Here is a 144,179-nt window from a genome sequence, read left to right as displayed (position 1 = left end):
AATACGCGTGGTATATACACAAGACTGAAACCACTCAAATGGTGCTGCATATTTCTGCTGCTTATAGGGCCTCGTATAGAACTCGGTGCTCCAAAAGTTCTGATAAAATGCTCCTCATTTTATCAACTGAAATGGGTTTCTGTATTACTCCATTTATACCAACCCTCATACAGTTCTCCTTTGTAACCTTGTCTGTGTTTCCAGTAAGTGCTACTATAAGTGGCTTTTCATGACGTTTTGCGAATTTTTCACGTATAGTGACAGCAAGCTCAAAACCATCTATACCAGGCATGCACACATCCAAGAACACCACCTGGTGTTCATGAGAAACAACATGCAAGCACTCCTCACTTGAGCTTACAGTTGACACATCACATCCCAAGTGCTCAAGTAGCCCTTTTGTCACCATCCTGCTAACCCTGTATAACACAAATAAAATTCAACATTCAGTAATGTGATTGAAATTGTTAACAGTAGTTCCATTGAACTTGAAATGAAATATTGAAATGATAGTAATTATCACTAAATATAAACACATTTTAAACTAGAAGTGCCACACCATCCCATTGTTTGTAATTTCAATATACAATTTAGACTTCCTACAGTCTAAGTCCAATGTAGACAAGTTGACTAGTTCAGATTTTGTCAAGATTACTTAAATTAAAATCCCAGTTTTCAAGAACTTCAACCAACACAACACAATAAAGCCGTTGACTAAAGCAAATTGTAGCTGTTTTTAAGCATTTCAAGTGCCATGGCTTTAAGTAAATAAAGACTTACATACACAACAAGAGAGAGAGAGAGAGAGAGAGAGAGAGAGCTGATATTAATGGAAATTTGGAAAGTGGTAAATGGTATCTATATTTTCCTTAAGCTAATTAGCAAGCCTTGCCCTAAAAAGAATGCCATCCTTATTAAAGCCTTCTCCCTTGTCAATGTTTGAGATGCCAGGTTTTGCCAATTGTTGTTGTTTATATTATGACTTCTATCAGTTTGCCTGGTGGCAACTTGGAATTTATGTTCTTTAGATGACCTGCCTTACCTGCCAGATGTCCAGCTGCAAAAGGAAGAGGTTAGGCTAACTTCATTGGAGACATTTTGTTAACTCAAAGACTGAGCTAACTTGGATTTTATGTTCTTTAGATGCCCACCTTGCCTTGGTTGGAGACATTTTGCAAGCTCAAGGCCTCAGCTAAAGGTCAAATATGACACATCCCAAGTGATCCAGGATTAGTTAGAGCTCAGTTACCAGAACATCTGATCTCAAGTGTGATTCTGTTTATAGTGTGTTCAAAGCCAAACAGAAACATAGATGAACTAACAGAAATGCCATGGGAAATGTTTTGGAGACAAAAAGACATCATTTCAGTATCTCCAAGAAATTTCACAAATTTTGGCAAAAATTAAACCAATGCATTTTGCTTAATTCTCAAAATCAGATTAAATCCCAGCCTCTCATTTCCCAAGCCATTTCTACTCATCAAAAAAAAAAAAAAAAAGAGCCATTTTTATTAACTGTTTCAAGGATTGTAACCATGGATTAAACGTTGTCGTATTCCAGCCTGTCTATACCTCACTAAGTGAGTAAATAATTTATAAACCCCTAATAAGATAGTGGTACATATTAGAATTTAAAAAAAAAAAAAAAATTTGGATAAGAATCCTATACCTTCAATATTAGAACTATGGTTAAATGATTAAATTCACCATTTTCTAATAGCTTAAGTTTTGGGGAGAATTGGTAATTTAACATAGTATCATGGCAAGAGATTCTGATTCCTAAGTTCAATCTTGACTTTACTCTACCTCCTATTTAAAATGTTAAAAATCCCACTTGTTGGGCCCTATTTATTAAGGGGAAGTTTAGACCCATACGAGAGAAAGAGGGGGGGGGGGGGGGGAGGGTTAAAACTATTGTTAAATGATTAAGTTTACCATTTTCTAATAACTTGAAGCTTTTGGGAGAATTGGTAATTGAACACTCAACAACCAAGTATAAGAATTTATTATTTAATAATAAACGTCATATTTGCATACATGATTATTATGGGTATAATTATTGATAAAGTGAGACATATGATGTTGACATAGATTTTGTGAGGGCATCAATTTAGAAAAATCATACCGGTGGTTAATGAACCAAAGGCAAGGAACCCAATAGTCTCTAAAAGGAGATAGTATAAAGCAAAAATTTCTATGGGGGTTGGACTTAAATGAAACTTGGCTGGTGACATCTTTCAAACTACATATATACACATGTATTAAGAGTTTTTAGAAATTGTTTTGAAGTAGAGGCTCACGTGGAATATTGAATGGTGGAAGGAAAAATATGAGAAATTGTAGGTGCAGACCTCACTTGTAATTTTCAAATCTTCAAGGGTCAATTGAATGATTTGATTACGGAAAAGAGTTTACAAGTTTATGTCAATAGCCTTTTAAAGGAAATGATTAATTTTTATAGCTAAAGATTAATAACACTAAGGATCCCACATTCAATCTCTCTATAAGGTTTTTACCTAAAGTCTTATAAATAAGACAAACCACAACCTAGTTGGCCACCAAAACTATTTTGTGGAACTGCACCTATCCCCAAAACACTAAAGAAAAAGAGAAAGAGTAACATAAATACATTGGGAGACAACGCACTTCGATTGCTAAGAGAGGTATGCATTATGTTCTTATCAAAATCCAGGATTACGTGGTCTAATGATCTTAGAATCAATTAAATGACATTTTGTTTGGTATTATTTCGCAACAATAGATACAAATCCAGGACTAAGTACAAAAGATGGCAATGTTACTGACCCGTTATCATCCATAACAAGAACTTTCAGCCCTGAAAAATTTGTCTGACCATGATTTGCTGGTACTTTAGGTGTGAAGGGAAGCTTAGATTCATTTGATCGCTCTGGAATTCCAAGTTTTACAATGAAAGTGGCAGTACATCCCTTGGCAAGGCCGTCACTTTCAAGCCAGATATGTCCCTCCATAAGATTTACAAACCTGATCACATCATAGGAAAGGAAAAAGAATTACAGCTGCATCTTTATATGAAAATAGTCTTTTCAAATCTAGTCCACAAAAACTGCAATACAAAAAAAACAGGCAGAGACACCTGCATATACTGAATGTATAGCCTAACAAAACCAAACCAAAGCTAAACATCTAACAACAAAAGATTTAAGTACCTCTTACAAATTGCAAGGCCAAGTCCGCTGCCACCAGAATTTCTAGTTGCTGATGATTGACTTTGAGAGAACTTCGTAAACAGCTTAGGAATCTCCTGGGGATTGATTCCTGATCCTGAATCTTTCACCTACAATAGAAGAGAAAAGGTAAATCTACAAAGCTAACTTTTAAAAAGCATCTTGAGATTGAAGGATTTCAATTGCATGTTGACAAACCTGTACGCGCAAATAAAAGTGGTTATCACTTGGCATAGGAAAAAAGTCAGGTGCTCGAGAATCTCTTAAAGATTCTGATTTTGCAACAAAAGCAATGATTGAGATGCTGCCCTCTTTAGAGAACTTCACAGCGTTACCAACAACATTTAGCATAGTTTGCATTAGGCGCTTTTCATCACCTACAGCATACACTGGCAAATCTTGTGCTAAATTTAACGTGACGGACAACTTCTTGACAGATGCTACAGGCTTGATCAGGTTAAGGACCTAAGAAGAGGAAAATTAATGTTACTACAACAAGCATCTAAAGAAATCCATGTACATCCTAATGCTACAAAGCAATCTAAAAGAGCTAATATTCGGCAGGAAGGGATAGCCCTACCTCTTTGAATACAGAATGAAGATTAAAAGTTCCAATGTCCAGTTGAAGACTGCCATCTTCGAGCCTTGAAAGATCTAATACATCATTAATGAGAGTAGCCAAAAGATTACTACTCTTTAATATTGTTTCAACCATCAGGCGTTGCTCAGGTGTCAGCTCAGTTTCCTGCAATAAGGAAGAAAGTGCAATAATTGCATGCATGGGAGTTCTCATCTCGTGGTTCATAACTGCCAAGAAATCATTGCGAGCTCGAATTGCAGTTTCAGCTTCTCTCCTGGCCAGATCTAGAGCAACATTCTGCTCTATAAGAAGATCCCTTGCCCTCATTGACTCTTCTAAGATTGCAGCATGAGAGAGAGCAACTGCCACCTGGACCAACAGAAAGTTTCTATAAATTAACACTTTCTAACAGTATTATATTATATAAAAGTAAAAAAGCTTTCTGTAAGCAACCGCATTACAGATATGAACATGAATTTGTAGAAAGCCAACACATGGCTAAAGGACACCTTATTCATCAAGTAAGATTTTTATTTATTTATTTCCCATCCCCCCTCTACTTTACTGCCTTTTTTTTTTGTTATGCAAGCATCCTACGATGATTTGCTAATCCCCATACTACTTTAGCAAACAGTAAAGTACTGACAAGTACACACACACACACATACACATTTGGGTCAATTGTAGGTATAAAAATCCAAAACAAACACAACCTCCTGGATTTGATATTTGAACTTATGCGGAGTATTTTAAGATTCTTACCATAAAACAATTTGCATGTGTTTCTCCCCATAGGATACGCAAGCCTTCTTTTAGTTGCAAATAATTATCCAATATCTATAAAATATCTCTTTCTTAATATATTTTCTAACTATATTATTGGTATCTTAGAAATGCATAGTATTCAAGAATCAGGATTCATGTTCATAACTACCATACCACAAGTCATGTAGGAGTTGCCTGATAGTTAATATAATTTCAATGTGTGCCAGATCCCATTATAACCTAGGAAGCACGGACACTTCATTTGGGGTGCTGTACCCATGTCGGACACTTGACATGCTTGGGAAACTTCTGCATGCATGTCCTAGTCATGTCCTTAAATAAAAAAAATGTCCTCTTTAAAAATAAAAATAAAAATAAAAATGTAGGACATGGTCGGGACATGAGAACAAGAGGAATTGAATACCCTTTCACATGAGAGCATTCATGTTCTGAATAGTAATAGTGCATTTGAAAATTAATAAATATACTTATAAAAAAAAAATGAAAAAAATATATTTATTCTTGGTTTGTATTCCAATTTCTAAACACCCTTTAATAGTCATGGATTTGCTTTATTATCCATTATTACTCTTAATTTGATATACATTTAACATTATATGATAAATAAATGCTTAATAATATATAGAAAATATAAGTGAAAATATAATTAATTTAAGAGACGTGTCCCGCGGTACTTGTGTCCCATTTTTTCAAAATTTGATGTGTTGCTGTGTCGTACCCGTGTTCATGCTTCTTAGATTATAACTCATACATATACAGTTTAGTGGATTTACAGAATTTAGAACAATTATGCTACGATTTGTAGGAACAGGAACTTGAGGAAATCGGCTTCTCTAAGATAATAGTCAGTTATGTGTACAACTATATGCAATCACCTACTATAGTGTTTTCTCTTATACACATTCTCTGTACTAGGGCACGGGCTTTTGATCTTTAATACAATATATGTGTGTGTGTGTTTGGGGGGGGGGGGGGGGGGGGGGTGTTCTAATTGCACCTATTGTAATTCTAAGCCATGTTACAATGCTAAGTAACTTTTTATTGGGTTTATATTTTGAAAATACCAAGTTTCATGCCAATTGGATGCCAATTACTTTTCGATCTAGAAACCCATATTTTATACACAATTTTAAATGCAAAAAGTTGAAATTTAAACATTTGATCAATGATATAGTTATAGATCTCAGATCATCTTAAAGTTTTGCAAGCATGTAAAGTAGAAGAAAATCTAATCCAAGAGTGGATTCATCAAAATTCTCATCCAATAAAAAGATATTGAGTGGTGTAACATAGTTTAGAGTTACACCAGGTGTAATTTGAACCCAACCCTATGTGTGTGTATATATAATCTATAATCTATATATATATATAGGTTATTTTACTGAGCAAGTGTTATAGAAGGGCAGGGGTTTGGTTATCAAAGTTAGATAATCTTAAGTGCACATGATGGTTTCAAACTCATTGTAGGGTCATTATGAATATTACAAAGAGCAACATAAAAAACACTTTGCAACCCAATCAAGCCTCCTTCTGCAAGACTCATTCATTAAACTTCACACATGCCCTATATGACATGAAGCAACTATAGATTGTAGCTATTTGCTACAAATATATATCTGCTTCCACCCTTTCAAAAGCAATTCTTAGTTCCATTCACACATCTAGCATCAAGGGTCATTCAGGATGTCTAGGACTCAGCTTCTTTACCATTATATGAAAACATCACATAAGATATTTATAGCTGATATGTTTTCCTATCTGAAAATGTATAGCGCATGCATACATCAAACAACAATCATTGTATAGGATCTCAAATATGGAGTACGTCAAAATAACCAGGGTAATCAATGAGTAGAGGATTCAGGCTTTGGACGTCAATTAGTAAGTATAGGGGCTTGATAGTTTGAGAAATGTATGCTATCTAAATTAAAGTTATGCTTGGCATAGATAAACCACTAGACTGCTAGATAGTATCTAGTTAGCATCAAATCATTCAAATTTTTCTACAAGTTTGAAGATGAATAGGCCAGGTGTTAAAATTTTCCGAATTCTGTGATGGAAAGAGATGGCAAGAGATAAGGGGGAATTGTTGATGGTTTATTGCCAAGAAGAGAAAAATTCAATGTAACAACTATGTCTTTCACATACCAAAAAAAAAAAAAAAAAATCAATGTCTTTCACATCTTATGATTTTTCTAATCAAATGTGGTTCTTAGGAAATACCCTAGTGGAAAAATAAATATAAATGAAAACAGAAAAGGAAGGAAATGTAGTTTAGCATTTTTACTTTATTCAATGAAAAGAAGTAAAGTGCAATGTCAGAAAAATAAGCAAGTATAAATTCAGACCTGATCCGCAACTACTTCAACCAACTCTAACTCATGGACATGCCATTGCCTTGCACTATCTGAGGGCAACATCAAGACCATCAGAGCATAACGTTTTGTTGAGAGCTCAGGCCAGTCATTGATTTGGAAGTTAGAGAGATGTAGGAGAGGGACACGAACAGCAACAACCTCCCCAGGAATGTATTTTCCTGCAAGAGGTCTTATTCTTGCCACTGGACAATTTGGGGATATTTTTACTGCACGGTTACTACTGAAAACTTGATTGATCACAGGAAGATGAATGGGCACTGTATATCCAACTGGATTCTGCTGACGGAGAGTGTAAGAGAGTTGAAGCTCCAATCCAGTACGTGTTGGCATCCACAGGGCACACTCTTCCAATGCCAAAGTTCTACCCAGTTCGACAAGAGTGGTTTTCAGTATAGTATGCCTATCCAGGGTGCTTCTGATCTCATGGGTCAACATCCTCACATGACGACCTGTTTCTTCTTGTGTACGAATCAAGCCCATTTCTCTATCAAGCTCTGCAGCCTTGTTTTTCAAGAACAGTTCTCTGGTTTTAACACTCAATAAATCAGGAATAATATGCACAAGCATGAGGGCAGTTGCACATGAAACCACAGCAGTCAAAACCTTTGCAGTGGTCATTACTATCGCCACAGTTCTCGAATGCATGGTAAAAGTCCATAAATTAATGAGGTGTGTTGCCCCACACAACACTATGAAAGCACCAAACTGAACAAGGACCCATCTATATGGAAACACTGCCGATTTCTTGACAAAGTAGATCAGTTCTAGAGGAATAGAGAAATAAGCAAGTGCAATGAAGAAATCTGAAATATATTGGTACTTCATCAACAATTCATCAGCCGGCCATTGCGGCTCAATGCAATTACATGACTCCATAGTGATTGAACCACCTCAGCAGATACTTCCTCTTTCACGTGCCTACAACAGATAGTAAAGAAACTTATAATACAAAGCAGAAGACACAGTACAAATATATTCGTAAAAAAATGTTTTCCCAAAACACTTATACAAGGAAAATTGTTTTCGAGATTCTTTTAGGGGTGGGAGGGGGAGGAGATTCTTTGAGGGGTGGGAGGGGGAGGGGGGGCTTTCTGGTATAAGAAGGTACTTGAGCATTGAAACTTTAGATAGAATTGTAAGGAATTTGTATTGTTTTGTCTGCCTTATGACAATGAAGAGTTTCCAGAGAGTTGATGTAAATCCTTAACCGTCTATTTACAGTGTAAAAGGGTATACCTTTTGCACCCAAATCAAATACAAAGCAAAGGGAGGGAAAAGAGAGAGAAGAAATGGACCACCCAACGTCATTATGCTGAAAATAATTCATTTTTTTCAGCCAACAGAATTTAAGGGAAAAACTTATCCAAGAAAAAGAGGAAAATAATTTTTGGAATAAGAAGCTGAAAACATAGGAGATAGGATATGATCAAGATGCAGGTACAATCTGAACAGATTTGAGATGTGCCACAAGGGAGAAGGTATTCAGATAATTAACGCCGTAGCTACAACCGCACAGAACTATCAGGAAGGTACTTAACAGTGTAAACCTAACAACAACCTACTGTTTTTTTCCTAGGGGAAGATACATTGGCAGGACTTTATGAAACAATGTGCCTCTGTTCAACTTGCCTCTACAACCTACAAAGGAGGATTAGGTTGGGAGCCAAAGTTACCAAAGGAGAAGGTGGAGAAGGTAAAGATATTGGAAGAGTAAGAGAAGGGAAGGGAGACTCCCCCTTATGATTGGAGAAGACATCAAGAGGCAAACTCTGATCTGGTGAAGAAAAGAATGGGGTTGACTCAAAAAGTTGACATCAACATTTACGAAGTATCTATGAGACTCACAACTATAACAATGATAACAATTCTGAGTACTAAGTACCAAAGGAAAACACACGAGCCTAAGGAGATAATTTATCTTGATCAAAATCAAAGACATAAACAAAGGCAACAGAAGCAAACACATGAGGAGTAAGCAGGGTAAAAAACAGGACCATTAGGATACAACAACCACATGTCTTAGTCCTAAAATTTTGAGGTTGACCATGAATCCTTAACAGACTAGTTAGTGTCAGCCACATGTATACTTTTTTGCTATGCTATCCTATTTGAAATCATACTCTATATTATTTCCTTAATTAACGATTAGGATATAAAAGAAAAAATTGAGACTTATGATTCCAGAAGGCATATGATTAATTAGATGGTACTGTATATTGAATAACAAGGTGCGAGCAACATCCAACAAATGAGTGACGATGCTTGCGCTCAGAAACACTATTTTGTTGAAAGGTGTGAGCACAATTACTTTGATGAATAATACGATGATCAGTACAAAAGGAATTCATAATAGACTTTGTTTATTCTAATGCTTTATTAGAGCAAAGAATCTTAAGGGCCCATGAGTCTTCCTTTATGTTTTGGAGTCCTTTCAATTTTGTTTAATTTCCTACTTGTAGGAAAAGTCTTTTAAATACTTTTCCTTTGTTATTTTTTGGTCTAGTCTTTCTAGGAGTAGGATTAGCGATAGCCTATATAAGATTCTTTATGTTATCAATAAAAATATATAGAGAGATTGAATTTAATAAAATTGGAGCAGTTTATTTTAAACTTTGAGGGTGGGATTGCCTTCTCATTCCTGATTGTGATTTCTTAGGAAACCTAGGGTTTATTCTTCTTTGTTTCTCTGTTCAACTCTTCCGTAAACAACCATCAAATTCCCTCCATGTCCATTCAAAATCTAATATTTTATTTACTTAAACCCTTCAACATCAAATCCTATACATAAACCCTTCAAGATCTTACCAAGAATACTAATTTAGAGTTGAATTTCTAAAAAACCTACATCAAATCAACTTTCTCCAAGATTCAACAAAAAAAATTATTGGACCATCCAGACCTCGCTACTAAATTAAGCCAAATCTTCATAACTATTTCCCCAATCATCTACTCTGCCTACACAAAACTCTAGAAACATAACAATTCATAAAACCATGTATGATATATTATCAGTAATTACACACGAACCTAATAGGTCGTGAACTCACAACCTCACCCTCTACCTTACTTCTAAGGGGAAGATGTGCCATTTAACTAGAGCTATTAGCACATAAACAGATATATAGGGAAAAATAAGGCAAAAGGCAAAAGGCAAAAGGCAATCAGTGTAGATCATTCAAATATCTTTGCCTAACAATAAATTTCGAAAAGCCAAGAAATAGAGTACATCCTAACAGTCAAATTACAGAAATAGGAAATGGGAATTGAAGAATCTGATTTTTGGTTGCTGGGATTTTTATAAGATAAGTAAAAGAAAAGGAAAAGCACCTGATTTTTGTGGTTGTTGTTGTTATTGGAAGCAGCTTTGGGTTTCTTTTCAGTACAATCAGTTTTCACTAGAGCTAGCCTACAAATGAAAAAAACAAAAAAAACCTAGAATAGCTAATACCATCAACTAAACTACTCTTCTTTTATAACCAATCAAACAAATCACCATATCCATTTAGTGACAGTGAAAATCACCCAAAAAAACAAACGAACATAACAACACCAATTATTAATTTAACCCCATAAGGAAAAAAAAAAATCTGACCCAGATAGAGTTATAAACTGAATTCCATATTTGAACCATCAATTTAAGGAAACAACAACAACTGGGTCACAATCTGATAAAGTAATTAATTAAGGAAAAAAAAGAAAAAATTCTTACCAAGAGTGTGGGTGACGTGGCACGTGTAGTTGTGAAGAAGCTACTATGTGAGGGTGGAGTTGGTTTTGGCCATGAAAAACTCATCAGATCTAAAGAAAGGGTGGTCTCATGATGGCATTGCATTGGTGGTGGTTCAGCTTAGCTTATCTCCTGCTACTGCTGCTGAAGCCAGAAGAAGAAAAAACATGATCATGATCATGATCAAAGCCAAAGGAGCGGAAAAAGTGAAAAGTGCAATTACAAAACTACCCATACCCTTTACCATTTTCTATATCAGTATGAGTGACAGCTTAGCTTGCACGCTGAGTGGTCATTTCACTTTCCCTTATTACATACAGCTAGATTCGTGGGTTTCATCCCTAATATTAATATACGGAAGGGAATTTACAACTAGATTCGTGGGTCAAAACTGAAACTAAAAATATGGTTTAAAAAAAAAAAAAAATCGAAATAAAGCCCAAGATCCTGGCGAAAATGGGTAATTACCCATCAAAATCGAACTATTTAGTTAATAGGGTCCGTTTGGAAACATATTGGCAAACTAGCAACTCGAGCCTTAGAGACTCGATTTTGGGCCCCTAAATCGAGTTTCTAAGGCTCGATTTTCATGCGTCGTTCCTCTCTGATGTGGCGCTTTGTCCAGGTGGCGTCTACATGAAAATCGAGTCTCTAAGACTCGATTTCCACCGAAAAATAAAATATTAATCACCCAAAATGCAGAAACAGCGGAAAGAAAATGCAGAAAGAAAGAAAAAAAAAAAAAGAGAAGAAGAAGAAGAAGAAGAAGAAGAAGAAGAAGAAGAAGAAGGAATGGCGACACACACAGGCCGCGCGCGACCAGGTCGCCGCGCGACAGATCCAGGCCGCGCGCGACCCAGGTCGCCGCGCGCGACCCAGGTCGCACCGCGCGACCTGCGACCCAGGTCGCCGCGCGCGACTCAGGTCGCACCGCGCGACCCAGGTCGCCGCGCGCGACTCAGGTCGCACCGCGCGACCCAGGTCGCACCGCGACCCAGGTCGCTGCGCGCGACCCAGGTCGCCTCGCCGCGCGACTGTTTCTGGGTTTTTTTTTTTTTTTTTTTCTTTCTTCTCTGATGAACGCGTTGTGGTTTTCTGGCTTTCTTCTCTGTTTCTGGGTTTTCTTTTCCTCTGGTTTTCTTCTCTGTTTCTGGGCTTTCTTTTCCTGCTGCCCTTTAGTTTTTTTTTTGTTTTTGTTTTAAATGTAAATCGAGTCTTAGAGACTCGATTTCCATGTAGATGCCACCTGGACAAAGCGCCACATCGGAGAGGAACGACGCATGAAAATCAAGCCTTAGAAACTCGATTTAGGGTCTCAAAATCGAGCCTCAGAGGCTCGAGTTGCTAGTTTGCCAATATGTTTCCAAACGGACCCTATTAACTAAATAGTTCGATTTTGATGGGTAATTACCCATTTTCGCCCAAGATCCTCTTCAGCCTCTTTAAACTAACTTTTCAATAAAATTATAGCTTGAGTGACTTATGTGAATGCTTTTTTCTGGGTCCGGCCCACATTCCAATTTTTTGGGTCTTTCTTTCTTTCTATCTTTCTTTCCGATCTGCCTCTTTTTAGCCACCTCTCGAACGAGTAATAATTATATGAAACCGTCTCATGATACTTATGTCATAATGATACGTGGGTCTAACATGGATTCACATGTTAGGAATGATAATTTTGCCCCATCCTGCTTGACTCATCTCTCATCGCTTCGCCCCATGCGGGTTTTTTTCCGTCCAACAAATGTGGTGGGACATGGATAAGATGAGATTTTAAACTTGCACCATGGGACGAGATGAGGATGAGTTTACACTTTTTAGACCTACCCTACCCCATTATTGCCCTCCCTGCATTAATAAGAGTTAAATTGTAAATTTTTCATATCCTAAAATCTTACTATTTAAACAAATATATAATCGGCTTATTTTATTTTACCTAACGTGGCTCTTTATCTCTTTTTTCTTTCTAGCAAAGTTGGAGATAAGGAAAAATTTTAACATTTTTTTTTGACTTTATTAGAAATAAATTTATATACTATTGAATCATTGTTTCCATTCAACGTCTTTCTCAACATCGTTATCATCATGAACATAATAGAATGTTTTCTGCTTCTATGAATTACGGGTTTGAAACTCTGAATGTTTGTGGAGTTATTTTTATCATGAATATTGGAACAACATGATAGCTTATCCTGTGAGGTACAGATCTATACATATACACACACACACACACACACACACATATATATATATATATATATAAATATGTTATAAAAAATAAAGAAAAAAGATGTTATAAAAAAATTAAAGACAGAAAAATGCATTACGAATTATTAAAAAATAAACAAAATATTTTCTTGAAAGAACTCACTGGACCTATCAGTGAGTTTGGTTTTGTATCTTGAAACATTTCTTTTGGGGATTTGAATATACAAGTGACAGCTTTGGATCATTGGGTGTATTTTAACGTTTTTTATTTTTATTTTTTATTATTAGAACAGCTACTTCAAATATTTGGCTTGGAAGTTTAAAACTCATTGTTTTATTTTATTCATGTAATTTTTTTTTCTTTCCCATTATTCTATATTATCTTTGTTGGAGAAATATAGTTTGTCCATTACTAAGTTGCTAAATTTAATATTCCCACCCATTTTTTTCTAACTAAGATATCTTTCAAAGTTCATATGGGAGTCATCAACTTGCGGAACCTCTCCCACACAAGGGCCACAAGTGTTTTTCCATACAGCAATTCACGAAACATCATGGCAATGGACTGTTGATCAACCACATGGAATAAATAAGAATGACTTTTCCAGACAGGATTTCTAGTAATTGGATATTTTTTGGGGTACCATACATATTGATTTCTACATATTATTTGATAATTAAATTAATATAATTTAATTCTATATAATCAATGAGAAAATATATTGTATATGGAAACAAATTACTGATCATCTTATTAATCTTCTTTTTTCTTTTTGCTAAGATATAACAACAATAACAACAAGTTTTAATTCCAAATTTGTGGGGTCAACTATGAATTTTTGACAAATCAATTAACGTTGGCTATATGTACTTTTTTCATCAATTCTATTCTATGATTCTATCTAAAGTCATATTCTTAATTTGTTACTTTCTTAATTCATAATTTTTTTTTTTAATTTCTACTAATGTTAATTTGGATCTTTCTTTTCTTTTTTTAATTCCCTCAACTTGGATCTAACTCACTTTTTATTACCGGTGTATTAATTGATATCCTCTAAACATGATTAAACTATATATATCTCAAGAGACTCTCTTGTCCTTTCATCAATAAGAGCTATCCCTATATTTAAGTGGTTTTCCTCCTTTCGAATCTTATCTGAAGTTATATTTTCTATTACTTTCTTAATTCATAAGTCATTTTTTTTTACTAATATTAATTTGGGTCTTCCTTTACTAATATTGATATCTTTTAAAAATTTACTCTTTTTCTTTTTAATTCCCTTAGCTTGGATCTAACTCACTCTTTCTTACCTGTACATTAATTGGTATCATCTGAACATGATCAAACCATCTTAAGTGACTTTCTCGTATTTTCGTCAATAGGAGCAACCCCTATAATTAAGTGAATTTCCTTGTTTCAAATCTACATTTTCATCTATCTCCATTTATCCATGTTCATATTCTCATTTCAATTATACTCATCTTATGAATATGCTGCTTCTTAACAACCCAACATTTGGTACAATAGAGCATAGTTGGTCATATAGTAATCCTATAAAATTTTCATTTTAACTTAATAGGTAATCTACAATCATACAATACCCTTGATACACTTCTCCATTCAGTCTGTATTCTTATTTAAAATTACATTCCATGTACTCTGCTTTAATCATACTTAATCAAAATCTTTTAGATTTTAGAATGTCTTGCCAAAGCTCATGCTACCACATATACATCACAATGAGATGACATAGAAAGAGTTTCGAAAGGTCATAAACAGGGGAATCTAGGTAACTAATTTAATTTTCCCAACTATCTAGTTAGTAGTTAAGGTTTCAAAATTATATTTTTTACTAGCATCTCGAGTCTAAAAGACTCGATTTAGGGCCTATAAATCGAGTTTTTGGGACTCGATTTTTATGGATTGATCACTTCTGATGTGGTTTTTTTTCCACGTGGCGCCTACCTGGAAATCGAGTCTCTAAGACTCGATTTCTAACCCAAATTTTTTTAAAAAAATTTTAAGTCTAATCACGGACAAGCTGAAATGCCCAAAAACAAATTTAAGAAATCTCAAACACATCCATCCCAATCCCAATCACAAAGACTCAGATCAGAGGGAGATAAAGAGCTTAGAGGCAGAGAAAGACTCAGATCAAAGGGAGAGAAAGAGCTGGGTCATGTGCGGCTTGGGTCGTGTGCGGCCTGGGTCTGCCTGGGTCATGCACGATGGTCTGAGGCCGATCTGAAGCCACCCACTCCGATCTCGATCTCTCTTTCTGTTTCTAGCTTTTTTTTTTCTTCTCTGCTTTCTTCTTTGATGTTCTGGTGTTCCTCTCTGATTTGTTTTTATTTATAAGGGTTAGAAATCGAGTCTTAGAGACTCGATTTCCATGTAGTCGCCACGTGGAAAAATATGCCACATCGGAAGTAATTAAAGCATAGAAATCGAGTATTTGATGCTCGATTTATAGGCCAAAATCGAGTCTAAAAGACTCGAGATGCTAGTAAATAATATAGTTTTGTAACTAGAACTACTAACTAAATGGTTGAGAAATTATGGCTAATTACCCATTTTGTCCTCATAAACATATAAAAGAGATGACAGAAGGGGATAAAAGAGAGAAAAATAGAGAAGATTAAGATTACCAAAACGGCCAGGGCCCATGAATGGCTCTGCTTCATTGGTAACACCACATTGTTACTGTTCCTATTCTTGATTTTTTTTTTTTTTTTTTTTTTGAAATAAGAAGGGGAGGTTGGAGCATTAGAATCAAAAGTAAACATGCTAAGAAGTTCCCTAATGAAAAATTGCTAATTAAACAACTAGATCAGTGTGTTTGATGATGATACATGAAAGGCAAAAGATACTATTGCCATCCACAAATTGCAATTGATCATGCAGCTTAGAGAATTTACTTATTATCATTGTAAGGAATAGAATCATTTGGACATTAACACTAGAAAAAATGCATCCCCCCCCCCCCAACTCTTCCTTTTACACACTCACTCGATGGGCCTTGAACCCATAACCTCACCCTCCATCCCATTGTTATGAGAGGAAGAAGGAAGAAATGCCAGTTGAGCCATAGCTCATTGGCATGCATGTTTCTGTTTTTTTTTCTCAGGCTAGTATTAGAATGAATGGAATTGTTTATCTGTGTGCATGTCTCTACCAAATGTAGACCAACTGCTGTACATTTCAACTTGGCTAGGCAACAAATGAAGCACACTAAAGATATTCATATTCGTGAGGGTACATTGTATTAATAACCCTAAACTTTTATAAGGTTGCACTAAGACCCCCTGAACTTTTTTCTTTAATTTTCACTAATTTGGTACAACAGCTTTGATATTGTATCAAATAGGCCCCTTATGTCAATGCTCTGTCTATTTTCTAATGGGGAGAACACGTGGACCTAAAATTTTGGTGCTAACTTGTGGGGAAAGAGAGAGAGAGAGAGAACCTTATATAAAACAATCTCAAAAGCCCAAATCAAATCTGCTATGGGAAGTTAAACAGAAGCTCACAAAACAAAAGTAAATAAATGCACATGAAGTTGCACAAGGATATTTCAAAGAAAATTCCCCACAGATGACGCCAATTGTAACGGCGAAAAAGCAATTAGTCAACAAATGGAAATAAATGAAGGTTTTACTGCTTGCAGTCATAATAAATTTGTTTAGAGATGGGAAGTCAAATCTTATTATGATATCTTGTGTGAGAAATCATAATGTTTATATCATAGAGTTCAATAAGAAAGGGTGCCACTTCTATTAATTCACAGTTTAAGAACCAGTTAAGAAAAAAATACAAGTGTTGGTCCTCGGGTCTAGTCCAAGGTTGGGTTTACAAATGAATAGATTATTTTCTTTCTTCTTTCTCCTTTTTTTTCTTTTTCATTTTTTTTACTATTTGGACCTTCCTCTTGCTTTTATATCCAGCTACAACTTATCCGGATCTTACACTTGGAGGGCTGAGATTGCCCTCTTAAAACTTTGGTCCCCTCTAGAACATACTAGCAAACTTTACCCTATAATCTTAGCTGTGCCACCACTATTCATTGTCATTTCCTCATTAATGCGGCCAGAGGAGTGGTTGTCTTGCATTAATGTGGAGAGGATGGCTTCTATACCCTTCTTTCTTCATCTTTCTAGTATTTCGTGTCAAGTTTGCTTCCTTTCCTTTTTGATGTTTTAACTTTATGTACCTCACATAACTAGTGCTCATCCCCAAGGTTTGAGGTGCATCATCGGAAATAAACTTGATTGCCTATTTAAATTAGATTTGGATCCTTGTAGCCCCCCGTCCCCCCCCCCCCCCCACACACACACACACATATATATCTTGTCATTTTTGGTAATTTACAACTCAAACTGTCACTTTTGTAAGTGTTAACCAAACACTCACGAGTTTTTTCAAAAAGCACTTTTTGGTAGTTTTTACCAAACACTCTAAAAAAAAAACCCAATTTTGTACCACACTTTTTAAAATCACCACTTCAAAAAAAAAAAAGTTTGAAAAAGCTAAACCAAACTCACCCTAACTTGCCTAGTGGTTGAGCCAAAAAAATTATGGTGTTGACAAATATATGGAGGAAACTTATTCCGCAAATATTGATTATAGATAAAAGGAATCTTTCACAAATAACATATTGAAGTTATTATTATTATTATTATTATTTCCTTACATTGGGTGAGTGAAGAGAGATTTGAATTCAAGTTATCCTACACAAAGAACTGAATGATGTTATTGAGCCACTTACACATACTTTTTTGGCCATGATTCGCTAAATCCCAAAACAACCCACTAAGCAATGGCCATTTTTTCTTTTCTTAGGGTTAGGTGAGATGGCGTTAGATTGCTGGAGCCTGGACTCATTTGTTGCCTCGTGTTCAAGTCAAGCCAACTACCTTAAACACAGCCAAATTTTCTAACAAAAAAATTAATTGGGTTGTGAAAATTCCAGTAAGCACTAACTCGGTAGCTAGGTCCCCCTGCATAACGTGATTAACATCCCATAGTCAACCCCAATGCCTATATAAACCCTCACCCATTTCCTAACACAGCACAAGCCCACTAAATCTTATTGCTAATCTCTTATTAATCCACAAAATGAGCCTCTCCAAACACCTACCCATTTTCTTCTTCCTCTTAATAACTCTTTTAAGTGCCTTAGCCCATGCAGCCAGATTTGATATAAGAAACAATTGTCCCTTCACAGTCTGGGCAGCAGCCGTGCCCGGTGGTGGCAGGCGGCTCAACCCACGCGAGTCTTGGCCCCTTGACGTCAATGCTGGCACAAAAGGGGCCCGCATTTGGGCTCGAACTGGGTGCAATTTCGATGGTTCTGGGCGTGGCAAATGTCAAACCGGTGACTGTGGTGGACTTCTTCAATGCCAAGCCTATGGTGCACCTCCAAACACCCTTGCCGAATATGCGCTAAACCAATTTCAAAACTTGGATTTCTTTGACATCTCTCTTGTTGATGGGTTTAATGTTCCTATGGAATTTAGTCCCACATCTGGTGGGTGCACCAAAGGAATAAGATGCACCGCTGATATCAATGGACAGTGCCCAACTCAATTGAAAGCTCCTGGTGGGTGTAACAATCCTTGTACTGTATTCAAGACCGATGAATATTGTTGCAATTCTGGAAACTGTGGACCTACAAATTATTCCAAGTTTTTCAAGGAACGGTGCCCGAGTGCTTACAGTTACCCTAAGGATGATGCAACAAGCACATTTACTTGCAGTGGTGGGACTAACTATAAGGTGGTGTTCTGCCCTTGAAGCAGAACTTTGCTTTCGTACATGAGGCATAGAACTAGTAGCAAGTACGCAAATAAGAGGTGTAATAAAAGCTTTGAAGCTTTGTGAGCATGCGTAATTATTGTTGCGCAGACTCTATGAAACGTATTCACTTTGACGTACGTTGTATTAAAATATCTATGTAAGCTTGTGCCGAAAAACAATAATAATAAAAGATCTTTATGAAAGATGGAAGAACTTAACGTTCATAAGTCATAACCTCCTTAATGTCTGTTTTTATTAACTTTTTTTTTTTTTTTTTTGGTGAATTATAATTTTATTTTTCAGCTTAACCTAACAACTAACAATGCTTAGTTTTGATTTTCAACTGTGGTTAGCAACTCTTTTTGTCGGTGCTTCTGTACATTTTTGACTAATTCACTCATTGGCTGATATATCAAGTATTGGCCTATGGGGGAAGTGATCAAAGTGCGCCCATATAAGGTTGAATGAACAAACTATTGACACTAAAAGGTTGTTGAAAATTTAATTGAGCGCCTTATATATCTAATGTTGAGATGAATCGGTAAAGGTGTTATATGACATTAAGGTAAATACTCAAAGATAAAAATACTATATCTATCTTAGCAAGAAGAAAGCATTAAGTCAATATTCTTTTTGGACTAGTGATTCGTAAGCTCACTAAATTAATTTAAGGGGAAATCGTATCCTTCTATGCTTAGCTTTTTATAGATGATATGATTTTAGTTGATGAAGCGGGGTTAATGCCAAGTTAAAAATTTGCATGGCAAGACATTCTAGAATCTAAAATATTTTGATTAAGTATGATTAAAGCAGAGTACATGAAATGTAAGTTTAAATAAGAATACAGACTAAGTAGAGAAGTGTATCAAGGGTATTGTATGATTGTAGATTACCTATTAAGTTAAAATGAAAATTTTATAGGATTACCATATGACCAACTATGCTCTATTGTACCAAATGTTGGGTTGTTAAGAAGCAACATATTTAGAAGATGAGTATAATTGAAATGAGAATATGAACATGGATAAATGGAGATAGATGGAAATGTATGATTTGAAATGAGGAAATTCACTTAAATATAGGGGTTGCTCCTATTGACGAAAATACGAGAAAGTCACTTAAGATAGTTTGATCATGTTCAAATGTTACCAATTAATGTACAGGTAAGAAAGAGTGAGTTAGATCCAAGTTAAGGGAATTTTAAAAAAAAAAAAAAAGTAAATTTTTAGAGGATATCAATATTAGTAAAGGAAGACCCAAACTAATATTAGTAAAAAAAATGACTTATGAATTAAGAAAGTAATAGAAAATATAACTTCAGATGAGATTCAAAATGAGGAAATCCACTTGAATATAGGGATAACTCTTATTGATGAAAGGACAAGAGAGCCTCTTGAGATATATAGTTTAATCATGTTTAGAGGATATCAATTAATACACTGGTAATAAAAAGTGAGTTAGATCCGAGTTGAGGGAATTAAAAAAAAGAAAAGAAAGACCCAAATTAACATTAGTAGAAATTTTATAAAAAAAATTATGAATTAAGAAAGTAACAAATTAAGAATATAACTTTAGATAGAATTGATGAAAAAAGTACATCTAGCGAACGTTAATTGATTTGTCAAGAATTCATAGTGGACCCCAAAAATTTGGAATTAAGGCTTGCTGTTATTGTTGTTATATCTTAGCCAGAAGAAAAAAGAAGATTAATAAGATGATCAGTAATTTGTTTCCATATACAATATATTTTCTCATTGATTATATAGAATTAAATTATATTAACTTAATTATCAAATAATATGTAGAAATCAATATATATGGTACCCCAAAAAATATCAAATTACTAGAAATCCCGTCTGGAAAAGTCATTCTTATTTATTCCGTGTGGTTGATCAACAGTCCATTGCCATGATGTTTCGTGAATTGCTGGATGGAAAAATACTTGTGGCCCTTGTGTGGGAGAGGATCCGCAAATTGATGACTCCCTTATGGATTTTGAAAGATATCTTAGTTAGAAAAAAAAAGGGGTGGGAATATTAAATTGGAGTTGGACCATTTTGATATTTTAGTATGGTGGAAATCTAATGGCCCTAAATATCCTACTTTGCAACGTATTGCAAGGGATATCCTTGCCATTCCAATGTCAACTGTTGCCTCAAAGTCATCATTTAGCACAAGTGGTTGATTGTTAAATACACATCGCAGTAAACTTTATCAAAAGACTATGGAGGCATTAACTCAAAATTGGTTATGGGCTAAAATTAATGGTAATGAAATTTACTAGTTTAATTATGCAATTAGTTATGTTGCTGCATTCTTTATTATATTTTTCAATTGTTTGATTGAATTTATTTTACCTTTTTTTAGGCTCTTCATCTACTGTAGATGGAACTGAAGATACATTCCAAAACATTCTGGATGATTATGAAGAAGAAAGTTGTCACAATGATGGAAGAAAGTGGAGATTATTTTTGAAGAACTAGGCAATTTTTATTTTGTTATGTATTAGGAGTTTAGATTATTTTGTTGTGTCATACTATGATATTTTTGTTTTTGTTGTGGTATTGTCTTGTTAAACACTTAGATAATATTATTAAGTTTTTGCTAAAAATTAGTTTGATTTGATGGGATAAATTTATTTGTAATTTCAAGTATATTTTACGAGGTGGGGCGAGGCTTCGCGGGGCCCTAAAGGGCATGGGTGGGGTAAAAAAAGTTTCCCCGTTATGCGAGGCGGGGCGGGGATGGGGTAAGACAAAACCATGCGGGGTGGGAGCGAATACCCCATAAAACACTTCTTTTGTATGTGGAGATGGCACATAAATAAACCTTAAATGAGAAATTTAAATAATTAGAACTAACAATGATATAAGTTCATAAAACATTTAAAAATAATTTAATTAAAACATAAAATGAATATATACTTTAAAAAAAGTACCTCATAACTCGGCTTTGTAATCTCCACAAACCATCAATGAAGTGTGCTTTTACAACTGTAAACCCTCGCTTTTTGTTTTGTGAAGTCCACATATAATTGGTAATAGAAATTCTACCTTGATTCTTATCAATTTCATGCTTTGATTTCTCCCTTTCATTCTCATAGATGCTCCAAATATCCTTCTTGATTGCATTCCTAGAAACCATCCTAAACAATGGTTGAAGAGAATTTGAATATTTTCTAAAACCAATGTGGTCAACTCTAGAAAGGAGATACTCATGCAAGATGATCATATGAGCAAGTTTATTTCTTGATACATTTTGATCAAAATGATAAGCATTCACACCCACCATTGAATCCACTTTATTTTGATCCCTCACCAAACTTTTTTGATTCATATCTCTAATGTCTTGAAACTTTCTCCTTGGACATATTTTCACGTGGTCATACAAATGTTTAATGCCATAATTGGATCCCCTTACTAGCAATATCTTACAATAATTGCACTTAGCCTTGTCTTTCTCATCAACTCTCTTTCTCTTAAAATGATTCCAAACAATTGAATTGTACTTCCCCTCTTCTTCAATTATCTCATTGTTAGGCTGGACATCTTTTGGCCTATCCAACAGAGGTGATGACGGGGTTGCATTATCTTCATCTACTATCAAAGGAAATTGATTGTTGCCAATAGGTGCAGATGGATTGGAGCTACCAATGTTATCATGTGCAGTCATTTTTTTTCCTAATGTAATTTAGCAACTTAGTAATGGACAAACTATATTTCACCAACTAAGATAATATAGAATAATGGGAAAAAAAAATGAATAAAATGAAACAATGAGTTTTAAACTTCCAAGCCAAATATTTGAAGTAGCTGTTCTAATAATAAAAATAAAAATAAAAATAAAAACAAAAACGCTAAAATACACCCAATGATCCAAAGCTATCACTTTTATATTCAAATCCCCAAAAGAAATGCTTCAAGATACAAAACTAAACACACCGATAGGTACAGTGAGTTAACTTTCAAGAAAATATTTTGTTTATTTTTTAAATAATACTTAATGCATTTTTCTGTCTTTAATTTTTTTATAACATCTTTTTTCTTTGTCTTTATTTTTTTTATAGCATATTTTTTCTAACATATATATGTATGTATGTAGGTATGTATGTATGTATGTATGTATATATATCTATTATTCTTATGAGTGAAACTAATATGGAGCTTTTATTTTTTCTAACATAAATAAATATATATATGTATGTATGTATATGTATAGATCCGTACCTCATAGGACAAGCTATTATGTTGTTCCAATTTTCATGATAGAAATAACTACACAAACATTCAGAGTTTCAAACCCGTAACTCATAAAAGCAAAAAACATTCTATTATGTTCATGATGAAAACTATGTTGAGAAAGACATTGAATAGAAACAGAAATTCAATAGTATATAAATTTGTTTCTAATAAAGACAAAAGAAAACATTAAAATTGTTCCCTATTTCCAACTTTGCTAGAGAGAAAAAAGAGGTAGAGAGTCACGTTGGGTAGAATAAAATAAGCTGATGATATATTTGTTTAAAAAGTAGGGTTTTAGAATATGAGAAATTTACAATTTAACCCTTATTAACGCGGGGAAGGAGGGGATGGGGTGAGGTGGGTCTAAAAAGTGTAAACTCATCCTCGCCCGCCTCGTGGTGCAAGTTTAAAATCTTACCTCATCCCCGCTCCACCACCTTTGTAAGACAAGAAAAACCCGTATGGGGCGAAGCGGGGAGAGGCAGGTCAAGCGAGGTAGGGCAAAATTGCCATCCCTAAGCAGTAACTCTTCTTATCAAAGGAAAAAAAATGCTTTAACTCTCCCTCTCCACGCCATCATCTTCTTCCTCTCTCACATAATCTTCTTTCTCTCGTGCAAACAAATCGTAAGGAAGCAAGACAAATGTTGACTATATATATATTGAGAGAAATGTTGATTGTATATTTAGCTACTTAGGTTTGCCATGACTTTCATTGTAGAGGTTATTTTGAAGTATGACAAGCATTAGAGACTGTGGGGCCATATCATGGAGGACATTGGGTCCGTTTGGTTGGAGGAGTAGAAAAGTGGGAAGACAGAAAATGGTGGGAGGATAGAAAAAATTTTGTTTTCTCTCCTATTTGATTGGTTGGGAGTGGAAAAGTAGAAAGATGGAAAAAATGAATTTAAATAAATTTACTCATATACCCTTATTAAAGAATGATGCCCAATTGAAACAAAAAAAGTGACAAATGACCACAAAAAAAGAGCAATCACCCAAATTTAAAAAAAAAAAAAAAGTCTCAAAAAAAAAATCACTTCTAGTTTAAAAAAAAAAAAGGGTAGGCCTAGAAAATTAAAAGAAAAGAAGGAAGAGGCAACGTGCCAAAAAAAAAAAAAAAACATAAGCCAAAGCAATGTTACTAAGAGAGAGAGGGGAAAAAAAAAAGGCAACTTGAAGAAGTGTGTGCATGTACTTGGCATTTTTGTCAATCAAGAAAAAATTCATCCTCACTCAGTTTTCTCTTTATTTTGGAGAGAAAACATTTTGGTGGGTTAGGGGAGAAAATATTTGGGCCCTACTATTTATTTTCCTTCCTCCTCACCCAACCAAACACACTCTAAAAAATTTTTCCTTCCTATTTTCTCTCCAAAGTTTTCCATCAACCCTGTTTCACCTCTAAACAAACATACCCTAAGGTTCAACTCCAAGGTGGTGGTCCTTGGAGTGTTTGTTGATTATACAAAGACAAATAACATCATGAAAATACTTGCCTATTTTGCCATAAATCATGATGCTTTGCATATATTGAAGTAAGAGAGCCCATCTTTTTTAAAATCATTCAAGGACCATAGTGGGAGATGATGATATGGCTAAGAGATAGTGTTACATTGATAGAGCACTAATTTTTTAAATTGACTTTGGCCATGAGTTCTTTTTATCCTTAGAAATACTCATCCTCAACAATTTTTCTCTAAAACGATTATGACTATTTCTAAATTTTTTCAGTATCTCAAGACAATATTGTTAAGAAAGCAATGGTGATGACCTGAATGTGCATACTGCAAGAAAAAAGATGTGAGAGAGGATGAGAGGAAGAAGGTGATGATGTGGAGGAAAGTGGGAGTTAATGCTGTGTGTGTGTGTGTGTGTTTTTTTTTTTTTTTTTTAAATTTTTTTAATAAGAAGTGTTAATGCTTAAATTTCTAATTTTTAACTACCGCGTAACCTTGATGCGATGGTCACCCCATAAGTATAAATGCTTGTGGGGTGTGGGAGGCAAGAGCCGGGATTTAAGTTTTCATGAGGGAGCTTCACACATATATACACTTAAATTAGGTTAAAGTATAAATACTATCTTGTATAAATAAATAAATAAATTCTAATTTCTAGAGAATAATAATAACATTAATATGAGTGTTTTTTCACCCTTAGATCTAATAATAATTAATGGTCCAAAAAAATATATATATATAACTCTTATAAAATTATATTAGACGTAACTTAAACTCAACTCATAATTCTAAACCACTCTTACCATATATATAAAAGCTAATAGACATAATAATAGGGCCACTTGGCCAAATTAGTAAATCAGTTGGTTAATCACAATCAGTTGCCACGTCCTAAAAAAAGAAAGTTGCCATGTACTGATTTAGTTTTTGCTAAGGATCAAATCACCCAATTTTACTGTTGGAGGCAGAAAAATTGAAAATTGTTTGGACTAAGAGCGTTCATTTGCCAGTGCTGCTAGTTTCCGGTTTCTCGGTCACACTAGTCGCAAAAAATCTAGCATAAAGGATGGTGTCGTAACTACAGATTTTTCTGGAATCTTTCTGCTAGATGCAATTTCAGACAATTCTCTAAAATCTCTCATTGTGAGGTCTCACTTCAGCTTCCCCAATGAGAAAATTTTCGTTCCATTCTTGATTAAGGTTACATTGGACTTGGTGCTTTAAAATCAAAGGAGAAGAAGAACAATCTCCAGTATAAATTAGATATATTACTTGAGAGCTCAGGCCAACCTGCAATTTTTTAATGAATCGATGCAAACAAAACAACACGAAGACAAATACGCAACAAGAGCAATAAAAGCAAGGACACATTCTGTAATTCAATCTAACACTAGATTACATAAAACATAATAGTCTGAATCAAGCAACCTTGAACATTCAAAAAGTAAAATTTTGACACTTGCTGCCAGTAATAGCATCCACTAGAATATGAGCAGTATTTGGTTCAGCAAAACCTCAAAGCAGCTTCCAGCTCCTTTTCATCAGCACAATTATATCCCAACAGATAAGCTCGTGCTGCCACATATACGTCACAATGAGATGATATAGAAAGAGTTTCGGAAGATCATAAATATATAAAAGAGATGACAGAAGGGGATAAAAGAGAGAAAAATAGAGAAGATTAAGATTACCAAAACGGCCGGAGCCCATGAATGGCTCTGTTTCATCGGTAACACCACATTGTTGCTGTTCCTGTTCCTGAATTTTTTTTGAAATAAGAAGGGGAAGTTGGAGCATTAGAATCAAAAGTAAACATGCTAACAAGTTCCCTAATGAAATACTGCTAATCAAACAACCAGATCAGTGTGTTTGATGATGATACATGAAAGGCAAAAGATACTATTGCCATCCACAAATTGCAACTGATCATGCAGCTCAGAGAATTTACTTATTATCATTGTAAGGAACAGAATCATTTGGACATTAACACTAGAAAAAATGCATGCCCCCCCCAACTCAAAATGTCTCTAACATAATAGATTGGGTATATATATTTTTAATTTGAAGGAGGAGAATGGAAAATAAGGATTTAGAGACATGTATTGTGTAGTAATTAATTGTTATTGGTGATATTTAAAGTTAGTGGAAATGTCACAACGATTGTGTTGGGTTGTTTTATTTTTTATTTGCTTAACTGAATGCTGCCTTCCTAATAATAAATTTTTTATTTAACCATAAGATATTTTAACTGGGACCATATCTATTTTCGAAAAAAAAAAAAAAAAAAACTAAAAAACACATGATTGTATCTTGTGTATCGTATGCTCGCTGATATGCACACCTCATAAGATTAAGCTAAGGAATTTTTTTAAACAGGAAAATAAAATTGAAAGAAAGAAAGGAGGAAACCCTTAAACCCTTACCCTCAAGATGAAATTCCCCCTTGAAAATGAAAAAAAAAATGATCATTACTCAACAAAAAAGAAGAGTATTTTTTTTGTTTGAGAAAAAGGGAGAGTAAATTAATAAACAGAATGCAAGAGCAAGAGCAATAACTAATATAAAAAGGGAGAGTATTTTTTTTTTTTTCTAATATGAATCTCGAGTTTTAGAAACTCGAGATGCTACTTTCCTTTATTGTTTCAAACGTTGCCTAACTAACTATATACAATTCTTTTGCAATGCTGTTTTGCACATTACCTCCATTGAATTGGACAGCATTCTTGGCCACACGTGTACTTTCTGTGAGATTCACGTGTTCTCTTTGTTAGAAAATAGATGAAGAATTAACACGGGCCTATTGGGCATAGTATCCAAGTTACTGTACCAAATTAGTGGGCAAAAAGTTCAAGGGGTCTTAATGCAATAGCATAAAAGATTAGGGGCTGTTGGTGCAAAATTCAAAAAGATGGTCCAAACACAAGACATCATATCATAAATTATATTCCAGAATTAAATATGTTAGGAAATACAGCTACATAAACCTAGCTGCATAGAATCATTGAACCTCATCCATGACAAGTATGTAATTTATGGTATCAACCATAAGAACAAGAACATTTAAGGACACAAGGGAAAGAAAGGATCAGAAATTCACAAGATAATTTTACAGGAGAAAAATTGAAACACAGAACCCTAGTTCTGTCCAACACAAGTAAACCTCAACCCGTCTGATACAATCATAAAATTTGATGGACAGAGGGGGCCAACTTTGTAAAGAAAAATTTCACGGCAAGAAAAACAATTGAGATTTGAAAGTAATTGACTAAACTCAAGAATGAGGCAAAATAAGATAGAGGAAATTTATACTCACAGTATCTGGCTCCATTTCAGCCGCTGAAAGTAGCCTATCAAAACAATGCCCAGATATTTTACAGACCAAAATCTCATCGGTGGGATCCATAACGATTTCTCTGCATGCATCATCACAGTGCTAAACATGTGCTAAATACTTGAATATATCAATACGTAAAAAGGTTGATTTCCTGAAAAGTGTTCTCTACCGTGTACAAGTCCAGTCTTCTCACAAATAAATACATCTCCAATATGGTAGTAAGAACATGTTTCTCCAGAACAAGCATGGTCAGTGACCACCTTATCAGTCAGGCCTCTGCTGCTTTTCCACATAGACACTTGATCAGCCACTGTCTTATCAAGAATTATTCGGTCATCATTCACCTTCACAGGCAAAACAGACATATCGAGGCGGCATGAAATAGTGTTTATTCGAGTGAATGCACATTGAATCAAAAGCTCAATTTTCAAATAGATGTTTCTCTTAAATAAGAGTCTCCAGTTCTTATTCAAAGAAATAAAATATAAAAAATATAAAATAAAACAAAAAAGAGAGACTCCAGTTGCCCATTAAACAGACTACGTGGTGAATAATAAATAAAGAACAAAAGGCACCAATTAGTTCACTCTTTTGAAAGTTTATATTATTACTTCAAATATTTATTTGTTTGCCTTTTGTTTTACTGCGTAAAACAAATCATAGTTAGCCAGCACATACGTAAATAAGAGAAGCCTTAATTACATTAATGATAATAGCTTTGGTGATAAGAGTTAGGGGTGGTGGATGTCATTGCAGTGCTGGCAGCATAGTGTGAAAGAGATTTAGGGTGGTCATGGAGAGAGCAGTTGTTAAGAGGTTATCAATCTGGTGGTTATTATTGTAGTGTCTGGTAGTGCTGAAGATAGGGAAGACAGGGCTTGAGGAATTGGAGGAGAAGCTATCTTCATGGTTGAGCTTAGTTATGTTGTAAAATATTAATATACAGTGTTAGTATTTTTGCTTTACTTTCTAAAAATTGTCCGAGTGTCTTATCCCTACTATATGTTGGGGTCTCCTACCATAATGCAAAGACAGAAGGTGGAAGAAGGAAGGAGCATCCAACATTCTACATGTGAACTTGATGCGATTAGTATCATCATGTGGGTTGAAAAACACCATAATCATGTATAATTTTATGATTTCATAAAAATTTCGAATAGATTTTTTATTATTGGGAAATGTTAACAAATGCCCTTTGAGCAATGATAAACAGTCCATTTAAAAAAAAAATTATGGGGAAAAAAAAGTAATTAATGTTTTGACAACTTTTTTTATTTCCCATGAAAGTGATGTCAAAACATTCCTAAAATAGATTGTTAACCATTGCCCTAAGGGAATTGGCTAGCATAACCCTTTATTGTTACATGTCGAAAGTTAGATGAAGTTTCTTTTAGTGTTTATATGTCATTTTTTGGATTTCTTTTCCTCTTAATGATTTATTAATTCTATTTGTATATGGTGGAGTTATGAAAGTTAATAAAGGTCATATGGTTATGATAAAAGGATAGAAAACTTTTAGGAATTAATTTGTATAGGTCAATCAGTGATACAATTAAAGGTGGATCATATCATAATTTTTATGGTGGAGCACAAGGCAAAGAGAAGTGTTTTAGTTATAACACCACAAATGGAAGATAGTAATAGATGAAAGAGATAAAGATTTTTGAGAAAAATTAAGTGATATGATTGAAAAGCCAAATCCAACAAAGAAGTTCATGAATTACTCTGTACTCATTAATTGTTCCATTTGTTAAGAACATTGTAAAGCACTTCTATGGTTGAAATTTGTTGAGCCCAATTCATGAAAGGATAAGTGTTAATATGCATAGACTTGTTGGTTTTGAAAATCCCACATTGATTAGAAAGAAATAGTACAAAGGTATAATGATTTTTATTGAAAATAGTAATCCCATATTAAGAAGAAAAAGAACCAAAGGTTTAGAAGGATAGTGCAACTTTGAATTGCTTTGGTACGGAAAGAGTTTAAAGACAAAACTTTATTAGTGCTTAGTGTCCTGGATTTGAGAGTTTACCTTAAAAGTTTCTTTTCTAGTATCATTGATATTGGATATATTGTGAACATAAGCATTTGATCAAACAAACTTCTATTTTATGTCTTATGGCACTTACAATTTTATTGTGTATATATATTATCACTTACAAAAACTAGTAACTTTTGTGCAGGACCTTCTTTTTTTTTTTTTTTTTTTTTTTTTTTTTTTTGTTAAGATATGAGGGCATTTAGAGCTCTTTGAGCATTAAACTAATCTCTTGAAGTAGTCTCTCGGTCTCACAAATACCAAGTTATTATAGGGAGAAATTCCTTGTAAGTGGCTCTAATATGCTAGCTAGAACCTCATGGATATCATGAGATCTTAAAAACTATTAAACCAACCCTTAACAAGTTAATTTTTACACACTATACACATTATTTAAACAAAACAATCACATTACATTTATAATGTCATTTTAGATCAATTTTCATTATGATTGGATAAGCATCTATTTGTGGGTTTTGGCATTTTAATCAGTCCATTGATTTGATACAAAATGTCCACAGAACCCAATAAAATGTCTTATTGATTAGTAAATTTACTAATTTTAACTAAGATTCAACAAAATCATCAAAATCTCACACAAAACACAGCCCCATATTAACCAAAATCAGATAAGACACATTTTACACAAACCCAGAAATATCACCACAACACCACCAATCGATTTGCCAAAACCCCCCATCAAAACCCCAATTCCAACAATATCATAGGTACATTTAAACTCATTAATGAGAAAATAACACACAAACATAACCATATATCAAGAAATACTTTAGATCATCATCATTGCAGCATATAAAAGACAACAAAATTCTTATCTTGCATAGTAAATTTACTACTTTTAAGTAAGTTTCAACAAAATAATCAAAATCCCACATAAAACACAACCTAATATTACCCAAAATCAGAAAAGATATCAAAGGAGAGCAACGTATCTGTAATCAACGGCAGCGGGTACGGTGAGGGTTCAAAGGAAGCACTAGGGTTCCGGCAATGACGATTGATCAAATTAAGAGGGTGAGGGAGACTAGATAGGGAGAGTGAGACTAATGGACAGTGGGGGAGAGTGGGGAAGAGTGATTGCAGAGTAGAGAGCGAGGGAGAGTGTAGAGGGAGAGTGATGTCAGAAAGCGTGGGAGAGTGTACAGGGAGAGAGTGAACAGGCATTGTGAGTCGTTAAGGATTCAAATTGTTGAAGGCAAACTCAATTTTCTACTTACTGAGTTATACATTTTCACACAAGCATTTTTTTTATTGGAAAAAGCCACGTCTGCTTTGCCAGCGTGGCACAACGCTCAGACTAACTCGACCATATGAATATCAAGTTTTTTAGTAACTCGCTTATAGGATAATCGAGTTTTATATGAAAAATCGACCCTCACATTATTGAGTTTCAAAATAGGGGTATTTTCCTAAATAGTTTGAGAAAATGGGCAAAATGCTGGAAAATTTGTGAGAAATAGGCAAATGCCTATTTTGGCAGTCAAACATGTACAAAAGCACCGACATAAAGAGTTGCTAACCATAGTTGAAAATCAAAACTAAGCATTGTTAGTTGTTACGTTATGCTGAAAAATAAAATTATAATTCACCAAAAAAAAAAGTTAATAAAAACAGCCATTAAGGTGGTTATGACTTTTTTTTTTTTGCTAAACAAGGAGGTTATGACTTATGAACGTTAAGTTCTTCCATCTTTCATAGAGATCTTTTATTATTATTGTTTTTTGGCACAAGCTTACATTGATATTTTAATACAACGTACGTCAAAGTGAATACGTTTCATAGCGTCTGCGCAACAGCGCAACTCTAATTACGCATGCCTCTTATTTGCATACTTGCTACTACTTCTATGCCTCATACGAAAGCAAAGTTCTGCTTAAGGGCAGAACACCACCTTATAGTTAGTCCCACCATTGCATGTAAATGTGCTTGTTGCATCATCCTTAGGGTAACTGTAAGCATTCGGGCACCGATCCTTGAAAAAATTGGAATAATATGTAGGTCCACAGTTTCCAGAATTGCAACAATATTGATCGGTCCTGAATACAGTACAAGGATTGTTACACCCACCAGGAGCATTCAATTCAGCTGGGCACTGTCCATTGATATCAGCGGCGCATCTTATTCCATTGGTGCACCCACCAGAGGTGGGACTAAATTCCATAGGAATATTAAACCCATCAACAAGAGAGATGTCAAAGAAATCCAAGTTTTGCCATTGGTTTAGCGCAAATTCCGCAAGGGTGTTTGGAGGTGCACCATAGGCTTGGCATTGAAGAAGTCCACCACAGTCACCGGTTTGACATTGGCCACGCCCAGAACCATCGAAATTGCACCCAGTTCGAGCCCAAATGCGGGCCCCTGCTGTGCCAGCATTGACGTCAAGGGGCCAAGACTCGCCTGGGTTGAGCTGCCTGCCACCACCGGGCACGGCTGCTGCCCAGACTGTGAAGGGACAATTGTTGCTTATATCAAATCTGGCTGCATGGGCTAAGGCACTTAAAAGAGTTATTAAGAGGAAGAAGAAAATGGGTAGGTGTTTGGAGAGGCTCATTTTGGGGATTAATAAGAGATTAGCAACAAGATTTAGTGGGCTTGTGCTGTGTTAGGAAATGGGTGAGGTTTTATATAGGCATTAGGGTTGACTATGGGATGTTAATCACGTTATGCTGAGGGACGTCCAACCGAGTTAGTGCCTACTGGAATTTTCACAACCCAATTAATTTTTTTGTTAGAAAATTTGGTTGTGTTTGTGGTAGGTGGCTTGACTTGAACATGAGTCATGAGACAACAAATGAGTCCAGGCTCCAGCAATCTAACGCCATCCGGCCTAACCCTAAGAAAATAATAAATGGTTATTGCTAAGTGGTTGTTTTGGGATTTAGTGAATCATGGCCAAAAAAGTATGTGTAAGTGGCTCAATAACATCATTCAGTGTAAGGAAATAATAATAATAATAACTTCATTATTTTATTTGTGAAAGATGCCATTTATCTATAATCAATATTTCCGGAATAAGTTTCCTCCATATATTTGTCAACACCATCAGGGACGGAACCAGGATTCGAAGTTGGGAGGGGCCAAAGTATAAACACAAAAAAGTTTATGAAAATCAAAACTAACATCTACTCAAGCTTTGTCGAATTTGACCCCATTTATTAACATTATAATCTCATATTTTCACAATTTGGATTGATTCTGATTTAATCGATGGTAATTTTTTGGAATTTTGTTTGAAAATTTTCATGAATTGGGACATCAACACTAAAGGCAATGCTACATTATCAGCTTCAAATTACTTGAAATTTTTTCTCTTTAAAAAATCAAATATTATAGATAATTTTCCCATCATCAACCATTCAAATAAAAGTTTCATTATTTCCATATTATATAGCTCTATAGTTTCAAATTTAGTCCAAAAAATAAACCAAACAAACATACCCCACAAGCTACAACTACATTAATGTTAATAAGTTATTTTCTAAAAATAGTTAATAATTCATAAAATAAACCAACAAACAAGCGTTATCAATTAATAATATTTATTACTAATCACTACACACATTTGATTCATAGTTTCCACAGGCTTCACTTTTTGATTGCCAGTATCCAGTTTTTCTATTATTTTTTTTAAAATTTTTTATCTCATTTGTCTTTATCTGACATCTCTTTTTTCAAATTCAAGAGTCAAGACTCAATTATTATTACAAATGATGACTTCTTAAAAAGTACACAGTAAACTCACACACACAAAACAAATTGCACTATTAGCCTATCACAGTGGCAAAATAGACACAAAGGATAGACATCATACAATGCTATATTTTTTTTCAAAATGGTTGGGGGGGGGGGGGGGGGGGGGGGGGGGGGGGCAACACCCCTCTGCCCTAACATGGGTCCGTCTCTGAACACCATAAATTTTTTGGCTCAACCACTAGGCAAGTTAGAGTGAGTTTGGTTTAGCTTTTTCAAATTGTGTTTTTTCAAAAAGTGGCGGTTTTAAAAAGGGCAGTATGAAATTGGGTTTTTTTAAAAAACAAAGCGTTTGGTAAAAACTATCAAAAAGTGTTTTTTGAAAAAGCTCATGAGTGTTTGACTAACACTTATAAAAGTGGCAGTTTGAATTGTAAATTACAAAAAATGACAGGATATATATATATATATATATATGAAAAGAGAGAGGATTCTTCATTTTAATTACCTCTCTTAATGCAAGTTATGGACACAATATTTTCACAAAAATTTCATCATAAAGTCTATATGACAAGTTGTTAATGGTAGGAAAAAAAAATAGTGCCACTAGTAGATCCAGATAAGAACCAATAATAACTTACTGTGTAAACTTTATTATGTAATTGTTATAAAAATGTCATAGAACTATTTAAAAAAAGAAAAGAAAAATAGCACTAATTTAAAAAGTTTAAGGATATAATAAAATGTCACAATATTTTTATAATACTCTTTGTTTTTAGTTGTAGTCAATCCTAGAGTAATATTTTTTAATTTATTTAATTTTATTTTGGCATATGAAAGATTTGACACCTCAACTGTTGTGAAAATTTTGTAAAATTTTGTTGTGTTTTAACACAATTGTAATTTTTATTTAGTAAATTTCCTTACATGATGGACACGTATCCCACTCAAACTACCTTTTATTTTATTTCCTTCACTTTTTTCTCATCCACCCGTTTCTTCCCCATTCCCATCAAATATCTTTTCTTTTCCTCCACTCACCATCTTGTCTCTTCTTCACCTAAAAGACGGTTCTTCTTCCTCACTAGGGATGACAATGGGGCGAGGTGGGGTGGTGGCAAAGACCTTTATCTTGCCCCATTCCTGCCTCGCCTCACATGACAGAGAAAATTTTCTTGCCCCATCTCCACCCCTAAGGGCCCTGCCCCACCCTGTAAAATATACTTGAAATTACAAATAAATTTATCCCATCAAATCAAACTGAAAGCTCGAATTTGTGTTAAAACATAAGAGCTTGTTCAGACCTCCAATTAAAAATTATGGCTAGATAACTTTTACTCTAACTTATTCTAAGTGTGGAACAAGAGTAAATAAGTGCAAAAAACCGATAACACTACCCTAAGCCATATTCATCCATTATCATCAATAAAATGAAAGCTTAAAGAGTAGGGAAGAGAGATACAAACACAAGATAACACCGAGACGTGTTATCAAAGAGGAATTGAAGAACTCAGTGAAAAATCTCTCCGCGACCTTCCAAGTTGAAGTTGATCCACTAGAGAATAAAGTTAGAGTACACAAATAACAAAAGACCCTCTAAACCTAGTCTACCCCATGTACTTGAGCCCTCTAAGCTCTTGCTACTAACTGACTTCTCAGAGCCTTGTCTTCCCTAATCCTGCAATTCAGCCCGATTGCATCCGCCAATGAATGGCTTCTTCCAATGCTTCCTAGCAGTACCAAAATCTTATTTTACACTCAGAATGGGTGTGGTAAGTGTTTGAGCTAGCAACCTCTCAAAGATATAGAGATGGAGAGGTAGGAGTTGAGGAAAACCATAAGGAAATGTGTAGATGATTATGAGTATAATAATCTCTAACTCTCAAGTGTATTTTATAGGGTTTTCTCTCTAAAAAGTACTTCTTACAATTTGTGGGTAATGTGGGTATACATAGTGTGGGTAAAGACTTGATAAAACAAAACACAACTTTTTGCCAAACAAAAAGTTTCGTGGATCCTTCGCGGGTTGGCCTTACCCGTGAGATAGTTGCAAAAAATCCAGCCTGACACGACTCTTCATCTTTTAGTCATGTGCTTTACACGTGGCCAGTCGCAAAATCCACTTGTTCAACTTTTGAATCTTGATTCTTCACCGATCTCTCACACTCATCCCTTACAATTAAAACTCACATACATACAGGGAAAAATTATTGAAAAAATTATAATAAAATTTGACACGGAATTAAAGTCAACACAATATAGTTGGAAATCACAACTTTACACAAACTAATTTTTAGCAAAAACTTAATAATATTATCTAAATGTTTAACAAGACAATACCACGACAAAAACAAAAATCTCATAGTTTGACACAACAAAATAATCTAAACTCCTAATACATAACAAAATAAAAATGGCCTAGTTCTTACTTTCTTCCATCACTATGACACCACTTTCTTCTTCATCATCATAATCATACAAAATGTTTTGGAATATATCTTCAGTTCCATCTACAGTAGATGAAGAGCCTAAAAAAAGGTAAAAATAATTTTATTAAACAATTGAAAAATATAATAAAGAATACAGCAACATAAATCATTACATAATTAAACTAGTAAATTTAATTAACATTAATTTCGACGCCGCAATCTTTAAGGAGAATGATGCGATGGGTATAGGAGCTATCATTCGCAATGAAAATGGAGAATTAATGGCTGCATTATCAGCTAAAGGCCCGGCAGTATTATGCAGTGAGGAAGCCGAAGTTTTAGCCTGTCGACGCACCGTCGAGTTTGCTATGGAGTGTGGCTTCTTGGAGATTGTGGTTGAGGGAGATAATCAGATGGTTATGTCGGCACTTCAGTTGAAGAAGAGACTCTCTTCTGCGGTTGGTCATATTTTACAGGATGTTCTTTGTCTGCTAAGTGCCTTTAGGTGGTCGCAAGTGCAATGTATTAGAAGGAGTGCAAATACAGCAGCCCATGCTTTAGCTAGGTTTGCCAAGAATGTACCTAATGAACTTGTCTGGCTGGAGGAATCCCCTCCTCCAGCAATTGAAGCATTGTATTTTGATTCACTTTCTATTGAATGAAAGATAAGGACGAGGTCCTCTTCAAAAAAAAAAAATTAACATTAATTTCAACTCATAACCAATTTTGAGCACACATTATTGCCTCCACAATCTTTTGATGAAGTTTTCTATGATGTGGACTTAACAATTGACCGCTTGTGCTAAATGATGACTCTGAGGCAGTAGTTGACACTAGAATGGCAATGATATCCCTTGCAATACGTTGCAAAGTAGGATACTTAGGGCCATTAGATTTCCATTATGCCAAAATATCAAAATCCATAGTTCTTGGCATTAAATCATCCTTAAGGTAATGGTCCAACTCCAATTTAATATTCCCACCCTTTTTTTTCTGAATAAGATATCTTTCAAAGTCCCTAAGGGAGTCATCAGCTCACAGATCCTCTGCCACACAAGGGCTACGAGTACCTTCCCTACCCATTCTCCCAAAACTGTAGTTACGAATCATTTTATAACAAATATCTCTAACCCTTTGAATTTCATTATCAGCTTCATCACCATAAATTATTGGAAAATAATATTCTAACAATTCAATCTTATATCTTAGGTCTAAAATGGTTGCCACGACCATAACACCATGAATCACATTCCAATAACAATCAAAATTTTCCAACATTTTAAATGCCATACTCCTAATCACATCACTTGCACTTGTAAACCAAGAATTCAAAGCTATTTTTATTTCACACACCTTAGGAAAGAAAAGATTAGTTGTAGGGTATGGGGTACCTGAGAATAGCTCTATTACCTTGTGAAACACTGCCAATCTCTCACATATACTACTTGCTATCTCCCATTCTTCCTCTGGTGGAATGCACTTATAAGATGACTCACATATGTTCAATCAATAAAAGACATTTTGATACTTTATAGCAATAAAGAGCATGAGATAGGTAGAGTTCCAGCAAATCTTACAATCAAGGGCTAGTTCTTTGGTACATTCAACATGTGCTTGTTGGGTTGTCTCTTCAAACTTTTGCCTTCTCTTTGTTGATACAGTCCAAAATCCCACACTTTTTCATTCCTTTTCAATGCATGATCCAATTACATCCAAACCATCCTAAATAATCAAATTAAGAACATGTGCTGCATAGTGCATATGCAACACTAATCCATTCATAATAAGTGTACCACGTTGAAGCTTATCTAAGATGATTTTTATAATTGCATCATTGGTACTACAATTGTCCATAGTCACAGTAGATAACTTCCTATCAATTTTCCACTCCAATAAAGTGTCTGGAAGGACACCAAAAAGCACTTATTTTGTATGTGGAGATGACACATAAATAAACCTTAAATGAGAAATTTAAATAATTAGAGCTAACAATTATATAAGTTCATAAAACATTTGAAAAGAATTTAATTAAAACAAAAAATGAATATATATACTTTTAAAAAAAGTATCTCATAACTCGGCTTTGTAATCTTCACAAACCATTAATGAAGTGTGCTTTTACAACCATAAACCCTCGCTTTTTGTTTTGTGAAGTCCACATATAATTAGTAATAGAAATTCTACCTTGATTCTTATAAATTTCATGCTTTGATTTCTCCCTTTCATTCTCATAGATGCTTAAAATGTCCTTGATTGCGTTCCTAAAAACCATCCTAAAAAATGGTTGAAGAGAATTTGAATATTTTCTAAAACCAATGTGCTCAACTATAGAAAGGGGATACTCATGCAAGGTGATCATACGAGCAAGTTCATTTCTTGATACATTTTGATCAAAATGATCAGCATTCAAACCCGCCATTGAATCCACTTTATTTTGATCCCTCACCAAAAAAATTTGATTCATATCCCTAATGCCTTGAAACTTTCTCCTTGGACATATTTTCACATGGTCATGCAAATGTTTAGTGCCATAATTGGATCCCCTTACTAGCAATATCTTACAATAATTGCACTTAGCCTTGTCTTTCTCATCAACTCTCTCTCTCTTAAAGCGATTCCAAACAATTGATTTGTACTTCCCCTCTTCTTCAATTATCTCATTGTTAGGCTAGAAATCTTTTGGCCTATCCAACAGAGGTGATGACAGGGTTGCATTATCTTCATCTACTATCAAAAGAAATTGATTGCTGCCAATAGGTGCAGATGGATTGGAGCTACCAATGTTATCATGTGAAGCCATTTTTTTTCCTGGTGTAATTTAGCAACTTAGTAATGGACAAACTATATTTCTCCAACAAAGATAATATAGAATAATGGGAAAGAAAGAAAAAATTACATAAATAAAATGAAACAATGAGTTTTAAACTTCCAAGCCAAATATTTGAAGTAACTGTTCTAATAATAAAATAAAAACTAAAAAATAAAAAATAAAAACATTAAAATACACCCAATGATCCAAAGCTATCACTTGTATATTCAAATCCCCAAAAGAAATGCTTCAAGATACAAAACCAAACACACCAATAGGTACAGTTAGTTAACTTTCAAGAAAATATTTTGTTTATTTTTTAGGCGAAAATGCACTTTTGGTCCCTACATTTTGGGTCAATTCTCATTTTGGTCCCAAAATTGATTTCGCTACTAATGTAGTTTCTAAAAAAAGAAAATCGTTTCTCTTTTGGTCCCTGTCATCAACCCACTAACGGAAACCTCCTATATGGCAAACGGAATAGCCTGCTTGCTGACGTGGCGCTGACGTGACACTGATGTGGCCATTAAAACATTATTAAAAACATTATTTGGCATTTTTTAAATGCCAGCTCACCATTTTAATTAATGAAAAATTAAAACAAAAAAAAAAATTTAATTCCTCAATTTTAATTTTGATTTTAAAAAATAAAAAAACAAACAAGAATTTTACTTTTTTAGTTTTAAACGATTTTTTATTAATCTAATTAAATTAATTAGAAAATTCAAAAAAAAGTTATCATTAGATCATTTTAGTTTTAAGTGTATTTACTTTTCTTTAAGTGAGTTAGTCAAAAGCATCAAATGATTTTTTTTTTTATTATCAAACCATTTTAAACCATGATCTGAGTTTAGAGAGAACTCTACCAAGAAAAGAGAGAGAGAGAGAGATGAGTCCGGCAGTTTGGAGCAAATCCAGAGGAAGGGGCCAGTGGTGGTTTAGAGAGAAAGGAACTCGATCTCGGCCTCCGTCTTAGCCACCGTCTCGGGCATAATGGAGCTCGCTAATCTCGACCACCGTCTTGGCGTGGGTTTGTTGACTGATTGGTGGGTTTAGTGACTTTTTCGGTGGCAGTGGTGGTCATGTTCTAGAATTTTTGTGGGGTTTTAAGCTGAAATTCATGTTATGGAGAAATGTTTTTAATTGGTGGGGTGATGGTGGCTTGATTGTGTCGGTCAGTGGTGGTCATATTCTGGAATTTTTGTGGGTTTTGAGCTGAAGTTCATGTTATGGAGAAATGTTTTTGATCGGCGGGGTGGTGGTGGCTTGATTGTGTCAGTTAGTAGTGGTGGGATCTGGGTTTGATTGTGTTGGTCTGGGTTTGATTGTGTTGATTTGGGTTTGTTGCGATTGGTTTCTTGATCTAGGTTTGATCTGGGTTGGTTTGTTAACTAGGTTTATGGATTTGATTTGCTGAGAATTCAGTGTTGATTGTGTTAGAATTAGGGAAAGAACATGAAGAATTTGATGGTCCTGATTTGTAGTAGATCTGATGGTGCTAGGTTTGATGATCTCTGAGGTGTAGAATTTGGGTTTTTTCTCCTTGTTTTCATTTATGTCTTAGTGATTTGGGTTTGAGTTCTTAGGTTGCTGGGTTTGTGTTTTTGTGATGGATTTGAGTTCTTGGTTGTTGGGTTTGATTTGGGAAGAATATGAAGAACAAGTTGTAAAATGAAGAACAAGTTGAAAAACATTAAGAAATTTTTTTTAGTTAAAATTTTTAATTAAATTAGATTTAAGTTTTTTTAATTTAATTTAATTTTTAAAATTTTTTGACATGGTTTTTTTTTTTTTTAATTAAAATGATGGTGTGGCACTTAAAAAATGCTAAATAAAATTTTAATGGCCACATCAACGTCACATCAGCAAGCAAGGTATTCTGTTTGCCTCGTAAGAGGTTTCCGTTAATGGGTTGACGGTAGGGCCCAAAATAGAAATGATTTTCATTCTTTAGGGACTACATTAGTAGCGAAATTAATTTTGGGACCAAAATGAGAATTGACCCAAAATATAGGGACCAAAAGTGCATTTTTGCCTATTTTTTAATAATATTTAATGCATTTTTCTGTCTTTAATTTTTTTACAACATCTTTTTTCTTTATTTTTTCTAACATATATATATATATATATGTTATATATATATATGCACGTATGTATATCTATTATTCTTATGAGTATTCTTATGAGTGAAACTAATCTAGAGCTTTTATTTTTTCTAATATATATATAGATGTATGTATAGATATGTACCTCATAGGACAAGCTATTACGTTGTTCCAATGTTCATGATAGAAATAACTACACAAACATTCAGAGTTTCAGACCCATAACTCATAAAAGCAAAAAACATTCTATTATGTTCATGATGAAAACTATGTTGAGAAAGACGTTGAATGGAAACAATGATTCAATAGTATATAAATTTTTTTCTAATAAAAACAAAAGAAAACATTAAAATTGTTTCTTTTAGGACATATGTGTTTCACTTGTTAAGAACATATGCCATTCTTTTATGTAATTGGCTAATCCTTTGACAAAACGCACTTTACTTGTATTTGGGTAGATCTAGGATGTGTTTAATATTTCAAGAAACATGTTGTTCAAGTCTAGTATTAAAGCCAGGAAGATTAGACCAAGAAACAAGTGAAGAAAAGTTGTTCACTAAAGCTGGACAAATAGCTCGACAGCTGCGACAGATAGCTCGACACCTCTCGACAGCTAGGCTATCTATCGAGCTCTTCAGTTGATTGTTATCGCAATCTCGACACCTCTCAATAGCTGGTAGATCGATTGAGAAAGCTTCTGTTTCCTTGACAGCTCCTTGATAGCTTCTTGATAGCTGTATCTGTCGAAATTTAAAACTCGACACCTCCCGATCAATCGAGGTTACGGGAATTCAGATTTCCAGATCTGATTTTCAGCCCAAGTTTTTGTATTTGTGTAGGGTTTCTTTTCTCACAACCCTAGGCCTATATAAGGCTTATTTTAAAGGTCGTCACATGAAAGAATACAAGGAGAAAATATGCAAAAGGTGACCAATGCTTTATTCTCTCTGAAAGAAGTTACTGCATCTTTTACGCCTTAAGGTTTTGTAATCAAGTGCTTCTTGATCTTCATTGTTGATGAAGTGAAGAACTTTGCAGCCAACATCTTCTTCTAGTTGGTGAGTGAGTCATGTACTGGGATTCGTGCATCAAAAAGGGTGGCGTTCATATATTGAAGAGTTTAGAGGTTCTAAAGTGGTAGAAGGTTTCTGCTGTAAGTTTATCTACGGGAATTGTAGAGTCTAGGGACAAAGTGGATTGCTTTTCGGGAAGGTTTCCCCCCAGGTTTTTTTATTGTGAAACTAGTTTGTTTCATTGGTTTTCCTGGGTCATCATATCTTGTCTTATTTATTTTTCCGCTGCATGATTTTGACATGATATTGATGTTTGTTTGAATTAACAAGTTTTATTAATAATAAATCTAATTAACAACTTGGATTTAAAACTTGTTAATTGTATCAACCGGGGTCTAAATTTCCCAACAATTTCCTATCTCCAATTTTGCTGGAGAGAAAAAAGAGGTAGAAAGCCACGTTGGTTAGAATAAAATAAGCTAATGATATATTTGTTTAAATAGTAGAGTTTTAGGATATGAAAAATTTACAATTTAACCCTTATTAACGCAGGAAGGGTAGGGATGGGGTGGAGTGGATCTAAAAAGTGTAAACCCATCCTCACCCCACCCCATGGTGCAGGTTTAAAATCTTGCCTCATTCCTGCCCCACCACCTTTGCAGGACAAGGAAAACCCACGCGGGGTGAAGCGGGGAGAGGCGAATCAAGCGAGGCGGGGCAAAATTACCATCTCTAGGCCGTAACTCTCCTTATCAAAGGAAAAAAAAAATGCATTAACCCTCCCTCTCCACACCATCATCTTCTTCCTCTCTCACATAATCTTCTTGCACTCGTGCAAACAAATCGTAAGGAAGTAAGACAAATGTTGACTATATATATATATTTAGAGAAATGTTGACTGTATATTTAGCTACTTAGGTTTGCTGTGACTTTCACTATAAAGGTTGTAGGGTCACAATTTGAGGCTCAAGCCCAAAACGTATAGAGTATTGGTTCAATGAGCTCAATACAATGAATTTGTAAAGAATGGGTCAAAGAACTAGGTCCTAATGAGTTGAACAACGGTTAGTATTGAATTGCATGGCGATCAAACACAAATAAAGGATGCTGGTATCAATAAACTTTCAGTTCGAGGAGGTTAAATCTGTATATAATGATCGCTCTAGAATCTCAGAATGGTTCAGATTGCTATACTCTTTTTTCTCCCTTGCTTTCGATCCCCTTCTCATGGAGGGTCTCTCACATTATATAGCCCCTTTTAGGCCATTTTGATCCTACACTTGTTGATCATCTGAATCCCTACTTGAGTGCCCGTCCCATTAGACACCCCCTTTCAGCCTTTTGTGAGTTGTGATAGCCAAGGCAGCACTATTCAGAAATCTTCTCCACATAAATGCGGTCAGAAAAATAGCTGCAATGCATTTAATGCGGTGGTAGCAGCTTTTCCTTAGATATTTTGTGTTTCCTTCTTCCCCGTATGTTTAAGAGGCACATTCCTATCGCCAAAGCCTTTTGGAGGGGCCCTCTAATTGCTAGAGTATACATTTGAGCTACATTCATCGCATCCATTGAGGTATTCCTCCTCGGATCATCTTCCATTTATTCCTTGCTTATGAGACTTTAACTGGAGATTCCTTAACAACCATTTGCCTCTCCTCGGACTTGTTAATTGTCTCGGGTAAAGTCCAAAACCCAATATATGATCTTGAGCCCTTACCCCTACAGAGGTTATTTTGGAGTATGTCAAGCACTAGAGATTGTGGGGCCATATCATAGAGGACATTAAGGTTCAACTCCAAGGTGGTGGTCCTTGGAGTGTTTGTTGATTATACAAAGACAAATAACGCTAAGAAAATACTAGCCTATTTTGCCATAAATCATGATGCTTTGCATATATTGATGTAAGAGAGCCCGTCTTTTTTAAGATCATTCAAGGACCATAGTGGGAGATGATGAGATGGCTGAGAGATAGTGTTACATTGTTAGAGCACTAATTTTTTAAATTGACTTTGGCCATGAGTTCTTTTTATCCTTAGAAATACTCATCCTCAACAATTTTTCTCTAAAACGATTTTGACTATTTCTAAAATTTTCCAATATCTCAAGACAATATTGTTAATAAATCAATGGTAGTGACCTGAAAGTACATACTACAAGAAAAAAGACACGAGAGAGGATGAGAGGAAGAAGGTGATGATGTGGAGGAAAGTGGGAATTAATATTGTTTTTTTTTTTTTCCTTTAATAAGAAGAGTTAATACCTAAATTCCTAATTTTTAGAGATTAATAATGACATTACTATGAGTGTTTTTTCACCCTTAGATCTAATAATAATTAATGATCCAAAAAAAAAAGTGTAACTCTTATGAAATTACATCAGATGTAACTTAAACCCAACTCATAATTCCAAACTGCTCTTACCATATATATAAAAGCTAATAGACATAATAATAGGGCCACTTGGCCAAATTAGTAAATCAGTTGGTTAATGACAATCAGTTGCCACGTCCTAAAAAAAGAAAGTTGCCATGTTCTGGTTTAGATTTTGTTATTGATCAAATCACCCAATTTTACTGTCGGAGGCAGAAAAATTGAAAATTGTTTGGACTAATAGTGTTCATTTGCCAGTGCTGCTAGTTTCCGGTGAGATTTTTTGGGTTGGTAATGGGAGAAGTTTCTCGGTCACACTAGTCGCAAAAAATCTAGCATAGAGGATGGTGTCGTAACTACAGATTTTTCTGGAATCTTTCTGCTAGATGCAATTTCAGACAATTCTCTAAAATCTCTCATTGTGAGGTCTCACTTCAGCTTCCCCAATGAGAAAATTTTCGTTCCATTCTTGATTAAGGTTACATTGGACTTGGTGCTTTAAAATCAAAGGAGAAGAAGAACAATCTCCAGTATAAATTAGATATATTACTTGAGAGCTCAGGCCAAACTGCAATTTTTTAATGAATCGATGCAAACAAAACAACACGAAGACAAATACGCAACAAGAGCAATAAAAGTAAGAACACATTCTGTAATTTTTTTTTTGATAAGTAAAGGAAAATATATATTAAAGAAGAACACAGCCCCGTACATAGGAAATGTACTAGAAAGGCAAACACATCAAGAAACCAAATTACAATGATCAAACAAAACAGGAAGAGAAAAACAATAAAAAGATGGTATAACTAAACACCAACTGAGAAGAGTAAAAAAGAAAAAAGACTTAAACTCAAGAATGGACCGTTCGCGACCCTCAAAGCTTCTAGCATTCCGTTCCCGCCAGATACACCACAACAAACAGTGCGGCACCATCCTCCATATAACAATATTACGATGACGCCTGAAGCTACAAGACCAACAATCCAACAAATCCACTACCCTTTGTGGCATCACCCAACAAATACCAAACAAGCAAAAGACCATACTCCACATCTCATAAGCCAAAGGACAGTGAAGGAGGAGATGATCTACAGATTCCCCACACCTTTTGCACATAAAGCACCACTCAAGGACAACAAAATGTCTTTTCCGAAGGTTATCAATAGTTAGAATCTTGCCTAAAGCTGCAGTCCAAGAGAAAAAAGCTACCCGAGGGGGAACCTTCGATTGCCACATCATTTTCCACGGGAAAGAAATGGCGGAAGAGGGGGAAAGGGAGTGATAATACTTGCTCACCGTGAAACCCCGACTGCTGGACAACTTCCAACAAAGTTTATCAGAACCAACACCTCGTACCTTAGTGGAATAGATCAAAACCATACACGAATCCAAAGATTGTAACTCTTGATCATTCACTAAGCGACGAAATTGTAAGTCCCAAAAAATACTCCCGTTAGCATAGCACAAAACCTCAGAGACCGAAGCATCCCTTGTCCTACTAAAATTATATAGATCTGGAAACGCCTCCTTAAGAGGACGATCCCTACACCACACATCCTCCCAGAACTTCACACGAGTACCATCACCCACCTCATACCGAAGGAACTTAGAAAAATTCAGCCAGCCTCTTCTAATGGACTTCCACAAACAAACACCATATGCCCCAGACACGGATTTTGTACACCAACCACCCCACTCATTCCCATACTTCGCCCCAATGACCCTTCTCCAAAGGGCATCATTCTCCACACCATACCGCCACAACCATTTTGCTAATAAGGCAGAATTAAACCTTCTCAAGCACCGAATGCCTAGCCCTCCATTCTTTACTGGCCTACATACCTTCGACCAATTAACTAAATGAAGTTTACGTTCGTCACCGATACCATTCCAAAGAAAGTTTCTTTGTAATTCCTCCATCCGCTTGGCCACCTTAACTGGAATAGGGAAGAGAGAAAGAAAATAAGTAGGCAGGCTAGAAAGAGTACTCTTAATAAGGGTAACCTTGCCCCCCTTAGATAAATACAGTCTCTTCCATCCAGCTAGCCTTTGCTCCATCTTTTCCAAGATAGGATTCCAAACCGTCTTATCTTTAAAGGAAGCACCCAACGGAAGACCAAGATATTTCAATGGAAGAGCAGACTCTCTACAGCCCAAAATCTCCACTAGCTCATGCAGATTAGGCACAACCCCAACAGGAACCAATTCAGACTTACCTAGATTAATTTTTAGCCCTGACACCTCCTCAAATCTAGAGAGAATCTCACGCAGAGCTGTTATATGATTGCAATCAGCATCACAGAAAACAAGAGTATCATCCGCAAACAACAAATGGGACACCGTCAACAAGGAACCAGAAGCATTCCCCACTGAGAAGCCCGAAAACTGACCTGACACAGTAGCTGCGTCCAACATACGACTCAAGGCCTCCATGACAATATCAAAGAGAAAAGGGGATAATGGATCACCTTGCCTCAGTCCTCTAGAACTCCCAAAAAAATCAGAAGGACAACCATTGATCAAAATGGAGAATTTAACAGTTGAAATACAACACCTGATCCATCTTCTCCACTTGTCGAAAAAACCACACTGCTGTAACAAAAACAAGAGAAACTCCCAATTCACATGGTCATAAGCTTTCTCAATATCCAATTTGCACAACACCCCCGGCACCCCTGCCTTCAGTCTACTGTCTAAACACTCAGAAGCAATAAGGACAGAATCCAAAATCTGACGACCTTTTAGAAAGGCGTTTTGAGATTCTGAAATAAGACCGTGAACCACCCTTCGCATTCGATTGGCTAACACCTTAGCGATAATCTTGTACAACCCTCCCACCAAACTAATAGGCCGATAATCTTTGACATCCACAGCATCGTTTTTCTTATGAATTAGAGCAAGGAAAGTAGCATTAAGACTCTTTTCAAACACCGCATGGGCATGAAAATTATGAAACACGTTCATAATATCAGATTTCAACAAACTCCAGCAAGACTGAAAAAATGCCATAGAAAAACCATCTGGACCTGGCGCTTTATCACCATTGAAATCATGGACCACTCTAAACACTTCATCCTCATCAAAGGGCCTATCCAGCCAACTAGCATCTTCCTCAGAAATGCTAGAAAAAACAACCTCATCCAAAAGAGGTCTATGGACCTCACTTTCCAAGTATAACTGCCTATAAAATTGAGAAATGCACCCCTCAATGATCCTGGGATCTGTGGATAACTCTCCATCCACCATAAGCCTATTGATGGTATTGCTTCTTCTATGCGAATTAGCAATACGGTGAAAAAATTTTGTGTTCCTGTCTCCCTCTTTAAGAAAAAGAGCCCTAGATTTCTGCCTCCAGCAAATTTCTTCCAACAAGGCTGATTTTTCTAACTCTCCCCGAATTCGATCCTTTTCCGAACACTCCTCAGCTGAAAGAGCACGATCTTCCTCGATAACTTCCAACACATTGAGATCCTTCCACAAATTCTGCACCCTGAGACCTATATTGCCAAACTCCTCCACATTCCATCTCTTCAAATCCAATTTTAACCTCTTCAATTTGTTTGCCAAGATAAAACTAGGAGAACCTTGGAAAAGATAGGACTCCCACCAAGAACACACCATTTCCAAAAAGCCCTCATCCTTTAACCACATGTTCTCAAACCTAAAAGGTTTCTTACCTCCAATAAGATTCCCACCCTCCAGAAGAATAGGAAAATGATCTGAAAGCAACCTAGAAAGACGGCGTTGACAAACAGATGGAAATTTCTCCTCCCAGTCAGCTGACAGGAGGAATCTATCCAATCTAGAACTTGAAACAGCCTCTCTAGAATTAGACCAAGTGAAGATCCCCCCAACCAGAGGCAGATCAATAAGGCTTAGCTCTGAAATAAAAGCTGAAAACCTATGCATAGCTGAAGTGAAATTTGCGGAACCAGAACGTTCAGAAGGAAAACGCACAACATTAAAATCACCTCCCACACACCAAGGCACCTCCCACCAACTACAAATGCCAGACAACTCCTCCCATAAGAGACATCTGTCTCTATCACAATTGGGTCCGTAAACACCAGAGAAAGCCCACACAAACTGATCCACCACAATTTTGAATTTACACGAGATTGAGAAGCGACCCATCGCTTCCTCCAACTTCTCCACAACCCTGTTGTCCCACATCAGTAACACCCCACCTGAAGCACCCACAGAGCCTAAATAGAGCCAATCCACATGTTGACCTCCCCACAAACTGCAAATGACACCCCTATTAATTAATTCCATCTTAGTTTCTTGAAGGCAAACAATATCTGCTTTCCACTTACGGATCAAATTGCTAACCTGAAGACGCTTCTCCTGCTCATTCAACCCTCTCACATTCCAAGAAACAATTCTAAAATTCATTGGTGCACTACAACATCCCGGTCCCTAACTACACTCCTGCTCCTTTCTGACTCATTCTCCTCACCCCAAGAACTCAATAAATTCTTTAATTCACGATGCCCTTTATGCCCAGCCTTAACCATCTTCCTCTGAGAGGCAACATCCAACATCCTCTTTTTTCTTCTAGCTTCTAAAGCTAAGAGCAAACCTGTAACTTGTTCTTCGAACCCCTCCAACGAGGTCCCAACAGATTTCTGGAAAGCTTTAATTTTATTAGTTACCCAAAGTGACAACTTGGAGTTGTCGACATCCACCGTACACTCTCTCTCCTCAACCGTAGGGATCTCCAAAACCACTGAGTTATTCACTGCCAGGGGTGCCACCTCAAGTGGTTCACCTAAATGTTCCCAATTCAACAAACCCTCCTCAGAGTCCCAAGCCTCACCCTCTGACCCAAACTCAGAGGCAACAGAACCCACAACACCATCATACTCAGAAACACAACTAGTAATTTGCCCCTCGTTAACAGAAGAATCCTTACCTGAATTAACTACACCCTCCGAAACAAGTTGATCTGATACGGAATTAGGAGAACGATATGCTGAGAGTGGGATAACTATTTTCCTTCCATCCCGAAATTCAATCATCCAATCATTGGAATTACCCCATGTTCTGCTCAAATCACCAACAAAGTCACTAAGAGTAAGACCAAAATCCTGTGGTGCTTTGGTGAAAATCTGATCAGATTTCTCCAATCCCTCTGCTAGCTAAGTAGGACTTGCTGAATCCGTCTCAAAATTCCCCTCCTCCGACCCCATTCCTACCTCATCAGTCGTCGGAAAGCTACTACCCACCTTATGTTTGTAAAATGGTGACAAAACTGGCGACCTGCTTGAGAGCGTCGGCGGAAGCCCAAAAACAGAGTCACATGCAGAAAAAGTGGGGGCCGCCGAAGACCCCAAGCTAGGAACCACCTGGAGAGGCACCGAGAGAGGAGAATCACATGCAGTAGCGGTGTTCGCACAAGCAGAAATCGAAGACCTGATCCCTGAAACATGGCAGTCCGATATGCTAGGCTGAGGTGAAGACTCACACAACTGGGCATCGGGGATACAAGCAGGAGAGGAAGTTTCTCCAGATTTATAGAAGGTGGGTTTAGAGCTAACGTGTTGTAACTTAGGCTTATGAGTCACAGCTATATGAAGCCCAGCTTGGGCTTTGGGTTTCCAAGCAGCGTGGGGCCTAGGCCCACTACCTTTTGTTAACACATTTTTAAAACTACGTAACTTAATGTTACCACTGGGCTTCACAGCAACCGGGCCCACCTCATTGACCTTAGAAGAAATCACCTGCCACTGCCCATCATTCCCACGTTTCACGCGCAAGGAAATATCCAAGGTCGGCGAAATATAACCACTGCTACACGCAGCGCCCTTAATGACTGACGTGACAACCGCCCCATCACCATCCTTATCAAACCCGGAATTCCCTCCCCAAGAAAAATCTGGATTCAAATTTTGAAAACCTGACATCAACACCTTCCCTTTGTTTACAACTCCTTCTGGGTTCTGCCGGAAATTCTCCATCACCCCCACCTGCTTCATGGCGATCCTCCTATACTGAACACTGAGATTCTGGCTAACCGGAAAGATAGTCTTCCTCAAGTGGAAACCAAATCTTCTCCAGCCACTCCCCAAGCTCCCTTCCGGAATGACAATGGAACCCCTCCGGCGGCCTTTGTCTAATTCAGAGAACAATAAAAAAGAGCCATGTGCATTGGAGCCCAACTGAATGATGAGAATTCTATCTCCCTCCCGAACTGTTCTCGCAAACTGACCCGGCTTTTGCTTAGATGCCAAGTCCTCAACGTGAAACAAAATTCTCTTCGCACTCTCCTTACCCATACAGACAGAACGTGTGGTGTGCCTACCTCTTTCATAGATACATAAAGAGAAAAACGAACCCCCTTCCTCGACAGCAAACTCAAAAGTTTTAGATTCAATAAAAACAAAAGTAGAACCACCCATAACTTACCAGCAGAACAGATCAGAAATCTGTTTTGGATTGGAGACAAAACATTACATGTGAAGATAGCTAGAGAGAGAGAGAGAGAGAGAGAGTGTAATTTCTGTAATTCAATCTAACACTAGATTACATAAAACATAATAGTCTGAATCAAGCAACCTTGAACATTCAAAAAGTAAAATTTTGACACTTGCTGCCAGTAAAAGCATCCACTAGAATATGAGCAGTATTTGGTTCAGCAAAACCTCAAAGCAGCTTCCAGCTCCTTTTCATCAGCACAATTATATCCCAACAGATAAGCTCGTGCTGCCACATATACATCACAATGAGATGATATGGAAAGAGTTTCGGAAGATCATAAACATATAAAAGAGATGATAGAAGGGGATAAAAGAGAGAAGATTGAGATTACCAAAACGACCGGAGCCCATGAATGGCTCTGCTTCATCAGTAACACCACATTGTTGCTGTTCCTGTTCCTGAATTTTTTTTTTTGGAAATAAGAAGGGGAGGTTGGAGCATTAGAATCAAAAGTAAACATGGTAAGAAGTTCCCTAATGAAAAACTGCTAATCAAACAACCAGATCAGTGTGTTTGATGATGATACATGAAAGGCAAAAGATACTATTGCCATCCACAAATTGCAACTGATCATGCAGCTCAGAGAATTTACTTATTATCATTGTAAGGAACAAAATCATTTGGACACTAACACTAGAAAAAATGCATGCCCCCCCCCCCCCCCCAAAAAAAACTCTTCCTATTACACACACACTCAATGGGCCTTGAACCCATAACCTCACCCTCCATCCCATTGTTATGAGAGGAAGAAATGCCAGCTGAGCCATAGCTCATTGGCATGCATGTTTCTGTTTTTTTTCCCTCAGGCTAGTATTAGAATGAATGGAATTGTTTATCTGTGTGCTTGTCTCTACCAAATGTAGACCAACTGCTGTACATTTCAACTTGGCTAGGCAAGAAATGAAGCACGCTAAAGATATTCATATTCATGAGGTAACATTGTATTAATAACCCTAAAATTTTATAGGGTTGCACTAAGACCCCCTGAACTTTTTTCTTTTTACTAATTTGGTACAGCAGCTTTGATCTGTATCAAATAGGGCCCTTCTGTCAATGCTCTGTCCATTTTCTAATGGGGAGAAAATGGACAGAGCACCTGGAACTAAAATTTTGGTGCTAACTTGTGGAGAGAGAGAGAGAGAGAGAACCTTAAATAAAACAATCTCAAAAGCCCAAATCAGATCTACTAAGTAAAGTTAAACAGAAGCTCACAAAACAAAAGTAAATAAATGAAAGTTGTGCAAGAAAATAGTCATGGCCTTGCCTGTTTTCTACAGGCAACTACAGGCATATAACCCTCTTATTCTTTTCCCCAAAAAAAAAAAAGTAATAATAATAATAAAAGCCATCTTATTCACATTGCCTTTGAATTACAGAATTGAATTTACATAAGAGAAACTCATAGATTAGGATGTTTGCAATGCCTAATTATTTGGATGATATAATGTCTGCTTTAGTGTAAAAAAATTATGTTAGACCAGAACATGCCCCATTTGATATGTAGCTAGTGCTTATGTAACAAGGTGATGTGTGCATCAAACATCTTTGTTTATCATGCATTGTTTTGGAGTCTCCAACATACAATGATTTATGATTCAAACTTCTTGCATCCTTGATAAACAGGGACACAAACACATTGGTCTGTTGTTGGGGGTTATGGAATTCTCCACAAGTTTACGGAGGAATACAATTTCAAACCATGAAGGTTCAATTTTGATAGTTACAATAGGGGTGGGGAGATTTGAACCTTAGACGTCTCCATTGGAAACACAAGGAGGTGCCAATTGAGCTACAAAGCTCTTGGCAAAACCATGAAGATTCAAGGGGGTGTTTGGGAGAGTAGTTTGAGTTATGTTGTTTGGGTGTTTTTGATATACGTGTGGGTGAACAAGTGCGTGGAAATGTGTGTAATGTTGTTTAAAATGTGTAGTTTTGTGTTTGAGATGGCTTGCCAAACAGGTCAGTTATCCAGAAATCCTACCAGAAAAGTGAACAAATATTTTGAGAGTTTTAAGAGGTTCCAAGGATAAGTTAATGCATGTGCTGAAATAAATAAACAATATGTTAGGCTAGCATGCTTCAACCTTCTTACCTTCTACCAAAAGGGTCCCACATACCACAATCCAGTTGAAGTTGAACTGTTGAGCCATACAAAGAAATTGGTGGAAAACATGGCGGACTTGATCATGAAGTTGATGATCCAGTCAAACACTATATGAATAAGAAGGCTTAATGCCCAGTTTTTGGCACTAGAAAACAGGGCATCTAGCCATTGAATTGAGCAGCATTCTTGGCCATGTGACACCCACGTGTACTTTCTGTGAGATTCACGTGTTCTCTTTGTTAGAAAATAGATGAAGAATTAACACGGACCTATTGGGCATAGTATCCAAGTTACTCTACCAAATTAGTGGGCAAAAAGTTCAAGGGGTCTTAGTGCAATAGCATAAAAGATTAGGGTGTGTTGGTGCAAAATTCAAAAAGATGGTCCAAACACAAGACATCATATCATAAATTATATTCCAGAATCAAACATGTTAGGAAATACAGCTACATAAAACTAGCTGCAAAGAATCATTGAACCTCATCCATGACAAGTATGTAATTTATGGTATCAACTATAAGAACAAGAACATTTACGGACACAAGGGAAAGAAAGGATCGGAAATTCACAAGATTATTTTACAGGAGAAAAATTGAAACACAGAACCCTAGTTCTGTCCAACACAAGTAATCCTCCACCCATCTGATACAATCTTAAAATTTGATTAACAGGGGGGGCCAACTTTGTAAAGAAAAGTTTCATGGCAAGAAAAACAATTGAGATTTGAAAGTAATTGACTAAACTCAAGAATGAGGCAAAATAAGATACAGGAAATTTATACTCACAGTATCTGGATCCATTTCAGCTGCTGAAAGTAGCCTATCAAAACAATGCCCAGATATTTTACAGACCAAAATCTCATCGGTGGGATCCATAACAATTTCTCTGCATGCATCATCACAGACTGGAAAATAAAACATAAAAAAATTAACCAATAAGCTCCAAAGTCCATGCATTAAACATGTGCTAAATACTTGAATATATCAATACATAAAAAGGTTGATTTCCTGAAAAGTGTTCTCTACCGTGTACAAGTCCAGTCTTCTCACAAATAAATACATCTCCAATATGGTAGTAAGAACATGTTTCTCCAGAACAAGCATGGTCAGTGACCACCTTATCAGTCAGGCCCCTGCTGCTTTTCCACATAGACACTTGATCAGCCACTGTCTTATCAAGAATTATTCGGTCATCATTCACCTTCACAGATAAAACAGACATATCGAGGCGGCATGAAATAGTGTTTATTTGAGTGAATGCACATTGAATCAAAAGCTCAATTTTCCAATAGATGTTTCTCTTAAATAAGAGTCTCCAGTTCTTATTCAAAGAAATAAAACTAAATAAATAAAAAAGAGAGACTCCAGTTGCCCATTAAACAGACTACGTGGCAAATAATAAATAAAGAACAAAACGCGAAAACGCCAATGAACTTTGGCTCAAATTGAACTTCCTCCTCCCATAAGAAAGGATGGGGAGTGAGATCCTGGGTTCAAAACCCATTGGGTGCATGTAACTAATTTACCAAAACTTTATAAATTATAAAAAGATAAATATCAGCAAATAAATCCTACAGATACAGAGAAATTCTCAAAAAAAATCCATAGATTTCAAGCACCATAAAAATCTACAATGTACAGTGGAGGCTGATAGGAATGGGAACCGGGTATTTTTTGTCTCTCCACATTACCCCATAGAAAAGGTGACAGGCAGTAAGTGTTACCTGTGAAGGAAGAGGTGCTTGGCTTCTCTTGGCCGCTTGCATTTGAATGTAGTACTCTTTAAACTCAGGTTGGCAATCTCTAACAAGTTCAATCATGTCCTCTTCATCGCGCTGAAGAAAGGGAAAAAAAAAAAAAAAAGTAAGCATCAATTAACTATAGCTCATAGCTTCAACTATATGTATGTTTGGATGGAGAGGAGAGGAGAATAGTGGCCAGAACTAAGAGTACCTGAATATAAAGCTGTTTCCAAGGACATTGCCGTAACTTTTTTGTAGGGGGCAACAGACCCCATCTCATACAGTACCTGCACTCATGTTGGATGAACTAGCTTAGATACACATTCAAGTATTACCTACAAACCAAAAAAAAAAAATCAAACTAATATTTCCTTTAGTTCTTGATCTTCTTGTATTTGTTTCATTGTTCAAAGTGTTCACCATCATGAACATGATGTTCAATTTTTTTCAATAAAAGTCTTATTACCTATCAAAAAAAAACCTAAACATTTCATAACATTTCTGTAAAACAACAAATTTACATATAGTAAAGAATATAGGTGAAGAAGAAAGTGTACATTGAAGCCATATAATTAAAGATTAAGGCACCCTACACACCAGTGACTTGCTATGGACGAATTACATCCAGAGCCATAAGCAACATTTAACAGGAGAAACAAAAGAAAGAAACATTGGTAGTTCAAATATATACAGGAAAAAATACTGCTTACATCCCCAAAGTTCATATAGTATAAAGTTCATTTTTTGTCCCTAAACTTTAAAAATTTCCTTTTTTTTTTTTGTTCCTAACTATTGAAAACATTATAGAACATGGAAAAAAAAAAAATCTTTTTTCATCCCTAATCTTTAAAAAATTATGTTTCTAAAAAAAAATATAATAAAAAAGTTCTTTTTCTGTTCCTAACCATAAAAAATGTTATAGAACTTGAAAAAAAAAACTCTTTTCATCCCTAAACTTTAAAAAATTCTTTTTTTGTTCATAAGCATCAAAAAGGTTATAGAACTTGGGGGGAAAAAATTCTTTTTTTCATCCCTAAACTAAAAAATTTGTACTCATACCCAATGCACAAAGCTCCAACTTTTTTTGAGGTTTGGGAGTGATGATTAGTAGACAACCTTACTTTTTTTTTTTTTTTAAAAAAGACTGACTCTTGGACCCAAAACTTAAAGACATGTGGCTTTTGGTGGAAGGCACTCACCATTGCAATAAGGTGCAACGTGTGACCAACTCTTTCGTGCCACCTATCCACCTAGTGTATCTTTATATATATAATCGAAGTTAAACATGTCAGATTACCTAAGGGCGATGGATACTACAAGTTTTACTATATAGCCATTAAAATGTTATTAATCCCATTGACTGCTCTCTCAATTACTATCCATCAATTGCATTCGTTGCCTTGTCAATTTTTTTTCTTTATAATTCAATAGTTGGGGGTGGGGGGATTTGTTTGTAAAGGTTATGTAAATTTTAGTAATTTCCATTCTCCAATGCCAAAACATAGTGTCTTACTTAGTAGTTAGACAAGAAAGTGTAATGCTTTCAATAGTTTCGCGACGAAAAACAAACTCATGCAAACTTTTACAATATATATATAGCAGCAGAATAAGGAATGAAGAAGAAAGGAAATGAAAGAATACTGACAAGCGACGCCACAAAAACTCATCAGATGCCGCATAATTCAAGAAACGGCAGACAAGTGAGCAAGCTACAAGATCCTGAACAAACCCAAATAAATAAAGCAAATAAAGCAACCAAATTTATATTAATAATCATAATAAATAAATAAAGAAATGAAGATTTTGTTAATAGTAAAAACCTCGGAAGACAGGAATTTAAGGATGTGAGGAAAGAGTTCTGATGGGACTTTGCTGAAAATCCCACTCTCTATCCTCTTTGGAACAACGTTGTTTCGCTTGTTGTTGTTGTTGTTGTCCTCCTCCTCGTTATCTTTATCAACAAGCTTCGCTCTTTTTGCGTTTGGCTCTTCCTCTACTGTTTTCCCATCTTCCTGAAATACAAATTCCAAATGGGAATTCGAAATTTTGTTGAGAAAAGGAAATCAATTTCAAGGAAAAGGGAAAAGACAAACCTGGTCGGAGACAGAAAGAACCTCGGATTCGAGGAAGTGAGCTAAGTTCTCGTCTTCCTCGTCTAACACCACTGTCGTCGTCGTCGTCGTCGTCATCTTCTGCTATTACAGATACAGGACGCCTTTACCCTCGTAACCAAACACCACCACCGCAAAACTCCTATTACCTAAAAATGAAAAAAAATCTTATAATAATCAACGATCACGAACTAGACTTGTCCGATTCCCAAGCCTCGGTTTACATTTCTCTTTCACTCCTCCACGCGCGCCCTATTTTATTCACTTTCACGCGCCCCCCTTCTATAGACTATATATATTCTTTCCCAACACCGTTCAAGTCCAATTAACTTACCTGGCGGCAAGAGAGTTTCCATCAAAAGAAAAACTTACCTGGCAAGTCTCCATCCAAAAAAAAAAAAAAAAAACTTACATGGCAAGTCTTTTGTTGGCAAATAAAATAGAGAAGTTCTTGTCCCACAAATTAGTGCACAATTTTACTCATAACTCGCTCATGTGGCGAGTTGTAGTTGGTGGAGGGGTGATGGTGAGTCACTCTTCTACCAACCACAACTTGGTCACCCTTTTATCAATCACAACTCGCCACATAGACGAGTTGTGAACAAAATTATGCACTAATTTGTGATACCAGAATTTTCAATAAAATATCGTAGTCTGCCGTTTACGTTGTAAATTAATTGCTGTCCTCATAATAAAAAAAACAATTATCATACAGTGGACACATAATTTAAATGGTATCCTATCTAGATTTAAAAAATAAAAAAAAAATAAAAAAATCCAATATGAAACCCATTATTTTAAACCCAACAAGCACAAAGAGATTAAGCCCAATCCAAACTAAACCAAGACTAACATTCAATTCAAATTTCAAAACAAGCTCACACGAACACAGCAACTACAACCAAAAAAAAAAACTTTAGCCCATTAATAAGTTAGCCCACACACAACTTTTTATTAAACAAAGTATGTCAAGCCCACATCAAAATTTGGGCCCAACCTGAAATCTTGCCAAACCCAAAATCAAATTTTCCTCTCGAGCCCAACTTAAAAATAAATAAACTGAAAAGCCCACCAGCATACAAACCTTTCCCAAAATTACACTTTGATCCCCAAACTTCTTCAAAATTATATTTTGACCTTAAGAGTTTGTTTGGTTGGGGTGAAAACAGGGAGGATGGAAAATAAGGAGAGGAAAATAGGGTGGAAAATGACATTTTCCACTGTTTGGTTCAGGAGAGAAAACAAGAGAAACAGAAAATGGGGAGGAAAATTTTCCCTCCGATACCACATTTTTTTATCTTCCCAATTTGAGAGGAAAATGGAGAAGAAAAAGTGTTGAATAATGTATTTTATACAAATACCCTCACTTTATTCATCTCACCTATGAATGGTTATTATTATATTTTTTCCATTATTCCCAGAAGTCTTCACACAACATGTATATAATATAACTAAACAATAGACACAAAAAGTGCAAATCAATAGTTGTTTGTTATGTCATTCCATTTTGTTTTTTATTTTTTATTTTTTTTGGTTGAAATTGTCTTCCTAGGTAATAAGCAAGAGCCATAAATTTTAAATTATTATAATAATAAAAGAATTAATATAAATTTACATGTATTTGTGTTAATTTTTATATTATTTAATGAGTGTAAATATATCTATTTCTTATATATTATATAACAAGGACATAATAGTCAATTTATATAAACTATATTTTCCATCCTTTCCTTTTTCTCTTCAGCCAAACAAGAAAGTTTTCTACCCTTTCACCTTTCCACCCCTCCAACCAAACACATATAAGGGAAAACCAAATCTTTTCTATCCTCCCATTTTTCCATCCTCCCACTTTTTCACTCCTCCAACCAAACAAACCCTAAAACTCTCCAAAATTACATTTTGACCTGAACTCTTATAAAATTCTAAATTTCCAAAATTTGAACAAGACCCCCAAACTTTCAATAATTTCATAAAAGCCCCAAAATAATTGAAATCACCATTTAAACCTCAAATCTTCAACAAAAATTTCTTTCAATTTCATTATCACCCACACAAATTCATTTCAATTCTAATTTCTCTCAAGCTTGATTCCTTTCAATTGAGCATCATCAAAAAGGAAAACAAAGTAATTTATTTCAATTTCACTCTCTCTCTCTCTCTCTCTCTCTCTCCCCTTTACGACCACTATTCATAGTGGCTCTACCACCAACCACCCGCAGTAGTTGTATATGGAATTAAAGTTATCAACGACAATTTTGTTACTCTCTCTCTCTGAGTTGGCTCATATTTGTTTATGCAAAGGCATTATGGCTGTACTCCCTGGAGACAATATTGTAACCTTAATTTATCATATTTTGGATTAATAGCAGCTCAATAACCAGATTTCTTTAATGGGAGAAGCTAGGGGATGAGGATAACAAAATCAAGTTCATCAAAATCAAGAAACTATAATCAATAATACCATCAATAACCAGAATTGTTTAATGGGAAGCTAGGGGATTAGGATAGCAAAATCGAGTTCATCAAAATCAAGAAACCATAATCAATGATACAATTGTTTTCCATGAATAACCTATGAAGCACGGGTGCGTTTTCGAATTTGGGTGCGGGTGCAGCGATTAAAAAATTATTAAAAATATTTTTATATAGTGAATTTAATATTTTTCTATAAAAAAATTCAAATAAATGGTAGAATTTATTATTAAAAAACAATTATTTATGATTTGTTTTTACTAAAATCAATATTTTTTGTAATTGTAAACAAAAAACTACATTTCAAGAAGGTTCTTTTACTCATCTTCCAATTCCCGAACTCACCCACATTAAATAATTGACTTTTCCACCTACTTAATTTATATTCTTTTGTTACATACCTTTATTCTTCTTCCATCCATTTTTTTTTGTATCTTCTCATCTTCTTCTTCCTTCTTCTTCTTCTTCTTTTTTTTTCCTCTCACAAGGCCACATGAAGCAAAAGAATGGCAGCTGTTGCTCATTTCAACGGCTGTTTCAGCCGGAATCGGTATGTTTCGGTGGCCATTTTGGCCGTATCGGTTGCCGTTTCCACCCAAATCAACTCGAATCTGGCCAAATCAGCGCGAATCAAAAAAAAAAAGAAAGAAAGGGGAGAGTCGGCATGTCGGACGCCACGTCGGTGCTTTCTATGGATTGATAGAAATGCCTGGGTTCATGCAGTTGGGAGAAGTGAGGGATTAATCAAGCATATTATGAAACATGAATGAACTCAGATTTGGATTAATGGCATTGAAGGACATCCTAATTCTGAGGCTTTGAAACTGTAGTGTGGTGTTTGATGCTTTTGAAGGGTGAACGGGTGTGAGTTGATGTTCAAATAGGAAGTCCCTAGAATGGTTTATATACACTGTTTAAAGGCTTTTGCAGGGATTTGATCCAGTGAAGGTGATTGTGATTTGTTTGTCTAGCCTTTCATAAACCTTTCCTCACTTGTTTGATGATTCTGAGTTAAATGTGAAGTATCCTTAAACAATGTATATAAACAATTCTAGTGACAAGTTAATCCGGCATCACACAATATCAGTCCAAAGATAGTAGAGAAGAACAAATAAAGTTTTTTCCATTCATAGAGCTTTCATGGTTAACCAACCAAAATGCCACCAGAGTGAACCCAAGATTCCTTTACATACAAGACCTATCACACATTTTCCCACATCATTTCCCCAATTGTAGGTCAAACTGGGTTTTCTAAACAGAGCTCAACAGGTTAGCAAAATGAAGAAACAAAAAGATCTTTCAAGTCACTACTAGACAATGATATAGAGAGCATCAGAAGGGCAAGCATTAACTGGACTTCACAAAATGGTTGGACAGGAACTTGGCGATTTCTTGGAACTGAACCTTCTCTTTCCCATCGAAAATGGACTTCAGCTTCTCATCACAAAAGATTTCCTTTCTGTTTGCAGGGTTCTGCAAAACACCATAGCTTGTCATGCATTAGATATGACAATAACAAACACTAAAGAATCGACAAGAAACAAATGTTCTAGGCCATGGCGATAGCAAAAGAACTGCTAAAATTGGGACAATCAACACTAGAGACAAATCTAAAATACAAAGCCACTGATAAGCAGAAGTAGAGACAAGTGAAGTGTATATCTGTGAATCATTATAAAGTGAGACAATTTAACAGCTTAAGAGTTCCTCTGTGTGTTGGCCGAGCTCACGGATCTTCTCAAATTATGTTCCAACCATTCATGAACCTAAACAGAGTCTTTATTAAAAAGAGCATACACAGAGTCTTTCCTCCAAGCATCACAAACATCAATAGGGAGGGAGAAACTGTTAGAACAAAGTAAACAATGGCCATTTACTAAAATAATTTATATGGGTTTATCTTATTTCCACAAGTTTATCATTATTACTTGTTAAAGATAAAGATTTGAACAATCAATAGAAAAAGAGTCTAAAAAATTAAAAACCCATAACATGTAAATGATTAGATGATTATAGAAAAGGGAGATGGAGAGACCTGGAGGTGGTGGAGCTTGACGTGTTCCCAGACCTTCTTGACGGCGTGGGTGCGAGAGGACTCGGTGGCGCCGTCGAGGAATTTGCCGAGTTGAGGAGAGATCTGAAGCACCTTCTGAATGCCGATGTTGGAACGAGCTTTGGTAGTCGTCGTCGTCTTTGCTTTTTCTTTTGCGGCGCTCATAAGCGTCGTCGTTCCCCCAAACACTGCCCTCCAACGCGATGATGAAGATGCCATTTCTCTGAGACTGTCACTGCCCACTGCTCCTTTCTTTCTAAAACCCTAAACCCTCTCTCTCTCTCTCTCTCTCTCTCCACAGAGACAAGTATCGTTCATTTCAATTTAAATTTAAAATTTGAGCTGGGCCCGCATGACTCAGGCCCAGACCAAACCCGACCTTCTTCAGGGTACTTCTTCAGCCACCTTTTTTTTCTTTCTTTTTAAAAATATTTTTCTCCATTATTAATTTTCCTTGATAATAATTAATACTAATAATGCAAATTGAAAAAAAAAAATGCAATCATTCCTGCTTCCTATTCATTCTCTTTTTCCGATTTCAAGTATCAAAAACCATGGGATTCTAACATGATAACCATGATTTCTTTTCTTTTCTTATTTTGGGCAAGCGGAATAAGTTTGATTGACTTGGTTATTTACTTACAGATTCATTACCTCAATTGTTTGTCCATTATAATTAAAATTATCCTTAAAAACAGTTTTCTCTAACTCCTTTCATATCAACATTTATTGTGCCCCACAATATACCATCACAATTGAAGGGACGACTAGCTGACAAATCTTGAAGAATGAGTTTTCTAGTCCAAAGGCCCAAAATCAGCTCCTCACACACCTATAAATACCCTTTTTATCCATTGAATTAGGTATACAAACTTTGGAGTTGTCACTCTCCATTTTTCACTTTTTTTTCTTCCACTAGTCTACTAACTTACCAATCAAAGTCTACTGAGCAAATCTTCAAGTTGACTAGGGCTAAATTAAGATTTTTCATTCTCAATGTCTATTAGGTTAAAATCTGTCTACCATGCTTCACTCCTTTCATGATAAAACTCATATTATTTAAGTTGCTAGCAACTTCATATAACCAATTGCAAGACGAGCAGTTTCTTCCCCTCTTTTACATGTCTAGATGGAAGACGTACTACAAGATATTATTAATGTACTCTAGGCTGATTTGAACAACCTCCCTTAATTGAAATGCAAGGTCTTTCTTCTATAATATATTAAAAAAAAATAAAAAGTATCAAAGTTCCATATATATATATATATATATATTTGGTTGAATCTTCTATAATCACTTTGAGATTTATTAGAAAATTTGTGTACCATGTCTCTTCACCCATTCATTAAAAAACGCGAGACTATTAGAGTTGATAGTAACTTAATATAACCAACAAAAGTATGGAAGCTATATATATATATATATATATATATAAAAGTCATACAATTACTGATAAATAATGTTAAAAACACAACTTTCCAAAGTACCGTGACAAGTTATAATAAATGCAACTTTACTTTCACTTATGTCATTGGACTTGTTAAGATCACTAAATGGTTTCATTAAACAAATCCTTAAAACTGCCCATCAACCTTTTTTTGCTAAACAAATTGTTCATCAACCTTGGTCATTATGAAGGTTCTCGCACGCATATAAAGCCAATGGAGATGGCCTTTTTTAAATTTATTTTATTTTTCTTTTTTTAAATATTTTTTCCCAATATATACAGCACATGCATTTTGAGAGCACTACAAACAGAGGCTTCCACAAGTGCAAACTACAAAGATAGGAGATGTTCAGAGGGTCGGGTATAGCTATTAGCCTATTACCACTGGTTTTAATGACATTTGAATCCATTTATCCAAAAAAGAGGTACAAGACTATAATGGTCTGTTTGAATTAAAGAGAGAGGGAAGGGGACTGTAGAGGTATAGAGTAGAGCTGGCTGAAAATATGCCAACTCTACTCACTTTCCTCTACTGCCCCTCTCTCCCCCTTAATCCAAACGGACCATAAGAAAGGGAAAATAAGATAAAATTGCATCTTTGGCAAGAAGATTGAAAACACAAAAACAAAAAAAATCTTTTCACAAAGAATAATTATATCCATAATCGAACTATGTCAACCAAGTAATGTCATGAACTCAAAGGTTGTACACAGTGCTCTAGGACCCTGCTTTTGCAAGGTCTAGAAGATGTAGTTGGTAGACAACCTTACCCTCAATTTTTGAAAATGAAGATTCCCAAACATAAACCTGCTACACATTGTATAGGCAGAAGACACTCGTTGTTGCATCAAGGTCCAACCTCTAATGCCATAAACTCAGCAAGTAAAAATTTATAGCCCAAGCTCTTGGAGTTCTCAACTTAACCTGGCTAAGAATTCTAAGCATCTCCACAGGATTACCTTAAACGATTATCCTACATCTGCCACATAAACTGGTGTACATAAAACATGTGCCAGTTAATATTATGGAATTGAATAAAGATACTCAAGAAAGGGGATTGTAACCAATGTTCAAATGCAATAGACAAGAATCTGGATAGGAAAATAAGCATTCAAAAGATTCAACTCTTTGAGTCCATGCAGAAAATGCTGGAATAGTGTCCTACTTCTTCTTCCTTCCTTTTGCTTTTGAGCCCCTTTGGTGTTTGTTGTCATCAGTTTTTGACTCTGAGTTCATGCCTCCTTGTTGGTTGAATTGTGGAGACAGCAATTTAGCAATCTCTGGTAACCCAGCTCTGTCTTTCCCATGTAATAATTTATTCAAGTTATCCTCCCAAATTTTGTCCTTTTTTATCCCAGGGCTCTACATAGGTAAAATAGCTATGTCAAGCCACCAAAGACAATCAAATTCATTGTTTTAATAAATAAATAAATAATAATGTGTTACTCGTAGAAGAATAGACTAAAATGGTATGGGATGCAAGCCTTTTCACCATTCAGCAAAGATAACAAGGAAAACAATGGGTCAACTACATGTTCAAACAAATCTTTAATTTGGTTTAGACAATCACCATTTGGCAATGCTGTTCAGGGACTTCATAAACAAAAACCTCATCACTTGTTCTGAATTTTCTTTTATGGTAATTATTTGTTTATTTATTTTGTAATGATTGCTTTATGTGTTCTGTCAGTTGACAAGTTGGTCACTGGAATTAGGAGGTTATAACAACTAACAAGATTGATCCCAAACAGAAAGTGTAGCGACTGAATGCCTATTAACCATGTTATACGTTGCAAATCAAGAAGATTCCACATTACAACATCACTAAATGCCTATTTACCATGTTAGAAAATGCAAATCGAGAAGATTCCAGATCACAATATCACTGAACATGTAGAGAAAGGAAAAAAGTAAACAGCTGCAAATGAAGTAAAAACATCGTAAATGAAATTGATTCTCTCACCTTTTTTGTTATGTAAGTTGAGACAGGGAATGGATAAAAGCCCTATAGCCTGAGCCCCAAGCCCATCCAAAAAGGAGTACTTTAATCCCATGATAGCTTGGGCACATATGAAGCTGATATCCAACTCACTCCTTAACCTTGGTCCCAATTAATATATATTTTTAAAAATAATTACACACATCCGGTAGGTCTTGAACCCACAACTTCATCCTCCACCTTTCACTTTAAAATAGGAGGACATGCCATTTGAGACAGAGCCTCATTGGCATTAGTCCCAATTAAACTCAGGTCAACATTGAGGATACTCTTCATCTAATTAGGATTGGCCATATGTATTTGTATCTCAAATAAACTCAGTCAATGGGAAAAAATAAAATACAAAGTGTTAAAGTTTTATGACAACATAGTGATGCAGGAGGCAATGGGAAAACATATTCATTATATTTTATTTGATTTTATGTATCAAGGGCAATTTTGTAATTTCATAATATTCTAGAATGGGCTGTGCAAACAGTTCATTAGAACTTCTTTTGTGTTTTATTTAAGTTTGGCTATTTAGTTGGGCTTAGTGGCAAATAGTCTTATTAGCGTTTTAAGAAATCCCAGTTCAATTAGGAATAGATATTAGACTTCTATTTAAAGAGTTGTAATAATTACCCCCAAAAAAAAAAAAAAAGAGTTGTAATGCTTTCTATTGAGAAGATTAATGTTTTCAAAATTTAAGAGATATGAAACTTTCTTTATGGTTTGTGTGATGCAACCTTCTTCGAGGTGTGATGCCAAGGAACCCTAGGTGTGATGCTTAGGAGCTAGGAAGCACGGGTGCGTTTCGGGACTCGAGTGCGGGTGCGGGTGCGGGTGCGGGACTCGGCAATTTTTGAAAAAGGTGGGTGCGGGTGCGGCAGGACTCGACGATTAAAAAATTAATAAAAATATTTTTATTTATATTTTTAATATATTACTAGGCATATTTTTTCACATTATTTACACATATACCAAATTTAAGAGTAATAGTAGATAATAACTAAAACATGATTTTCACAAATTAAATAAAACCCACAAGATTAATCTTTTTTTTTTTTATTCTCTCCATTCACCTGCCACTCCAGTGCCAACAAGTCACGGTCTCATCAGAATATCAACTTTACCTTTTTTTTATTTTTTATTTTATTTCCCCAAGGCTTCCATTTTCCAAAGCTTAATCTACACCACACATTTAAAAAAAAAATCTCTACACCAAGTCAGCCTATCACTTCTACATGTTTTTTCTTCTTTCGTCTTCTACCTTAACCTTTGTTTCTTCCGTCACTCCCCTTCCCACTTCATACCTTTTCTTTTTTTAACCCTTCTTTAGTTTTCTTAAACTAGTTTAGGCAACATCTAGACTGAGTAGAGGCAGGAAAACAAGACAGAGAGAGAAAGAGAAGAGGATTCTGCACTTTTTTTTTTTTTGAATTTCGGCGTTTCCGCAGGACACGGCAGGACGCGGCCCGACGCGGCACCGACACGCGGTCAGCGGCGTCCCTCACACGTCGCCGCGTCGGACGCGGGTGCGGCTCCTCTGGCGCCGCGTCCGTGCATCCCAGCTTAGGAGTCTAGGTGTGATTTACTGCTCACGTATCTCTGTTCACAGCTCTCCTTTGTTTCATTCCCAAACCCTACTAATCCTTGTACCCTTTGGAAACCCTATTATCCCTCTTATTTTCCAGCCTTTTCCCCACCAAAACCTAACCCTAAACCCTCAAAGCTCAAGTGCTACCAGATCTGCCCCAACAGTTCTAAATCAGATTTTGTTTGTTCCCCCTTGTCCTACGTCACACAGGCATAATGTTAAGGACCTAATTGCTTGTAGTTAGAAATTTGTGTGGCTAATTCAAGGTAGCCAGGCTTACAAGAGAAAAGAGGAAGAATTGAGAGAAAGATAAGAAGTTAGGAAAAGACTTTGCGTAATATTCTGAATGAATGATTACAATTACACTCCAGCTTTTATACTAAGGCTTAGTCAAGTGTCTTGACACACAAGGGCCAAGACTGGCTAGCAACTTGGCTAACTAATTGCCAACTAAGCAGTAACTAGCAGCCCTTAACCAACTAGTTAATTTACACATGCTTAATTGTTTAAAACACATGCATAATTATTTAATCAAATGCTAGAATTTTTATGCTTGGCATAGCTAATCTCTTCACACACATGCTCTTATAAAACAACCTGGTTGCACAACGTAACTAGGACATAAGCAGCACATGTGTTAGTCTTGCTCTAGATGCTTAACATACCCCTCCCCTTCCAAGCACATAGCCCACAAGGTGAGGGAATTAAAGCCCCAATTTGTGGAGCAATTCCTAGGTATCATCTTCTTTAGAAACACCTTGCCATTGAACTAACAACTCAATTGCAGCCTCTTTTCCAAGCTTGATCATTCTCCTTTGCAAGATGGCAATAAGCTCAGTTGACAGATCTCCTTCTTTGACAATGGGAGGTAGTGTGGGTATAGGGGTTGTGTTGGCCCAACTCAGGCTTGAGGCATGACACATGAAACACGGGAGGTGCTATTTGAAACTGCATTGGATAAGGATGCATCTATGGAATCTTTGTTGGAGAGACAAGAGGTGGGGGAAGAGGAATTTGAGTGCGGGATTCATGAGAAATTTTAATGACTAGGAGATTTATGGGGTGGATTCATTCCTCCATTTGCTAGAATCTTATATTCCCACTAGGGAAGGGGAAGATCAGATGAGATGTAAACTAAGGAGAAATGGGGATTTCACTGTGAGATCTTTTTATGAGACCTTCGGGGTTCATCTTCTATGTCTTTCCCTTGGAAAGCCATATGGAGGGTTAAGGCTCCTCATAGAGTTTCCTTTTGTTGTGTGGACAGCGGCTTAGGGGAAAATTCTTGTGATAACCTTATTAAGAGGGGTTATGCAATGGTGAGTTGGTGTTGTATGTGTCGATGCAATGGGGAGACTAAGGTCCACCTTTTGATACATTGCAGTGTGGCTTTTGACTTATGGAGTCATGTTTTTCAAACGTTTGGGATTCAATGGGTATTACTGGAAAAGGTTCTTGATTCATTATGTGGATGGCAGATTAGGGGATCTAATCTTTTTTCAGCTGTTTGGAACCTTGTTCCTTTATGTGTGCTATGGCTTATGGGCTATCTAGAGGGAAACAAATCAACATACTTTGAAGATGTGGAGTGAATGTCACTCCACATCAACTCAATTGCTAGTATCTTTCATTAGTTCTCTTTATGAGTGGTCCTTTGCTTTGGGTCTTATTTTTGTTCAAAACTTCATAAAGTCAATTCATATGTAAATATTTTTTTCCGATTGTAATTCTTAAGGGTACTTCACGTCTTTCGTCATGAAGTAGTCTCTTTTCAAAAAAATTATTCTTACCTATCAAAAAAGAAAAAATGAAACACAAGATGAATCCGTGAATTGGGGGGCAGATCCAACTTGTAGGCTACCTCTCCAATTCTTTGGATTAACTAGAAAGAACCAAAGAACCTAGGGGACAAATTCAAATGCCCTCTTAGGCCCAAAGATTTTTGCCTGTATGGCTGAAACCTTGAGTACACCCAATCCTCAAGGAGCTATAAGCCTCTGCCCCTGCATGAAGGCTGCTGGTGAATGCCTTGATGAAATATAGCAAGGCTAGCAGGATTAATAGACAAAACTTCCTTGAGTTTGTTGAAGGGCTCTTATGCTTGATCTCTCCACATGGAAGCATTCTTCTTTAGTAGAGCTGTCAATGGGGCTACAATTTGCCCAAAACCTCTTATGAATTTCCTATAGTATCCTGTGAGACCTAAAAAGCTCCTCAAGGCCTTCAAGGAACTTTTTTTTTGATCGGTTAATAAAAACTTTATTGAAAAAAACAAGAAAAGAATCAAATTCCTTGGTACACAGGATGTGTACAAGGAAAGCAAAAGTCTACCCAAAATTACATAAATCTACAAAATCTAAAACAGAGGCATGTCAAGACCACTCAAAGCAGTCCTCCATTCAAACAAGAAATAAGGAAAATGTGCTTCAACTTGATGATAGAACGCTCCTCCCCTTTGAAGATTCTGTTATTCCGTTCTCACCATATGTTCTACATAATAAAATGCGGAATAACATCCCAAGCAGATGCTGACCTATGTCACCCAACACCATAGGTGTTAAAATATTAGTGTGTGTGTATGTATATATACTCCTTCCGTCCCATATTATTTGTCATTTATAGAAAATCCAAATTTTTAAAGGAATATCATTAATGCAGTGTCTTTTAAATAAAAAGGTACGAGATTCCAAAACTAGCCTAATTGAATTCAACTCTAATAAAAGAGGGGCATTAGTTTTTTTTAATTAAAATAAAGGGAAAGTTAGGAAATTTATTTATTAACAACAGAATAGATGACTAAATATTTGGGGCGGAGGGAGTATATATATATCCATTGCAGGTCCTTGCCCTCAAGCTGGTTCTTGTCTCCTTTCTTGTGCTTCAATTAGACTCTTCATGGCCTCATTGATCTGGCCTACTTGCTGAGTTAGGACCTTCAGGGTTCTAGTATGATGATCCTGAGTTTGTCTCAGGTCAATGATGGCTTCATTCATCTGTGCAACTTGAGTTCCTTCAGCCATGGCATAATCTCACTGCTCTAATATCAGTTGTTAAGAACCTAATTGCTTGTGGTTAGAAATTTGTATGACTAATTCAAGGTAGCCAGACCTCAAGGAGAAGAGAGGGAGAATTGAGAGAAAAGAAAAGAGTTAGGAAAATAATTTGGTTAACATTCTGAATGAATGATTACAATTACATTCCAGCTTTTTATACTAGTCGAGTACCTTGACATACAAAGGCCAAGATTGGCTAACAACTTGGCTAACTAACTACCAACCCTCTGACCAACTAGTTAATTCCCACATGCTTAATTGTTTAACACACAAACGCTGTGCAACCTGGTTGCACAACCATAACATAGGACATAAACATAGGCAGCACTAACACAAAAGCTACGGATCAAAATCTATCGTAGTGTTGGAAAAGTGACATCATTTATGAAAACTAAAAAAAAAACCCAATTCATTTCAATGGAGAAGAGTAAAGAAAAAAGAATATTGAACGGTAATTAATGAATTGTGAGTGAATGATTGCGGACAGTTTGTAAGGGAAATTTCATCAAACAGTCGCAAGGCATATGAAGAAAATTTAAATTACTATACTCAATGGAAAACCCAATTCATTTGAATGGAGGAGAGTAAGAAAAATGAAAATGGACGTTAATTTAAATGATACTTAATGAGTTGTGAATAAATTATTGCAGACGGTTTGTAAGGGGAATTTCATCGAACAGTTGCAAGGCATATGAAGAAAAATCAAATTACTAACAGAAAAGTCATTGTTCCAGAGAGAGAGAGAGAGAGACCTGGGCAGTGTAGAGCTTGAGGAACTTGGAGATCAACAAGGCGTTTTCAGAGCGAGAGGTGCCAGGAATGTTGAGGAACTTGCGGAACTCAGAAGAAGAAGAAGAAGGTCTGATGGCTTTGAGTACCCCTTTGGGAATGGGACGATTGGAATAGTGAGAATGAGGGACTTTGGTGCTCATGCTTCTGCTTCCAACTATTCTAAAAACTGTACCCACGCTCCTCATCGCCATAGCCATAGCCATAGCCATCGCCTTGCCCATCCTTTTTCGTTTTCACCACCTACTTTACTTGTTCACACTCACGATTCACGCCCCTTTGATGTGTCCTTACTCTGTACCATCATTCCTCTAGAGAATTCTTTTTTTCTTTTCTTTATTATCTTTAGTCTTTTTTTTTTTTTTTTAAATATTAAAATGCATTTTGGGTCTTATAGTTTAGGATTATTTTTAATTTAATCATTTACGTTTCAAAATTTTTATTTTAGCCTAATCCTGTTTTATTCAATTTTTTTTTTTCTCAGGAATTTTACATAATTTAGTTATATTTTATAAAATAGTTAAAATTGAATAGTACTTAATTGTCAAATTACTAACAAAAAAAAAGATGACATGAACAATACTAAAATAGAATTAAGCATGAAGAGCAAAAAAGAAAATTTTGAAAACATAAAAGCCCAAAAAAAAAAAAAAAAACTCAAACTTTAAAGGCCAAAAAAGAATACTCTAGTCTTCTTTTTTTTTTTCTTTTTTTTTTTTTTTAAAGATTAAAATTTAACCAACTTAATGTTTGGAATGTTTTTATTTTAGCTCCTAATATTAAATATCGTTTTCAATATAATCCTCTTTATTTCCATAAATATTAATATTGTTTTCAATATAATCCTCTCATCAAAATTACCAACAAGAATGATGGTATTATGAAAAACTAAAATCACAAATAAAGAAAACTAAAATCGCAAATAGAGACACAGAACTAATTGAAAAGAACATGTCAAGATACTCAAAAGTCAAAATTACCTCATTCAAGCACTAATTCTACATGTATGAAATTAAGGTCTACACATTCACAAGCCAAACCTAGCCCCATTTACAATCCATGAAGAAATCCCAAGCAAAACACACACACAAAAAGAAGCTCATTCAAGTATTATTACTAACGTGGAACACTAGGTAAATGATGAACTGATGTCCCTACAATGAGGGCAACATGACTAACGGATTTAACAATCCAAATGTAAGACAATAAGGTTTGACAGGAACCAAGCATCTTATAGTAACATAAATAATCAGCATCCTTGATCCATACAAAACAATCCAAGAGAGTTGATTCCTTTACAATATGTTTCCAGCAGAGATTATTCTGCCACCCTTCCCCTCTCCTCTCTTATCTCCCCCCATCTGAACTTATCCAGCCTTCTCATTCCATACAAAACAACCCAAAAGAATTGATTCCTTTACAATAGTTTTTGCTTTTGATGGCAAAGATTGTTAATTTGCAATGAGATAGAACTAATCCAGCCCGCTCATTATATAAAGGAATTTTGGAATCTCATTCTGCTGAAGGATTAGACTGATGACAGTGATCGTGCTGCTATTAACGATGATATTTACTTCTATGATGCCCTTTATCAGAATCTTCAATTGAATGTGAAAGAGAACTCTTGTTTCTGCTCTTGTCAATTCTATGATATCTCCTAGGGTCAGAATCTTCGGATGAATATGATTGCTTTTGCCTGCTTCTTTTGCTTCTACAATGCTTCCCAGGGTCAGAATCTTCGGATGAATAAGACTGCTTTTGCCCGCTCCTTTTGCTTCGACGATGCTTCTCAGGGTCAGAATCGTCAGATGAATAAGACTGCTTTTGCCTGCTCCTTTTACTTCTATGATGCCTCTCAGAATCAGAATCTTTAGATGAATGTGTAAGCTTGTGTCTACTCTTGTCACCTCTATGATGCTTCTCTGGGTCAGCATCATCAGATGAATAGGAATGCTTGTGTCTGCTCTTGTCAATTCCATGATGCCTCTCAAGGTCGGAATCTTCAGATAAATATGAACCCTTGTGTATGCTCTTGTCATTTCTATGATGCCTCTCAAGGTTGGAATATTCAGAAAAACAAGAACGCTTGTGTCTACTCTTGTCACTTCTATGACTCCTATCAAAGTCAGAATCTTCAGATGAGTAAGGATGCTTGTCTCTGCTCTTTTTACTTCTACAATTTCTGTCAGCATCCGAATCTTCAGATAAATAAGAATGCTTGTGTCTGCTCTGTTTGGGTCTATCAAACTCTGACCTGTCTGATGAACTTGATTCAGAACTATTTCGCCTTTTTTCCTTCACCCTATGTTTTTTATTCTTTGTCCTCCTCTCCACATCCTCAGAAAACTCATTTTCATATGTGTCTTTAGATTCTCTAACAGATGGTGACTGCTGCTTCTTTTGCTTATGCTTCTTTTTGGACTTCTTGGGTTTGCTAGAGAAGTTCGACAGCAACTGGGGGATATCACCCCCACCGAGGAACCCTACAAAATGGATGGGGATGACAGTCATCACACCAGCATCCAAATATAAAAAAGATAAAAATTGTCATAGAAATTACTGGAATAGAAAAACCATGTACCTCCATACTCATCAAATATGTCCTCAGCAACTATTTGCTGGTTAGGATCATCTGGTTTGAATCCTCCACGAGGAGGACTAATTCCCGGTTTTTGCTTGAGCTCCCACTTTAGAGGCTGTGATATAAGCCAAAGAACAGGAGACAATTGATGTTAGCTCTGACCGCAAGACATTTTTACAAAGCAAGTGAATAAGGATGCCTGCTTCCAGGGTGATCATTTCAGACAAAAGTCTTTTAAGTAAAAAAAGATTCAAAATGACCTTTACTGATTTGATTCTGAAACAATATACAATTTTGCAAACAATAATTACAGGTGCAAAATGAGTACATCTCTCACCAAAACAAGGAATGAAGATTTATATTCAAGGGTGGGAGTGGCACCCATGAGGAAAAAAATAAATAAAATAAACAAATTAAGTAGGGACAAAGTTTGGCTACAACCAATAATAGGAAGATGATATGTGTCCCTATCATGTGCAATGCACGTGACTCATTTAAAATGATTACAATCACTCAAGTGTGGTTTTGTAAATCATGTGCGTTGCACATGAGAGGGACACATGTCATCTTCCTATAGTTGGTTATAGCCTAAGTTTGAAGCCAAACTTTGTTCACCGAGTAATCTAAAATGATTTCATATGTGGCTTGAAGGCCAATGAAATTTACCAGTAAATAAAGTTTATTTAATTAAACTTTGAGTGAAAAGGTCTATGAGGTTAAAAATTACTTGGAATAAAGTTGAGAAGAAGGATATCATAGATAGAGAGATGACAAAGAGTATGACCTTAAATAGAGCAAAATAACTCTAGGGGGGGGGGGGGGGGGAAAGGTACATGTGACCAAACGTATTTTTTCTTGATAATTACACACACACACCCGGTGAGCCTTGAACCAACAACCTCACCTCCGCCTTGCACTCACAAGAGGGGGTGGTGCCATTTGAGTTAAATCCCATTAGCATTGCCAACCCTCGTTGAAAAAGGATCCAATTAGCTATCCAAACAAATTGGGATTAAGGGTTAGTTAGTCGAGTCTATATCCAACAAAGGGTTCGTGAGGGATATCATTAAAAATAAATAAAAACAAAATGATGGATTACGAATATGCAAAGGTAGCAAATATCAAGATAGGTTAGCATAATAGGAAAGGGTAAGAGAGCAGAGATGCACTATATAATGTGTAGATTGTGTTACACTGTTGGGCTATGTAAAGCCTAATTGTGTTTGATCCAGATTATAACCCGGTCCGATATAAAAGTGCTAATGTTTTTAATGGGAGATTTTCTAAGGCTTAGTTCATGAAGCGGAGGCTTGGCCCATTCTGAATCCGCAGTGCAAGATGTAAATACCATTGTTTGTAAAAATTGTATTGCCGCATCTTGTATTTTTCCTTGAAAAGTGAAATTATTGCTGTAGGAAAATTTCCGAACCACGTAAATATTGTATTGTATTATTGTTTTCTTTAACACATTTTTCTCTATTTTTGCATCACATAGATCTAGGAATTTCATGTATGAATCCTTCACACCCCATCACGGTGAGCATATGCTAAGTTCCACATCAAGTGTCTACTAAATTGATTTAAACATACAAATGGGTATGGGAATCCTAATTGTTACATGTCCTTTTGAGATATCATGCAGACATGGCTAATGTGTCCCTAGTCATAACATTGATACCTAGAAAAGGTCATACACAAATCAAGTAAAAAGAAAAAATGCCTAAACAACCAACAGAATCTTACACATTCACTGACTAAGTAAACAATGATAAGTAGACTTCTGTAAGCAACAAGGAAAAATTGACTACTAACAATCGCTAATCAGAGTTTCAAGACTAGCAATGGGATAATATGACTGACCTCACTGGGATCTGTTTGGGCAATGATGGCATTTAAGGGGTCATCTCTTTTCAATCGACTCTCTTCGTTAGGCATTATAGCATCTTTCAATGGACATTCACGATCACCACTTTGATGACCATAAGTTCCACATCTTAGACATTTCACATTGCGCACTTCAACTCCAAATGGTTTCACCCTTCCAGCAACTCCAGTCTCCAACCTGGAAAAATTAATCATGGATAAAATTGACATCTAAATCAGTGTTCACCAATCACAACAGCATATATGCTATACTAAAAACAACTGCAAAAATGATAGCAATTCAAAGACGACTTGTTTGTACATAACCAGAAGGGAGCACAAAGAAAGAGTTCATTTCGCTTGATATTTCATTTCTAAAGGATGAACAACAGAAGCTTCAAGAAGGCTTATAATATTATGACCTAAAAGTTGTAATGTATAATATACCTACCACAAGCACTTTCAACACACTCAAAATAGACGACTACATATTCAAGCCTCCCTTTTAAATAAAGCAACTAAATAAAAGCTAAGGATTCCTTTCAACCATGTAAAAATACTCGATTTCATGTGGAGGGGAATTAAAATCAGAAAATCTTTAAAAACTGCAGAGTTAAAAATCAACATAGAAGTTTACGATTACTTACCAGTTACCACCACAGAAAACTCAATTGTAGAGAAATCCATGCTGCATGCTGCAAATGTACCCAACTTTAAAAGTTGCACAACATTATTTGTGTATTGTTATATTTTACATTGAGCTATTGCAAGGGACCTATGGTCTATGTTTTTCTCCTTATTTGGTTTTTCTAGAGTCATTCCTTACTCAGAGAAAAATCCTCTGGCTTGTTGAGGAGGTGGGTTCAAGGGCCATCAAAGCATGAAGGTATGGAATGCTATTCCCCTTTGTCTTATGTGGTGCATTTAGAAGGAGTGCAATTCTAGGTTCTTTGGCTACTTCCTGCCCCCTCTGCAGGGAGTATTCTTCTTTTAATAAAATTATTCTTTTTTTTTTTGATAAGTAAGAAAGATATATATTCAAGAAGCTACCTCATGAAAACATAAGGCAGAACAGAGAATACAGAGAATGAAACAAACAAAAAGAGAGAAGAAAAAGAAAAAACAAGAAAACAAACGGAAACAACAAAGAACTAATTACAAAGAAGAGAACTAAGGAACATAGGGATAGAATCACTAGAGGTGAGTCCCCAAGCCCTAGACCAATCAAAAAGAGAGCCACTAAAATAAGCGAGCAACTGGTAATCGGATTTGTCCCTATCCTCAAAAGTACGCCAATTTCGCTCCCTCCAAATACACCACATTAGGCACAACGGAGCTAGATTCCAAACGCTAGAAGAGTGCTTTCCAAACTGATTCCACCAACCGAAAAGCGTATCTGCAACCGATCTTGGCAAGACCCAAGAAATCCCAAAAGATCTAAAAACCAAGCTCCACAATTGATAAGCTTTTTCACAATGGAGAAGCAAATGATTCACCATCTCCCCATTACAACGGCATAAAATGCACCAATCAACAAAATCAAAGCCTCTACACCGTAGAATATCCCCTGTAAGAATCTTCTCCCAAGTTGCAGTCCAAACAAAGAAAGAGGCATGTGTAGAAGCCTTAGCCTTCCAAATACCTTTCCAAGGAAAGATAATAGGCAGGGAACTTCGGAGCTTATCGTAGAACGAGCGGATGTCAAAACCCCCCTTCTTCGACAATTTCCAAATCATACGGTCTCCTTGCTCAGAATGAGGTAAATTAGAACCCAGGGTTTGAAGGAATTCATCCACAACACCTGTCTCCCAGTCATTTGGATTTCTAAGTAAAAGAACCTTCCAGCTTCTCTGAGCCTCGGTCCCCAGCCGTTCGAGAGATGAGGCCACAAATGCCTCTCTATTGGTAGCAATCCCATACACTACCGAGAAGGATAGATGGAGTGGTGAGTCCCCACACCACTAGTCCGTCCAAAACTTCACTCTATCCCCCACCCCTACCTCAAACCGGATGTGTTTGCTAAACACCTCCCAACCTTTTCGGATACTTCTCCATAAACCACACCCATGAACACCCCTGCCCAGTTTGGAAGACCAACCCCCCCACTCTTCCCCAAACTTCAGAGCTACCACCCTCCTCCAAAGACGAGTCTCCTCAACCCCAAACCGCCATAACCATTGCTCCAATTGTTATTTTTTCTTAGATTGCTTTTTGATTGGACAAAGATAGTTAGAGGAGATAATTGTTTTTCTTTTTTGGAGGTTTTAATCATTGTAACTTTAGGATTTAAGCTGTTGTGTAGCTCTTGTATACTTCCCGTGAAATAAGGCTCACACTTTTCTTTCTTTTAATAAACTTTAGTACTTATATATATAAAATTAAGAGAAATACTCTCCATATTTCTAAAAAGCCTGTAGGAAAGTTCCCAAAACATGGAAGAATTACAAAAGTATGTATACTTTTGTATTGTTTATGATAAACCCTACTTTACAACAGAAAGACCTGTCAGCTCCTCAGTCTCTCCAACATCCCACTGGGACAAATTCACTCTCAAACACAACACCGCTTTGAAGTACAAAATAACAGACCTGATATAAGAAAGGAGTTCAGCATCAGCATCACCAAAAATAACAGTGTCATCCGCGAACAACAAATGGGAGACTGTCACAATTCCTCTAGAATCACTCCCAACTCAAAAACTAGAAAGACAACCACCCTCTACAGATTTAGTTCACACTCTATTTATGATCTCCATAACAAGAATAAATAATCATGGTGAAAGAAGCTCTCCTTGCTTGGGTGACTATTTTTAATATTAATAAGAATTACTTTACTTAAAAAAAATAAAAAATAAAAATAAAAAACTCCTTGCTGCAAACCCTCTAGAGCTACTAAAGCTAAATGGAGTGCCCCCAGCCAAAAATGAAAATCTAACCATTGAAATGCAAGATAGGGGAAAAAAAATATCATTTTTTTCCAATTCTGGCCGAAACTAAATCTACCCTGCATATAGATACAGTCCCAGTTCACATGGTCATAAGATTTCTTAGTATCTAGTTTCCAAACTAGTGCTTAACCATTAATCCTACTGTTGAGGCACTCATTAGCTATGAGAACTAAATTAAAAAAATCTGTCACTGTCCAATAAAAGCATTATGAGAATCTGACACCAATTTCCCTGGAACCCTTTTTAATATGTTCCCAAAACCTTTGTTAAGAGCTTATAAACACTTCCAATCAAACTTTTCAGTCAAAAGATCCTAATATCTAGAGAAATCATTATAGACCACCACTCAATCAGCTAAGAACATCAAATAATCCTGCAATACTGATTTAAACTCTTATCACTACAATTTATGCAGAAAGTCCATTGTAACTCATACCATAACACTGAAACAATGGCAGTTAAGTTAATTCCACTTATATTGACACAAGTTCATGACTGTAAGCAGCAATAAAGCACATCACTGAATGAAATAGCAAAACGCGTGTCGACGTAATGGCAAACGACATCATGTCAGTTAATGTCATGAATGAGGAGGCACAATGAAACATACCGAGGAGCATTTTTCAAAACTTCAAATTCCTCTTCAGTTGGTAAATGCCGGCCAAAAACATCCTTTGGCCTCGGTTTCTTCTTTTCTTCACCAGAACGATCTCTAATGGGCACAGATTCAGGTGGCTGGTGTTCGGTTTTGTCATCATCAGCATCAGCAAGCTCTGCAGCTTTTGCACTTTCTGGGTTGTAACCGGGTGGCCGAACATACATGAAGCTAACAGCTTTCATCATCTCCACCTGTGATGATTTGATTGGATTCAAATAATTAATTAATTATAAAACCCCATTTCAACCTATGGCATCATCATTCAGTTTTGGGCGTAGCTCAACCATCAGAAACTTTATCAGTTAAACTAACTGAAACCACGAAACCCCATTTCTATTCATATAAAAAAAAAAGTAATGTAAATAGAAAGAGAAGAGAGAGACCTTTTCTTTTTCTTTCTTGGAGATGAGAGCAGTTTGCCGAAAGAATTCCTGCTCCTGAGCATACTGCACATTTTGAAACAAATACCCAAATTAACAAAAAATGGCCAAAAACACTGAATCCAAAGAAGGAAGGAGGGATTGATGAATGAATGCCTCGCGAGCGACTTCTTCGGCACGGCGCTCGCGGTTGGCGTGGGTCTGTTCGGCGATCCACTTGCGGCGTTGGTTGGGATAAGAGAGAGGATGCCATGGCTTTTGGTTTAGGTAAGAGTGGCTCCACGCTGTTCCTGCTTTCGTCTTGTAATCAACTTCACCTTTGTCTTTATCTGAAAATCTCTTGCTCAGCCTTATTCCTCCCTCTTCTCCTTCCATTTTTCTTCTCCTTTTTCTTTCTTACACCTTCTCTCTTCTCTCTTCTCTCCTCCCTACCCAGATTCTCTCTCTACACTCCCTGCCTCTCAACTAAACACACCCATCTTCTTTCTCTCGTTATTGGGCCTTCATCTTAGACCCCAGCCCAGTCCAACTATCCACCTCCTTTACTCTTTTTTTTTATTTTTTTAATGGTTGATAAAAAATTAAAAAAAAATTGTTAACGGTCCCACCCTTGATGCGGTCTAAGCAAATTCTGTCATGTCATGGTTGCAGGAGCCTATCCATTGCATAGAGGCTTTAAGGACATCGTGGCATAACCGTCGAGGCAAAATAGGAACCTAAAAGATTGAATGTAATGATACATAGACAAGTAAATCCCTTATGAATTTCAAGGTACTTCTTTACTTTAATTGAATGAAATTAAGAATTAAGTAAGGGTATCTCTTGTTTGAAGGGTTACTCCACGAACATAAGTACTTGTAGGTATGAGGAATAAGGGACAGGGTTCAAATTTCCATAAATAAATTTCATACATATCTACACTTAAATTAAATTAGACTAAAATTTCTATCTCGTAAATAAATAAATAAAACTGTTTTCTAAACAAGAACCAATAACAACTTACACTTAGGCTTTATTGTAAAATTGTTATTAAAAAATTCTGTCCTCTAATTGCATGCAACAATGGCAACTTTAATCTTAGGATAACCTTATCCTCTCAATCCCTCGTTGTTCTCTCTCCCTCCCTCACCTTGCCACCATCGCCAGACCTCCCTCAACTCGTCATCGTCGTTTCGGACCTCCCTCACATCGCTGTTGCCAAGCCCCACCTCCCTCTTCATCAACTCTCCCTCACCTCGCCACTGCCAAGCCCCACCCTCCCTCTTTATCGACTCTCCCTCATCTCCGCCGCCTCACCACCTCACTTTGACCGCCTCCCTCCTCCTCGTCCTTCTTATTCTCCACCCCATCGACCACCCCCCTTGGCTTGCCTCTCCCCTCTTTCTCCTTATCCTACACACCCCGATCTGTCCTTGTCCTCCTCCTCCTTAAAACCCAAGTGATTTAAAGTACTTCCAATATAAAGCAACTAAATTTGCCAAATAACACATTATTGGAACTTAAGTTTGACAAAGTGGAGATTTAATTGGAACTCGAGTTTCAAGCATCACGTAGCTCGCCAAGCAGTGGAGCCCCATATTGTGGAACTCCATATTACTTAGAATGACAAAACTTAGGTATAGGAACTTAGGTGCTGTTTCTCAGGTTTTTTTCTTAAGATTCAGCCATGTGACTACTTAATTAAAAAATACACTTCATTTTCATAAGAAAAAATCCATATGGCAGAAAAAGAGAACTTAAGGAATAGGACCTAACTATTGTACATAAGTCTTACTTTACTTAGAATTTGAGTTTGTCAAATTTGAGTAAAAGGAAATAATTTTGTATACTTTTTTCCTAAAATATTGGTAAAATTGTGCTATTCGGTAAATTTCACCGAATGAAGCAGTAGAAGTAGTAGCAGATATGAGATAACCCCACGTCATATAAAGATAGTCCCAGCAACGCAAAGCAAAAACAAAGAGCCTGAGTAGCCGTTGAAAAGAGAGAGAGAGCGAGCGAGGAATGAATTCGTCGCTAATGCTTCGTCGTTTTTGCTGTTTCAATACTTCTTCTTCTTTCAACTCCTCTTCAAAGAAGAAGCCCCTTGTCTTCTTGGGCTCTCCTCAGGTACTCTCTCTCTCTCTCGTTTTCTTTTGGTATTTGGGTGTGTAATGAAATGGGTATTCTTGTATTGTATTGTAGGTCTCTACAACAGTCCTTGATGCCCTTTTCAATGCATCTACTGCTCCAGACTCCTTATTTCAGGTATTGGACCTTAGACTCCCATTACATTATCTTCAATTCAATTTTCTCTTTCACTTTCTTATCTAATATAGTTGCACTACTTGGATTTATAAATATATATATATATATATATATATATATATATATCTGTATATATTATTATTATCTGTTTGGTTGGGGTTACTAGAGGTTTATTTCATTGGGATTCTTACCTTAAAAAATAATTAAGCCTTTAATTAGTCTTATACTCTTACTATGTGAAGATTAATTTTATGGCCAGCTTGCATTTTTGTGAAAAAAAATGTTCAAATTGAATGTTTAACATAAAAACTAAAATGTGGACTTAATTGAATTGTCCATTGGGCATCCGCTTATTTGGTTTTTTGTTGAAAGTTGGTTAAAGTATGGTTGTACTTGTACCTAGAAAATGTAAGGCTTTAAAAAGCTATACATAATAAATAAGCTAAAAAAGCTAAATGAAAAAGCTGATGACAAATAGATTAGTGGGTCATGGTCCTTACATCATTTTGACATGGCTTAAGATCCAATAAACATGTAAGTTGAGCTCTTTTGAAAAATCTGTTTCTAGTACACAGAAACACTGCAGATAATCATGAACCTGTCTTTGAAGGGATGGTCTTACAGCAACATTGTGTACATGGTCTTGAGTAAAAGTTGATTTTTTGTTGCTAGCAAAAAAGGTTATAGGCCCACTTAACATTCAGATTGTTTCCGCGATTATTTTTAGTTATATAAAGTGAGAAGTTGTGGTTATGGATTACTAACTTGGCACAATTTAGATTGCAGCAATTGTTACTCAACCGCCTTCTAGAAGGGATAGGGGGAAAAAGGTGATGCCTTCTCCAGTGGCACAGTATGCTCTCGACAGAGGCTTCTCTTCTGACCTCATTTTCACACCTGAGAAGGCTGGAGAGGTAATTAATGGTTTCCCCTCTTGAACTTATCTTTAAGGAAAAGTTAAAATTAATGATTGGTTTTTGACAACATAGAAGCTAGTGGTTTTTTGACCAAATGGAATTTCCTTCCCCTATATCCTATAAACATGGGGTGGAAGTTGAAGTGTTATAAACTTTTACTGGGCATTACTCACTTCTACTTAAGAAAATAATATTTGCTTTCTAGCTAAAGTTTTCAAATCATTAACTGAACCTATAGTAAAAGGTGAATTCTTTTTTATTAACACAATTTTTAGACTACATAAATTCTTTTGCAAAACAATGTAAGTGTCCAAATAGTTATATGTATTTGTTTTCATTTTTACTTAACTAGAATGGGAACATCAATTGTAATTGTAAAATTTAGGAAAGCTTATTATGTTTGTGAGTGTGTGTTTTACATACCCCAAACCATAAGTGGTTCTTAACGGCCAGAGCTTCTCTTCTCTTGCCACCAAAATTCCAAACTCATTTCTGCTCCTACTTTTGGCACTTGCCCCATACATAAAATGCCAACACATTAAAAGTTTTGTCCTAATATAGGCACCCATGTTTATGAAGAATAAATGGTAGACCACATGAAGAGAATTGAGTTTTCTTTCTATATGCAGGACATGTTCTTGTCAAATTTGAAAGCTTTACAGCCGGAACTCTGCATTACAGCAGCATACGGAAATATTTTACCCAGAAAGTTTCTCAATATTCCACCATTGGGTTAGTCACATTTTTTTTTTCGAACAAAATTGAGAATATTGGGCATGATTCTGAGTTAAGCATGGTATGGGCATGAATGAGACCACATTTTTTTTCGTCACATGAATTTGCCATTTGCAATTTTTGAGCATACCCAATTACTTTCACATACTCTAGTAATGCAAGAGAATATTAGAATAATAACTTATCTTGCTTATGGATTGGAGTGTTTCCCATATGGTCAATTGGTTTGGTATCACAGATGCCCTGAATTGCATCCATGATCCTTGAAAATGATTTCAAAATCTTTACTCATCATAGGAAAAGGTATATGGGATGTGAGCTGTAGACCTTAAGTAAGAGGTGCAAGCATCAAATTTTTGTGCCTTATATGTATTTACATCTATGCATGACTATATATCTTTATTAATGTAAATTTGTGTGCCCATGAACAAATGGTCATGCAGATAGGTTTAACCTTCACATGGGAGATATGGAAACAAGAATTTATTTTTCTTCGATAACTGATATGGAAAAAAGAAATAAACCTTCATTATTTAATTATTTGTGGCAGAGGCATTAGGTTTATTTGGAATCATGAGGAAATCTTCCAATAGGTGATAGCAATTTGTTATCACTCAATATGAATGGTTAAGTCTTAGAATTAATTCTGAGCACTGAATTTAAAAATCTGTGTGTGTGTGTGTTTGATCTTAGTAAAGAAACCCTATTTCATGCTTTAGTCATATGGGGTTCTAGTAAATTTGTTGCCATGGTCCTACCTAGAGGCTAGCTCACCATGTGGTGTTTGCATCCCCAAGCAAGTAGCAAGTCAGCCAAGGAGTATCTCACAAGGCACAAGCACCCACATGATGTAAGCAAGAGAATCTAGAAGAGTAAATCAATGCAGAATCAAAATAGTATAGTTGGTTTCTTCTTGTATTCATATAAAGAGAACAATTAGAATGTTGAGAATATGTACAAGAGTGTTACAAAAGGTGTTTGGAAGCCAAGGCTAGAGGCCATGGGCAAGCACAAAGGCCCTTGTCATGTTTGGCTTGTGACATTTAGCATACCTGGTGAAAAAATTTCCCTTCGAGGCATGTTCCTTTAATTTGGATCTTGTGACATGTTTCTTGTGTTATTCTAAGGCATGCTTCAAGGAGGTGGATATGCATGCATGCATGCATCTTAAACAATTTCGTGCCAGTTTTGTTATCGATGAATTTTTTTTTTGGGGATAAGTATTTGTGATCTATGATTGTCTTTGAAGATGTATTATTTATGTTTCATGATACCATCCTGTTGCGGTAAATTTTGAATTCAGTTTGGCATCTGTGAATTTATCTATTGTTGCTAAGTTTGTATCTCGTTCAACCTTTTGCTGCATATTGCTAATGTAATTTTATTATTTATTGGTGAGTTATACATGCACCTAAAGGATCTTGAAACAATGACCTCACTCTCCATCTCATTATTACAAGAGGAAGAACTGCGATTTGAACAAAAGCTCATTGGCATCTCAAATATAAACATAAATTTTGGACATCCAAGTTTAATTTGAAATGTGTACCTACTAGTTTTAACTTTTAAATGATGAGTTGAAAACTGACTAGATGCTAAATTTCAAATGATACCATTCATGATTCAACAGGCACTTCCTTCACCCATCATAATGGGATGGAGGGTAAGGTTGTGGAAAGCCTGAAAAAATGTAATACAAACATTTCTCAAGTTCATATTTTAATTTTCTCAGGGACAGTGAATATACACCCTAGTCTGCTGCCACTGTACCGTGGTGCTGCTCCTGTTCAAAGAGCATTACAGGTTCATTTTATTTTTAGGTTTATGCATTCATTGCGTTGAATACTTTACAGTTCTTCTTTATAAAGTTATTGTAATGACACCTATACATCTCTGCGTTAGGATGGAGTTAAAGAAACAGGAGTATCATTGGCATTCACTGTGCGTGCACTTGATGCTGGACCTGTCATTGCCTGTGAAAGATTGGAAGTTGATGATCAAATTAAGGTATGCTTCTCTGGAATTACTACATTAGTTACGGATCATATATATGCTTAAGTTTTAGGATTCAGCTAGTCTTTAGGTTTGCAAAGCCCTAGCCAAAGTGTCATGGATTGATCTAAAACAAGTAGTTGTTAACATGCATTTGCTGTATCTGAATTTAGCTTTAGTCTTAGCTTGCATTGTTAGCTCAGGCACTATGAGAGTTCATTTTATAAATTATTTGTTACTCTCTGGATGAAGATTATAATGTTCTCCTGATCAGCCTTGAAAGGCAATAACTGCTTTGTGCTTTCTAAGCATTATCTGACTAACCTCAAAATGCTTTGCTCACAGGCCCCTGATTTACTTGAGTTTCTATTTTCTAAAGGTTGGTTATTTTTGTTTTTGTTTTTGTTTATTGTTATTTCCACTTTTAGTATTAATATGTCAAATATGCATGCAATTATTTACTTTGGCTAATTTGTCTTTGTATCTTTTTTCTTTTGCTGTATAATGTGACTTTGTATCTATGCCTGAGCTTGTGTAATCCGATAATGATATAGTTGTGCCTCATCAATAGGGGTTCTTTAGCCAATTAACTTTCTGCATGTGCCATAGAAACTGTTCGCACACAATTTACTTGAATTGCTAGTTTAGTTTGTGTTCATGAAAAAATAAATAAAAATTGCTAGTTTGTATGTATGTGTCATGTTGAAGGTTAAACTTAATTTATGATATGAAACTGTAGTTTATTTATGAAATGAGTTAGTAGAAGAATTAAAAATAATGAGGGAAGTTTATGTTATGAATGCATGTATGAGTTTTTTTGGAATCATGTAATAAACACACGTTATGGTTGCATGTCGATTATATATACCCTATTGCATCCGTCAAGTTCAAAGCAAGAGTGAAGAAGAGAAATAAGTACTAAAGAGTTGTCTTACTCTTCCATCTCCACTCTCTCTTCTTTGGATTGTGAACTTTGACTTCTCTCTTCATAATTGGGAGAGTTGTGACCGTTCCTTCCTCCAAATCCTCTTCCTCTTCCTCGACCAAGTCCATGTCCTCAGCCTCTTTGACTACTTTCATGCCAACCCTTTGTCATTCAAGGTGAGCTTAGATTGTAGAAATTGCTCCAATGGTTCTTGCTTCTTCTTGTTGAGCCTTTCTTCATGGGCTTGTAAAGATCCAATGAGCTAGTTAATGGTTATTGACTCCCAAGTTTTTTGATTCCTCAATTGCCACAACAATATAGTCAAACTTGGAGGTTAATGGCCAAATTATTTTCTCTACCACACAGGCATCATCCAAGTTCTCACTATATTTTTTTCATTGATTTGTAATAGCCAACAACCTTGAAAAATAATTCGAAATAGATTCGGATTCTTTCATGTGCAAGCTTTCAAACTTGCCTATCAATGTTTGAAGGTGAACTTTCTTCACCTTATCAACTCCCCTTAGATAGTTATTAAGAATTTCCCATGCTTACTTGTATTTCTCTTCTTCACTCTTTCTTTGAAATTGACAAATGCATGGGATATATATACTCCACATGCAACCACAACTTTCCTTGTGTATCTTACGTAAACTTCCCTCATTATTTTTGACTCTTCAAATAACTAATTTCATAAACTTTGGTTTATTTATGAAATGAGTTAGTAGAAGAGCTACTGAGGGAATTCTATGTAATGAATACATGTTAGAGTTTTTTTTTTTTTTGGAGTTATTTCATAATACAAGGAAAGTTATGGTTGCATGTGGAATATATATCCCATCCATCCGTCAATTTCAAGGCAAGAGTGAAGAAGAGAAATACAAGTATTAAAGAGTTCTCTTACTCTTCCAAGTGCACTTTCTCTCCCTTTGTGTGTGTGTGTGTGAAACACTTTCTTTGAGTGGTTTGTGAGTGTTTGGGAGTGCAAGTAAGGAAAGGCCCACTAATTTTTCCAACAAAAAGGTATCAAAGTCAATCAATTCATGGTGAGAATGGCTATTACCAATGAGATGGTGTCATTCCAATTTTCCCAACTTACGAAAAAAAATTTGATAATTGGAGTATCCAAATGAAGACATTACTTGGATCCTAAGATGCATGGGAGATTATGGAGAGAGCTTATGAGGAGTCACAAGATGAAGCATCTTTGACTCCAAATGAAAAGGAAATCAACAAGCCTTGACCTTAATATATCAAGGCTTGGATGAAACCATGTTTGAAAAAGTTGCAAAAGCAACTTCATCCAAGCAAGAATGGGGGATTCTTAATAGATCTCTAATGGGAGTTTAAGCCTCAAGGAATTGTGGCTTTAGCTTTTCAAAATTTGAGCTCTAGTGATTAAAACACTTTACCTTAATACTAAGAAAAGTGTAATTATATTAAGTAGCAAAAAGATTCTTTTGGAAATGTTTGAAGAGGGGTACAACTGAGAATTTAAGGAAGATTTAAGACCTTTTAATGTAATGAAAAAAAATGAACATAATACTAAAAAATCTTTTTGAAAGCAAAAATGTTATGGATGGTATTTTTACTCCCTTATGAGTGAACTGCGGGTTATCAAGATGCATCTCTCTCTCTCTCTCTCTCTTTATATATAAAATAAGTAACTTATAGAATAGTAAATTTATGGCTATTGGGCACTTTAGGTGATCATAATTGTTGGTGAACTTATAGCCTCAAAAGCTTAAATTGTTAGCAAGTGAAGTGAACAATGTATATCAAGGACATGACAGACTAAATAGAAAATGTATATGTTGCACACCTTTCTTTAACATCCACTCTCACATGCAGGCCTACCAAATTTAGATGTTCTTTTAGACCATAAATAATTAAGGGCATAATTAGTCACTTTGCACCATCAAGGAAAGGGAGTAGGCTAGATAAGACTTATACCTCATGAATCAAAGTGTTCAAATGGTAATGAAATTTCACCTCCATGCCTAAATAGATCCATTCTTTATCTTACAAGTCTTGGGGTAATATTCTAAGGCCATGTTGCCGTTAAGTGAGCCTCAAACTTGTCTAATAATTATGAAGTTTACAGTTTACTAGATTAAGATTGCAATAGCTTTGGTTGATAGTAATCCAATAATTTTTTTTTTTTTTTTGGGATAAGTGATAGTAATCCAATATTTATATTAAATTTGTGACCGAGTACCTTTGTCCAGCATAAGTTAATGAGCAAATAATTATATATATAAAATTTTATTTTACATATGAATATATGTTTTGTTTTGGTTAATTTATTGAATTGTCTCTTTCAGGATCTGTACTTCTAATCCGTGAACTTCCGTCTATATTGGATGGATCAGCTAAGGTGAAAGCAAAACCCCAAGATGACTCTAAAGCTACCTCAGCTCCAAAGGTACATCATACTAGAAATAGGACTAGGTGTACTGTCTTGTAACATTTTTAAGGGATACTTTGAGGTGTAACATGCATGATGAAGCTGTGGTGTCTTCGTTGTTTTGGGTGCTGATGATTTAACTTAATGTTATGCAGAACATGCTTACAATGTGTACGTGTGCATTCATATTTTTCATTTTGTTCAAACCCCATTTTTCTGTCCAGGAGGTAGTCTTGTTTCTTATATCGATATCCACCTGTGAAATGGGATTTGGTAACTTTGTAGGATATAGTATACAGCATATCTGCAAACCCCATCCAAATAATTTGAATATTCAAGTAACACGGTGGAACTTTAGAGAAACTATGCCCTACATGTTTCTAAATTATCTACATGATGTATTTCTTCTGTATTTCAAGTTGCTCAAATATTTTATGTTTCATGACATCTAAGTTTTCCTGCTTTATCCAGATAACTCCTGAAGAATGCTGGCTATATTTTGATAAAGAAGCTTTAGTTCTACATAATAAGGTAAGCATTTTCTTCTTTGATTCCAAACATGCAGTCATGACATAAAATTTTTCTAGGTTCGTGCATTTGCAGGATGGCCAGGAACTCGAGCTAAAGTTGTAGTTATTGACAATAAAAATGGTCACCACAATATTTTAGAGCTTAAAATTATAACTACAAGAGTTTGCAGCCATAACAATGTTCAGGGAAATGAAGTCGATGATGTTACTTTTGTCAAGGATGCCTTGGCATTTCCATGTGCAGGGTGCACGACACTTGAGGTGTGCTTCATAACTTCTATAACCCTATAATTTAAGTTTCTGTTCAATATATATTTGACTGTTTCGATGATAGATATATGAGTCTATTATGAGAACATGTTTTCTTCTAATTTTCTTTTTCCTATTAAATACTATTTGGGGTATAATGTGTTGTTGGGTGATGTGTTTTGTTCTGCTCCATGCATTTAGAGTTAACTTTCCAGTTGCCCTTAAAAGCTAATATTTGGAACATTTAGATACATTATAAGTCTTCCATTACGGCCAATGGGTATGGTCAACCTGCTCACAGTTGAGACCTTCAATATGACAAATGCCTACCTGCATGTGTTATGACTTCCTGATTTTGGCTCATTGGTAACTCCAGGTTTTGGAAGTTCAACTTCCTGGGAAGAAGGTGATTAGTGCAGCTGCCTTTTGGAATGGCTTGCGAGGTCAAAAGGTGAAAAAGTTATGACAGAGGGATCATTTTTTTGCAGGTGGCATTTAAGATTTTGGTTGAGGTTTAGGTTAGGAAAATTTGTGGTGTATGATCATTTTTCTGTCATTTTGTGTGTTTGTGCTATTGTCCATTCTTTTCAATTCATTTTCAACTAACCAAAAAATTTCCTCCGCAGGAAATCATTAATTTTGTTTAAACAATGGCTATATTGGAACCTTTCTTAGAGCTTATTTTGTCCTGTTCTGTTTTGAGATTATTATATTACTAGCCGCAAACCTGCGCGTTGCGTGTGATATATTTTTTAGAGTGGTCTCATTAAATTTATTTTTACAATTTGGACTAATTTAATAAAGAGTAATGTATTTCATAATTATATTTTTATTTATTATTGGAACAATCATAAATGTAATATAGGACCAATAATAAATCATAAATATAAATTTGAACAATCATATTTTTATTTAATTATAGGAACAATCATAAATCATAAATACAAATTTTGTCGTACTAAAATGAAAATAATAAAAAATTTCCGAGAAATTCAAAAGGCTTGTTAACAAAAATATGCATTTTTTTAATAAACGTTATTTATAGCATTTTGTGAATCATTAAAAAGAATATAAAATTTGAAAATTATTCTTTTAGTTTTAAACAAACTTTCTCAAACCCTATTTTTTTCTGTCCTACAATCCAAAACATAGAAAAACTTAACTAGATAATTAATAAAATTTAAAAATGATTAATTGGATCAATTAGGAAAAAAATTTGTTATTGATAATCTTTTAAGATTATCTTTTTGCAGAAATTATATTTTCGCCCACCCAAAATATATTATCAAAATCTAAGAATTAAATTTCTATATATGCATTGTTATAAAATAATAATAATAATTAAAATATAATTGCAAAAACTAAAATATGTTACTCATCTAATTATTTTCGTTTGACTAACCTTTGCTTTTTTCTGAATAAATGGTATTATAGAGTATTTATAATACAACTATTAAGAGTACTTTATTCACTCAAAATGATTAAAAAATAAATAAAAATTAGTAAAGTCTTGTAGTTTAACATCTAAATTGATCACTATAAAAAATCAAGTTCTAACTTACAAAATAACTAATTATTAACTCAAATCAAATCAAACCAAACCAATGGAATAAGGAAAAAGAACTTGTGAACGGAAATTGAAATATCAAATTACCTAAATATGCATAAAAGTATACACAAATTTATCAAAAAGATAAACAAATGTGATATGACAATTAAATCAACAATAACAAAAAGAACTATTAGTAGTAGAAAAAAAATGGTTGAAACAATAAAAAAAATCCACCAAAAGAGAAACAAAATTGGGGAAAGAGAGAGTATTGATCTTTTTGTATTGAAAAACTTAGGAGGAATAAGGGAGAGAGGTGGAAATGAAGTAAGAAGAAATTTATATGAAAATTAAGATGAAAGGGAAATGGTGGAAGTAGATGAAAGGTTGAATAAAATGAACTATAGAATTTAAGAAAATATATAAAAAAAATCTAAAAATCAAAAATCTAAAATCTAAAGGGAATTGAATGAAGATTTAAAAAAAAAAAAAAAAATTACCAGAGAGAACGAAAGATTGAACTAAAAAGACAATGGTTAAAGAAGATGAAAAGTTGAACAAAGTAAGAATTGTCAAAAAAAAAAAAAAAAGAAGCAAAAAATAAGAAAAGATGCTAAAGATGTAGTGCATAAAGAGTTTTATAAAATTTATTACAAAACTTACATTATTATATATAGCATAGATATGTATAGACATTGTTTTTGGTTTTTGAATCTTCATTGCTTTCATTATCAATATATATTTATATATATATATATATATATATAAAACCGAAACTTCTGAAACTTCCATAATTTTCCACATCAGCATAATATTAAAAAAAAAAAAAAAAAAAACATAAACCCGACCCCGATATATGCTCTGCCTTCTCTTTCTCCAAAATGCAGACCTTAGGCTTCTTTTACCAGCTCCCCCAACCCAACACTCCTCAAAATTTTTTCCTCAATTCTGAAAATCTTCTCTACTCTCTCTTCTCTACCCTTTTTCTTCCTTCAAACGCGATTCTCTACATCAGCTTCCTCTAATTTGTTTTAAAAAGAGAGTCCAACTCCTTTGCTCCTCAAACTCTATCGTCTCCTTCTTCCTCAACTCTACCTTGATGTCGTAGTGGCAGTAGCGAGACACTTCGTGTTTTCAAATCAATGTTCTTAATTTCGTTCCGTGTTTATTTTTCTTCACATCAATGATTAAACATAAAACTTTAGATTTGCTACTAAATGATTTGTGATGAAAAAAAAAAGTAGAAGAAAGAATTCAGCCATGGGTTGGGATGGACGAAGAAGCATTCCTCTTGGCTCTTGAAGGCTTGCATCTATACTTTGTAATTCTGTAGAGTTTTCAAACTGGTATAGTGAGATGACTAAAAATGAGACCTGGAAATATAAAAAGGCAAAAGCATTGGAATGTGGTATCACGTGGGTAGGTTGCTAGACTTGGGAGTGGAGAAGTTTCATGATTTATAAAATTATAAATATACTAATATATTTGTTTATTTACAAGAAAACCCAAAATGTGAATTATTTTTTCCTCAATAACCAATCTGATCATTTTATTATGATTTACTTTTTTGAAATATTGTAATAAATAAAATTCATTAAACTATATCATTTGGCTTAATAATAGTCATATATAAGTAATATATATAGCTTTTGGATATGTGACTATTATGCTGTTTATCCAAGAGTTAAGCCATTTTGAATATACATTACTGTAAGTTGCTTTAAGACCTCTTCCTCTCTTCTTATGTATGTGTTAAAATACTTGGTATTTTCAAAAAAAAAAAAAATTACATTGCAACATTTATTGGATTATTGAATACTAATTTTTATTTTTAATTTTTTGTTTGATTGATATTTTCCAAGAAAACATTAATGCTAAAACAAAAAGAAAGTTAGTAATTTAATGTTTCATATTGAATTTTTAAGATTGGAATCTTAATATGTGACCAAAGAGGTTACAAAAGTTATATTTGTAAAACATTCATATAAAATAATAAGTCATACTCAATAGCTTTCCCATGCATCACACAAGTTAGCGACTAGTTTAGTTATAAACATTTAAATAAAAGTAGAGAAATATGTAAAGGTAAAATTATATTTAATGTTAAAACCGCCCAAAATGAGTGTGTAAATTCAACAACCTATTTATATTTTTTGTTAAAAAAAAGAAAAAAGAAATAATAATTGTGAGGCCTGAAAATTGGAATCCCGGCCCACTTCACATTAAAGGCCCAAAGCCCAGGCCGAGGAGCCCTAACTTCAGGAACACACAATAAAAGCTCCTTGAAAGGCCCAAGGATGTGGCCGAGGACGACTCTATGCCCGACATCTCGCAAAACGCCCAAAGAAAAGGACAGACTCAGCACAGGAGTAGCACAGGGGAAAAGGCTGCCAACACCTTAATGTGGAACCCATCGCCTGACAAACCCATACTCATACCATGCTGTCCAGATTTTCCCAACCACTCTGATGTGAGGATTGACAAGACGAGTAACCACCCCAAACAAGGAGAAACGGACACGTAGGTGAAGAATGAGAATGAAATATTAGTATAAAAGGGAAGCTCATGGCATTGAGAGGGGGGGTCTTCCCGGGAACTAGAGAAAAAGGGGAGGATGAACTCATAAAAAAAGACGACGGCGAGGACGAGACGCTCCTCGGACTAATTCCGAGGAGATAGATCTTCACACTACGTCCGTGTAAGGCTTAGACATACAGGCCAAATCCACATTCGAATGGGCTTCCATGAAAATCCTGATTAAACCGTTACCCCACGACTAAGGTCTAGCCTTTCCAAACCCACTCTCTACAAATCATATTGTTCGGGCCCTTTACACACGAGCCCAACGTCATCCTTGGGTCGTAAAAATCGTGTCCTTACAATTGGCGCCGTCTGTGGGAAGGCTTGCACGTTGGCACAGGTGGCGGTGAAGTCAACTCTCTAGCAAGCAGAGATTCGCGGGGTTTCCTCCATCTCTGGCGACATGCAGCTGTTGCTCCGACATAAATTTCTGCTAGGGGCTACGCCTCGCAGTGCCAATGGCGCGGGCAGTTCTAGGGGCTTTTGGCCTCAAACCAGCTCTCCCCGCCCTCGTCCAGGGGCTTACGTTCAAAACATAAACAAGTGCATAAAAGAAATCTTACAAGTTTTAGACAGAACCAAGGCCTTGCATGGTCCTCGGACTCAAGCCTATGGGGAAACCAAGTACATAAAAGAAATCTTACAAGTTTTGGACAGAACCAAGGCCTTGCATGGTCCTCGGACTCAAGCCTATGGGGAAACCAAGTACATAAAAGAAATCTTACAAGTTTGGACAGAACCAACCGCATGGTCCTCGACTCAAGCCTATGGAAACAAGTACAGAAAAGGTTTGGACAGAACCAAGGCCTTGCATGGTCCTCGGACTCAAGCCTATGGGGAAACCAAGTACATAAAAGAAATCTTACAAGTTTTGGACAGAACCAAGCCTTGCATGGTCCTCGGACTCAAGCCTATGGGGAAACCAAGTACAAAAAGAAATCTTACAAGTTTTGGACAGAACCAAGGCCTTGCATGGTCCTCGGACTCAAGCCTATGGGGAAACCAAGTACATAAAAGAAATCTTACAAGTTTTGGACAGAACCAAGGCCTTGCATGGTCCTCGGACTCAAGCCCATGGGGAAACCAAGTACTTAAAAAAATTTACGTTACACGAACCTTAGAATCCATCCGAGGAGAACTACCCATTAACAGTTAGGTTAATCCCTATACTGAACGGATTCCCCAGTCTATCCTCGGATCCTCAGTACCAAAGGGATTGATGCAACATAAAGCAATATGCTACCAAAAACACGATTGAGGTCCCTCACTGCTCGGCTACCCTCTTGGATGAATTATTCAGAAGTTTATCGTTCTCGGACATTTGTCCAGCATGCATCGCACAACGCTCGGCCATTATCCCGGTTAGTTCCAAGAGTTTAATTTATTGAGGATTGCCATCGTTATACTTAATAGTGTTCGTAGGTTTAAACTAGTATGAATTTGTATTAAGGCATTTGTCTGCTCCGAGTATCATCAAAGGCAAGCTTATATTTAACATTCATGCACAAAGTAGATGTTGCAGGAAAGAAAAATATTTAGAAAGAAATAAACTCATTTTTTATTAAGACAAATGAATAGTACAGTATACAATGAAAAGCTGAAACAAGCTTACATTACAACTAACTACGTAAGTAAAAAGAAAAAATACAAGAGGGTAAAGACAGAGCCGAAGGAGAAGCACAGAGGAGAGGTTGGCTGCAGTGCCAAGATGTTGAGTAAGGGTACCATTCCTCAATACTTTTACATGCCCATAGCCCAGGCAGCAAAAGAACCTGACGAGGGGCATGCAGTGTTGAAGAAAAGGTGCAGAGAGCACTTGGCTTCGGGCTGGCGCCGCTGAAGAAAAGGTGTAGGGAGCTGGAAGTTGAGGAGCTCCCGCAAAAATTTGCCTGCTACAAGGCAGACGGCGCTGATGGCGGAAATTCCTTCTTCTGACATATCAAAAATCTGGCATGACCAGAACCTGTTTCGGATTTTGACTAAAAGAGGGAGGAATACCATCTTCCTCCTGTCAAAACGAGGGACTGGCTTGAATCTGTGCCATCCTTACCCGTACCATATCACCTTGAGAATTCGGTGCCTCTGAAGCGCGCGAAGACCTTTCATCCCCATCCACACTTCGAACACCTTATTTTAAGGCAAAAAGGGGCACCAGAAAGGGAGATCGCGGATATGGAAGAAGTATGATTCTAAAGGGAACAGGAGAGTTCATGTGTAAGGGGAGTGACCCCTACCCTATTTATACACAGAAGCGAATCGGTGGCATTTAATTCATGCAAGTTTCCAAGGAGTGCTACGGACAAAGCCAACTCGGCTCAATTTCCAACCTCATCCTCAGCCGTAGGATCTGAAGATCCTTGTGAAGGCGCGTCTCGAGTACCGAAATATCAGAGGACTCTGCGGGAATGAAAAATAAAGGAGCGTCCCCTGTTTTGACTCGACTCCCAGGTAAATGGAGAAACGTAAAAAGTAATAAAGGATGTGAGCAAGTCACAAGGTGGGCTCAGCATCACCAAAACCCTCATTCCCAACTAAAAAGTCGGGAAGCAAGATTTTGAGGGGCTATTGTGGGGCCTGAAAATTGGAATCCCGGCCCACTTCACATTAAAGGCCCAAAGCCCAGGCCGAGGAGCCCTAACTTCAGGAACACACAATAAAAGCTCCTTGAAAGGCCCAAGGATGTGGCTGAGGACGACTCTATGCCCGACATCTCGCAAAACGCCCAAAGAAAAGGACAGACTCAGCACAGGAGCAGCACAGGGGAAAAGGCTGCCAACACCTTAATGTGGAGCCCATCGCCTGACAAACCCATACTCATACTATACTGTCCAGCTTTTCCCAACCACTCTGATGTGAGGATTGACAAGACGAGTAACCACCCCAAACAAGGAGAAACGGACACGTAGGTGAAGAATGGGAAGGAAATATTAGTATAAAAGGGAAGCTCATGGCATTGAGAGGGGGGGTCTTCCCGGGAACCAGAGAAAAAGGGGAGGATGAACTCATAAAAAAGGACGACGGCGAGGACGAGACGCTCCTCGGACTAATTCCGAGGAGATAGATCTTCACACTACATCCGTGTAAGGCTTAGACATACAGGCCAAATCCACCTTCGAATGGGCTTCCATGAAAATCCTGATTAAACCGTTACCCCACGACCAAGGTCTAACCTTTCCAAACCCACTCTCTACAAATCATATTGTTCGGGCCCTTTACACACGAGCCCAACGTCATCCTTGGGTCGTAAAAATCGTGTCCTTACAATAATAATAACAATTATGTGGCTAATGATGTGGAGATGAGGTGGCGCAATAAGAGGTTAGCAACAATAAATGCTATGATATATGTAGATTACTATTAAATAAATTACTTGCTATATAAGTGGTGTGATGATATACAATGCTAGAAAGAGAAAGTGTTATATTGCTATCTGAATAGCTACTAGAATGCAAAAGAACATATAATAAAAGCTTTATTTTATGGATTATACTAACGAGTGCCCTTAGAATATTGGTTAACAATCCATTTTAGGAAAGTTTTGACACCACTTTTATGGAAAATGAAAAAAGCTGTCAAAACATTAATTTTTTTTTCTTTTCCCATAAAAATTTTCTTTAAATGGATTATTAACCAATACCCTAAGGGCATTCATTAGCAATTTAGCATTTCCCTTATTTTATTTGGCTATTGATGCAAATTTTCTCTCTGGCGAACGAAATTCAACTTGGTAGCCGATAGAACTATAACGAGCTGGAATATTAAAGCTAAAACTTTGTTTGTAACTGATAATCAAATGCATCCAATGGAAAAGATAAAACAGAAAAGGGGTTGTAATCAAATGCTTGCTTTGGAATAACATGCAAACATTCTTAATTTACTGAGAGTAATAAACAAGTTCAATTTAGCTGAAGATTCGTATTCTCTAACAAGTGCCCTTAGACTATTGGTTAACAGTTCATTTTAGGAAAGTTTTGACACCATTTTTATGGAAAATGAAAAAAGCTATCAAAACATTATTTTTTTTTCCTTTTCCCATAAAAACTTTCTTTAAATGGATTATTAACTAATGCGCTTAGGGCATTCGTTAGCAATTTAGCATTTCCCTTATTTTATTTGGCTATTGATGCAAATTTTCTCTCTAGCGAACGAAATTCAACTTGGTAGCCGATAGAACTATAATGAGTTGGAATATTAAAGCTAAAACTTTGTTTGTAACGGATAATCAAATGCATCCAGTGGAAAAGATAAAACAAAAAAGGGGTTGTAATCAAATGATTGCTTTGGAATAACATGCAAACATTCTTAATTTACTAAGAGTAATAAACAAGTTCAATTTAGCTGAAGATTCGTATTCTCTAACGAGTGCCGTTAGACTATTGGTTAACAGTCTATTTTAGGAAAATTTTGACACTACTTTTATGGAAAATGAAAAAAGCTGTCAAAACATTAATTTTTTTTTTTCCGATAAAAACTTTCTTTAAATGGATTATTAACCAATGCCCTAAGGGCATTCGTTAGCAATTTAGCATTTTCCTTATTTTATTTGGTTATTGATGCAAATTTTCTCTCTGGCGAATGAAATTCAACTTGGTAGCTGATAGAACTATAACGAGCTGGAATATTAAAGCTAAAACTTTGTTTGTAACTGATAATCAAATGCATCCAGTGGAAAAGATAAAACAAAAAAGGGTTTGTAATCAAATGCTTGCTTTGGAATAACATGCAAATATTCTTAATTTACTGAGAGTAATAAACCGGTTCAATTTAGCTGAAGATTCGTATCTCTAAAGTAAATGTTGAATGTTACATTTAATGCCTTAATGGTACCAAGCATCCACTATTTAATGATTCTTGAAGCAACAATTATTAACTACTTGATGTTAATCTGGCAGAACTACTTTATAGTTTTCAATGTTATGGTACCATAATTGGATATTAATAGTTATCCTGCATAGCTTCAGTCAATGGTCGTTTATTAATTAGCAGGGTGGTCTAGATAAGCAGGTTCCAATTAGCTCAATTGGTAAAGTCTCTAATAGTTATATAAAATATTTGGGGTTCAATCACCACCTACATAAAAAACTTATTGGTATCTTAGTCTGATGATAAAGAGCTATCATCAGGAGTGGACGCCATAGGTTGAATTCTCTTAAAAAGAAAAGAAAAAAAAAAAAGAGAAGAAAGAAAAGCAGGCATGGATTATGCATTAATGGCAAGCATCAACATGGTTCTTGTAGTAGACAATATATAAAGCCTTTTGCTATGCTCAAATTATGACAATTTTATCATATTTGCTAAATTTTATGCAATGCCAAAGGGCATTAAGATTTTTTTTTGAGAAAGTAAGGGCATTAAGATTTAGTATGGTATTTGCAGCTTATTGAGAGTGATTTTTTATTTGCAGTGAAAGGCAAATCAAGGCTATAAAATCGAGTTTCATAATAATTGGCTTCTAATTAATTGAGCCACTATTGCATGAAGTCCAAATGCATTTGACTTTGTATAATTGTCAGAACCAACCTTCCTATAACTTTGTAAAATTTAAAATCACTTTGCATGTTTTGAGGGTTAATTGCGTTTCTTTAGAGGCATATAAAGTAACGAGATGGGGATTGAGTCAACCAAATTGCCCCAAATGACCCAACTAATTCATCGTATAGTCCAAATATCTAATCTGGGGAACGTTCATAACATAACATATTGCGATTGACTGCGTCTTATACTTGGCAGCACAAATGCATAAATGCATGAGATAGGCAGTATAAGAACTAATAAGTATAATTTTTCTAGGCCAAAAAGGAGAAATACCATCTTTGGCCAAAATAATTAGCAATCTACCACTTTTTTAAAATTCGAATTTGTGAAACTTGAGTTTGACATGTAACTCGAGTTCTATAATGGTGCTAGCTGACTTGGAATTTTTTAATTAAAAACTCCATATGGAACTCGAGTTTGGACAACGTGAGTTCCTTGTAAATAAAACTCGAGCTCTATGCTCTTGTTATGTAAAAGAATTTTATGCTTTGTGTGGGACTTCTTGTATCATAGAAATAAATTGAAGTTTGAGAGTGCAAGTGGTAGATCAAAATAATTGTACCAATGCTATAGTGACTAGTTGTACAAGGCAACAGGTGTTTCTGACAGTTGAGGGGTAATGGCAGAGAGTTCACGAACTTCTTGTTTTTTGAAAAGCATTAACTAATGCTATACAGTTTGGTTTCTACTGACTTCTTGTTTTGATCCATACTAGAAGGTTCCTTGCCAATGTGGATGACTCCAATTTGGGAAAGAAAGTTCCTTGGCAACTAACTGCATTGATTGAGGACTAAGTGCATAATTGTTGGGTTTCATAGGTGGAACTTGAGTTTTATTTCCCTGTTCAAATTTTCACAGAACTTGATTGTACAAAGCTTGATTTCCACATTGCAAACAACTTGAGTTTTTCAAACTCAATTTCCACGTGGACTTTTTGATTTAAAAAAATGCCAAGTCAGCACATAACTCAAGTTTATGGAACTCGAGTTACATGTAAAACTCGATCTTCACAAACTCGAGTTCCAAATCTTCAAATGATGACCAAGTGTAGGACAATGCATCTCATGAGAGTTTGTTACTGTGTGCACCCAGTTAGCGACTATTAGGCCTACCGTGTAGTTGGGCTCACAACTTACTTCTTCTTGTGGGTTAACGAATATCCTACAATGGGAAGTTCCCTAAGACAAAGATTCAAGCCCACAAAGATAGTTGATCAAACTGACAGAACACCCTCCCTCCTGAGTGTCCTCCCTTTCTCTCTCTTCTTCGTGTTTCTCTATCAAGTGTCTAACCCCTTTCCACCTTACCTTTCCTCTATTTATAGCCTCCCTTTAGTGGGTCAGCAATAATTGTTTTCTGACAATCCTCGTGCGGGTGGGGCCTGTTTGGATTATTCCTGACAATAGTGGACCCTGCCTTGGAAACAGGAGCTTGAATATTGGAACTAGTGTTAGACACATGGTTTTAAAATTGGACCAAACCGGTCGATTCAAACGGTTCAACCGAGAACCGGACCTTAATCTGGTTCGGTTATTAGTTAAAACCGAAAATGAAAGAAAAACCAGATAAATAGTACAAACCACTGGTTCAACTGGCATAACCAGAAACCGGTGTGGTTAAACCGGACAAACAGTACACAAATTTCTTTGTAATTTTTCATTCACCTGAGATAATTTCTCAACAAATTTCATGATCTGATGCATCTCTCTTGTATCTCGGTCTCTTTTTTGCCAAGATTTTCATTTTTCTTTGTGGACTCTTCTGTGTTCCTCTAAGCTTCTTCTTTACTTTTTTATATCTTTACTGTTTCTCAAAGAGTTTTGCTTTGGGTGCCCACGTGATGACTACTGACCAAAGGGAAGGAGATAAGATAAGCTTTTTGAAATTTGCAATGAGATAAGACTCAGTGGAGGAGATAAAATCAAGATAAAAATAAAGAAAGATAAATTGTAAAAGTAAAAGAGAATGAGTGGAGGTAAAAAAAGTAAGTTATTAAAAACAATTTGTTGGTAGAGGGTGGTTGAAAATTGAGATACATGTAGCAAAAAAAATCTTCAAACTATTTTTACAACGCTTTCATAACAAGTTTTAAGTTTTAGGATGTTATGAGTTTTTATTTGGGGGGGGGGGGCAAAAAAGTTATTTTAGTGGTAAGTTGAAATTAGAACTAATAAAAAAAATAGCCACATATGATTTGTTGTAAAAGTATTGAGAAAATATTGTGATAATTGGGATATTAACGTGTAGAATGTGTGGAGGGAAAAAAATATCAAGTGAGCAATGATATTGTTACCCATTGGTGCACTTAGTAGAATGTTTGGAGGGAAAATAAGATCAAGTGGGCAATGATATTACTACCCATCGGTGCACTTACTTTTTGCTATTAGAAAGGTTAAAAAATAATTAAAATATTTTATAGTGGGCTTGTGGGTTATTATTTAATTTTTTAGTTAAAATGACCGGTTATAAAATTATTTATCTATTTATTTTAATAATTATTAATTAAATTATTTATGACTCATCAGTTCGACCATCGGTCGGACCCTGGTCCAACTAGAAAACCAGTAATCAGTCCCTTTCCGGTTCTTTCACCGTACCGGTTTTTAAAACTATGGTTAGATATCGAATAGTGCTCGGTGACGATATCCCCAAGATATTACCGATGTATTCCGAGGTGCGTCCGAGCAGTAACGACATTGAGACTGAATGAGCCTCAGCCATGCCCACTGTGCAGTCCATACCCATTGGTCTCAACAATGATGGGCTTATGACTGCACACTGTACAACTTGAGGCCCAACGACAATGGGCCTGTGGCCGCACACAGTTACCCTTAGAGCAGTTGCATCCTATGCAAAATTTTCTATCTATTTTAGTATAAGAACCCACTTTTTATATATTACGCTACCACAACAATACAACATTTATATCAAATCATTTATTATACATTCTCTTTTCTGAACACTACTCTCAAAAGAACACTACTCTCCTTTTATCTCTCTCTCTCTCTCTCTCTCTCTCTCTCTCTCTCTCTCACGGTGACTTTCCAAGCGGACATTCAAAGAATGTAGGTTTATTTTATTTACGTGCTTCAGCTAGAGCTTTCTATCTTTTACCCACACTACACATTCCCAACATTTCCTTTATTCCTTAACTCGTTTTTGACCACTTACAGAATCTATTTCATACCGGAGAAATGTTATGGTTAAAGGTAAATCTTTCTAATTAATATGCAGCATTGCTTGATAGGTCAACATTTTACTTTGTGGCCTTCAAAAAAAAAAAACAGTTTATTTTGTGACTTTTGCATGTGCACGCTGTTATTACAAGCTCAGGATGAGATTCAGAACAGCATGAATGCCGAAGTTACAATGGTAAATGGAAAACTCTCGCGAAAGAAAGTTTGACACACATATATTTATATATATCCACCAAAGCTGTTTGCTCAAAGGTCCTGTCAATTTTTTTTTTCCTGGTAAGAAATGTATAATGTAATTTACTTTATTTCTTCATCATCATCATCCTTGTGAAAATCTTTAAGTTTTATATATGCGACTGTTGAACTTATTAAAGAGAAAAGAAAACTTAGAAAAGGGGTTGCATTGCTGAAGGAGGCGACTCTACTCATTATTCATTATACCTTTTTTTTCTGCTAATGCTAAAGAAGCTTAAACCTATAACTCACTGAGACATGCATTGGCTTCACTCATTTGCTCAACCATTCGTGTGATTATGGGCTTTTCTTTTCTTGCGTGATTCATACAAAAAGTACTGGTTCTAGTTAGCTTAATCGGTAAAGTTCCTTATTATTGAATAAGAGATCATGATAGGATTTTGCGTGCACCAAAAATCAATTGTTGTCTTGATCTAATGATAAATAAATATTATTATGGAGCACATATCATATGTTTAAATCTCTAAAAAAAGAAAAGGAAAAAAAGTACCATGTTGAACTTTAAATGCTCCAAAAGGAAGCTTTGGCAGTTGGCTAGTACAGTGGAGTAAGTTTCTAGATCCAATATTTTTGTTGATAGTTGCTTCATAATTTTGACTTCTCCTGTGCTTCATTTCTTTTAGTTTCATCATTTGAAGCTATGACCGTAATGAGGCTACCACTTTTAAATTCTTGAATGAAAGCCACAACTTCTAATTCTATAAAGGAAAGAAAAGGACAGGCTGAGGGTGAAGCTAGCCAGTATGCAGATCCTTGTCCTTTTCTATGATTTCAGGTGATCAATTTTGTTTGGCGTGGATAGTGCATTGTGCTCATTCAAGTAGGAAATGACAAGGATTTTGGCTGTCACTTCTTCTTTGCATGAGCCTCCACCCAAACTTCAGTGACCTTTTTGTGTGTCCACACCACGTGGGCCTCCTCTTCTCATTGTTTTCTCTGGCCAATTCTTTCAGACAATCTGTCACTGTTTCTGAATAAGTCATTAACTTTACCTATTGGAACTATGATGGTGATAATTATGTGATTTTGGTTGTCAACTCTTCCATGGTCTACTCAGCATCACTTCTAGCTTTATAAGGAAATGGGATCTAATCAAAATCTTAACTAAAAAAGAAATTTCTTTCTGCTATGGATTACGTTAGTTTGAACCCAATGAGTTCGAGTTCAACCAGCAACTTCTCCCCTTGCAAGTGCTAGGTGGACCGTGGAGGGTGAGGTCATGGGTTTAAGACCTACCAAGTGCATGTGAAACTCAACAATTTTTTTTTTTTTAAGGAAAAAAAAGATTGTGTTAGTTTGGGTTTTATGTCTAATTACTCAGCTAAATACTCAATGAATTGGAGTGCCAGTTTTTTCCTTCTCCTTGATAATCTCAATAATCATAACTTTTGTTTGCTTTTTTTTTTTTTTTAATCAAAATTATTGGACCTAGAATTTCACGTAATTGGTTCAGTTTCAACAAAGACGTTAACAATTGTCTCACTTGCTGCAAGGCCTCCAAATTTTGGACTGGAAGATTAAACTTTAAATGTGTAAAAAATTCAAAATCTTTTAGTCCAATAGAGGGAGGGGAAATAACAAGATAAAAAGTGACAATAGAGCTTCATTCTGGCCGGTTTGAATCCTTCTTATCTATGGCTGTAAGGTGTTAACCTTAGTTATTCTTTTCTTTTCTCCCTGGCTGAGTGTTCTCTCTTTTTGTTGAGGAATCTATTAAACAAACGTTTTCTTTTGGTTAGAAAGCCACTCAAAGATTTAAAATTCAGTTCTGCGCAAGAATACTGAGCTTCAAGATCTGGATGACATCTTTTACCTTTCCTATAAATTGATATGCATATCTTGCATGGTTCATTTCCTGTCACTTGTCATATGAAGTAGCTTATTTACTTTATTGAGAAAGTTATAAATTTTTTTATTCTCAAATTAAAGCTGCTGAGTTAGTATTGCTCTAAAAGTTGTAACAAAAACGCTAAAACATTTTGCATCCAACTCAGAGGGGAATTCATCAAAATTTCACAACTTGGTCACCATCTAAAACCTAAGCATTTATCATTGATTCATTATTCCTCAGTTGAAGAAGGAGAAAACTCTTGGATCTCTCGTGTTGATGACATGGGACTCTTATGGAATTTATCTCAACCGCACTCGATGCAGTGCTAAATAAGCAACAAGTCGATAACCCACCAACATTAGGCCCATGATGGCCACGTCTACCCATAAATGGTTCAGACCCATAGATTTGACTGCAGGGAAATCTCCAACTCGGCACATCACTCCTTTTGAGCACTCATAATAGTCATCCTCATTGTATTGAACCCCAAGAAGAAGCTTGTAACAGTAGTAGCTATAGCTTAAGTACTTGAGCCAGACTATGAAAGGAGGAATTTGTTGAACATAGTATCCTCCTGCTATGAGGAAAACAAGGGTTGTCACAGAAGCTAAAGTAGTGGCTTGTTTTATGTCCATAAGAATTGCACCAATGGCTAAGCCAAGACTTTGGGAGACAAGGACTGCGTAGAGAACAACTAGTAGTGAAAAAATAAAAGTCGCTGGTTCGGGTTTAAGTCCACCCATCCAATAGATAATGCAAACAAACGCAGTTGGGAGCGCAAGCTCCAGTGGCAGGTCTCCAACTGTTCTGGCTAGGAAGTAGGAAGACAGGTGATACATTCCTGATGATCGTTCCTTGATTAGCATTCTTCTTTCTTGGGGAAATGTGAAAACTGCATTGTAGAGTGGGTAAAATCCCCAGAATACAGAGAAGAAGAAGAGCAATGCAATCTGCAATCACAATGCAAACCTTGTTTAGCACATATAAGAAATTAAGGATACAAATTTCATATCAAAAGTAACTCCACTCCTGTTCAAATTCCACATTTCTGCCAAAATTTTGAAATGATATAATAGGAGATTAGAAATATTTTTTTGACATGAAATAGAGTCGACAAAAACTTCAAAAGTCATTTGTATGTAGAACCTTAGCGTTACTACTACCAGATTTATGATATAAAAGTTGTTCTTGTATCATATAATTTATTTATAATTTTAAATTAGGAGTGATTCTTACGCGGTCTTCAATGTGAGATGTTGGGGTGTGCCACCATAAGAGTCCACCAAGTACGGCAACACTTATAACTTGGAAAATCCTGAGCCGGTTGAAGGCTTCAAACCTCCTCTCCCTTAGGCCCCTCTGGAGCAGTACCTTGAACTGATGCCACCAGCTTGTACACCATTGCTCTGATTTCATATCATGTCCTGCATTGCTCAGTAATTTCAGTACTTCATATCAGTTGAAACTAAAGTTCAGAAGAAAAGAAAAACAGTGATCATTTGAGGCCAAAGGAAAAGGGGGAGGGGGGTGAGGGTTGCTCCTGCATGAAGTTGACTGGTTGAGAGTGGATAAATTAATGGTTACAGCAATCACAGGGAGGAGAGAGAAGATTTACTTTTAGAACCATCTCTTGCATAATTGTAGTTGTTGGCATCGCAAAGCTCGGCTTTCAACCTTGTAGAAATGTTCTTGTCATAGGCTGAAATCAGGGTTTCCTTGACCAACTTCTGTTCTCGTTCTGCATTCTCACCTTGCTCAGTTGCTTGCTTGGAATCAGGGGCGATTCCTGAAATTTTGAATTTCCCACAATGGTCATGACATTGCATACATTTTTTCTCCGTCCAGATTAATTCAAATACAGCACAGTAAACTTGAGATATGTTAGATCTTACAGTATGAGCTACTGTTTGAAGTGAAAATTTGATTAGTATCTTTGAAGCACGTGAGTACGTGCGCGAGTGAAGATGTGTGTGTGTGTGTTAAAACTCAACTTTTTTACTAATAATTATTAGTTAAGCACAATGGGTGGTTGAAGATTACTTATGTTTCATTAAATAAGCAGACAAATTATAGCTCCACTTTCAAAAGTAGGCCAAGTGATATCTCCTGCTCATGAGAAAAAATCAATTGAGGTTGGATAAAAAAGCAGCTGCTGTCGTCTCCGTTTAGCTCTTACTAGTATTTTTATTTTGAAGGAAATAAAAAAGTCTTTTTATTTAAGCCTAGATGCTTAAAGAAGTTGAAATTACCGTTAGCAAGATCAAGTAAGAGATCAGCTGGATTGACGGTCATAGATGTGGAAAAGTTGATTGAGGAAAAATATTCCAAGGCCGTAGAAGCAGGACCATAATAGATGGGGGACCCCTCAGAGAGTAAGACTACCTTATCAAACATGTGGTACAGCCTGCTTGAGGGCTGGTGAATGGTGGTGACCACAGTTCTACCCCCACTGGCAAGCTTTTTGACTGTGTTCAGGATGCGTTGAGCTGTGGTTGAGTCCAAGCCCGAGGTTGGCTCATCTAGCAATAGTAGGCTTGGATTAATTAGCATTTCCTGACCTATACTCACCCTCTTCTTTTCTCCACCTGATATTCCTCTAAAGAGTGGCCCCCCTATCATGCTGTTCCGGCACCTAGTCAATCCCAGCTCAGTGATAACATTTTCCACATGCTGTGCTTTTTCCTCCTGAGTCAAGCTGTTGGGTAGCCTCAAGAGTGCGGTGAAAAATAGAGTTTCGGTCACAGTGAGATGTGGATATAGAACATCATCCTGAGCAACAAATCCTGTTCTTCTTTTTATGGTACCAGAAAAAGGCTGACCATTGTATGTGATCTTTCCAGACAATTTACCATTTAGACGGCCTCCGAGAGCTGTAAGGAGGGTGGTTTTGCCACTCCCAGATGGACCTAACATTGCTAGTATCTCTCCTGGAGAAACAATACCTGTTATCCCATTCAATATGGTTTTTTCTCTGCTGGTCCAACTACCCCAACAGGATTCTTTCCGATCCAAATTCACTTTATACACCACCTCCTCAAACTGTACAGAGAAACATAGAAAAGAAAGCAGGAAATTAGCATAAAGATTCTTCTTCATTATGTTAAATATATGACAATTGTTATGCTGGAAAATATTTGGTAATGTAATTTAAGAGTAAACAAAATATGATTCTTTATTGTTTATGCAACTACTGTATTACTACTATATATTATGCAGACAATATATGTTCTTGCTTTAAGAGAGAGGGAGAGAGAGAGATTATGACCTTTAAAGTTATAGGATACAAGGTGCGTTGATAAACAGATTGAGAATTGGCTTGTACAGGGTAGGCAAGGACAGCTGTGTTCTGGGGGTCGGACATCTCAGGCAGAGTTTCCATAGGATCACTGCCACCGTTTTCTGGTTTTGGCTCCATGCAGTTGAAGGGCACGGCTAAAATTATGTTGTTACTGCTTTTTGGTGTTGGTGTTGATGGTGGTGATGATTGAGGAAAGGGAGAAGTTAAGGAGTTCCTTTTAACTTGCTTCCCAAAGTGAACTGGAGAGCACATAAATATATAGCAGAGAGAGATGCATAAACGAGGATGTCCCCTGTGTGTCATTGTTCTATGATGTAGCCCTAGCCTCCATGGTGGGATCCACCTTCTTTTCTCTTATAATTATTCTAACACTAATTCTTATAGCCATTATTTATAGAAATCTTCTTCCTAAGTTTCCCTTAATTAGCATCTCTCTTTGCTTCATCTTTTTAGGGTGACCATGGGTGCATAGATGTTCATGTCGCTAACATAAGAATAGGGTAGTTGGAAAATGGGATATGCTACAGATAAAGCCATATTGCAGTGGTGTGGAAAAAAAAAAAATCTCATCAGTGCACTAAAAATATCACAAAGCAAATTAAGTACCAAAGTGCCAAATACAGAACTCCACTATTTTGGGGCTAAAAGCTATATTTTCTGAATCATTGTTCTTGTTTTGTTTTTTTGTTTTAAATGAATAGTGTTCTTGTTTATTAAGTATTAATGATGCACATACTATCAATACGACAATATGTTTTGTGCTTGTAAAATTGGGAAAAAGAAAGTAAATTGTTGGTTACTACCTAGTAGAGAATTCTAGTGCTTCTTGCTAATCCTTGGACTTGATGACTATCATAAGCCATTCTTGCAGGATTTATTATTTTCATCTTATAATCTCTTCAGAGTTATACACTGTATACTTTTCTATGTGCATTAGAAAATAGAAAGAGTTAAATATTTGAATACTGTCTAGTGATGAATAGTGGCGCTTGCCAGTTTTTTACCCAAGCACGCAAGTTATATTCACTCTTCATAGTCTTTCTGAACATGTACGCCACTAATATGTTACTGCATTGCAAACGAACATCTAAGTTCTCACTTTCATCTTCGTTTTACTTTAAATCTGTTATTTACTTGGGTTAATTTTCATATTCCCTGCTTGTTATAGACCAAGCTTAGGAAAAGTCTAGTTGCAAACATTGAGAAGATGTATTTCACCTTTTCTCCTAAGAATTCTTTCATAAGATTTGAATCTCATCAATACTATTCCTTGGAAGTGGGAAAAAACTGCATATAATTTCAAACTCTTGGTTTGCTTGTGAATACTTTTGCTCTAAATTTTAGAGCCAAAAATATCATTATATGTTCATTCAATTCGCTTAAGAGCTGGATTTGCAGGAAATACACAACAGAAGGTGTAATACCTCTAACTACTAATAGTTAGATATATGAATACTAATATAGAAGAGGGTATTCAAGAATTTGTTAGTTATTATTTTATCAATTTTATGGAACCTCTTAATTTATCATCTTCTAGTCAGGAAATTAGCCTCTAAAAAAAAAGAAAAAAAATTTGGGGATAAGATTGCCTAACAATTACTTCTCCCAAATTCCGCAAAAGTGAAAGCTTTGTACATTAGGGTCTTATGACCTTAAGGGATGCGTGTGTGTGAAAGAAAGAGGTTGCTTACTTCTATTTTTTTGGGGGAAAAAGCAAACATACTATATGTTACAACATCAATAAAGAATCAAGTGAAGCACAGTTTTTTTTTTTTTTTTTGGTCTTTTTAATTGGGCCCTAACATCTATAGTTTTTATGTCTGTCATTATAAAATTTAGTAACATGGTGTGTACTAATGATTCTCTATGGAGCACATGCTAATATTATTAAAGCATTTCTTTCTTAATCTGAGGGATGGGAAATTTGATTGATTTTAAACCTCATACTAAACTAATAACAAAAGCAATTTAAAATTAGAAAAAAAATGAAAATTTTTGTGACTTCACACTTACTTTTCAGAATTTCTAAGGGCAATGACACTATATATGCCTCTGTATTCAATGTAATTAGACCTAGGACATGAAGTGAAAGTTCTGTAAAGTATCCCCATATTCTTTGCCTTCTTTTTAGCATGTGTAATGGGTAACTATCCATCAAAATGTTAGTTAGTTAGTTGAGGTTTTTTTTTCTTCATATTTCCACATTCTTTATATATACAAATCACCAAAGTCAGTTTATTATACTTATAGTCAAGTCCCCAGACCCTCTTAAAGTCAAAAACTAGAATAGAATATCATCCAGAGGGAGCGGTTGTTGCCTCTACATTTATGAAGGACAAGAATATCTATAGGGAGAATTTTATTTTTTTAACATATGGGTACCACAAATGATGCTATTACTACTGTGTTATCTCTCCAACCTCACAGTGAGAATTTTAACCCTCTCTTTTTATTAAGCAAGAATAAGTTCAAAAGAATATAAGGAAGCAGAAAAGGTAGCCTGAATTGGAAGAGATAGCTAAACTGAGTTGATTTTGTCTATAGATTTCCAAGTGAACAAAAGTTAAAAGCAATGGCTTTTCCTTGTAAAGAAAACTGATTCTTATATTCTTTCTAATGTTGGTATTGATTTTCCACTGTAGTTTTCAAAATTCGTATCATCTCCAAACTTTCATATGACTGTTCATATCGTATAATTGCATGTGATTAAATCACTAATATTCATTCCCATCAAAAAAAAAAAAAAAAAAAATCACTAATATTCATTTAAAGTAAGGTCCCCAAGTTAGAAGATGCTAACAATTAAAGTCACCACCCCCTAATATTCTCTCTCTCCCATTATTTTTTTTCTTTCTTAAATATAAGCTGAATAAGAGAGAGAGAGAGAGAGAGAGAGGAATGATTAAAGAGAGAACCCATCAATCGGATTCCAATTTCTATCCATGAAAATAATTTTTTTTTTCTTCTTTTGGGAAAGCACTGAGACAAGAGCAAATGGGTCCAGGTGGAGACAGCCTTTCTTCCTCCAAGACTAGGAGTCTTGAGCTACAGCTACTTGAAGCTGGGTGCGCATAACATTTGAGTGCACTCCTTTCAATCCCAACTTGTAATATATATATATATATATATATATATATTAGGCTAAAATAATAGTATGTTCCTTAAATTTTACCAATTCGTTCGTTTTTCGTTCTTAAACTATTAGAAATGTTTCATTTTATGTCCTTGAGCTTCAAAATAATCTTATTTTTCATCATTAAACTATTAAAAAAAAGTTTTTCTAAAAAACTTATTAGAAAAATTCTTTTTTATCCCTATTTTGTTTATAAACTATTGAATAAACCTCTTTACGCGGTTTGAGGATGAAAAAAAAAGCCTTTTAAAGTTTAGGGACCTAAAAAAAGCTTTTAGTAAAGTTTATGACCAAAATAATATTTTAACTTATAATTTATATTAATGTAAATTAGGGACCTAATGCCATTGCTTTTCATAAATAAAAAGAGAAGGAATTTGTTTTGGACAAAATTTAGCTACAAAATTGGTTGTAACCTAAAGTTACAATTTTACTCAATATCTTTTTATTAGAGGTGAATTTTGACAAATCTACTATTAAATTACATTTTTTTCTTATATCTTTCATGCTTGCAAAAATTTTAGAAAATTACAGATCGATAGTTATGTCATCAATAAATTGTTTAAATTGCAAAATTTTGTAATTTAAAATTATGCATAAAATAATTTTATAGATCATATAGTAAATAATATTCGATTGATACAAAATTTGATATGTGTATTAAGAGCGTAAAAATATTCAATTTAATGGTTAGATTTTCAAAATAAGTAGTAATGTTTATTTTATTAAATAAGATTGTAATTTTAAGTTACAATTAATTTTGTAACTAAACTTTATCCATTTGTTTTTTCTCCGAAGAGATCTCGAACAAAGAAGAAGGAAGAAAAAAGAAAATGAGTGACGTATAGTTAGAAACTTCTTTTGTAAAATCACCCTATTGTCAATGTTCTCTCTTGGCCTTGAAAAGAACAAAACAATCAAGAAAAATAGTAAAATAATCAAGAAAAATAGTGAGTAAAAATTCCCTCTCACTTTCGGCTCTCCACTTCATATTTGCATGGATGCTCTCCTTTTTCTTTAGGTATCCTTGCCCTAGGCCAATCTTATCAGCCGGACACTTATGGGGATATTTTATTCATTCGTGCCTCCATATCGTGATGAAATATTCTTTTTATCTCATTCATAATTGGAAATTATAGATACCTTCTGCCCTGTTGACTAATTTTTGTTCCATTTGCAATTTAGAATTGAAAATAGATTTTCTCACACAATAAGTCTAAATACACCCCCCAAAAAAATTCTTTTTTATAATCGTTAAAGTGATAATTTTTTTTTTATCAAATTAAAGTGATAAGTTGTGAATAATATAAATAGTAAGATAATATTAGTGATGAATAATATATAAGATAATCAATAATAACCTATCACATTAATGATTAATGAAGTGTATATTGTGTCTATACTCTATAGCATTAATATTTTTTTAGATGGATGGTTCTTGTTCAAAGTTCAAACTAGGACATTGTGCACTTGGAGATGTATAATAATATTATTAGTGTCGAAGTGTTGTGTATAATAACTCTTGGGATATAAAAAAGTGAATCTTGACTCTTGATGGAACTTGTAATAGTTAATATTGGAAAGTAGAGATAATGATTGAAATTCGTAAAAAAATCAGTAAGTCCATTAAACAATTATAAACCAGTTTTGCTTCCTTTGGAAATATTATTTACCTAGTTCAATGCACTTCATCAATCATCATCACATCAATCGATGTTCATACTGTATCTTCCATTTAAACTCCAACAACATGACTATCTTAATTCTTAACTCTTGGGGGAAGGAATGATTCTTTATTTTTCACTGGATTGAAAATTGAAATACAATTTTTATTTGTGATGCAATCTCGTTCTCCCCACTACCTTGAAGTTGTGGATGGTTTTAGGTATCAGGAACTGCATTTGATTCTAAGGCTCGGTTTGAGAGTTCATAAGGGAATGGAATGGAATAGAATAATCATAAGAGAATAGAAAAGAATGGAATGGAATGTATTTAAGTAAGGGAAAGGAATGGAAAAAAATAGAATGGAATGAAATTAAATAACCTTGATTGGATATTTTAAAATAAAGGAATGACAATGAGTGAAAATAAATGGAATGTAAGTAATCTTATTTTGGAGCAATATAGAGGGAATGGAATTGAATCATTTTATGACAATATTACTATTAGACCCTTTATTTTAAAATAAAGGGCTGAATATATAAGGGTATTTTGGGAGTTTTAGTAAAAAAATCATTAAATCTAATTTCATTCCCTCACATTCCTCCCAATTTCGGGGGGAAAGAAAATTTGAGGTTTTAAGAGAATAGAGAGGAATGAGTGTTCCCTCCTACCTATTCCATTCCCTCCCAAATAAGGGAATGGGCTTTCAATTTCCTCCATTAAAACTCCCAAACAAGGGAAGGAAAGAATATTCTAAAATTATTCTTTTCATTCATTTCTATTCAATTCCATTCCTTCCTCCCAAATGAGACCTCAAGGAAAGTTGATAAGGTACTTTGAATGCATAGAATTCTTGTAATACTTTGGGAGATTCTACTAGAAGCTAGGAACACCATTTAACTCAAAAGTTTAAAAAAAATGAATTTGGAACCAATTATGTTATATTAATTCTTCAATTTCATTACTTTTTCTTCATGTAAGACTTCCCTCACACATGTACATCCAAACAATTTTCTCCCACGTGTCTCTAACGGCCATGAACAGGTCTTACTTATGGACTTTTTCCTTCTCCCGTGCATCATTTATGGGCCCTGTGCACCATGCATAGGACCACATGTCAACCTCACACACTCGAGAAAATCTATCATGTCTTGTGGGGTCCACCCCCATGTGTGAGAGAGGATACATGCACTCGATGCATGTAATACCACCTCCACACACTCATCCACAGGAATCTTGTACATCCATTACCATGGTGAAGGGACCTTGATAATCTTGCTGCACACCATCACCGCCTCTAATACCACTTATTAGGACAACAAAAGCTCGTGTACTGCCAAGTGCTAAGAAAAATCAATCACAGATGAACACAACAAATTTACATGAAAAACCCTTCAGTACATAAGGAAAAAGCACAAGATAGATTCAACCAATCATTGTAATAAAACAAAGATTACAATACTTAAATTTATGCCAAGAACTTGTGAAATCTTAATTAGTGTAGAAACACTAATGCTTGTTTAAACCCCAAATTTTAAATTACAACTTAATTGTTTTTACTCTAACTTAACTAAGTGCGGAATAAGAGTAAAAAATGCGTAATAAACCGATACACTATTCTAATGCATAAGCAAGTACAATAAGCGATAAATGTAAAGCTTAAAGAGTAGGGAAGAGAGATGCAAACACAAGATAATACCGAGACATGTTATCGAAGAGAAAACCGAAGTACTCGGCGAAAAACCTCTCTGCGGCCCTCCAAGCCAAAATCAATCCACTAGTGAATAAGTTGGAGTACACGAATATCAAAAAGACCCTCCAAATCTAATCTACCAAATATACTTGAGCCCTCTAAGCTCCAACTACTGACGGACTTCTCAGAGTCTTGTCTTCACTAATTATTCGAATCCTGCAATTCCGCCCGATTGCATCCGCCACTCAATGGCTTCTTCCAATGCTTCCCATAGGCACCAAAACTTCTCTTAACATTCAGAATGGGTGAGGTAAATGTGTGTGCTAAGAACCTCTCAAGGATATGTAGATGGAGATGTAGAGGTAAATAGAAACTCTAAAGAAATGATGTAGAGGATTGTGAGTAAACAATCTCTAACTCTCAAGTGTTTGGTTAGGGTTTTCTCTCTCAAAAGTTTCTTGTAAATACTCCTTGTTCTTCTTTACATTTAGTGGGTAATGAAGGTTTATATAGTGTTGCTAAAGGTATGAGAAAATGCACACTCAAAATAATCAGGCAGAGAGTTTTGTGGGTCACTTGCGACCTGGCTTGAGTCGCGAATGACTTACGAAATCCAGCTTGTCAAAAATTCTTCAAATTCCAACATGTGCTTCTCTCGTGGCTTGTTTCGCGGGTTAGCACTTGCGAGCTAGTCGTGAAATCCTCATCTTCACAGAATCTTCACCAAACTCTCACACACAACCCTTACATTAAATCCCACAAAAATACAAGGAAATGATTGAATAGAATTACAATTAAATTTGACACAGAATTAAAGCCAACATAAAACATAATTGTAAATCACAACTTTACAACTTGAATTCACAATAAATTGGAAAAAAAATAAAAGAACTACTTTGTATGAATAATACAATCTTACTGCAACCCCCCCCCCCCCCCCAAAAAAAAAAAAAAAAGGAACCTAGTGAAACCAATATCTCAGCAAAATCTTTGCTTTATTATAGAAAGAAATTTTGAGTGCTACAACCACATGTAGTTGAAGTATTTAGAATGGAAATCTTGCTGCGTATTGTAATTTCAAATACCACTTATTGGGCGGAGAGAATACCTTAAGTAGATCCCAATTAAAGTCCTCTTAACCTAAAAGTTTAACCGTTTTAAGTCCATAGATTTAGGCTCAATTATTTTTTTCATGTGGGACTTCCACTCACAAATCACAAATATAAAAATAAGGAGTTTCTTTCAAAACTTTAATTAACTAACCGTGTGGTTTATAGAATCGATGAAGTACAAAAGCCCTTGAATGATTGTTTGGTTTAGTGGTTGTATGAAGTCATCAAGTGCGAATGGCAAATAGGTATCTCGCCTCAGTCCCTACTCAAAAAGCCCATATATTTATCACATACCATCTTTTGATAAACCTTTTTTTATAGAAATTTTTTTTTATTCTCCTTAGTAAAGCCTTAAATACTAGCCACTTGCAGTCAATTAAACGAATCATGTTTTGCAACTTTGATATGTTTTTGATTTGGCTCGAAAGAACGGTAAAGAGAAAAAATCCAATCAATAACTTTCTGCTTTTTGAGGCATAATTTCATGTGTTGACCAGACATAAATCTCCAAACAATTCATTACGTGCTTTTCCTCTTTTTTGTGTGTTTGTTTTTCAAAAAAAAAAAAAAAATTCATTATGTGACTATTCAAATAAGTATTTACATGCATTTTAATCACATAATCAATTAAATCATTAAAATAAGTTATATTACTATTAAATAAGTCATAAAATATATACATGTGCATAATCGACCATTTGAATGTCACATAGTGGATTGAAGTAAAAGAATTTCCCTCCAAACCAATTTGAAAGATAATTATTTCAATTTTCCCCATTTTATGTCCTGCTTAAATCATTCTAATTTTATTTTTTTAATCATTAATGTAGGCTAACCTATCACACCTAGATTGCATGGAGAGTGAGGATGCAATAGCTTCCCTTAGGTGAGCAAACTAATGGACTATTAATGCAATAGCTTCCCTTAGTTTATTTTTGTGTTCTTCTGCATCAGTTATTAAACTCTTGACCCTTACTTTGTTTATTTATGGTCCATTTGGATCGAGAAGGAGAGAGGGAGAGTAAAGTAAAGTAGAATTAGCCTAAAATTGGTCTATTTTTAGCCAACTTTACTCTACGTCCCTCCACTTCCCTTCTCTCCCCCTCAATCCAAACAAGCCCTTAGTTTCGTTCTATTGAATATATTAGTTTTTCTTGAAGAAAAAAATATTTACTACAAAGCTTCACTTGGGTGAGCTATGAGAGAAGGCTTTTTATCTCTCCTCAATGTTCGTTTTAAGAGCTTAATTTGCTAGAGACACCAAAAAAACCGTAACAAACTTTCTCCCTTAACAATTTGGCTTATATACGCATGATACAAGTAATCTTAAATTGAATATGAGTTACACACAGAAGTGTAGGTTGTAATATATGGCCATTCTTAAATCATAAGTAAAAGACTGAAGAGAAACTAAAATGAGAAAATCGAGTTTTAGTGGCTCGTTCAAGTGAGCTCAAGCCCCCTCAAGTGAAGTCATAATTAAAAATGAGTTCCAATTAGAATTATTTTTTAAAAATTAATAAAGATTATTAGTTTTATTTTGAGAATCATGACATTTGATTTGTGTCTCTTCATATTCTATAAATATATATATATATATATATAAAAATATATATTCATATTCAATTGAAAAAACAAAAATATAGGGAAATCCAAGCAATTCTTCTAAATTGCTATTTGTAGGATTCATAGGCTTTATTGTATTGTAGACTTCGGAGATGATATGCTAGTAATATATTAACAACCACTTTGAGTGGGAGCAAATATCATCTTAAAAATAGTGAATTATCGCACATTAAAAGCAAATATTAAGTTTGATTATATTTCTTACTTATTATCCCATTTTCTTAATAGGTAGTAGGATGAGTTTCTCAACTTGTTTCAATCCATATATGACATGTTTTAGGGATTTTTAAAAATGATTTGGAATGAGGTTTAGATTAAAATTTTAAATGGGTTTGATCGATATAGGTTTAGGTTTTAGTCTTTTAGATCTTGAGTAATTGAACCTGATGAGTTAATTATAAATGTTATTTATTAAATATTCCTAGTATTATAATAAGTTTTATAAAAGTCCAAGTTTGAGACAAAATTCCTAAACTTTATATATATATATATATATCTGTGGGGCCTAATAATTTATGGGCCAGGCCCATTTACCTGTGGAGAGTCCAAGGGCCCAAGCCGAGGAGGGCTATGGCCCAAGTTTAATAAAATAAAGCACAAGATCGCCTTGGGATACAGCCGAGGACAATTCAGTCCTCGGCAGACCCAAAGTTCCACCGGAAAGAGGGGCAAAAACGGTATAGGACTAAGCTTGAAAGAAAATCTAAAATATCCAGGGAAAGCTGCCTTTACTGCCATTCAATACTCTATACCTGACAGAGCTGTATTTTTCGGTTTTTACAACCACCCCCAATGACTTTGGGTATGGACTGATGGGACAAGTATCAGTCTTGGAAAGGTTGACCCTACACGTGGACGAAGGACAGTGAACGCAGGTTAGTATAAAAGAAAAAGTAAGTAATCTAGGGAAGGGGCTGGGAAAAATGGCCAAAAATCAGAGCCTCCCAGCCCACCTCCAGGAGAAAGACTCCAGGGGTGAAGACAACTTAACCATGTGTGAATACCACGAAAAACCCACCGCCTGGTGACCAAGGCCTAGCCTTTCAAACCCACGCTCTACAAATCATATTGTCTGGGCCTTTTTACGTGCGAACCCAATACTGTTACGGTTCGTTACAAAATCATGTCCTTATAATTGGCGCCGTCTGTGGGAAAGGCTTGTGTGTTGGTATAAGCGGTAGGTCGAGAGAGTTCCTTTGTCATTTCTAACAACTGGTTATAGAGTTTTAGTGTAAAATTCCGCTAGGGGTTACGCTTCTTGACTAGGGGCTACGCTTGGTAGCGTTAATTGCACAGATAATTCTAGGGGCTTGGCCGAGGAGCTAACTCCCCTAAAGCCAAGGTCCCACGCAAAAAGAAAACTGAGTTTTGGACAGAACCAAGGTATTGTATGGTCCTCGGACTCGAACCTATGGGGAAACCAACCACTTGGATGAGAAAACTGAGTTTTGGACAGAACCAAGGTATTGTATGGTCCACGGACTCAAACCTATGGGAAAACCAACTACTTGGATGAGAAAACTGAGTTTTGGACAGAACCAAGGTATTGTATGGTCCTCGGACTCAAACCTATGGGGAAACCAACTACTTGGATGAGAAAACTGAGTTTTGGACAGAACCAAGGTATTGTATGGTCCTCGGACTCAAACCTATGGGGAAACCAACCACTATTGGACTCAAATGGGAGGATGAGAAAACTGAGTTTTGGACAGAACCAAGGTATTGTATGGTCCTCGGACTCAAACCTATGGGGAAACCAACTACTTGGATGAGAAAACTGAGTTTTGGACAGAACTAAGGTATTGTATGGTCCTCGGACTCAAACCTATGGGGAAACCAACTACTTGGATGAGAAAACTGAGTTTTGGACAGAACCAAGGTATTGTATGGTCCTCGGACTCAAACCTATGGGGAAACCAACCACTTGGATGAGAAAACTGAGTTTTGGACAGAACCAAGGTATTGTATGGTCCTCGGACTCAAACCTATGGGGAAACCAACCACTTGGATGAGAAAACTGAGTTTTGGACAGAACCAAGGTATTGTATGGTCCTCGGACTCAAACCTATGGGGAAACCAACTACTTGGATGAGAAAAAGATTGAGTTTCATAAGGTTGACTACTTAATAAAAATTCTAAGTTACTCAATCCTCGGCTCAAATACTGTAAAAAGTTAATGCCAATAAGAGTGTTAAGAAGATGGTGAAACGCCCCACTATTCAGTAGCCTAGGGGGGCTGTTCATTTTGCGGGTGATATGTCTTCGGATGGTTACTTCCTACACCGCATTGAGCATTCAGTTATCATCTCAGCTAGTTTTGGGGTAAGTATCGTTTTTCACAGGTCGGCATTGTTGTGCCAAACAACTCTATTAAAGTAATGATGATATCTTTTTCTTAGTAAGTATTTTGGCCCTAGGTGTCATTGATTCAAATGTTATATTATTGTGCCGAACAGCACTCGCAAATTCATAATAGCGCCTTTCTCTTTGATAAGGGATTATGGCCCTAAGTATTGTACTCTAAGGTCGGCGGTATTGTTTCAGGCTGACTCAATAAGCTCATCATAATGTCTTTTCTTTTCCTGCCTAATGGGAGTTTCAGCCCTAGGTATCACTTGTTCGATTCAGTATTATTAAGTCGAACTATTTTTATAAATACAGAGCAAGATCTTTTTATTGACTGAGACTTTGGTCCTAGACGTTGGTCACGGTTTAAAAATAAAAGGAATTCACAAGATTGTATGTCTATTCATTGCGTTATCATTTCGGAAATATAGAGATAGAACATGTGATGTAAAGTGATAACAATTTTTATTAATATAAAAATGTATTACAACGTACAAAGAGGGGCTTAAACAAGCCTATACAAAAGGTGGATTGCCAAAACAATATATAAAAAAAAAAAACAGCAATACAGATAAATAAACAGTCAGATATCTTTTTAAACTCGTCTCCGAAATCCTTCCAAACTCTGCCTCAGTAGCGCCCATATTGAGAGAAGGACATTCCTCAGAAGAAGATGGAGGAGATGAATGAAGAAGATGGAGGAGATGAATGAAAAGAAGGAGGAGAAGAAGAGGGAAGAGATGAAAAGAAAGAAAAATGAGTAAAAGAGGGAGAAGGAAAAGCACCAGGATGGATCTGATGGTGGAAAGAAGAAGAAAGAGAGGTAAAAGGAGGCACCAGTGAACGAAGAGAGGAAGAAGCAGGGGCACTTAGTCTCTGCCTCAGTCCTGACTCCTAATACACTGGTGCCATGTTAGATATGCTTATGAGAGAGCGGTTGGTACTGATAATGGGTGTCCTCGGCTCAGTCACGCCGAAAGTTTGACGTGACGAGTCCCTGCTTCGGATTTTGGCTGAAAGGAATGTGAGACAAATCTTGAGTCTCCGCCATCCTTGCCCTGACCGAGCCATTTCGAGTTTTATCAGAACATGGTGTTTTTGGGAGGGGTATGGTTCCTTCATTGCTTATTACTATGGTGAACGTATCACAATTTAAGGTATAACCAGAGGGTAAAAGTAAACTCTGAGAGGGGTCTAAGGGTTTCAGATTTTGGAGGGATTAAAGGGGTTCATGTATGGGAGAAACAACTCTCGCCTTTCCTTTTTATATGAGGGGCGAAGCGGAAGGTACTTAATATGTTCAGATCTCCAAAGAAATCTGCAAACAAGAATATGCCCGTTCCGCTTCCCCACACCATCAATAACCATTAAATCTGAAAGGTCTCGTAAAAGGAAACTATTAAAGACACGCTTTGGACAGCCAAACGACATGAGCGCGTCGTGAATAAATTAAGAGGAACATCTCGTAGACCGGTACATTTCCTGGGCAGGTGGAGAACCGCCAACGTCAATGAAAGGCTGAATTAAATGAGCCATAATAAAGGCTCGGTATTACCAAAACCTCCCTTTCCAACCAAGAGGTCGGACAGCAGGGTTTTGAGGGGCTATTGTGGGGCCCAATAATTTATGGGCCAGGCCCATTTACCCGTGGAGAGTCCAAGGGCCCAAGCCGAGGAGGGCTATGACCCAAGTTTAATAAAATAAAGCACAAGATCGCCTTGGGATACAGCCGAGGACAGTTCAGTCCTCGGCAGACCTAAAGTCCCACCGGAAAGAGGGGCAAAAACGGTATAGGACTAAACTTGAAAGAAAATCTAAAATATTCAGGGAAAACTGCCCTTACTGCCATTCAATACTCTGTACCTGACAGAGCCGTATTCTTCGGCTTTTACAACCACCCCCAATGACTTTGGGTATGGATTGATGGGACAAGTATCAGTCTTGGAAAGGTTGACCCTACACGTGGACAAAGGACAGTGAACGCAAGCTAGTATAAAAGAAAAAGTAAGTAATCTAGGAAAGGGGCTGGGAAAAATGGTCAAAAACCAAAGCCTCCCAGCCCACCTCCAGGAGAAAGACTTCAGGGGTGAAGACAACTTAACCATGTGTGAACACCACGAAAAACCCACCGCTTGGTAACCAAAGCCTAGCCTTTCAAATCCACGCTCTACAAATCATATTGTCTGGACCTTTTTATATGCGAACCCAATACTGTTACGGTTCGTTACAAAATCGTGTTCTTACAATATCTATATATATATATATATATATATTATTGGATTTACCTTTGAAAAGATATTCTTTCCCCAAACCCAGCCTATTGTCATTCCTATATTTGGAGTTGTAGGTGTTCAAGATCATCCCTGCTTTTAATATGATAATAAAAAATACTACAAAAAGCAAATAATAAAAAAGTGTGAAGAAAAAGGGGAAAAAGGTGAAGATAAAGTATATGTATGTAATATCTGCCACAATATTCATGTCCACCACTATCTTCATTAGTAATATCATCATTACCTATTATTGCTGCTCGCATCTTACAACATTTTTTTTGAAGTAAACGTGATAGTTTAAGCAATTGGAGTTTTTATTCTTGTATTCTCAAAAAAAAAAAAAAAATTTCTTGGCGATCAGATTAACAATATTAGATGGAAAAAAAAGAAAAGAAAAAAGAAAGAATAGGATCATTATAATTTTAATACTGCATGGCCTAATAATAACATGATTTTATTTTTTATATTTTGGTTAATGATCTTGATAATGTAAGGCCTACCATGTACGTTTGGCAGCACAATTGCAATCCAAATTGAATCCTGTGATTGGGGTGTGCAAATATGCGCCATAATAAACTAATTAAAGTTGCAGTGAGTCGTGAGACTTGTGCCAAGCATAAATTGGTGTCATATAAGGATATTTTTGTTTAATCACATAGAATACATCATATAATTATTAATTATACTTTCTTTCTATAAATTTTTTTTTTTTTTTTTTTTTTTAAAGCTCACATGTATCTGATCATTGTTTCTACCCACTTAAACTCTATTACGTAGGTGAACGGCGGCCGTAACTATAACGGTTTTAAGGTAGCGAAATTTCTTATCGGGTAAGTTTCGACCCGCACGAAAGACGTAACGATCTGGACACTGTCTCAGAGAAAGACTCGATGAAATAGACATGTTTATGAAGATGTGGACTTCCTTCACCTGGACCGAAAGACCCTATAAAGCTTCACTATTCCCTGAGATTGGCTTTGGGCCTTTCCTACGCAACTTAGGTGGAGAGCAAAGAAGGCTCTCTTCCAGAGGCCCGAGCCGTATGATGTGGGACTGTTTGTTGCTACTTGAACTTAATTATAATTTTTAGACTTTGCAAATATAATGGGCTACAAGAATTTCCTACCATTAAGTCATACTTTGAAGCGATTATTATTTAATTATGATTACATAGAGTCACTCAATAATTAAACGGATGGAGATGGGGGGGGGGGGGGGGGGGGGGTGAATATGGTGAGCTGAGGCTGTCGTTTACTGAGTTTACAAAGTGAGTTGGGAAGCTGCCACGTAGCACGCACTCCCACTTTGTAGTGGAGAATTTTAGCTTGTCTTTAATCTTTTTATAAATATATGATCTACGATTACGTTTAGAAAACGTGATCTTCCCCAAATCATTAGGCATTGGTGGAGGGCCAATTTTAGGTCCTACTATCCACTTAAAATCATTATCTACTACCCCCACGTTCCCACCTCCCCATTAATTTTTATTTTATTTTTCTCTCTAGGTGTCCAACTCCATTCTCCAATTAATGTTTTTGTCTAATTAATAATGCTTTCCTCCTAAGTCCTGTCCTTTTACAACTTTTTATTGTCTATTCTTCTTTTTCAGTCTCATATCTGGAGCATATATAAGCTTCCCACCTCACATATTAACTAATAAAAGACACATGTTAATGAATAATAAACGCTCAATTATAAATTTTAGTACATATTTTTAAAAATAAATAAAATGTACATATCAATAATTCATTATCTTGCATGCACAAATTTATTGTAGTTGTGTGTATTTTTTTTTCTTTAAATTTTTTTAATATAATTAAAAGTACTCTTAGGACATTCTTTAACAAAAACCGACTTTTTCTTCTTCTTCTAGTAATTGATTACTGCTTTAACAACCTTATGATTGCCTCTTGACTACCATCCCAAGTTCTCGATCTATGGCTAAACGCAAATTTCGACCAGTCACTCTCTCTTTCGGCCGAGACCAATTATAACACAACACCTTCACCTTCCAATCAGAATTTTGATTTTGAAACTAAGCAATAATTCTTAGTTGATTAGTGGTAAACATGCATATATATACACCACGATCTGTCAGTCTTGGAGATTATAATTCAGCTTTGTTTGGTCTTTTTGCTCCAATCCCACATTTTAATATCTCTACTACAAATATCGATAAACCTTGGTCCTACTCGTACATCATGCGTATTAGGTGGGTTGTGGGGTCTAATATTAATCATTTGGCATGATTCACATTCCTAAGGTGCATTCTATTGTGCTGATCATGTGCTCTACTACTAGCCATAGCTAGCTCTACCCACCTGCATATATATTTCTAATTTTAATTTCTATATTTTCACTTCATCTTAATTAAAGCAAATTATATCACGAAACAGATCTATACAACTTTTTTTTTCTTTTGGCACGACAAAAGTACAAGATCATAACATATAATCTTTGGATTTGATAGGTGGCTAGATATATCTATAGTTACAGTGACAAGCAAACTTTGTACTTTTGGGTGCGCCGAATAGTGCCAAGCTTATGATTGTAACGTACTCAACAGGGCCATTAACACACTTCTCAGATAAAGAAATTGAGATGAGGTCATATTTCATCTCAATTTCGTGTATCTTTGGGTGGGAATACTTAAGTGTTTATCATTCTAAGTCGAGGGAACATAATAAAAAAATTATCTCCTCGCAAGCAATCTCAAGTGTGATTTTTTATTATGTATCAAGAGGTCTTTCTCGGTGTGAAGACAAAGTGTATGAATTAAAAATATGATTGCTTTCTATCTTCTAATTGTATCTTTCGAACGCCGTAAAAAAATATGAGTTTTGTACATTAAATATGACGTTCTTATATTATACATGTACTCTCACCAATTAACTTGGTTTTGTAGGAATTTTCAAATTGCAAATTGTACTTGTTGGTTCTATGTATCTAAGTTCTGCTAATGTGATAATGCTTAAGTGGTAGTCTGGTATGATAGGTCCCAACTCAGTATATCACTTAAACTAATAAGGAATGGTAATGAGATGGAAGAGCAAAACCTAATGTTTTGTCAGTAGTGCTTCATGCTTACGTGAGAATGAGAATGGGATTATGCATGCGCGTGCTATCAAAGAGTACAAAATATTAATACTTTTTATACATAACTAGATAGAGATTTTCAAAAGCCACATAATGATTCCAATTATCATTTTTTTCTTCCCACTTACAACAACCTAAGATCTGCATTCACTACTACTACTGCATTTGCTTTTCTTTTCTTTTTTTTCACTCATTCTCACTCTCACAGACACACACACACATTTTGGAAATATTTATTGGATTGGAAAACAAACAAACCCTATCAACATCTATCAGTGCCACCAGCGGCTAAGATCCCTAGATTTATGCATTTTCAATACCTCCTTGACCCCATTAAAAAAGTTCTTATCCCCATGTCCATGACTTCTTTGTCCTGATCCCTGGTCTAATATTGAACAAGAATTCGCCCCCTATAGCCCACATATTTTTGTTGTTGTTGTTGTTGTTGTTTCTGTTTTTAAATGTCGAGCACAAGTTAAGAGATTAATCAGTATTTTGTGTAGGTGGGATTCAAACCTCATCTCTCTAATTTTAAGATAAAAGATTTTATCAATTGAGCTAACTAGAACTAATAATAAAATCTATTGTTAAAACTTATATATATTAGAAAGCCGAATTAAAATATATCAAACTATTTATTGCTACATTGCTTTATTTGTATAGATGTAAGTTATGTAACTAAAACACATTACATCACATTTAAAGGTTTCCTTTCTAATATCCTATGTATTAACTATTAAGGGTCTGTTTGGATACCGCTTATTGCTAAAAACTGAAAACTGAAAACACTGTAGCAAAATAATTTTAAAATGTGTGAATAGTGCCTTGGGACCCAATTTTGAAGTTGTTTTTCTGAAAAAAAAAAAAAAAAAAAAAAAAAAAAAAAAAAAAAAAAAAAAAAAAAAAAAAAAAAGTACTTGAGAGTCCCGTGAACAGTGCATGGGACCTAACATTGTTTCAGCTAAACGCTGGAACGTACATTTTCCGTGCGATCCAAAAGCACACTAAGTTTAGTTTTGAGGAGGAAATTAAAAAGATACTTTTGGGCTCTCATTCAAAAAACAATGGGTTGGGGAGCCTATTAGCTTAAAACATAATTAGGCCCAAATTCGACCATGCTTGTTTGAAAGGGAAGCCGAACTCAAAGCAATTTTTACTAGGGGTGTCAATGTTCGACTTAACCCATGAACACGACACGAACCCAACACGGGTTTTTGCGGGTTAGGGTTGGGCCTTAATGGGTTTGAGTCATAAATGGGTTAACCTGAAAGTGACACGATAAGAAACGTGTCATAAGCAGGTCAACCTGCGTAACCCGCAATAGACATGTTTGACACGCCAATTTATTTGTATCAACTCGAAATGACCTACTTAACACAAGCCGTTTAACTTGTATAACAAATAAATATACATTTTATTTTAGATTTGTCAAATACCTTTTATATCCAACATATATTTTTTTAAAAAGAAAAGTGAGTAATTACAAAAACTTATAAGGGATTGTTGAGGGCCATTTGTGAAAGTCCAGGCAGACAGAAAGAAAGCCCAATAATAAGGGCAACAAAGAATTAACAAAATAGATAGTAAAAAACCATTAGGCACAAGCGGCAGGAATAATGGATCACAGGCCCAACACATAAACAAATGGGTCTTGAAGAGGTAAGCGGGTTCAAAGAAGCCAGGAAAGAAAGAAATAGCATCCCATGGGCGGTGTATGAGGTAGAAAAGCGAGAAAGGGCCGCCGTAGGCCCAAGACAATGCAAACTAAGAGAGTAAGGGGTTTATGACAGGCCCATGAACCCCAAGGATGAGAATAAGGTTACTGGGTCAGGGAAGCCCAATGAAGTTAGTAAAAAGCCCATGGGAGTGTGGAATTAAGCAAACGGGCCGAGGAAGCCCAAAGAAAGCAATCGGGCCCCGGATGCCCCAAGGAAAGCCCAAAGGGACATAGGAGCCCATAAGTAAAAGTAAAACAGTGCCCATGACAGGCCACTGAGAAAAGGGATAAACAGCTGGCCCAAAAGAGGTCCAGCAGAATTAAGTTATTACGGTAGGAATAACAGTCCAACATTGCAAGAAATAAAGAAAATTAAGAGTGGACCAAAGAAATGTAAGGTTCATCATCAGACAAAGCCCAACTCTTGAATGGAGCGAGAAATCAAAGAAAAGCCCACATAAAAGGTCAGAAAACACGGACGGAGAGCCTCCATATCACGGCAGACGCATGAGCAGTAGGCAGACTCTTGGACATATCTGAAAAGAAAGCACGAGCAAGACCCAGGCACCACCAGCCTGTACCCAGCCAATATAGGACGTGGTGGGGCCATGGGCCAGAGGTAAGAGGTAAAGGGGGTATGGTTTGGTGGTGGAGAGAGGGGAAAAAATCTATTTTGCAACTCCTGCCCAAGCCCTTTTGGGAGGTACGTCCTGCTGGGATGACAGACCACCCAAAAGAGGCAAGTTGGAGGGGGAACCGTTGGGTGCATGCCTTGAGAGTAGAGAGAGAAAACATTTATACCGTGGCAGGAAAGAAGTGCTACGGTAGACTAAGGAACGAAACAAACCTGCCTTTGTCTAGTAATGGTGAATGTCGCACAGACTTGGTGGTCGGCAAGTACACCTAGACCAGATAAAGGAGGTTAAGGGGTAAAGTGGTAAAACATTGGTCACGGCAGGCACTATAAAAGGGCCCTTGCCGTGCCCTGAAAAAAGGATCGAAAAAAAGAGTATTCAAGGAGTAAGAAAGAAAAGCAGAGTAAAAAGAAAAGAAAAAAGATAAGAAAGAAAACAAAGAACAAAAGAGAGGAAATTAAGGAAAAAAGGGAGATAGCTCAATGGACATGCATCAGTAGGTCGGTTTCCCTCTCTCCCCCTTCAAATCCTGCTCTCTTCCAAAACGTAACAAGAATTCTTTTTTTTGGACAATAACCATTCAGGTCCGACTCCCTCAAAGCCATTAATCCCCACGGCAGGATTTTTTCCTAGGAGATTATTTGCATTGAGAAGAGGCGTTCTCCCCTCTTTGGCTTTGCTTCAGCAAACCAAATTTAAAACTTGATTTATGCACATTCTTGATTAGTTCATATTATTTTCTTTCTCCTTTACTTTCTCTGTAAATGACATTATCACAACTGTAATCATGCTTTATGTTTTATAAGTAGGGATTATATAGCCATTTATTTAAATAGTCAGAATACTCTGTTTTGGTTATTATTATTATTATATCTGTCTGCCGTAACTCATCTGAAACAGTTCTGCTTGCCGTAAGCCTACTCCTGGCAGACAAGGCATAAGTTTGTGCACAAACCAGCCCAAGTTGAGTTACAATTGGACCGGCCCCAACTCCCTTACTCAGAAAACATTCGGGCCCATTATCGCAGGAGGCAGCCCAACACAATACGCACAAAAGGCCCCTACAGGGATATAATTGGAAATTAAAATTTTACAAATACTAGGTCTCTAAACCCTACAAACCCTAAATCTCTAATTTTTTTATTATTTTTTTTTTCAGCTATACTACTCACTCTACTATTTTATAGACTCACGCCTAATTCTCAAACTAAAAATCTCAAACCAGTTATTGCTCTCTCTCTCTCTCTCTCTCTCTCATGTGTTTAGTGAGTTTTAGAATTAAAGAGAACCATTTTCTTAGTGTTTCAAAATTCTGTAGTAATTTTTTCTGCATAATGTTTTTGTTCTATAAACTTTGAACCCATCTGTTGTTATTAATATATGAGATATATTAATTGTTGATTAAGGCCACAGTTGTAGCTTTTGTCTTGTGCCGTGTGTTTTTTTTGGTGTTTGTATTAGTGTTGGACACCGTCTGCATATCTTGCAAGTGGGTTTATTAAGATAGTTTATAAACTAGATCTGATGAGTATTGTTTTTAAAACTGTTAAGGCATGATCATATTTTGTAACTACTAATACTTATATATATATATATATATATGAATTTGGACATCAACAAAGAATCTATGGATGATAATCATAGTTATAGTCAGGATTAGTCTACTGTTTGCTCAAATTCTTTCAATATTGATACTTAGCATTTGGCAAGTTCCAAGGATATTATATTTTTGTTGAACTATGTTATTTTATTTTTGTTAAACTATGTTATTTTGAATTTGGGTTGAAGCGTACGCACTTCTTTTAGAGTGTAAAGAACTTATTTCTAGATGTATGTTATATTTTTGTTGAACTATATTATTTTGAATGTGAGTTGAAGATTTGAAGTGCATGCACTACTTTTAGGATGTAAAAAAAATTATTTCTAAATGGATGTTACATTTAATATTATGTATGTTGAAATGGGTTATGTCACATTCATGTCAACCCAACATGACTCGTTTATTAAGTGTGTTAAATGGGTTGGGTCAGGTTAACCCGCCTTATTAACAAGTCGGGTCAGGGTTGAAGGATCATGACACGATTATTAAATGGGTTGGGTTAAGATTGAGTCATTTAGTCGAATACCCCTATCTCAACATGATACGAACCTGACATACTAACCAAAATTGACACTCCTAATTTTTACTCTAACCTCACACCTTAATAAGCGAGAACTCTTTGTTCTGACTAATAGCTCTTTTAGTGAAAGATGAAAGTGATGTAGAATAGACCACCATGGCCTTCTTGGACTCTCAAGCGCGTTTGAAATCGCGCAAGGCAAAAAGGCACTAGTAGAAATCATTTGAGTGACGGAGGCGAAATTGTATAAAATTTGGCAGGCTAAAGGGAAACGGTCTTCTGAACAATAGTCTTCGCTTTGCCACGAGGTACCTCTTGATTTGGTGAATTCCTTCATTTAGCCTCTAAAAACCGTAATTTTGTTGTTTTTAGTAATTTTTGTTTCCTTAATAACTTTTTGCTCAAAAGTCAGAATAAGGTTCTTGCTTGTTTTGAGACGGCCTTTAAGGTCAGTAATTTATGATTTTGTATTTAACTCAATTTTACCATTTTTGATAAAATTCGGTATTTTGCCACTTAATCTTGTAATTGGTGCAAATTAGGGTTTCAAATGTTTCCTAATTATCCTAGGGTTTTACTTTTTCAATATTTATATGTTTTGTAGCCTCCAAAGGCAAGAAAATTGATTATTAATAAAATAAAAACATTTTTTCAATTTTCTTTCTTTGGTGGATTCCAGTTTATCATTTTGTGGATTCAAGGAATCCCTCGGGGATTCAAGGTTTACTACTAGAAGCTAATAGTTTACTTTCTGTTTTATCAAGAGAGCATCGTGTGTGTGTGTTTTTTAGACTTCCGCGACATCAGAAAGGTCCCAACAGTCTTTTCTCGGATATATAAGTCAACCGAAAAGTCTTCCTTAAAATTGCGCAACTTGGGGTTTGCCCTTGTCAAACTAATGGGATAGTGTAAGGTTTCGTACAAAGTTCAAGCACTCTTCCCACCCCCACATAATCTTTGCATTTATTATTGTCAACTACTATGATCAATTGCATTAGATTTGTGAATTGGGTAGGGGGAAAGGTATTGTCCTTTCTCCTTGAGCTCCCTAACAAGACATGAGGATGATTAACTAACTTGTTGGATTGTGAGTTGCAATACTCTACCTCAAAACTAATTGGTAATGAACAAAACAAACTCAAGTTTTTTATGACATTTGGCATCATGCCCCACGGACCTGTTTTTAGATAGTGTTCGTGGGGAATCAAATTGTATTTTTAGAGTGGTCGTAGGATTACTTTCAATTTCTTTTTCAATACTTAAATACTTATCTTTCCTTGAGTCTCATTTCTACATTTTATAATCTCTCTCTTTAAATTGAGTATTAATATTTGTAGACTTCATGCATCTATTCCAGCCAATGAAATGAATGAAAGCTTTTCATATATAACTTTTTTTATACCAAAAATGAAGAATGTTGTCAAAATAAATTATGTAATTATAAAGATAAAATTGAACAAGGATAATAAAATCTAATACTATGAATTATGGGAAAATGGTATTCACAAAGCCTCACCTCCATCTTTTCTTCATATATAACATCATATTTATACTTATTTGCAAAATCAACGAAGAAGATTTGATGTTGAAGCCAACATTTTCCTTATAACCATGATTATTTGATTTCCCATAAAATTTTGTCCACGCCAGTATAATATAAAACGTGGACACTTGAATAATTATACATGGTGTGTAGGGAGTGTAGTGTGTAGACGTCGTTTTTGTGAAGTAGTAATAATTTTCATAGATTGAGTTGAAGTGGGTGGGAGATCGAGGAGTAAAAGTTAATGGATATATGCAAAAGAATGCAGATCAGAGAGAGGCACACGCGTGGTTTTATGGGTTCTGCTGTCTACAAAATCTTAAATTCTTAATAAAATGAATTAGTAACTCACTGAGTCAATTTGCATTGAATTTGCACACATTTCACTCTCTTCAAGTCCACATCATCCCACTTCATATTGACTGCCTCTCTGTCTCTCTGATCTCTTGGAATGGTGGCCGGGACATCATTTGGAATCTGTGAAAATATAATGTGTATCACACTAACGAGACTAGAGCTACTATATACTGCTATACCTATATATTCTTAGGGATTGGAGGAGCATTCATTTTAATTTCCACTCATATATATGTGTGTGTATAGGCCAGAATCTAGCTCTTATTCCAAGCCTTTCTTTTCTAAGAAAGTTGCACTGAAAAAGCACGGGTGTAAAATACCAATCACTTTTAGCAGACCCTTTTCCAGCATTTTTTACTGAATGTTCTTTCTCGTGTGCTCATAATAAAGACAATATCTAACAACAACCTGTCCTCATATGCTCATAAAGACCAATATATATGCTCATGAAGAGACATTGTATGTAGCATTGTGACCCAATTAACTTATAGTACCGCAAAGTCTTTGCTTTTTGGCCTCAGAATCTGATATTGCGTAGATTTTTCAAATAAAACACAAGGACGGCACGCATGCTGAACATATTCTTGTTTGCACACATCGAATGAGTGATTGTGTAAAGATTTGAATCTGCGATCTTAGACATCTTGGCGAATTATGTGGGTCTAGAAGGTAAATTCATTTGAAAGATCAAGCATGCACCCACATAAAATCATCATGAGAAATACATCTTTTCAAACTAGCAAGTGGGTTATATTTGAACTCCTTTTGTTTCAACTTTGTCATCTATTATTTCTTCTTTACAAGCATGCGAATTACACTACATAAGCCACAATCAACGTTAATTATAGATTTATTACCTTTTCTTGTCATCATTATTGATTAATTCCTATTAACTTCTTGGAAAGACCACTATCAGAGCTTTCTTTGCATGAGTTTCCCACTTTCCCTCAGCTCTCTTCTATTATGGATTTATGATTTATCACTACTAGTTTTTGTACATGCATTTTGCCAACATTTTAGTGTTCTGCAAGTGGATATCATGTTTTTCGATTACGAAATTTCAAATCAAAACTCCATTTTTATTATCGGCTTGTGTAAAAGATCACAAACAAATATTCAATAGGAGCTGAGATATATATATATAGTCTTTGTACATGCATTTTACCAACATTTTAGTGTTCTACAAGTGGATATCATGTTTTTCGATTACGAAATTTCAAATCAAAACTCCATTTTTATTATCGGCTTGTGTAAAAGATCACAAACAAATATTCAATAGGAGCTGAGATATATTACCACTTTTCCGCAACTAAGATGAAATCACAATATTTTGAAAGAGAGAATAGAAAGTGTTTACACACTTAAAGAACACTTGCAGATAATAAAACACTCAAGAACTTCCGCAAACTACTTCATTAGCATCAAGAAAGATTAATACATCCAATTGTGCTCTCTCACTTGAACAATAGACAAACACGTTTGAAGAAACTCACTTCATATTCTTTTAAGAGTCTTTCCTTTCCTCGTATGAGAAAACCTTTAAGCCAAAGCCACCAAATCTTTTCTTTTTTTCATAAAACTTCATTATATATTTGTTAGTGGACAAATAATATCTTTCTTAAAAAAACAAATAATACGAATTTACTTCTTTAATAAGGAATAAATTTCCTTGTACCCTATGGAAAAATGCAAACAAAGTCAAATTACGATAAAAAAAAAAATACTAAAGTCATAAACTATTTTACAAATTGGTAAGTGAATAAATGATATTAGTGGCGAGCCCAAACAAGGACCAGTAAGAACTAACTATATCAATAATTTGTGACTATAACATTAAAAAAATTGAGACAATTTCTAACAAATCTCCACATTGCTTCAAATTCTACCAAACAATCTTCCTTTTTTCTTTTCTTTTCTTTTTTTTTTTTCTTTTTTTTGTAAAAGTTTCATATTAACCCAAAAATCAATAATCACAAAACTCCATAACAGTTACAACCTCACCTGAACTATGAAACATCTTTTTTTTTTTTCAAAAAAAAAAAAAAAAAAGATGTTTCCCGGGTACCATTATTAAAATATTAGCTTCTTGTCAAATATGTAAATATATTGTCTTTAAAAAAAAATTTGGTATTAATAAACTTTTTAACATTTATTTTTTATTATTATAATAAAAAATATTATGTGGACAATTTTTTTCATGTTTCCCGGGTACCATTATTAAAATATTAGCTTCTTTGTCAAATATGTAAATATGTTGTCTTTTTTTTTTAAAAAAAAAATTGGTATTAATAAACTTTTTAACATTTATTTATTATTATTATAATAAAAATATTATATGGACAACTTTTTTTCAAACCATGGTTAATGTAAGGACTCAATTCGTGGCGGCCCCAAAATGGTATTGGGTTCGCACGTTAAGGGTCCAAACAATATAATTTATAGAGCGTGAGTTTGAAAGGCTAGACCTTGGTCACCAGACGGTGGTTCGTCGTGGTGTTCATACAAAGGTAAGTCGTGTTCGCTCTAGGAGTCATTCTCCTCGATACGGTCTAGGAGGCTCTGGTTCTTGACCTTTTTTTCCAGCCCTTTGCCCGGATTGCTTACTTCTTCTTTTATATTAGCTTGTATCCCTTATCCAACGTCCACGTGTAGGTTCGACTTTCCAGGACTGATACTTGTCCCATCAGCCCATACCCAAAGTAGTTGGGGGTGGTTGTAAAAGCTGAAGAGCATGGTTCTGTCAGGTGCAGAGTATTCAATGGCAGCTTTCCCTTTGTCCTTGGTCGCCATACTGTCCAGCGGTCCTTTCTCTATCAACATAGATATTTTAGGTTTTTTTCCCAAAACTATTCCTATACCGTTCTTGCCCTTTCTTTCAGGAGGACCTCGGAAATGCCGATGACAGAATCATCCTCGGCTACGTCTCAATATTACTTGGACTTCCATTATACACCCTTGGATATATCCCTCCTCGGCTCGGGCCTTGGGCCTCAATGTAAAAATGGACCAGGGCCGCAAATTATTGGGCCCCATAATAGCCCCTCAAAATCCTGCTGTTCGACCTCTTGGTCGGAGAGGAGGGTTTTGATGATGCCAAGACTTTATTACAGTTCGTTTAGCTCCGCCCTTCATTAATGTTGGGGTCTCTTCATTTGCTTAGGAAATGCGCCGGGTTAAGAGACATTCTTCTAGATTTACACACGATGCGCTCCCGCCGTTTCAATGTACGAGGCGCGTCTGTAATAAATTTCCTTTACGAGGCCAATCAAATCTGACAGTTATAGATGACATTGGGGAGTTGAACAAACACTATATTGTTTGCAGCTCTTCTTGAAAATCTGTACGGATTAAATGCCATTGAACTTACCTTCCATATAAGAAGCCAGATGAGAGGGTACTTCCTTTGCATAAAGACCCTTTAACCTTTCTAAAGCCTTAAACCTCAAGCTGCGCTCAAAGTTTTCCTTATCAGCACAGTCAAATCTTATAGTGTGATATGTCTGAGGTAAAAACGGGGGTGAAGAGACCACATCCTTTCCAAAAGCACCGTGTCCCTCCGAAGCTTAAGATGGCTCGGTCAGGGCAGGGTTGGCAGAGACTCAAGATATTTCTCATCCTCCTTCAGCCAAAATCCGAAACAGGAGCTAATCGCATCAAGTTTTTGGTGCAATCGAGCTGGGGTTGCTCATTATTAGTACCATCCGCTCTCCTATGAGCATAGCTAATATGGCACTAGCGTGTTAGGAGTTAGGGCTGATGCAGGGACTAAGTATCCCTGCTTCTACCTCTCTTCCTTCACTGGTGCCTCCTTTTGCCTCCCCTTCTTCTTCTTTCTCATCACCATATCCATCCTAGTGCTTTTACTTCTTCCTCTTCTTCTCCTCATCCATCAAAGGGGGTCTCCCTCTCATACACGGTCGCTACTGAAGCAGAGTTTAGAAAGATTTGTCGTTTCATTGTATATATATATATATATATTTTTTTTTTTTTTTGTTTCTGTAATTAGCTTCCTGTATAGGTTTGTTTAAGCCCCTCATTGTACGTTGTACTACTTCTTTACATCAATAAAAGTTGACATTATCTTATTCTATGTATTCTTTCTTTTCTGCAGTGGTTATGCCGTAAATAGATGTGCTATCATATGATTTCCTTTTATTTTTATATTCTAAACGATGCTTAGGGCAGAAACCCATATTAAGAAAAAGATATCATTCTGAGCTTATTGAAACTATTTGGCATAATAAGGCCGACATGAAAAAATGATATCTAGGGCAGAAACCCTTATTAAGAAAGAGATATTATTCTGAGCTTATTGAAACTATTCGGCACAATAATGCCGACATGAAAAAACGATATCTAGGGCAGAAACCCTTATTAAGAAAGAGATATTATTCTGAGCTTATTGAAACTATTCGGCACAATAATGCCGACATGAAAAAACGATATCTAGGGCAGAAACCCTTATTAAGAAAGAGACATTATTCTGAGCTTATTGAAACTATTTGGCACAATAATGCCAAGATGAAAAAACGATATCTAGGGCAGAAACCCTTATTAAGAAAGAGATATTATTCTGAGTTTATTGAAACTATTCGGCACAATAATGCTGATATGAAAAAGGGTTGCATACCCCAAACTAATAGAGAGGATGGCTGAATGCTCGGTGCTGTGCAGGAGGTAATCATCCGAGGATGTGTAACCCAAAAAAAACTGCCCATGCGGGTCGCCAAGTACTAGGGTGCTTCGCCACCTTCCTAACGACCTTCATAGCCCTAGTCCTTTCTGGCATCCGGTCCGAGAACCGAGGTGCGATCGTATCGAACTTAAACGCTCGTTTTCACCAGTTCCCTTAAAACTGAGAATCTGAGGACAGGTTGGGACCTTCATTCCGTCTAGGACGTAATCCAATTTTTAGTAGATAATCATCCTGTAGGACTGAGCAATTTAGAATTCTCCTTAAGTGGTTGGCTTTTCCATAGGTTTGAGTTCGAGGACCATGCAATATTTTGGTTCTGTCCAAAACTTAATTTTTTAAGTAGTTGGTTTCTCCATAGGTTTGAGTCCGAGGACCATGCAATACCTTGGTTCTGTCCAAAACTTAGTTTTTTAAGTAGTTGGTTTCCCCATAGGTTTGAGTCCGAGGACCATGCAATACCTTGGTTCTGTCCAAAACTTAGTTTTTAAGTAGTTGGTTTCCCCATAGGTTTGAGTCCGAGGACCATGCAATACCTTGGTTATGTCCAAAACTTGATTTTTAAGTAGTTGGTTTCCCCATAGGTTTGAGTCCGAGGACCATGCAATACCTTGGTTCTGTCTAAAACTTGATTTTTAAGTAGTTGGTTTCCCCATAAGTTTGAGTCCGAGGACCATGCAATACCTTGATTCTGTCCAAAACTTAGTTTTTAAAGTAGTTGAGGGATATTAGCCCCTCGACCAAGGTGTGGGACATTGGTTTGGGGGGATTAGCACCTCGGCCAAGCCCCTAGTGAAAAATGCAGCCCCTAGTGGAACTTTATGTTAGGGCACTACAACCGGCTGTTGGAAGTGATGGGGGAACTTTCTCGACCCACCGCTTATGCCAACACACAAGCTTTTCCCACAGACGGCGCCAATTGTAAGGACTCAATTCGTGGCGGCCCCAAAACGGTATTGGGTTCGCACGTTGAGGGCCCAAACAATATAATTTGTAGAGCGTGGGTTTGAAAGGCTAGGCCTTAGTCACCGGACGGTGGTTCGTCGTGGTGTTCATACAAAGGTAAGTCGTGTTCGCTTGAGGAGTCATTCTCCTCAATACGGTCTGGGAGGCTCTGGTTCTTGGCCTTTTTTCCCAGCCCTTTGCCCGGATTGCTTACTTCTCCTTTTATATTAGCTTGTATCCCTTATCCAACGTCCACGTGTAGGTTCCACTTTCCAGGACTGATACTTGTCCCATCAGCCCATACCCAAATGGTTGGGGGTGGTTGTAAAAGCTGAAGAGCATGGTTCTGTCAGGTGCAGAATATTCAATGGCAGCTTTCCCTTTGTCCTTGGTCGCCATACTGTCCAGTGGTCCTTTCTTTATCAACATAGATATTTTAGGTTTTTTTCCCAAAACTATTCCTATACCGTTCTTGCCCTTTCTTTCAGGAGGACCTCGGGAATGCCGATGACAAAATCATCCTTGGCTACGTCTCAATATTACTTGGACTTTCATTATACATCCTCGGCTATATCCCTCCTCGGCTCGGGTCTTGGGCCCTAATGTAAAAATGGACCAGGGCCGCAAATTATTAGGCCTCACAGTTAACATTATATAATTGTGACGAAAATTGGGAGGCTAGCTCATAGCAACATGAAATGAAGTGGCTCTACTATATATGACATAGTTCTGGTAGAATATATGCTATATGATGGAGTAAAAGAAAATAATGTAATTAATGTTAGTTAGCAGAGCAACCCATTGGCTCACCAATCATCATTATCTTTGTCAAAGGAAAGTGGTTTTCCAAACTCATCTCCACAAGACGCATCATATCGATGTAACCCCATAAAATTTTTTAACTTCAAAGTCCAGACTTCCACTCCATGAAAAATATATGCGCAACTTAACACTCACAACAGATGAATGTCACATATGCACTGGAAGATTAAATCAAGGGCCACAGTGGAAACCATGAAATTATGTTATTGTCCCCAACTTTCAACAATTTTCTTGAGACATATATATAAGTCGAACAAAAGTCAAGACTACACACTAACTATTAAGATTTCCTGCATTTCAAATGACATAAGCATGTTTGGTATATTGAATGCAAATTAAGTTAGAAATAGAAATATGTGTTGTTACTTGTTAGTAATAAATAATAAAAGAACTATTCTTATTCATGCATACATATATATATATATATATATATATTTGATTGTAAGCTTAGAATAAAATCCTGCATTTATATTTCACAAATTGTATTTATAAAATATCTTACTTATAAAATTATATTTACACTTATTGTAGGACTAGATTATCCTATAAATTAAATATTTTTGAAGTTAACATCATCACTTATTTTTCAAATCAATAAACATAAAAAGAAAAAAAAAAAATCATATCCCAATTGCATAACAACACACACAACCTATGACAATAAGCTCATAAACTTTAGTCTTCACTGTCGAAAAACAAAAGAAGAATTTCATCTTGTTTAACCCAGATGTAGCTTGCTTCTTTTTGGGTATGAAGCAGTGTCAAACTAAAATATCTAACAAGCATTAACTCTCCCTAAAAAATGAGGTGATTTAGCCACACCTTCTAATATGGATATCTTGTTAGAGCATTCACATCAGTCATTGATGTGAATGCTCTTACGACTTCACTCTAATCACTTGCTTGCCTTTGGCATCACCCTCCTTATGTTTAAGATAACAACTTCAGGGTAGGACCTAGGGGTAGGAATCCTCCTTGAAATCTTAAGTTGCAGACCTTGATAATCTTTCCAGCATTCTTAACTAAACGGGTATGGTGTCAGTTTTATTTCTATATTTTGATAATTCAATAGTTGATAGAGAGTAGAAAGGGATTTGAACTTTGAATATCTTCGTTATATTACCTTGAAGTGTCAATTATTAAAAAAGAAGAAGCTGGAATTGAAAAAATAAAAAATAAAAAACCGTATTGAAGCCCATGTGCAACTTGCACATGGGCATTTTTGTCCTTCACCAATCATATTTTCCTCCAAGTTTTCTCCCCATTTTGGAGAAATTTTTTTTGTGGGCCTAGGTGGGCCCCACCATCATTTTCCTTCTCCCCCTCTCAACCAAACACCTTTTAAAAAGTTTTCTTTCCTCATTTTCTCTCATTTTTTTCCATCCTTCCTAAAATCCACTCTACCAAGCACACCCTTTAGTTACAAGGCTCTTTCTTAAAACTGTTTTTTTGTTAATTTGATAATTACAACAATGAGGACCAGTGGATTCCATTTCCAAAAGCATGCTATGAGGTTTTAAGGGTTTTTGTTGGCAAAATCTTCTTTGGAAAGATTCTATAGCAGAAAGTTATGCAAAATAAAATAATAAACGATTTTTTTTTTCTTTCCTTAATAAGGGTCGTTTTTTTTTTTTTTTTTTTTTTCTCCAAAAATAATTCTCAAAGCATGATGTTTTATCAGGATGACTGATCAAGCTGCACAAGGAGGGGATTGATATCATTCGATAAATGTAAGAATCTTTGGTCATTGATTTGAACAAATGAAAGAAAGGATCTAAGGAGCACTCAAAGAAAAAAAGTCTAAGGACCCTCTCCATTCATTTGTACCTTTCCTTTAGAAATTTTCTTTTCAGTTCTCAGTCTTCACAGTTCCCACCATGACAATTGATATGCCACTCGAGAAAAATTCATATCAGCTTTAAATGTCCCACCCATTGTCCTTATTTCCTTCCTACACACTGTTTTTTCAATAAGGTACCGTTCGGTTGACATGATAGTTTAAAATCCTGGTTAATTGTTAAGAATTCATGAGAAATAAATTTTAGTGTTCGGTAGGTAATTGATTTTAGAAAACTTGAGAATTTAATTTAGTTGAAATAAGTTAGTTTCTTATGAAATAAATCCAGAAGTGATAACCCCACCAGGTACCTGAGTATCCATTGAGTAAATGAGTTAAAACAAAACTCTAATCTATTAGGTGTATTCAGGCGCGTAGTCAGAAATTTTTGTTTGGGGTTTATACAAACTTTCATAAACATGCATAAACATATACATCTATATACATATAACTTAGTATCCTAAATAGTAAATATTTTATAGCTTTTGTAAGGACTAAATTTGAGTCCTAAGCCCAAAAGTTAAAAAGATCTAGGTCCAAAAAGCCCAATACAATGAATTTGTAGATAATGAGTTGGAAAATTAGGCTTTAATGAGTTGGGTAGAAATTATAATGGATCCAAACGATAATAAAGTGAAAATGGATTGGTTGTATCTAATGAAGATCGTCCTCGGCACGGTCCGAAGAGATCAATTCTTGTATATAATTCTTAAAGTTGATTACAAGTTCAGTTTTTATTGCTATAGTGTTTTTCTCTTAATTCTCCGATCCCCCATCTTTAGGGTCTTCTCTCTATTTTATACTATCTTCCTCCTTTCATCTCTACCCTCTATGTGTAGAGTAGATTGCTAGTGTTGATCCTTATCTTATCAGCACTTTCCTGAAGTCTCTGGTAGTAGCTGTAAGGCTGAAAATTACTATTCAGTATCCTAAATAGTAAATATTTTATAGCTTTTGTAAGGACTAAATTTGAGTCCTAAGCCCAAAAGTTAAAAAGATCTAGGTCCAAAAAGCCCAATACAATGAATTTGTAGATAATGAGTTGGAAAATTAGGCTTTAATGAGTTGGGTAGAAATTATAATGGATCCAAACGATAATAAAGTGAAAATGGATTGGTTGTATCTAATGAAGATCGTCCTCGGCACGGTCCGAAGAGATCAATTCTTGTATATAATTCTTAAAGTTGATTACAAGTTCAGTTTTTATTGCTATAGTGTTTTTCTCTTAATTCTCCGATCCCCCATCTTTAGGGTCTTCTCTCTATTTTATACTATCTTCCTCCTTTCATCTCTACCCTCCATGTGTAGAGTAGATTGCTGGTGTTGATCCTTATCTTATCAGCACTTTCCTGAAGTCTCTGGTAGTAGCTGTAAGGCTGAAAATTACTATTCAGGTATCACTTCCCCATTAATGTGGAAAGAGGATTAGCTGCAGAGCATTCAATGCGGTGGTAGTAGTTTTCCCTTAGATATTTCATAATCTCCCTCTTTTCTGTTCCTTCCTAATACTTATCCTCTTCAATGGAGTTGTTCGGAAAGTTGCTCTTGATGGCAAACCGCACCTTCTGACCTCGGCTTTGCTAAGCTAAGGAAGCATTCCTCTTCAGATCACTTTTTTGGACCCCCATGACCATATCTCACATTTTCATTCATTAACACGAACTCCTCTAACAGTGTTTCCCTGTCCTCGGACTACTTAATGTCCTCGAATTGGGTCCCCAACCCAACATATACATAGATACGCACCACTACGCCTACCACGCCTACAGTTTTCATTTTTAATATAAGTTACCAAATTATTTATCAAAGTGAGTAAAAGAAATTTCAATTGAATTAATACAGTATTTAAAAACATGAATGATCCAAAACTTTAACAAATACAAGAACAAATTTTACAATAAAAAATGAATGTGAGGAAAAAAAAATTCTCTATAACTACTAAATCAATTGGGCAATTTTTTTAAGAGTATCATTGGACTAGTTCAAATATTTGGGAGGGCCGAGTCCCATTTTTGTAGGCTAATAATTAAAATGTTAAATATTTATATATAGTATTAAAATATTTTTAAAATTTTTGGCCCCCACTCATACATGTAGCTCCGCCTCCGTTTCTGGGTTTATTAGTTAAAAGAAAAAAAAATTATCCGCATAAGCTTTTTTTTTTTTTTTTTTTTTTTTTTTTTTTGAGAAAGAAATATGAGAACTTTTATTAAAGTGAAGAGGCCAAATAGGCTGCATTACATCATAGAATTGAGGTGGAAGTGGAACTTTTTCTATTGTTAAACAAGTAAGAATCAATAACATCTTTGGCATATCGTCCTATTTCCTTGGAGACGGACATCACTTGAATAAAAAAATTCAGCCAACTGAATTCAACTTTGCATCTTTGGAGAATATATCCCATGAGCTAAATCTAGAAAAAGAAAAATATTCATTAAGCTACTATCTTTTTACTATCAAAAAACTTTGTTCTTTTGAGATAAAAAATATATATTTAAATTAAGTTACAAATTTTATTCAAAAGTTATCATGACTTTTGAGATGAATTGTAGTGTGCCTAAGAGCATTAGCATTGGTGGTGCTAAAAAGTCATATTACTATTTTTAGCACCACCATTACTAAAAAGCATGTTGCAATGGTGGAAGGAAAGCCAAAAAATTTGGCTGTTGAGCTACAATGCACAGCCAAAGATGGTTGTGCATTGTAACTAAAATGGTAAAAAAAACAATATTTTATTAAAAGTTATATTATTTTATTGTGTTGATGGTGGTGGTGGTTGTTGTTTATCGTAGTAAATTATTATTTTATTGTATTGTTTATATTATTTTATTGTGTTGAATGTTAAAATAAAATCACTGATGTTGAGTGTTTTGTAAAGTGGGGTTGAAAATAGATCAGGGCCGATTCAACAACTTTTGGGGCCTTAGACGAAAATTTTAAATGGGGCCTTTTTATAATTAAATATTAATCAAATAATATATTATTTTAAATGGGGCCTTTCTACTAATAAATCTCTTAATTTTGTATCAATATTTTTCCATTGACTTGGATCATAGATATTATTAGTAAGTAGGTTAGTCATTTTTTCATTTTCTTCTAAATTATTTTGTTTTTCATTATCAATTATTGTTACATTAGATGTTTGAACATTATTAGGACTATTTTCATTATTCTCTTTTTGTTGTATAATTTCATTATCTCCCAACTCTTTTTGATAAGTTTCTTGTTCATTTGTAATATTTTCACCCAAACTTTCTATTTTGTTTTTTTTAATACTAGTAACAAATTTATCCATAGATCCTTTTTGAGATTCAATTTGTTTTTCAATTTTTCTCTTTTTTAGAAGTTTTTCAAATCCAGATAAATATTTTCTAATAGACATTTATAATGAGAAAATATTTATAGATAAATAAAACACAATTTATAATAAAAAATGATAATTTAATTAAAAATAAATTTTAAAGTATAGAACAATAGAACCTGATTATTGCAATTTTTCTAAAGCTATGACCATTTTAAAGTTTAAACCTGCACAAATAAAAATTAACTTAATACATGATTTAATAAATTAGTGTCACTATAATACAAATGAGTTAATATGATACACTTCAAATTATTAATTGGTATAATATACTTCAAAAAAAAATATTAATTGGTATAATAATTTATAATAATAGATAAATATCGAATTAAAAAAAAAAAGTGAGAAACCGTGTAAGTTATAAAACTGTGGTTTGTGGGCTGTACTCCCATAAAAAAATTAAAAAAAAAGTGAGAAACTCCAACTTGTAATCCACTACTCCTATCATCCTATGGCTAAGTTTCTTTTAAAAAAGAATGTCTCCTATCAATTCTCAAAGCATCTCCATCCGGTTTTGTCATCTCATCTTATTTTACCATTCCAAAAAACTACTTTATCAGTTATACCATACCATTTTACAATACCCTCAACATCCTATATTTTATTTTTTCATTCTACATATTAAAATAATATAAATTACGCAATAAAATAATATAAAAAATCTATCTCTCTCTCTTCATCTCTGTTCTCCGTCTCTTTGTTTTTCCCTCTCTCATCCACCCACCACCATCCCAAACCCAGAACAACCACCCACCAATACACGCCTGCAACTTGAAAAAAGTCTTGATTTTTTTTTTTCTCTTCACTGCCAATTCAGCTATACTCACAAAGAAAGAAAGAGTAGAGATAAAATTCAGCCACCATCCATATCAAACCCATACCCACCTCTTCATTTAGCCATTAGTCACAACCAAAAAAAAAATAAAAAAATAAAAAAACACAGAACCCAGATCGCAACCCAGAAGAATTGAATCGCAACCCACTTCGGCAGCGCTTTTTGACACTAGACTCTCCACTTCAGTGCCGGCAAACTCACGTTCATCGCTTTCCTCCTATTCACCGCGTTGTTCATCATCACACTATCCAACGGCATCATCATAAAGAGATCGGCTCGTGTCGCTTCAAGCATCGGTGATCTGCACGGACTCAACGGCGACGACAGACCGAAATCCACGACATCTAGTTTTTGGACCTTGCATCGGAGACGGACCGAAAGTTTGATAGAGAAGAGGGAGAAAGAGAGGAAAGTGTGAGAGACAGAGAAAGAAAGAGAGAGAGATGAGAGAGAGAAATTTACGGGAAGAAAATATTAATATTATTTTTGGCATAGTGCTACAATGCAATCTTACATGTAAGATTGCACTATAGCACTATGCCAAAAAAATTTACACTTTCTCACTTTTAGCCTTCCAGCTGTTGAGCACAATTTGGGCCTAAATGACAAATGTACCTTACATTTGGCATTTGGCCCTCCAACTGCGGATGCTCTCATGGCTGAAAAGGGTCCAAAGAGGGGCAGAATTAGAAAAGCCATCATAGCAAAGCTGCAAAAAACGTGTCCCATCCCATCAAGTTAACAATTGTGCAGTGAGTGTGAAACAAACTAAAAAAATATATATATATATATATATATAATTTAAGTTAAATAAATAGAAGACCAGAAGTCTTCATTTTCGGAAAGACAAAGAGAAAGAGGGGAAGAACTGAAGAAGAATACCTCTAGCTCTGGTGACTAGTATGCTAGAATCAATGAAGAAAAATTTCAAAGTTCAAGCTAGACTGATTAACTGACTGAGTTGATAGAAAAAGATCAAGAATCAAGATGAAGATGAAGAAAAGAAAGGTAAGACCGTAAGAATATAGATGGAGAGGCAGAGAGATAGAGAGATGAGAGGTTTTTCTTTTCTTTTTGAAATTTATATTCTCTATTTTAGCATATTTCAAGACAATTACGGTGTATTATTAATTAATTTTTCTGCTACTAATTTTGATTTTAGCATATTTCAAGAATGAATTAATAAATTTGTCTCCTAAAATTTAATTTTGTTAGCTGAAGGTTGATTATTCTTTTCTCTTTTTTTTTTCCCTTTTAATATTTTACATTTTAGGATACAATGGGGCCTTTTTAATGCATTTTATTGACCAATAAAAGGGCTTAATTTTTTTTAATTAAAATATATAGATAAATATTATATATATATATATATTTTTTTTTTTTTTCGCAAGTGGGGGCCTTCTTTTATTTGGGGGCCTTAGGCAATTGCATCAATTGCATCACCTATTAAACCGGCCCTGAAATAGATAAAGTAGCTTTTTATAGTTCCAAATTGCTAAATTTTTGACACCACCAATAATGATCCTCCAAAACCCTTTCATTCTCTCTTGTGTGGGAGATTGTAGGAAACTAGCATTAAAAAACTAACTATTCAGTTAGTTGGCCCCGTTTGCAAACAATTTGTGATTGTAACAACTCGAGCCTTAGAGGGTCGATTTAGGGCCTCTAAATCGAGCCTCTAAGGCT

At 35.7% G+C, this 144,179-nt stretch overlaps 11 protein-coding genes across 15 annotated transcripts in view; 2 read left to right on the top strand and 9 right to left on the bottom strand.

Moving 5' to 3' along the window:
• LOC115970945 (ethylene receptor) overlaps positions 1-11,062 on the bottom strand; it is an 11,277-nt gene extending 215 nt beyond the window's left edge. The window contains exons 1-8 of one of the 4 annotated variants that reach the window (XM_031090585.1): positions 10,660-11,062; positions 10,278-10,356; positions 6,921-7,868; positions 3,787-4,155; positions 3,405-3,671; positions 3,189-3,316; positions 2,806-3,003; positions 1-419 (exon numbers count right to left, since the gene is read on the bottom strand). The exon at positions 1-419 is cut by the window's left edge and continues 193 nt beyond it. In XM_031090585.1, the coding sequence (XP_030946445.1) occupies positions 62-419; positions 2,806-3,003; positions 3,189-3,316; positions 3,405-3,671; positions 3,787-4,155; positions 6,921-7,826 (2,226 nt within the window). In that variant the 5' untranslated portion in view covers positions 7,827-7,868; positions 10,278-10,356; positions 10,660-11,062 and the 3' untranslated portion in view covers positions 1-61. The remainder of the gene's footprint in view (positions 420-2,805; positions 3,004-3,188; positions 3,317-3,404; positions 3,672-3,786; positions 4,156-6,920; positions 7,869-10,277; positions 10,357-10,659) is intronic. The other 3 variants (XM_031090583.1, XM_031090584.1, XM_031090582.1) reach the window with 3 other exon arrangements.
• A 6,897-nt stretch (positions 11,063-17,959) lies between these two features.
• Positions 17,960-18,906, top strand: LOC115971829 (protein P21-like). Its single transcript, XM_031091896.1, has one exon. The coding sequence runs from the start codon at positions 17,999-18,001 to the stop codon at positions 18,674-18,676; it is 678 nt and encodes a 225-aa protein (XP_030947756.1). The 5' UTR covers positions 17,960-17,998; the 3' UTR covers positions 18,677-18,906.
• A 2,698-nt stretch (positions 18,907-21,604) lies between these two features.
• Positions 21,605-22,351, bottom strand: LOC115970110 (zinc finger BED domain-containing protein RICESLEEPER 3-like). The gene has a single exon (XM_031089783.1). The coding sequence runs from the start codon at positions 22,349-22,351 to the stop codon at positions 21,605-21,607; it is 747 nt and encodes a 248-aa protein (XP_030945643.1).
• Positions 22,352-25,642: 3,291 nt separating this feature from the next.
• LOC115971127 (F-box protein SKIP31-like) lies at positions 25,643-27,791 on the bottom strand. Its single transcript, XM_031090823.1, has 3 exons — positions 27,690-27,791; positions 26,068-26,134; positions 25,643-25,951 (listed from the first exon to the last, which is right to left on the bottom strand). The coding sequence occupies exons 1-3, from the start codon at positions 27,777-27,779 to the stop codon at positions 25,881-25,883; spliced, it is 228 nt and encodes a 75-aa protein (XP_030946683.1). The 5' UTR covers positions 27,780-27,791; the 3' UTR covers positions 25,643-25,880.
• Positions 27,792-31,643: 3,852 nt separating this feature from the next.
• Positions 31,644-32,321, bottom strand: LOC115971126 (protein P21-like). The gene has a single exon (XM_031090822.1). The coding sequence runs from the start codon at positions 32,319-32,321 to the stop codon at positions 31,644-31,646; it is 678 nt and encodes a 225-aa protein (XP_030946682.1).
• Positions 32,322-50,690: 18,369 nt separating this feature from the next.
• LOC115971125 (F-box protein SKIP31) lies at positions 50,691-56,892 on the bottom strand. Of its 2 annotated transcripts, XR_004087245.1 has the most exons (10): positions 56,604-56,892; positions 56,331-56,522; positions 56,156-56,229; positions 54,722-54,797; positions 54,493-54,603; positions 53,795-53,969; positions 53,555-53,673; positions 52,758-52,983; positions 50,997-51,063; positions 50,870-50,890 (listed from the first exon to the last, which is right to left on the bottom strand). XR_004087245.1 is itself a non-coding variant. In XM_031090821.1 (9 exons), exons 1-9 carry the CDS (start codon positions 56,697-56,699, stop codon positions 50,820-50,822), a joined length of 981 nt encoding a protein of 326 aa, XP_030946681.1. In that variant the 5' UTR covers positions 56,700-56,890; the 3' UTR covers positions 50,691-50,819. The 2 variants fall into 2 exon arrangements, 1 of the variants encoding a protein (XP_030946681.1); XM_031090821.1 differs by lacking the exon at positions 52,758-52,983 and having other exon boundaries at positions 50,691-50,890; positions 56,604-56,890.
• Positions 56,893-60,195: 3,303 nt separating this feature from the next.
• On the bottom strand, positions 60,196-61,446 carry LOC115971888 (protein TRI1-like). The gene is made up of 2 exons (XM_031091990.1): positions 61,129-61,446; positions 60,196-60,566 (listed from the first exon to the last, which is right to left on the bottom strand). The coding sequence occupies exons 1-2, from the start codon at positions 61,363-61,365 to the stop codon at positions 60,441-60,443; spliced, it is 363 nt and encodes a 120-aa protein (XP_030947850.1). The 5' UTR covers positions 61,366-61,446; the 3' UTR covers positions 60,196-60,440.
• A 1,940-nt stretch (positions 61,447-63,386) lies between these two features.
• LOC115971741 lies at positions 63,387-70,338 on the bottom strand. Its single transcript, XM_031091767.1, has 2 exons — positions 69,975-70,338; positions 63,387-63,956 (listed from the first exon to the last, which is right to left on the bottom strand). The coding sequence occupies exons 1-2, from the start codon at positions 70,233-70,235 to the stop codon at positions 63,756-63,758; spliced, it is 462 nt and encodes a 153-aa protein (XP_030947627.1). The 5' UTR covers positions 70,236-70,338; the 3' UTR covers positions 63,387-63,755.
• A 766-nt stretch (positions 70,339-71,104) lies between these two features.
• LOC115971067 (uncharacterized zinc finger CCHC domain-containing protein At4g19190) lies at positions 71,105-78,890 on the bottom strand. The gene is made up of 6 exons (XM_031090747.1): positions 78,597-78,890; positions 78,444-78,506; positions 78,013-78,251; positions 74,453-74,654; positions 72,593-72,707; positions 71,105-72,494 (listed from the first exon to the last, which is right to left on the bottom strand). Exons 1-6 carry the CDS (start codon positions 78,813-78,815, stop codon positions 71,569-71,571), a joined length of 1,764 nt encoding a protein of 587 aa, XP_030946607.1. The 5' UTR covers positions 78,816-78,890; the 3' UTR covers positions 71,105-71,568.
• A 1,475-nt stretch (positions 78,891-80,365) lies between these two features.
• On the top strand, positions 80,366-89,121 carry LOC115971066 (methionyl-tRNA formyltransferase). Its single transcript, XM_031090746.1, has 11 exons — positions 80,366-80,549; positions 80,625-80,687; positions 81,467-81,601; positions 82,234-82,336; positions 84,072-84,142; positions 84,242-84,346; positions 84,677-84,710; positions 87,581-87,681; positions 88,135-88,194; positions 88,251-88,454; positions 88,819-89,121. The coding sequence occupies exons 1-11, from the start codon at positions 80,445-80,447 to the stop codon at positions 88,906-88,908; spliced, it is 1,071 nt and encodes a 356-aa protein (XP_030946606.1). The 5' UTR covers positions 80,366-80,444; the 3' UTR covers positions 88,909-89,121.
• Positions 89,122-103,582: 14,461 nt separating this feature from the next.
• Positions 103,583-106,906, bottom strand: LOC115970700 (ABC transporter G family member 14). Its single transcript, XM_031090288.1, has 5 exons — positions 106,655-106,906; positions 105,639-106,428; positions 105,005-105,175; positions 104,626-104,813; positions 103,583-104,339 (listed from the first exon to the last, which is right to left on the bottom strand). The coding sequence occupies exons 1-5, from the start codon at positions 106,802-106,804 to the stop codon at positions 103,689-103,691; spliced, it is 1,950 nt and encodes a 649-aa protein (XP_030946148.1). The 5' UTR covers positions 106,805-106,906; the 3' UTR covers positions 103,583-103,688.
• Positions 106,907-144,179: the final 37,273 nt, after the last annotated feature.

The sequence above is a fragment of the Quercus lobata genome, chromosome 12, assembly GCF_001633185.2.
Source record: "Quercus lobata isolate SW786 chromosome 12, ValleyOak3.0 Primary Assembly, whole genome shotgun sequence".
In the NCBI taxonomy this organism is placed as follows: Eukaryota; Viridiplantae; Streptophyta; class Magnoliopsida; order Fagales; family Fagaceae; genus Quercus; species Quercus lobata.
This window is presented reverse-complemented; position numbering and strand designations above follow the sequence as displayed.

Coding starts and splice junctions, on each gene's coding strand:
- LOC115971829 (XM_031091896.1), top strand. CDS start 17,999: ATGAGCCTCTCCAAACACCTACCCATTTTCTTCTTCCTCTTAATAACT.
- LOC115970110 (XM_031089783.1), bottom strand. CDS start 22,351: ATGACTGCACATGATAACATTGGTAGCTCCAATCCATCTGCACCTATT.
- LOC115971126 (XM_031090822.1), bottom strand. CDS start 32,321: ATGAGCCTCTCCAAACACCTACCCATTTTCTTCTTCCTCTTAATAACT.
- LOC115971741 (XM_031091767.1), bottom strand. CDS start 70,235: ATGGGCAAGGCGATGGCTATGGCTATGGCTATGGCGATGAGGAGCGTG. Junction 63,957..69,974: donor TCAAGCTCTACACTGCCCAG/GTCTCTCTCTCT, acceptor TTACCTATGTAG/AGCCCTGGGATAAAAAAGGA.
- LOC115971066 (XM_031090746.1), top strand. CDS start 80,445: ATGAATTCGTCGCTAATGCTTCGTCGTTTTTGCTGTTTCAATACTTCT. Junction 80,688..81,466: donor CTCCAGACTCCTTATTTCAG/GTATTGGACCTT, acceptor GGCACAATTTAG/ATTGCAGCAATTGTTACTCA. Junction 87,682..88,134: donor AAGCTACCTCAGCTCCAAAG/GTACATCATACT, acceptor TGCTTTATCCAG/ATAACTCCTGAAGAATGCTG.
- LOC115971067 (XM_031090747.1), bottom strand. CDS start 78,815: ATGGAAGGAGAAGAGGGAGGAATAAGGCTGAGCAAGAGATTTTCAGAT. Junction 74,655..78,012: donor GTTTTGAAAAATGCTCCTCG/GTATGTTTCATT, acceptor TAATTTTTCCAG/GTTGGAGACTGGAGTTGCTG. Junction 72,495..72,592: donor CATATTTGATGAGTATGGAG/GTACATGGTTTT, acceptor TCCATTTTGTAG/GGTTCCTCGGTGGGGGTGAT.
- LOC115970700 (XM_031090288.1), bottom strand. CDS start 106,804: ATGGAGCCAAAACCAGAAAACGGTGGCAGTGATCCTATGGAAACTCTG. Junction 104,814..105,004: donor TGCAAGAGATGGTTCTAAAA/GTAAATCTTCTC, acceptor TGAGCAATGCAG/GACATGATATGAAATCAGAG. Junction 104,340..104,625: donor CATCTCACATTGAAGACCGC/GTAAGAATCACT, acceptor TTGTGATTGCAG/ATTGCATTGCTCTTCTTCTT.
- LOC115971888 (XM_031091990.1), bottom strand. CDS start 61,365: ATGGCATCTTCATCATCGCGTTGGAGGGCAGTGTTTGGGGGAACGACG. Junction 60,567..61,128: donor TCAAGCTCCACCACCTCCAG/GTCTCTCCATCT, acceptor GGTGTTTTGCAG/AACCCTGCAAACAGAAAGGA.
- LOC115971127 (XM_031090823.1), bottom strand. CDS start 27,779: ATGGATCCCACCGATGAGATTTTGGTCTGTAAAATATCTGGGCATTGT. Junction 26,135..27,689: donor CTGAAATGGAGCCAGATACT/GTGAGTATAAAT, acceptor AAAAAAATTCAG/GAACAGGAACAGCAACAATG. Junction 25,952..26,067: donor CATGGGCTCCGGCCGTTTTG/GTAATCTTAATC, acceptor TATATGTGGCAG/CACGAGCTTATCTGTTGGGA.
- LOC115971125 (XM_031090821.1), bottom strand. CDS start 56,699: ATGACGACGACGACGACGACGACAGTGGTGTTAGACGAGGAAGACGAG. Junction 53,970..54,492: donor AAGCACCTCTTCCTTCACAG/GTAACACTTACT, acceptor TTATCTGTGAAG/GTGAATGATGACCGAATAAT. Junction 51,064..53,554: donor CTGAAATGGATCCAGATACT/GTGAGTATAAAT, acceptor AAAAAAATTCAG/GAACAGGAACAGCAACAATG.